Consider the following 144179-nt stretch of genomic DNA (forward strand, 5'->3'; position numbering starts at 1 on the left):
CTCTTCACGATCCTGCTGGGAGTTTTCTTGACAAAGATACTGGAGTAGTTTGCCATTTCTTCTCTAGCTCATTTTATAGATGAGGAAACTGAGGCAAATGGGGTTAAGTGACTTGCCTGGAGTTACATAGCTAATAAGCGCCTGAGGCTAGATTTGTATTCAGAAAGATGAACCTTTCTTTCTTTTTTTAGCCAGTACCAAAGTTTTTTCAAATTGATTAATTAATTAATTTTTAGTTTTCAACCTTCATTTCCCCAAGATTTCGAGTTCCAAGTTTCTCCTCATCTCTCCCCTTCTGCTTCCCAAGATGGCATGCATTCTGATTACCCCTTTCCCCAGTCTGTCCTCCTTTCTATCACCCCTCACTCATCCCCTTCCCCCTTACTTTCTTGTAGGGAAAGATAGATTTCTATATGCCATTATATGTGCATCTTATTTCCCAGTTGCATGTATAAACAATTTTTAACATTTGTTTTTAAAACTTAGAGTTCCAAATTCTCTCCCTTCTTCTTTCTCCATCCGCTCCCATTGAGAAGGCAAGAAATTCAACATAGGTTATACATATGTAGTTATGCAAAACACTTCCATAACATATTGTGAAAGACTAACTATATTTCCCTCTATCATATCCTGCTCCCTGCTTATTCTATTTTCTCCTTTGACCCTGTCCCTTTCCAAAAGTGTTTGCTTCTGGCTACCCCTTCCCCTAATCTGCCCTCCCTTGTATCATTCTTCCCCCCTTATCCTCTTCCCCCTTACTTTCCTGTAGGGTAAGATATCCAAATGAGTGTGTATGTTATTCCCTCGTTAAGACAAGTCTGATGAGAGTAAGGTTCACTCATTTCTTCTCCCCTCCCCACTCTTCCCCTCTGTTGTGAAACTTTTACTTGCCACTTTTATGTGAGAAAATTTACCCCATTCTATTTCTCCCTTTCTTCTTCTCCCAATATATTTCTCTTTCACCCCTTAATTTTATTTTTAGATATCATCCCTTCATATTCAACTCACCCTGTACCATCTGTCTGTCTGTCTGTCTATCTATCTATCTATCTATCTATCTATCTATCTCTCTATCTCCTCCAACTACTCCTCCAACTACTGAGAAAGTGTTGGGATTGGAAGCTCAATTCCGTGTGGACAGTCTCGGGCGGGTAAAGGTGGGAGCTTCTAAATCTTAGAGCTCTTACGAGACCCCCCCCAGGAAACGGCAGGGGATCGAGGTGAACCGAGCTATCTCGAGTAATTCCGCCTCTTCCCGTGAGAAACGTGATGGGAGAGAGATCTCCCCGCCCTCGAGATTGTCCCGGATCTGGGCACACCTAGTTATCTAACAGCACGGTATTCAGATGCAAACTATGCGGCTGAAGGTTAAGTAGGATTGAGGAAGCCTGAAAGCGCTCTTAGCACGTGAGGAGCCAAGAGGACAGTAGGCTCCGCTTCTCTTCTTTCCTCTCTCCCCTCCCCCTCTCTCCCCGCTTGTACTTCTACTTCCAATCCCTTAAGATCTTAGCCTCCTTAGGAAATCTCCCCCTCTTCCTCCTAAGGAAGACTCCCCTGCACTTGTAACCGAGACCCTGAAATAAAGCTCAACCCTTGTTCGACTCTGGAACGTCCTTTCTCTCATATGAGCATCCGGTTTTGGCCAACCGAAGACCTCGGAGGTGAGGTAAGAAGACTCGGGTAGCCCACACAGGCCTCTAGGCCTGGCAAGAAAGGTCTCATGAGTTACAAATATCACCTTTCCATTTAGGAATGTAAGCAGTTCAACTTCAGTAAGCCCCTTATGATTTCTCTTTCCTGTTTACCTTTTCATGCTTCTCTTGATTCTTTTTTTTTTTGTATTTAAATATATTTATTTAAGTTTTCAATATTCATTTCCACAAAATTTTTGGGTTCCAAACTTTCTCCCCATCTCTCCCCTCCCCCACCCCCAAAAGCCAAGCATTCTAATTACCCCTATCACCAATCTGCCCTCCCTTCTAACATCCTTCCCTTTCCTTATCCCCATCTTCTCTTTTGTCCTGTAGGGCAAGATAACTTTCTATACCCCATTACCTGTATTTCTCATTTCCTAGTTGTATGCAAGAACAATACTCAACAGTTGTTCCCAAAACTCTGAGTTCCAACTTCTCTTCCTCCCTCCCTCCCCACCTTCCCTTTGGGAAGACAAGTAATTCAATATAGGCCATATCTGTGTAGTTTTGCAAATGATTTCCATAACAGTCATTTTGTGTAAGACTAACTATATTTTCCTCCATCCTGTCCTGCCCCCCATTGCTTCTATTCTCTCTTTGGATCCTGTCCCTCCCCAAGAGTGTTGACCTCAAATTGCTCCCTCCTCCCCATGCCCTCCCTTCCATCATCCCCCTCACCCTGCTTATTCCCTTCTCCCCCACTTTCCTGTATTGTAAGATAGGTTTTCATACCAAAATGAGTGTGCATTTTATTCCTTCCTTTACTCGAATGTGATGAGAGTAAACTTCATGTTTTTTCTCTCACCTCTCTGCTTTTTCCCTCCACTGAAAAGTCTTTTGCTTGCCTCTTTTATGAGAGATAATTTGCCCCATTCCATTTCTCCCTTTCTCCTCCCAATATATTTCTCTCTCACTCCTTAATTTCATTTTTTAAAAGATATGATCCCATCTTATTCAACTTACCCTGTGCTCTCTCTGTGTGTGTCTCTCTCTCTCTGTCTCTGTGTGTGTATGTGTAATCCCACCAACTACCCAGATACTGAAGTTTCAAGAGTTACAAATATTGTCTTTCCATGTAGAAATGTAGAGTTCAACTTTAGTAAGTCTCTTATGATTTCTCTTTGCTGTTTACCTTTTCATGCTTCTCTTGATTCTTGTGTCTGAAAGTCTAATTTTCTATTCAGCTTTGGTCTTTTCATCAAGAATGTTTGAAAGGCCTCTGTTTCACTGAATGTCTACTGAAGTGTTATACTCACTTTTGCTGGATAAGTGATTCTTGGTTTTAATCTAGCTCCTTGGACCTCCAGAATATCATATTCTAAGCCCTCCAATCCCTTAATGTAGAAGCTGCTAGATCTTGCGTTATCCTGATTGTGTTTCCACAACAATCAAATTGTTTCTTTCTGGCTGCTTGCAATATGTTCTCCTTGACCTAGGAACTCTACAGTTTGGCCACAGTATTCCTAGGAGTTTCCTTTTGGGATCTCTTGCAAAAGGTGATCAGTGCATTCTTTCAATTTCTATTTTATCTTCTGGTTCTAGAATAGCAGAGCAGTTTTCCTTGATAATTTTTGAAAGATGATGTCTAGGCTCTTTTTCTGATCAAGGTTTTCAGGTAGTACAATAATTTTTATATTGTCTCTCTTGGATCTATTTTCCAAGTTAGTGGTTTGTTCCAATGAGATATTTCATATTGTCTTCTATTTTTTCATTCTTTTGGTTCTGTTTTATAATTTCTTGATTTCTCATAAAGTCAGCTTCCATTTGTTCCATTCTAATTTTTAAGAAATTATTTTCTTCAGTGAGATTTTGGACCTCCTTTTCCATTTGGCCAATTCTGCTTTTTAAGGCATCCTTCTCCTTCATGGCTTTTTGGACCTCTTTTGCCATATGGGCTAGTCTATTTTTTAAGGTGTTATTTTTTTCAGTATTTTTGGGGTCTCCTTTAGCAAGCTGTTAACTCATTTTTCATGATTTTCTTGCATTGCTCCCATTTCCCTTTCCAGTTTTTCATCTGCTTCTATTGATTTTCAGAATTATTTTTGAGTTCCTCCATGGCCTGCAACAATTTATATTTTTCTTGGAGGTTTTTGATGTAGGAGCTTTGACTTTGTTGTCTTCTTCTGGTTGTATATTTTGATCTTCTTTTTTACCAAAGTAAGATTCTATGGCCTGAGTTTTTTTTAATGCTGTTTCCTCATCTTCCCAGCCAAATACTTGACTTTTTAACTCTTTGCCAAGGTAGGACTCTGCTTCCAGTGGGGGTGGGGGTGGATGTGTGTATACTGTCCCAGGTTTCAGGGGTTTTGTATCAACCACTCAATCCCTCATCCTCTGTGGGCCCAGAGCTAAGGAAGCTGTCACTGCTGCTGCTGCCACTGCCACTGCCACCTCCCCAGCCATGCTCCTCTTTTACCCAGATCCCACAGAGTTTTCCCACTGACCTTCCATGCTGTCTTTGGCATTTGTGGGTTGAGAAGTCTAGAAACTGCTATAGCTACCAGTGATTCAGTCCCTTGAGGCCTGCTCTGGTCCTGTCTATGCTGACACAGCTCATGCCAGACTGTGTTACACTCCCAGCCCAATGTGATCTACCCTTCCTGTTGATCTTCCAGGTTGTCTTGGGCTGGAGATTTGTTTCACTCTGTCATTTTGTGGGTTCTGTAGCTCTAGAATTTGTTTAGAGTCATGTTTTACAGGTATTTGGAGGGTTTTGGGGGAGAGCTGAAGCAAGTCCCTACTTTTACTCCACCGTCTTGGCTCTGCCCCCTCAAGATGAGTCTTTCTTAGTCCAGGCCCAGCACTCTATCCATTGCACCACCTAGGTACACCTGAATGGACAGATAGAAGTATGCATAGATGGTTAGATGGATAGACAGACAGAAGTGAATAGACTGACAGACAGATGGATGCATGGATGGATGGAAGAATAGATAGACAGACTGATAGGTATATGGACAGGCAGATAAATAGATGGATTGATGGACAGAGAGGTAGATGGAAAGAGAGGAAGGAAGGAAGGAAAGAAAAAGGAAAGAGAAAAGGAGAGGGAAGGGGAGAGGGAAGGAAGGAGGGAGAGGGAGGGAGAGAGAGAGAAACAGGGAGAGACACAGAGAGAGAAAAAGAAAGAGAGAGAGAGAGAGAGAGAGAGAGAGAGAGAGAGAAGGAGGGAGAGAGAGGGAGGGAGAGAGACTCACAATATATTGTCTTTTCACTTAATTTGCATTATCTGGGCAATTTTTGTTTTTCCTGCATAGTAGTTAAACCAGTCTCTTTTTCATTACTGTCAATCACAATGAAAAGGTTTGGTGGTGTTTTGGTGTTCTATTCAATCATTTCAATGTTAAATGTAATTTTTTCCTATACCATCTCTCCTATATGTCTACTTTCCCATCCACACAACCACCACCCTAGTTCAAGCCCTTATCCTTTCTTACCTGCAGTCCTGCTTTAAGTATCTTCTCATTTCCAACCATATTCTAGAGGCGCCAATGTGACTTTCCCATGATGCAACTTTGATCTTGCCACCCTGCTACTCAATAACTCCAGTAGTTCTCTGTTGCCTTTAGGATGACATATAAACTGTTTGATATTCAGAGTTCTTTATAAACTGACCTCTTCCTCACCTCCCAGCATTCTCACACTTTTCTTACTTCCTCATAGTCTGCACTCCAACCATATCGATATACTCACTGTTCCACACAAATGATGTTGCATCTCCCAATACTGAATTTTGCTTGGATTGAACACCATGCTTGGAATGCTTTCCATCTTCATCTCTGCCTCATATAATTTCTCATTTAATCTTCAAAATAGCCATGTTAGAGAGCTATTGCCAATTGTGTTACCATTTTACAAATGAGGAAGTTGAGTCTCAGGAAAGTTATGTGCCTTGCTCTAGGTTACACAGTGAAGAGGCCAAGTTTAAATTTGAATGCAGGTCTGTTTCCACTTGATTTCCAATGTACATACCATGAACCCTGGAAAAGAGAATAACAAGAGGAAGAGGTAGGGAAGAAGTAAAATGGTGACTATCTTCAGATTTTTTTAAATTTTTTTTATTTTTTATTTACTTTTTATTTAACTTTTAACATTCATTTTAACAAAATTTTGGGTTCCAAATTTTCTCCCCTTTTGTCCCCTCTCCCCCCAAAACACCGAGCATTCTAATTGCCCCATATCACCAATCTGCTCTCTCTTCTACCTTCCCTCTCTGCCCTTGTCTCCATCTTCTCTTTTGTCTTGGGCCAGATAACTTTCTATACCCCTTTACCTGTATTTCTTATCTCCTAGTGGCAAGAACAGTACTCAACAGTTGTTCCTAAAACTTCTTTACCTCCCTCCCTCCCTACCCCTTCCCTTTGGAAGGCAGGCAATTCAATATAGGCCAAATCTGTGTAGTTTTGCAAATGACTTCCATAATAGTCGTGTTGTATAAGACTAACTATATTTCCCTCCATCCTATCCTGTCCCCCATTACTTCTATTCTCTCTTTTGATCCCATCCCTCCCCATGAGTGTCGACCTCAAATTGCTCCCTCCTCCCCATGCCCTCCCTTCCATCATCCCCCCCACCCTGCTTATCCCCTTATCCCCCACTTTCCTATATTGTAAGATAGGTTTTCCTACCCAAATGAGCATGCATTTTATTCCTTCCTTTAGTGGGATGTGATGAGAGTAAACTTCATGTTTTTCTCTCACCTCCCCTCTTTATCCCTCCACTAATAAGTCTTTTGCTTGCCTCTTTTATGAGAGATAATTTGCCCCATTCCATTTCTCCCTTTCTCCTCCCAATATATTTCTCTCTCACTGCTTGATTTCATTTTTTTTAAGATATGATCCCATCCTCTTCAATTCACTCTGTGCATTCTGTCTCTATGTGTGTGTGCATGTGCGTGTGCATGTGTGTGTGTAATCTCACCCAGTACCCAGATACTGAAAAGTTTCAAGAGTTACAAATATTGTCTTTCCATGTAGGAATGTAAACAGTTCAACTTTAGTAAGTCCCTTATGACTTCTCTTTGCTGTTCACCTTTTCATGCTTCTCTTCATTCTTGTGTTTGAAAGTCAAATTTTCTTTTCAGCTCTGGTCTTTTCATCAAGAATGCTTGAAAGTCCTCGATTTCATTGAAAGACCAATTTTCCCCCTGAAGTATTATGCTCAGTTTTGCTGGGTAGGTGATTCTTGGTTTTAGTCCTAGTTCCTTTGACTTTTGGAATATCCTATTCCACGCCCTTCGATCCCTTAATGTAGAAGCTGCTAGATATTGTGTTATCCTGATTGTATTTCCACAATACTTGAATTGTTTCTTTCTAGCTGCTTGCAATATTTTCTCCTTGACCAGGGAACTCTGGAATTTGGCCAAAATGTTCCTAGGAGTGTCTCTTTTAGGATCTCTTTCAGGAGGTGATCGGTGGATTCTTTCAATATTTATTTTGCCCCCTGGTTCTAGAATCTCAGGGCAGTTTTCCTTGATAATTTCATGAAACATGATGTCTAGGCTCTTTTCTTGATCAAGGCTTTCAGGTAGTCCCATAATTTTTAAATTGTCTCTCCTGGATCTATTCTCCAGGTCAGTTGTTTTTCCAATGAGATGTTTCACATTATCTTCCATTTTTTCATTCTTTTGGTTTTGTTTTATGATTTCTTGATTTGTCATAAAGTCATTAGCTTCCATCTGTTCCATTCTAATTTTGAAAGAACTATTTTCTTCAGTGAGCTTTTGAACCTCTTTTTCCATTTGGCTAATTCTGCTTTTGAAAGCATTCTTCTCCTCATTGGCTTTTTGAACCTCTTCTGCCAATTAAGTTAGCCTATTTTTCAGGGTGTTATTTTCTTCAGCATTTTTTTGGGTCTCCTTTAGCAGGGTGCTGACCTGCTGTTCATGCTTTGACTGCATGTCTGTCATTTCTCTTCCCAGGTTTTCCTCCACCTCTCTAACTTGATTTTCAAAATCCTTTTTGAGTTCTTCCATGGCCTGAGCCCATTGAGTTGCTGGGATACAGAAGCCTTGACTTCTGCTCTTTCCCTGATGGTAAGCATTGTTCTTCTTCATCAGAAAGGAAGGGAGGAAATGACTGTTCATGAAGAAAGTAACCTTCTATAGTCTTATTTCTTTTCCCTTTTCTGGGCATTTTCCCAGCCAGTGAATTGACTTCTGAATATTCTCTTCACACCCACTTTGCCTCCAGATCCGCCCAGCGAGCCCTTGGGGTCTGAGATTCAAATGCTGCTTCCCAGCCTCAGGGCTTTGGGCGGGGGCGGGGCTGCTATTCAGTGTGAGATCAAGTTCAGGTGCTCAGGTGGGTGCAGGGCCACCTCACAGGCTCAGTTCCCTCAGGGGGTTTATGCAGAGACCTTCAACAATGGATCCAGGCTCCTGCCTGCTTGGGGAGCCAGGTCTGCTCCTGCCTGTGCTGTTGCCTCCCAAGGGGGCCTGAATTATGGGGGCACCCCACTCCCCTCTTGACCTGCCAAAGAGACCCTTTCACTGACCCCCATCACCTGTGGGTGGAGGGACCCGTGCGGCCGCTGGAGATCCCATCCCTGAAGCCTGCTCGGATCTTTTCCTCTCAGTTCCGTGGCCGAGGCAGGGCTGGGCTTGGCTCCACATCCTCAGCGCGATGGACCTTTTGCGAGAGGTTTGCAGGGCTCTCTGGAACAGAAATCTCCTCCGCTCCACCGTTCTGTGGCCTCAGCTGCTCCAGAATTCACAGGGGGTTCTTTTTTACAGATGTTCTATGGGCTGTGGGTTCAGAGCTATGTGTATGTGCATCTTTCTACTCTGCCATCTTGACTCTGCCCCCTATCTTCAGATTTTTGAATGGCCATTCAAGAAAAGGGAGTAAAATTTTTCTGTGTTCTTTTAGAAAAATGAACTAAGGATTAGTGAGTAAAAGTTCTGGAGAGGAATATTTGGGCTCAATATAAGGAAAATCTATTTTGCAGTCAGAATTTTAGAATCTCAGAATTGCGATGACTCTGAGAGGTCATTTTTTTCCCACCAATGACAGAACAAGAATCCTTCTATACCATATCCAGTAGCCTTAGACTGAAGACCTATCAAAGTGAAACCATATATCTTTTGAAATAATCCATGCCAGCAGTGCATAACTGTCATTGTTAGGAAGACTTTTCTTACATAAAGCCTAAATCTTCCTTGTATTCTGTCCTCTGGCCACTTTTGGGAAAACATTGATTGAAGGAAATAAATAGGTAGAGAAATTCTATGAAGAACTTGATTAAAGTCATTAATTAGATTGATTAATTAATTAAAGTCACACCAACATTTATTGAGGACCTACTATGTGCCAGGCACTGTGCTAAGTACTGAAGATACAAAGAAAAACAAAAGACAACTTCTGTGCCCAAAGGGCTCACAGTCTAATGGGGGTGACAACATGCAAACAACTATGTATAAAACAAACTGTGTACAGGATAAATAAGAAATAATTAACAGAATTAAAAAGGGCTGGGGAAAGCCTTCTTTTAGGCTTCCTAGCCTCTTTTCCAGATTTTCAGTGCCCTTTTGTGCATTGTCTTCCTGCTTTAGAATGTAAGTTCACAGAGGACAGGTACTGGCTTTCCTTTTATTTGTATTTTCACCCCCAGGACTTAGTATAGCACCTGGTTCGTTACTGTTGTTGTTGAGTTGTTTCAGTCATGTGATACTCTGTGATCCCATTTGGGATTTTCTTGGCAAAGATACTGGCGTGGTTTGCCATTTCCTACTCAGTTCATTTTACAGATGAAGAAACTGAGGCAAATAGGCTAAAGTAACTGCTTAGGGCTACACATAAATGCTTGTTACTTTTATAAAAAACTCCTTATTCTCCCATCCTCTAGTGTTTTCCATCCCCAACCCATTCTCTACATAACTATCAAAATAATTTTGGTAAAGCACATGCCTGACTATGTTTCTTTCTTTTATAAGAATTGTCAGTGGTTTCATTTGACCCATAGAATTAAATACAAACTCTTTAGCTTGGCATTTAAAGTTCTTCACAGTCTGACTCCCATCTTTTTCTAGATTGATTTTACATTACTTCCTTCACTCACTTGATGTTCTGCTCAAATTATCCTATTTGCTATTTTTCAACTCAGTATTTCATTTCTCTCCCCCCTTGTCTTTGCACAGTCTGTCCCACATACTTGGAATATACTCCCTCCCCTATTCTGCCTCAGGAAAGAAGGAAAAAGGGATTTAAATATTAAGCATCTACTACCTTCCTGACACTGTGTGTGTATGAGTGTGTGTGTGCACTTTATAAATATTATTTTATCTTCAGACAACCCAGGGATGTAAGTGCTATTATTTTCCCCTTTTTGTAGTTGAGGAAACTGAGGCAGACAGATTAAATGACTCTCCCACAGTCACACTGCTAGTAAGCATCTGACGCTGGTATTGAACTCAGGTCTTCCTGCCTCCAGATACAGTGCACTGGGTACTACGGTGTAAGCTAGCTGCTTTTCAGAATGATTAGTTTCTCTTCAAGGTTCATGTGTGCAGTTTCCTTTGGGAGGGCTTTCCTGATCCCGCATTTGTTAATGCTCTCCTTTCTTAAATCATAATTTAAATGTTGTGTTTCTTCAAGCTTCCTGAGGGCAGGAATTGTTTCCTGTTTATTTTCATATCCTTAGAGTCTTGTACACAGCAGGTGCTTCAAAATACATGCTGAATTGGGGATTACCTTACTTACTTTGGAAATTGGAGTCTTCATTAATGTGGATCTTTAAAATTGTCTCCTCTCTTTGCCTCAGTCATTTTTTTCTGTTCTTGCTGTCTTTCTCTTGCTCATGGTGTGTCTGCATTTTCCCACTTCCTGTCTTGGCTTTTCTGCTGTGCAGCCCATTAAATGTAGGCTTAGTTTATGCCTCTCCATGCTTCCTCCTCTCTATTCCCGTCTATCTATTTCCAGATACAAAGGTAGTGAAAGATGATGAGAATTAAGAATTTCAATCACAGAGGATGGCCAAGCAAGAGATAGGGTTAATATTTTGATTCCCTTCCATTTGATTCAATTCAATTCAGCAAAATATCTCCTAAACCCTTACTACTACATAGAAGGCATTTTACTAAGTGCTGGGGTTACAAATATAAAAAAAAAAAAAAAAACCGTCCCTGACCTTAAGGGAGTTAGGGATCATTTTCTTCCTTCTACCCTTAGCTCTTGACCTTAAGGGACTTAGATTCTACTGGGGTAGGGATGAGGGTAGGTGTACCATGTACAAAATAGATGGTGATGGGATTTATGAACTCTGGGCAAATGTGTAAGTCCTACAGGTGTGTTGTGGGTGTCTGGACTTGTCACCATGATGCTGAATTGGAATTGGATAGCCTGGTGTGTTTGAATGCTTACCCTGCCACTTATGAGCAGTGGAATCTTCAGTAAGTATTGAACCTCACTTTTCCCCACCTGTAAAATGATGATGATGATAATTATGATACCCAACTCAAAGTTTCAGTTTTAGGACCAAATGTTCCTTAGTAGCTGTATGCTATTGGCCAAGTCATTTAACCTCCTTGGGTCTCAGTATACTCATTTTTAAAATGAAGGTGTTGATCTAGATGGACTCTGAAGCCCCTTTCATTTTTAGAAATGTGATGCCATAAGCCTCTGAAATAAGTTAATGCATGGAAAGTGCTTTATATCTTGCAAGTGCTATGTAAATGGAAGCTGAGTTGTAAGGTGGTGCAGTGGATAGAATGCAGGCATGGAGTCAGGAAGATTTATCTTCCTGGGTTCAAATCTGGCCTCAGACACTTACTCTCTGGATGACCCTTGGCAAGTCACTTAGCCTTGTTTGCCTCAGTTTCCTAATCTATAAAATGGGCTGGAGAAGGAAACAGCAAAATCACTTCACTATCTTCACTAAGAAAACCTCAAATGGGGTCATGGAGAGTCAGATATGACTGAAAAATGACTGAACAGCAACAATAAATAAAAGCTATTGTTGTTATTATTGTTTCAAGGAAATAATGCTGCTTTTACCACTCTTCTAAATACTTGAAATGAGCACTTGTATTGGTTAAGAGAAAGCAGAATTCTGATGTTTACCATCCTGAGTTGGGACTAGAGGTCCTAAGATGTCCCAGATGGCCTCCATATGCTGACAGTCTGAGTCTTCTCAGTTCATTGTGTATTCAGGATGTAGATTTGAAGAGCCCTATAGGTTCTCCCCACCCTCCCTTTTATGCTTATACTCTCTCCATTCTGGATGTGTGTGTTCTGTATTAATTATATTTTTATTGCTTTTTTTTGGACAAAGCTTCATTCAGTCCACAAGCCATCGGAGATGACTTTCTCTTTTTGACTCACCAAATACACACAAACCACAGGCCAATAAGGCGGTGATTAAAGGTCTTTACAATAAATCTCTCATTGACTAGAGCTTTGCTTTCTGTTACCACAAGTCATCAAAGCCCTTTGATGTGTGTTGAGCCCTCTTGCTCATAGACCTCAGCTTTATCATCACTTAGCAGGGCTATGAATCTTAATACTGGTGTGAATGTTAAGTTTAGAAGTGGTCATGTCCAGCAGGAGATACACAGGTAAGTCATCTTGGAGTTCAGGTTGAAAAATCAGAAAAGAAAGGGAGGTGGGGGGAAATTTAAATGCAAGTTAAGTCCAGAAGAAAGGAAAAGAAAATCATCAGAGACTGGGAAATCTTTCCCAGCTGGAGATCTTGTCCTATGCTGAGTTCCTGGGCCAATATATGTAGTTGAGGTCATTCCTACCTTGAAAGGCAACAACAGATACAAGAAAAATAGAATACACCTGACTTAGCGGCAGACATACATACACTTTGGCCTCTTGGTGCTTATCCAGTGTTGAATTATAGGGCGAACTCCAAAAAGTTCAAATTGCCCAGTGATATGTATTTTCCAGAAATAAATGTCCATGCCCTGACTCAGGACTAAGTTTATGGGGCACCAAATTTATGGGTGCAAATGCAAGCAGTTCACTCCATTATCTGTATATTTGACCTTACACAGACAAAGACAAAAGAGTTGATTTGGGCTTATTCATTGAGGGGGAGCTAGTTGTCCATCAGTTCTGATATTAAGTGGTTTGAGTTCTTAGCAACAGTTTTCTAGCAAAGTTCCCCCTGGAGCAATGGTAAGTCTCATTTTTCATGGTTTTCATAATCTTCTTCCCAAAATAGACCAATATTTTTTGTTTGATGGATGAAAGAGAGATGGTAATTATGACAACAACTCTTTTAGCCCCAGAACTTAGCCAGCTAAAGAGCAAAGGAATGGAGATGGATTTTTTTTCTTTTAAAGTCACATTCTTCAAATAGTACAAACTGTAAATAAACCCTATAGTGCCTGCCGAGCCCGAATGAAGTGGTGGAAACACCACATATGGGCACTGGAGAGCCCCAGTTTGGGTTTTTCAAAATGTTTCAGAACACTCCTGACATGGCCTGGCTGTTGGAAGCCATCTGCTTAAAAAGGAATGAAGACAAACTCTTGGCGGTTGGTGAAGGCTGCCAGTTTTACGCACTTAATTTCAAAACCTCTCATTCGCCACTGCAGCAACTGCCCATTTTCAGATCAAGGATAAGTGCTTAGGAAAAGCTTTTTGGGTCTTGGATAGGCTGTCCCAGTTAGAGTAAGCATTAGTTGTTTAGTTGTTTTCAGTTGTGTCCAATTCTTTGTGACACCTTTTTAAGGTTTTCTTGGCCAAGATACTGGAGTAGTTTTCCATTTTCTTTTCTAGCTCATTTTATAGACGAGGAAACTGAAGTAAACAGGGTTAAGCGACTTGTCCAGAGTGACAGCTACTAAGTGTCCAAGGTCAGATTTTAACTCAGGTTTTCCTGACTCCAGGCCTTGCATTCTCTCCTCTATACTGCCTAGCTGCCCCTGGTTTTATTGGACACAGCTTAAGGATCACTGTAACATAGAAAGAGGTCAGGGCTTTGAGGGCCTTTCTGATCTTTCAGAAGTGGAAATGAATCTGTTTCCTCTAGTGAGCACATATTATATTTCCCACATAGAATGCAAGTACCATGAGGATAGGGACAGTTTTCCATTTTGTCTCTGTATCTTCAGAACCTTGTAAACAACAGGGGATTGTTGGAAGAGATGCTCGTTGGATTGGAATGGATTTGTCCAAGTTCATATGGAGAGTGAAAAACCCCAAATAGGGTCTATGAGTTCTCCAGATATTGCTTAGCTCACATCCAAGTCACCAATCTTTGTCTCTACTAGCTGAATAGACTTTGCTCAGCTAACATAGATCAGATGGATGAAAATGGAAGAAACTGGTTATTTCAATAGACTCTACCCCTCCCATTAGACTGTCTCTTGATGACATTTTTACCATTTCCTCCAGAGGACAGAGAATCACATCAGGCAAGAGCCCAGTTAAAGGCCTAAATGATCAAGACAAGTGTGGGTATCCTGTCAAATACAAATTTTATAACAAAAGTAAGTTGAAATGCTAATTACTAAAGATTTTTTTTTTGGGAGGGAAGTAATAATAAGTTATTTACCTACTGATTTAAGACTTATAAAGTGTTTACTTCATGACCCCCCCTGAAGAGGGTACTGTGAGATACACACACACTCATTTGGAGGGCTGAATTCTGTTATGACCACTAGGGCATGACTCATTACTTTTATAGTAGCAATGGTTGTCATTTACATACCATCTGAAGGCTGCCAAAGCATTTTGCATGCTTTTTCTCATTTCATCCTCATGACCTGTGAAACAGGTCTTAGTGTTACTCCCATTTTATAGATAAAAAAATGGAAACGTAGACTTGTCTAAGATCATATAGATTTAGAAAGTGTCTAAGGCATGATTTGAACCCAGAACTTCCTCTTCAATGGGAGTATTGCTTAATATATACTTGTTTCCTTCCTAACTTAGAGGACAAATCACTTAAATTTATTTTGGCCTCAGTTTCTTCATTTGTAAAATGAAGGAGTTGGACTAGCCGATCTGAGATTTCTTCCAGTTCTAGACCTATGAAAATATAATCCTAAATCGAACACTCTTCACTACACCAGACTGCTACTGTTTGGAACAATTGTTCATCCTTATGTATTTTGTTCCCCTTGTTAGATTGTAAGGCCTTCAGGTGTAGGGAAAAGCTTATGTTTTTCTTTCTCTTCTCCATCTCCTATATAGCAAGCAATCAGCAGACATTAATAACCACCTATGGTACACATATCAGCCAGTTAATAAGCATTTATTAAGTTCCTCCTATGTACCAGGCACTGTGCTGAGCTCTGAGAGTACAAGAAGAATCAAAAGACAATCCCTGTCCTCAAGGCGCTCACTGTCTAACGGGGGAGACAAAAAGCAAGCTAATATGTACAAACAAGGTATAGACAGGAACAACAGAAAATAACAGTGAGAAGGCAGTGGAATTAAGAGGGATGGGGAAAGGCTTCCTGTAGAAGATGGGCTTTTAGTTGGGTCTTGAAGGAAGCTGGGAAATCTAGGAGGTAGAGATGAGGAGGGAGAACTTTCTAGGAATGGAGGATAATCAGAGAAAATGCCCAGAGATGATTCACTCCATAGTCAGGAAGTCAGATGTCACTGGATTGAAGAGTATGTGGTGGGGAATAAGGTGTAAATATAAATAAGGTGTAAAAATAAAATATAATAAATAAAAAAAGAAAATAAGGTAAAGTAAAAAAAATAAAAAATAAAAATAAATAAGGTATAAAAAGAATGGAAAAGTAAGACAGGGCTGAGGCATGAAGGGCTTTGAATGCCAAAGAGTATTTTGTTTTTGATCCTGGAGGAAATAGGGAGCCATTGGAGTTTAAGGTCTGTGTGTGTGTGTGTGTGTGTGTGTGTGTGTGTCGTACGTGCACTCATTGGTGGTGGTAATGGAAAGGTGGAGGGGTGGGGAAAGTGTCGGACATGGTCTAAATCACTGGCAGCTGAATGGAGGATGTACTGGAGTGGGGAGAGACTTGGGGCCTGCAGAGCCACAGTAGGCTATTTTAATAGTACAGACATGAGGTGATGAGGCCCTGCACCAGGATGCAGAACTAAAATTTTTTGAGCTTTTTAAGAAAAAGAAAAGATCCACACACAATTATTGTCTCCTCCCATTGCTGTGGATAATTTAGAATTAGCTGCTAAATATAATTATTTGGGTCTAATGCTAGCCAACAGATCTTCCTCTCCCTGACAACCTATATAAATATACAACACAGACAACTGTTCAAGATGGCAGTGATAGTTGGCATTAAGGAAGGACAAGCATATCAGAGGGGAGAAGGGGACATATTCAAGAGATGTTGCATTGGTAAAAGAATACTGTATATAGGGTTTTTTCACGATAAACCATTCATGGATGATGTGGAGGGTGCTGGCTCATACCATCTGTGTGATATCAGACTAGTCCCTCTTTGGATCTCATTTTCCTCATCAGTAAAATGAGATTTCACTGCATGGTCTTTAGGATTCTTTGCAACTCTAAATTCCTCCATAAGTAGTATATTGTCTCGTTTTGGCAAATGAGGGAACTGAGGTCCAGAGACAAAAAAAATGGTATGTCCCATGGTCACCCAGCCCAGTATATATGAGAGCCATGATTTTCAGCCAGGTCCCAAGATATCAGGTTCAGACCTCTTTTCACCAAGCCACGCTCCCTGTCAGCACGGAAAGTCTGCAGCTTGGCTGAGCACTTGGAGAATTATAATTAATGTCTCCAGACTCTGGAGAATAAGCTTTTGCCTTCAATAATCTTCTGGCAAGAGTTAACTCTAAGGTGTAGCTGAAAGAATGTGGAGTGGGTTGGATCCAGCAGGAGGGGCTTCCTGGCTGGATGCGGGTATTGCAATCAGAAGACAGCCCAGTCCGAGTTCCAGAGCCCTTTGAGGAGGTGCCAGGGCTGACACATGTTTCCAATTCTCAAATGTGATCTTGAGACAGTATACAAGTTTGCACTTTCATTCTGTCAAAGTGAGAGGAATGGCAAGGTCGAGATAAAGGGAAAGGCACCGCTATTCTGGAGGCTGTGCCTGGCAGGAATGGCCAATGCCAGCCAAGAACAGGAGCCCATCCCCAGCCCCAAAGTTTCAGCTCTGGAGAGCTGACCACAGAGAAAGCATGCCCTTTCCCCCACATTGAGTTTTCTCCCAGATGGGCTTTCTTTCCCATCCCTTTGGGGTACAGAGAGAATGGAGCTGATGCTTTTGGAGGACTGTTCTTCCAGTGTAGGTGTTGGATTTTTGGGTAGCATGTTAAAGTGTTCAGCCTGGAAATACCATACATCTTAATTCTGTAGAAGGTGACATACGGTTTAAAACTGAAGAGAGATCTTAACCCTGATTGTTAGTGGTATTTACAAAGTTTTGGACCGAATGTTTCCAAGTTAAGCCAAGACAAAGGGATGCTTTTTATCCATCCAGTGGAACCAAGTTATCAGAGATACCGTCTAGTATATTGGAAAGAACATGAGCTCTAGAGTCAGAGGACCCAGGTTCAAATCTACTCCCTGATGCTTAGGGCTCCTGTGACCTTAGGGAAGTTACTTGTAGTCAAGAGGGCCTGGGTTCTACTCCTACCCCAAATATTTCTTAGCTCTGTGGCCCTGGCCAAGTTACTTAATCCCTCTCAAACTCCGTTTCCTCAACTTCAAGATGAGAGGCTTGAATTAGATGGTCACTGAGGTCCCCTCTGTCTACAGATCTATGTTCCAATGAGCGATCCTTGTTAGCATACTCTGTACTGACACTAATAACTATAGTTATCATTTATACAATTCTGGGGTTTGCAAAGAACTTGTCAAATCTTGTCTCATTTGAGCCTCACCATAACACAATGATGTAGGTGTTATTATTCTCATTTTACAGATGAGGAAATTGAGTCTGAAGGAAATTAATGACTTGCTAAGGATCAATCACAACGATTAAGTGTATAAAACGGTATTTGAACTCCGATTTCCCTGACTTGAAGTCTTCCAATCTATCCACTGTATCACACTGCTTCCCATTATGAGGAGGGTCTAGAGACGGAGATTGGAAATAGACTCTTCCCTACTTCTCGTTTATTCTCAATGCATTAACAAATATGCTAGATGATATTAATAACATATTTCTATCATGCTTTTCCTACAAATCTATTTCAAGCAGGTATTTAAATAGTATTATCTTTGTCATTATTATTAGTGATAAAGATAATTCTATTTCAAGCAGGTATTTAAATAGTATTATCTTTGTCATTATTATTAGTGATAAATGATATAATACTTCAACGTTTGTAAAGCACTTTATGTACATTATCTTATTTAAGCCTCTCAACAACACTGTGAGTTGGTGTGAAGAGGAAACTGAGGATTACAGAGATGAAGGGACTTAGATCACAGGAAATGTCTGAGGTAAAATATGAACCCAGATTTTCCTGACTCTAAGTATATCAGTCTCTCCATGTTGCCTTTTTGCAGTAGTGTTGTTTCCAATGAACAGATGAGGAAACTGAGGTTCAAAGACCCAAAAGAAGATGCCTATGGCTACTTACTAGCTGTGTGACCCTGGGCAAGTCACTTAACCTTGTTTGTCTCAGTTTGTCCTCTGTAAAATGAGCTGGAGAAGAAAATGGCAAACCATTCCAGTATCTGTGCCAAGAAAACCCTAAATGGGTCATGAAGAGTCAGACATGGACTGAAATGACTGAACAACAACCTGGTGCTAGTAAATGTCAGAGTTGGGAGTTGAAGCCAGGGGTTTTGACCCCAAATGAAGTACTCTTTTGTATTATACCACAGCTGTACTGATTGCCTTTTGTATATAATAACAATAAGATCCCTAGAAGGGCCCTTTGAGGTCATCAAGGCCAGCCCCTGTCATTTGACAGGAGTGAAAAGTAAGTCCCAAAGAGGTCAATTGACTTGCCCAAAGCTCTGTGAGAGGCCCTGTGGCAAACCCAGCAAAACATAAGGATAGTGTGTATTCTTAAGATATTTCTATCTTGGTTCACCTGTCTCTTGTCTTGGGGGTTGGGAAGAGGGTGGGGAATGAAGGCAAATTCTGCCTGATGAGGAGAATTGGCTGGTATGAGCAGGTCTGTGCATTTTGCTTCTGAATACTTGTCAAGGGAAAGAGAGCTACCCTAAAAACTGTTCCAATGAACCCAGGTGAACTTTAGGAAGTTGAGGGCTTGTCAGAATTGGACAGGAGCATATTAGAGTAAAACAAATTCCGCGTGTTGGACACGTGGAAACTCTCAAAGCAAGTGGTTTATAAATCTGCCAAGTGGCCAGGGAGTAAACACATCAGGAAAGAAACATGGTGCAGCTCCCCTGCAGGCGATGCACGCAAACTGAAAACAGACTTTTCTCAGTCATCTGCCTCATGAGAGCCATATGACTGGATTCAAGAAGCATGCTTGAGGTGCCGAGAAAGATGGGGCACCTCAGCAGAGGCTTGTGGGAGCAGCCCAGGCTTCTCCTCCCCTGGGAATGGAGCCCTGGCCTTGGAGTCAGGAAGACATTCTTCTTCATCATTGACTAATGACCTTATGTTTAAGCAGGGTTAATTAGCTGTTTGGTCCCTGCTGAAAATCTGTATCCACATTATAGGTCTTCTGCTTTTAGGAGAAGCAGATTTCATCTGGGTCTGGTCCTCTAGCAGAGGAGGGGTCAGAAGGACAAGTATGGGATATTAGCCAGAGTCAGGCAGCATATTCATCTCATTTCTGGGAACCGAGAGTTTTGCCTGAAGCCGAAAAAGGAAAGGATTGTATCTTTTGGGAGGATGAGAAGGGGTCTGCACACATTTATTTGGGCATTGTGGGGGATGCTGTTGAGGGAAGATGGAAGAAGAGGAAGAGAGGGCCTTAAACTTTCAGTTTCAGGAGAAACTAGACAGAAAGGACCCAGTGGACACGTGTTGGAAAAATGCCTTTGGTTGTGCAACTGTTGTTCTGCACAAAGTGATGTGAAGTTTTGGGGTGTTTTCCAACGTGAGTTGGAGCCTGCACATTGCTAGCCTCTGTGTCCCTGGAGGCAGCCTGGGGTACGTCTATCAACCAGAGCTCCCTCCAGTGTGTGGGAGCAAGAGACCAGGCAGCTGAAACCACCAGACTAGCATTGTTCTTGGATTCCTCCAAATGGGGTACAGCCAAACTGATATCCTTCTGTGCTGTGTGAAAACATTTGCTCCCACTCTGGGACTCCACATTTCAACTCAGGGCAAATTTTGCTTTTGAGAAAAGTGGGGGAGTGGGGAGAGTCAGGGACCAGATGTTGCTGAGATCCTCTCACACCTGGTGATGCTGGAACGAGAGCCGTTGTGTACGCCCTGATGCTAATAGCCTCTTTCCTATCAACCAACTCCTAGGGAAGTCAGTAGGCTCAGGTAAATTCTTTTCTAAACTTTCATTCCAGGTGTTTTCTGGAATTGCCTAGTTTTAATTTTTTAAAAAACATCTTTGGAAACTTTTTTTTTCAAAAGTCCTAATTGCCTTGTGGGCAGAACATATCCTTCCAGTGCAGTGTGTGGTGGTGTGACAACTTGTAAGGGAAACCTGTCTGAGCCAGGAGCTTCCTGAATAGGATTTCTCCCGGGGCCCCTTTAACCTTCTCTAGGATTTGTTAGGGCACGTCAATACTGCACAGGAAAGAGGCCCCAGCAGCTAAAGCTGGGAAGGTCAGATCCCTTGATGCTGAGAATCCCAGTTGCTTTTTACAAGCAGCAAGAGAAGAGGAAGTGAGATCTTGGTGGATGGAGCTCTTTCTCCCTCTCCATGGTCCCTATCTCAAATAGTATCTTAGCACAGAATGTTCTTGGGATTTCTTTCCCATAAATCTTTATTCTGGTTGGAGTAACTTTGATAGAAAAAACAGGGCACATTTCATCATGTCTCTCAGACCAAGCTCCCTGTATCTCATCTCCCCAGTTTAGTCATGGGGGTAGGGAAGGAGAAAGTTGCAGAAAACATTAACTACTCAATGCATATTTTTCTTGGGAAGACTTTGGCCAATTTTCATAGGGGAAAAAAACTGGGAAAGAAATTTCACCTGGGGTGGGAGTGGGGGATGAAAGGATCAAAATGTGAAATGTCAGTCAATTCTGGGGCTGTAAAAGTGGTTTTAGGAGAAATGCAAGGCACCTAGGGAGAACGCAGCCTGAGGGAAAAGATCCTGCCTAGCTAGTTTTCAGTCTTGGAGTCATAGACATAAACTCTCTCATCTGATTATAGTCCCAAATCTGAAAAGAACTTCAGGGATCTTCTGATCCAACTCTCTCATTTTACAGATGAGGAAACTGAGATTGAGAGAGGTTTAAATGATAGGGTCATGCAGTTAGTATCTCTGATAGGATTCAAATGCAGGTCTTCTTGAGTCCAAGTCCAGTGTTCAAGCCACTAAACTCTCATGCTCTGTGAGTTCAGTTTCCCTACAATGCTCATTCTGCTGCTACAGGCACTGTAGCCTAGTGGGAGGACCCCCAGATAAAGACTTAGGAGCTCTAAATTCTTGCCCTGACTCTTATCTCTTCCATTTTATTTTTTAAAATGAAAAGAGAACAAAATCATCTTTAAAAATCAATGCCTCACATTGTACTTTTTTTTAATGATCTGCCATGACTTTCCCCTCACCTAAGCAAGGGAGTTAGTTACTACTTGTGTTACTCAGAACAAAAAAGTTGCTTAGACTTCCTAATCCTTGAATTTCTTACTTGGAAAATGGGGATAGGAATATCTGCCCCTGCTACCTCACTAGATTGTGGAAAAAAAATAAAAGAGATATAATGGTGGAACAATAGCCAGTGCTGGATTCGGAGTTCCAGTTCTACTCAGCTACTAGCTATGTAACTCTGGGTAAGTCACTTTAATATTTATGTGCCTCAGACAACTCCATGGGGCTTGTCTCTTACCTTATTGATGGGCTGGATATTCATGGAAGGAGTTAAGTTTATGAAACTGCAGATCTTTTCTGAGTCTGTAAAATGAGATCACGAATATAAAAACATTTTGCTCATCTGTTATGCGTTACACATGTACGGGATTAGTTTGATCTGAAAAAAATGAGAAGGGGATAAAAACTTTGAATTTATTGGGGGAACAAAAGAGCAGAAGAGACCCTCATGCTGTCTGGGAAGAGACTTATTATTTTTTTCTTCTCTTTTTGTTTATTTCCTCTTCTCTTGCTTATTTCCTCCTGCTGCTTCTTGACAGAAGCAAAGCCTGCTGCCATCTTTGGAAACTTATGATCTCTGCTGAATGGGAGAACCTAACTCAAGAATCTTCTCATATGCCCATAAACTGATTTTCTCCAAAAGACCTGTGTTATTACTGTTGGTGGCAAGTGGACATATGGACTTTTGGAGAGGGGTGAATCTTCTTGGTGGGAAGACTTTTTAAGGTCAAAAAGTTTTTGTTGAGCCTGAAATAATGTCACTAGAGGACAAGCAAGGACAAGTCATAGTAATGAAGGCAACTTTAACTGAGATAGTTTATGCATGGCACTTTCCAAACCTGAAAACCCTATACCTAAAAGCTGTATTATTACAATTATCTAATGTGACAGGTCTAATCTGATGGAGGATGGTTACATATCTGGGCAGATTTTCAGCAAAAAATGAATTCTGTTTTCTTTCACCCTCTTTCTTCTTTCTTTTCCTCTCTTTCCTCTCCCTTCAGTTGCCACCTAAATTTCTCTCTCTTAAGTAGGTTGTACATTCTTTGAAAGTGTGGAATAGTGGAAGGAGGGTTGGATTTGGAATTAGAAAATGTGGGTTTAAATCCTACATCTCTCATTTATTAAGGTGTGTGTGTGTGTGTGTGTGTGTGTGTGTGTGTGTGTGTGTGTGTGTGTAACAGAGAACCTGGGAAATTCATTTAACCTACTGAGGCTTCAGTTTCCTTGTCTGCAAAATGAAGGAGTTGATCTAGATTAGAGGAGTTGAACCCTCCCCAACTTCAGCCCAAACCAGATTAAAATGTAACTGGGAAATAATTAACAAAGTAAATAAAAATACGATAGAACATAATGTTAAGATGTTGTTTTCTAAGTCAATAAGATGCCAACATAAGTGGACCCCATTTCAATTTCAGTTTGTTATCAGTGGCCCGGTTGATCTCCATGGTCCCTTTCATTTTTAATTCTGTGATTCTCAGGGACAGAAACCTCTCTTTTCATGACCTATCAACTGGCTCCATAGTACCTAGGAGAGCGTCATCCTCCTGTATGCTACACAGACATTCAGACATACTACAGTAATATCAGTTATCCATCTAGTGGCTTTGTATAGATGAGAATCCAAAAACCTCAGGCTATTTGATTTTTACATGAAATCACATGAAAGAATAATTTCTCTTCCTAATTAAAATTTTCTCAGGCTGATATCTAAAGTTATTTTGTATTCCCATAATGGCTAATGGGGAGAAAGGGGACTGGAGTGAATTCTTAGGAGATATGAATTAAGGATTAGAAAACAGAAAACCAGAAATCACTGTCATTGACAATCCACCTCAAGAACACTGAGAGTTGGTTACAGCAAGGTGATGAAGTAACTGAAGCACAGGATGTTTCCAAAAAGTTTAATAAATAATGTTTATTTAACTGTATAAACTATAAATACACCATGCAATTCTTATAATTTAAAATAATTTACAGGCTGAGGTAGGGAGGGGCCTAGGAGAGTGTTGGAGGGCAGGGGACCAAGGGCTCGCTCCAGCCACATCAGGGTCTCCCAGTCTTCCTGCTGAGAACACACACACAGGCAGTGTCGATCCGGATGAAACGCCAAGCCGCCTGCTTGCCCTCCATGGTCAGGGCCTTGACAAAGGTGTGCGTGGTGGTACAGTAGGAGTTCCAGTGCTTGGAGTCAATGCCTCGACACCCGCTGGAAACGGGTTTGGGGTCCCTGCACTTTGTCTCAAAAAAATACTGTTTGAAGACGTTGTTATTGATGTTGACCTCCGCGAGCACCGTCACCTCCTTGCCCTTGATGTCAGTCGCGGTGTTCTTGTCCCCAACCCACACGCTAACGCTGTCGCACACCGAGAACTCACCCCGGTGGAAGACAGGGTGGGCTGACCGCTTGCCCCGGTGAGTCCGGTTGAGGGGGGCAGAGTCATCAGCAAAGTCCAAGTCCTGAGCATCCGCAATGACGGGTGGGGGCTGAGTGCTAAACAGCACCCGGGGTGAACGCAACCGCCTCTTTTTAAAAATCTTGGGGTCCACAGTGACGTTAAGAGTCTGCCCGGCTGCCTTGCTATCTACTGTCCCAGCTGGGCCGCTGCGGGTTGTGTGGTGAGCTGTGTCTGGGTCATGTTGGGGCTTAGTCCGGTGGGGTTGGGGGATGGAGTGCCCTGTTGTACCATTGTCTTCCGTCTGGGATGTTGCCTGTATGCCGATCAAAAAAGCTGTGATCAGAGCGTAGAACAACATGGACATCACTCTGTGCACCTGGGAGGGAACAAAGACAGGAGGTTATCATGGATAGATCAGCACGATTCATCTCCTCCAAAGAACGTCGTCCCAGTAGCCTGGGAGTTGACCTGTATCTTTGCCCTTTTCTAGTATGTCCTTGCTCTTCCCCAAACTCCCCAGTTCATGTTTCCCCTTGATGCCTCTGCAGACTTTATTCCCTCTCTAGGAAGAACGTCTTCCTCACCTCCAGTTCCTACTTCCTTCAAGGCTTAGTTTACACGCCATCTCCTATATAGAAATCCATCTTGATCTCTTTGATAATAATAACAGCTAACATTTATAGAGTGCTTTAAGGCTAGCAAAGCACTTTGAAAATATTATTTCATTTTCTTTTCATCTTCACAACCCCATGCTGTAATTATTCCCATTTTACAGGTGAGGAAACTGAATCAGAGGGAGGTTAAATACTTGCCCAGAGTCACACAGCTAGTGTCTGAGGTGAATTCAAACTCAGGTCTTCTTGACTTTAAGTCTAGCTCTCTATCCACTGAACTTCCTCTAGACCAGCATTTTTAATAGTTGCATTTTGTGTGTGTGTGTGTGTGTGTGTGTGTGTATGTTTGGACCTCCTTGATAAGCCTATGTATATCTTCTCAGGATATCCATGTATTTTGATATGGATCAAAAGGATAATCAATTATATTGAAATACAATTATAAAAAAGTTCATAGACCCAGGTTAAGAACTCCTCTAAATTTTCCTGTATATAGTTCTTTTTTAGTTTTATTTAGTTTATTTTTGATTTGCATACTTTTTTATTTTATATTTTTAACTTATTTACTTCTAATAATAACAGTTTTTATTTGAATATTGCTTTAAGGTATACAAGGAGCTTTACAACCATTACTTCATTTGATTCTCAAATGTGAAGGAGGTGTTATTTTTATCTCCAATTAATAGATGAAGAAACTGAGGTTCAAAGAGGTGAAGAGGTGAAGTGATTTGTCCAGGCTCACAACAATTTATCTGAGTTAAATCTGACGGCAAGGACTGGCTTGTTTTTGTCTTGTTTTTGTTTCCCTAGAGTCTAGTACAGTGCCTTTCATATTGTTGGCTCCTATGAAAGTTTATTAAATTGTATTGGATTATGTAAGAAGCAAGGGATTTACCCAAACTCTTGGGGAAGGTCATCATATTTGTATGTATCCCAAGTTTTTGGTCATGCCAAGGTCTACTGTAGGTCATTATGGGAACAAGGGGTGGTACTGGTGGTCGGGACAGGAGGAGGAGTCAGGGACATTTTTGTGGCTTGTAGGCTATGTTTTCAGCACTCTTTTCACAGAGCAATAAAAGGTCTTAGACAACCAGGGTCACCAGATTGGGTTGTTTTGGGTTTGGGCTGCTTGTGTTCAGAGCATTCATTGCCAGAGCTGGGACAAGGCTTGGGTGTTCCCTAGACAAAAATTGGAAGTTGCATCCTCCATTCACTGGAGGCTTTGAGCTTTCTATCACATGCCCACTTCACTTATGACAAAATAAATACTTATCTGCCATGGAGAGAGGAATTTTCTGGTGGCAAAAAAAATGTGCATTTGTTAAAAAAAAAAAAAAAAGAGTGGACAAACCTAAGAAGATGTCGCTTACTATGTCCTACTTCCCTGTTTAGTCCTCCACAGCGAATGCTTGCCTTGCCTATTAAGTCTGCCCCCTGCAGATATATGGGTGTCTTACAGAGCCAGTCCCATTTTCTTCAGGGAGGAAACCTGGCCATTTTCCCACTGCTGGGAGCTGGGGATATGACAGTGCCTCTTTTGCCTGCCTGTGTCTATGTCCCTAGTCTTTTTTTGCACCAGGGCCCTAGAACCCTGGTGGGAGGTAGAAAAGGCCATTGGTTCTATACATATTCTCCTTCCTACCACTCTCAAGCTAGAACAGGGGTTCTTAATCTTTGACAGGAGGGTCATGGACGACTTTAGCAACCTGGTGAAGCCCATGGAGCCCTTCCTGGGAGAACAGTTTGTTGCCTGCATTCATGATAGAAGGAAATGTTAAACATCCATTAGACTAGTGAAAATAATATGCAAGTTCACAGACATGGCCTGCCACTGAAATCTATACATGGATCCCAGGTTAAGAACTCATGAGTTAAAACTATACACTAGACTACAGAACTGAAGTAACCACAATTTTCAGAAATACATGTCCACTCCTCCAGAGCTACAGGACTCCTTGTCATATAAACATCCCAAGAACCAATTTCTATTCCTACCACAACTGACCTTCTGAGCTATACAGTCTCAGATACAGTCTCTCTATCACCAATCAAAGCCTAGATCAGAGATGAAAATCATAACATCACAGATTTAGAGATGGGAGGGACCTTAGAGGTCATGCAAATTCAACCCATTTCTTTTACAGGTATGGAAACTGAGGTCTACAGAGAATGAGTGTCTTGCTCAAGGTCATGTAGACAGTAAGTGACTGAGATGGGATCCTCAAGGATCCTCTCACTCTGAATCTGTCTCACTTGCAGGTGTTTTAACTCTCTACATTTCACATTGATTTTCTCACTTGATTAGTCACAGAAACTGAGGTGGAAGGAACCTCCAAGGATATCTTATCCAGCCCATATCTGAATAGGGAATCCCCTGGAAAACAGACCTGATATCTTCCAACCCTGCCTGCCTGGTGGTTAGAGAAGTGAGGAGACATTATTCTTGTTTGACAGATAAGGCGCTGCTGCATGGAGAAATGAAGTGGCTCTCCTAAGGTCACACTCAGAGTAAGCACTAGAGCCAAGGGGGACAATTCAGATCCCCTGGTATTCTTTCAGCTGTACTGCTCTGCCCTTCACAAGTTAGTAATTATTTCCATTTATCAATGACAAAGAAAGGATGCAATCCAGTCCCCCTCCTGACCAGAGTGAACATTCTGTTGCATTCAGGGCAGTTCTGAACTTTTTTTGGGGGAAGATTAACCAAGTCTAGGTATGAACATACCAGCTGAGCTTGAGGGCTTCCTATGGAGGGGGTAGATGCTATGGAGACAGAAATAGGCTCAAATAAACCCTGGATCCTTGCTCTTGTGGGTGCTGCTGAGCATACTTTTCCTGGCCCCAGCTGCCCCTCTGTCTCCTCTAACCACTCAGATTCTTCCCATTTCAGTCAAAAACCCAGGTCTCTGCCTTCTCACTCAGGGTTCAAATCCAATAGGACATTCTTTATCACACCCTCCATAAAGGAGCTGATGAGGCAGAAAAGGGGCCAACCCAACAGCTCTGGGACGTGAATGACATGAGAAAATCTCTATGTGGGACTGGATCCTATTCCTTTTCTTATCTGGGGTTGTTTCTTTACATTCTCCTGCCCCAGCTCAGTTCTCTGGCTTTTGGGTGTCAACAGACCTTGTTAATGTGTCAAGCCATGTGGGATTGGATCCCATTCCTCTTCTTGTCTGAAGTTGTTTCTTTGCCACTCCTGACTCAGCTCAGTTCACCAGCTTTTAGGTGTCAACTGAACTTGTTAACATATCAAATCATGAACTGAAATGTCAGAGCACTGAAATTTCCCCTCTGGATTCAACCTTGTTCCTGTATCCTGACTTCTACCTTTACGAACTTTGTGACTGTGGGCGAGTTACTTCACCTCTCTGATCAACATGTTTCTCATGTGGAAGATACTTGTGTTACCAGCCTCCCGGGGTTGTTGTGAAGAAATTGCTTTGTAAACCTGAAAATGTCACATCAGTGGTATTACCTTATTATGGCATCTGACAATAATAATAGCTAGCCTTTATATATCACTTTTCTGTTTGCAAAATTCTTTATGTATTACCTTGTTTAATCCTTACAAAAGACCTGAAAGGTGGGTACTATTATTATTTGAGATGGAGAGTAGCGGTGACTTACCCTGGGTCATACAGCTACTAAGTGTATGAGGGAGTATTTGAACTCAGGTCTTCCTGCCTTCCCGCATTCCATTTTATATGACACCCTGCAACCTCTCATATATATATATATATATATTCCCTTCATTAGACTCCTGCTACCACTCTGCTCTTAGGAATGGAGGTGACCCTGGGATCTTAAGGGCTGTGCCAGTGGAGAACAAACCCAGTAGCTCCTACCAAGCTTGAAAGGAGTTGGGTTTGTGCCCAAGAACAGACTGCGTATCTACAATCCAAGGGCCAGCTCGCTAAGCATAGACAGATTGATTCCCAGAGACCTGGGCATTGAATGATGGATATTTTTTTCTTGCTACAGCAACTCACAAAGATCATTTCCTAAGAGCATAGAGAGGCGAAGGGGTGCAAACTGTCCACAGGAGACACACTCACACTCATGAAATTAGGGATCTCCAATTTTTTTTGTTGTCATTATTATAGGTATCTCTAACCATACCTTCCCCCTACAAAAATATCATGTCATGGAGGGCAGGGGCCATAGCTTACTTATTCATAGGACAATAGATGAAGAGCTAGAAGGAGACTCAGAGACCATTTGGTTCAACCCCTCATTTTCCATAAGGAGACTGAGGCTAGGAAGGTGCTGTATCAGTGCCTGAAGTCACATGAGAGGAAATAGCAGTCAGAATTAGAACCCCAGGTCTCTGACTTTAAAGTCATCTCACAAGACCGGGTGCAGGACCCTGCTTGGGGTAGGTGCTCAATAAGTAACCTTCAAATCACTCAAAGAATGGAAAGTAGGATTAGGGGCTAAAATAAGTCACTGTTTGATTTCTTTTTGTTATAGCCTGATTTCTTTCAGATTTCATCAGGGCTGTAAATAATGATGTAATAATTGTGCCCTAAAAATACCTGGGGGGAACACAGCAATGTATAGAAAACTGGATGGGGAGACTTAAAGATGGGCCCTGGGACATCTGCAAATATGACAGTGGCCCTGAATGGTCCTGTAAGTGCACACAATCTGTACAAGACACAGACTTTCATCTTTGTTAACTTGTGTAGATGTCAGGGAAGGCAACATTCCAACCAGATGTCCCTTTCCTTCTTTGTTGTCATTCTTCAAACAAATCTGATTTGGCTTTGAGGTACTGGAGCACTGTCTGGAATGCCATGCTCAGTTCTGGGTATCATGTTTTAAAAAAGAGACTGGCAAAATGGACAGCATTTGGAGCAGGGGTTATTCATCTTTTTTGTGTATCATGGATCTCTTTGGCAGTCTTGTGAAGCCTATGGAACCCTTCTCATAATCACGTTTTTAAATGCACAAAACAAAACATACAGGATAACAAAGGAAACCAATTGTATGAACATAAATATGTAATTTTTCACTTTCCAGTTCATAGACTCCCTGAAATCTATCGATGGATCCCAAATTAAGACCTGATGACATAGAGTATGATAACTGAGATGGTGAAAGGACTGAGATCCTACTGTATGAAAGTCAGTTGAAGGAATGAGAGATGTTTAATTTGGGGAAGAGAAGTCTTAGGATGGGGTAGCTCAGAGGTGTGCTAGAGCCAGCTCATACTGCCTTGAAGGAGCCCATTGTCAAAAACTTGGAAAAACTTATATGAACTGATGCAGAGTGAAGTGAGCAGAACCAGGAAAACATTGTACATAGTAACAGCACTACTGTATGAGAATCAACTGTGAATGACTTGGCTGTTTTCAGTAATACAATGATCCAAGATAGCCCACAAAGACTCATGATGAAAAATGCTATATGCCTCCAAAGAAAGAACTGATGGCATCTGAATACAGACTGTATCAACCAACCTTCCTTCCTTCCTTCCTTCCTTCCTTCCTTCCTTCCTTCCTTCCTTCCTTCCTTCCTTCCTTCCTCCCTCCCTCCCTCTCTCTTCCTCTCTCCCTCCCTTACTTTCTCCATCTCCTTCTCTCTCTCTCTTCCTTCCTGCTCAGATTTTCTTCCACAAAATGACTGATATGGAAATGTTTTACATGATTGCCCATGTATAACCTATATCAGATTGCAAACTGTCTCAGGAAGTGGGGATAGAAGGGAGGAAGAAAATTTGGAAGTCAAAACTAAGAGAAATGTTAAAAACTGTTTTATATATAAATGGGGGAAAATGAAATATTATTTTTTTAAAAAAGAGACCACTATTAAATTTTAAGTATGAGTATTCACATCACAAAATCCATAAACACTATAAATTGAAGCTAGATGTTTTGTTAGACTTAAAAAAGTGATGAAGAAAATGTTAACAATGCAGATTAAAGGTGTGTATGGTACACATAATTCCCCTTCCTCCCAAAGCTGGTTGTTAAACATTTACCAGCAAGTGTCTAGGTGTCTGTCTTCAAGTATATGAATGATTTTCATGTGGAATAGTGATTCAACTGCTTCTGCTTGTCTCCAGAGGGCAGAGCTATTAGCAATGGGTGGAAGTAGAAAAGGGGAATTATGGTGTAGTGGATAGAGCACTGGGTTCAGGAAGTTCTAAGTTCAAATCTTGCCTTGGACATTTACCCTCTGTGTGACCTTGAGCAAACTGCTTGCTCCAATGGGCCTCCATTTCCTCACCTGTATAATGAAGAGGGTGGACTTCATTACCAACTCTCAGGTGCTCCCAGAGTAATTCTGCAGTCCTATCGATGGATCCCACTTCAGACTTCAGTAAGGAAAAAACACCCTTTGTTTTCGAGTAAAGGCTGGATGTGGATGTTGGATGGGGGGTCCCAGCCCAGGAATGGATTTAATTGGGGATTCTGCCAACTCTGAGATACTGCGTGAACTTTGGCAGGCAAAAAAGGAGGTAGTGTCATGGCAGGACTCCTAACTTGCTTTTCTCTATTTTCTTGGCTTGCTTGTTGACCTGGAGATGGAATTCAAGTGAACAACTTGGGGATGTTAATATCTAGTTGGTAGATTATCCAGACCCTGTAGTTTTGTATATTTTCCCTTATGCTCCCCTTCTTTCTGTCAGTCACATTCAGTGAAAGCTGGCCTTACGATCCTAGGATCTAGATCTCCTTCCCCAGCTTTAATAATAATCATTAATATTTATCACTAACTAATCACTAATATTTATATAGTGTTTGTTGCAAAGTACCCCACATGTTATCTTATTTCATCATCACAATGACTCTGTAAAGTACACACTATTGTTATCCACATATTACACATGAGGAAACTGAGACAGAGAAAGATTAAGCAAAATGTGTTCATAGTCATGCAGCCTAGAAAATGACTGAGGCAGATTTGGGACTCAGGTCTTCCATACTCTGTTTGGTAGTCCATTCACGGGACTCCACCTGACTTCTTGCATCATACTTCCATCAGAAGAAGAACATGTACAGGGAAAAGCAATGAAACCCATCATCAGTCTGGTTTTATACTCATCAGCTTTGATCAGTCTTGACAGACAGAAACTTAAAACTCTTAAGAGATCAGAACAGCTCACTTAGCTTTGTTCCACCAAACCTCACAGCCAAGGATTCAATTCAATTCAATTCAACTCAACAATCAAGTTAGTGGCTCTGACCCTGACCTTAAGGGAGTTTTTTAATCTCTGTGGGGTTTAGTTTCCTCACCTATAAAATGAGAGCATTGTACTTGGCCATGGATAAGATCCCTTCCCACTCTAACACTACAATCCTATGATCTCTAAGTCTTAAAGAGGCATTTACTTGCCAGCACTATATTCTACATATAGATAATTTAAATAATTATAAATGTATATGTAATATAGATTATAAATATATATACCTATATATAACTTAATACAAAATAGGTGATCCTGGTAGATGTGCTGAAATTTAGAATTTGATGACATCTAACCATAACAGAAACATGTAGAAATTTCTGACTCCTTGAAATGTCCTGAGTATGTTTCTCACAAATGGGGGGGGGTGTGGGGGTGGGGGTGGGAGTGGGGAGTAGGTAGAGAGGAAAGATTTTTCTTTTTTCTTCTTACATGCTTTTCTTAAAAGTTGGAATAAGAAAAATTTTCTTGAGATAGTAGCATTTTCCATTTGATCTTATTATCTCTCTTTGTTCCTTCTACAATGCCAAAAGATTCTTTTTTTTTTTTTTAAGTCTGTGCCCTTTATTCTAGTGATATCATTCAGTAATTATGGTTGAAAAGAGAAACATTCTCTCCTTGGTTAGTGGTGAACAATGGAAGGAGCCATATACGTGTGTTTGTTTATTTAAAGCAAAACAGAAAGCTGAGCCAATGATGATCCTGCATCCTGCTCCACCAACCAATCTGAGTACTAGCTCTGGGAGCTGTGGGAGAGGCAGCGGAGTGAATGACCACATTCAACACTGGCTCTGGGGTTAGAAATCAGTCATTTTTTTTCAGTCGTGTCTGACTCTTCATGACTCCATCTGGGTTTTCTTGGCAAAGATACTGGTTTGCCATTTCCTTCTCCAGCTCATTTTACAGATGACGAAAGTGAGGTAAATAGGGTTAAGTGACTTACCCAGGGTCACAGAGATAGTAAATGTCTGAAGCTAGATTTGAACTTAGGAAAATGAGTCTTCTTGACTCCAGGTCTGATTCTCTATCTACTGTATCACCTCACTGCCCCTGGAATCAGAAGATCTGGGTTCAAATCCTGCCTCTGGTACTTACCACCTTTGAGACTTTGGAAAAACCACTTAACCAGAGAGGCCTCAGTTTCCTTATCAAGAAAATGTGAGAGATGGCAAAGAAGGCCTCTGAAGCTCTTTCCAAATTCCAGAACTATGATCCTATGAATTATACATTTTATTTACTTTGCTCCACCCTGGAATGGAAGAAAAATGGCCAAAAATAAAGAGGCAGGTCAGAATGCCCCAATGGCCTGGTTCTGTCCTCTTTTATCATCTTCCCATAATTCTGTCTGGAAGGGGCACCATCTCCTTAGCTTTGTAGCTGACTGGTCGGTTTAATCAGCACTCTCCAATCATTCACCTGGTCAAAGAGCCCTGGCCAAAAAAAAAAAAAATACCCTGCTATAGATTCCTGTCCAAAATCCACCTTACCTGACTAGGTAATGCAACAGCTGGATGGAACTAGGCAACTGGCCCACATATTTGAACAGGTCTTTGTGGAACTAATGGCACTAAAAGACTTGGCAAAGATGCTTAATGGGAAGGAACTATAGAAGGGAGTAAGAATTTCTGCTAAAACAAGATAGAAGCCAAGAACTATGCTAGTGATTCTCAGACCATGATTAGACTAAGGAACCAGAAAGATTAAGTGTTTAGAGGGAGAGGAAATTTTTGCTGCTAAATGAAAATTTTTCCTCCTCCCTCTTCTATGTCTTCTTCTCTTCTTCTTTTTCTGTCTTGCTATCTATCATCTCTCTCCCTCCATTCTTAGAAAGGCTTAAGGATCGCTTTTACATTTCTTTCTCTCTTCCTTCTTCTTCCTTCCTCCCTCCTTCTCTGCCTTCTTTCCTTCATTACTTCCTTTCTTCCTATTTCTTACTTCATTTGGCCCCTTCTCTAAAGGAAAGCTGACCCATTTTCTTCAGCTTAATAAAACAGACTCCCTTGGAGAGTAGATGATTGCATGGACTTCCCAATGGTCAATGAGAACCGTTCTAAGACTCCCCTTAACATATTGATAGCATGGTTGAGCTGGAAGGGCTTTGGTAGATTATCTCATCCAACTTTATCATATCAGAGATGAGGAATAGGAGGTTAAGAGAAAAAGGGACTTGCTAAGGTTGCCTAGCTAGTTAGTTGTAGACATACGGCTTGAACTGTGGCTCCCTGAGGTCCAATGTGCTGTGCATTCTACTAGGCCATGCTTTATGTAGCAGCATCCCAGGTATCTGATGTTAGAATAGTGAAGAGGAGACTAGAGTAAAATCCAGAATCACCATTTCTCCATTAGGATTTATTGGGAGGTCTGCTACTCAGGATGTGCTCCTTCCATAGAAAGAAGACCTAACTCAAAAGCCCTATTTAAAAACCTAATAAATGACAAAGTAAGGGAATGTCTACATAGCCTTCAATATCCAGACGAAAACACAGCCAAGTGCTCTGCATGCTTTGTCGCTGTGATGCCACGTAATTATTTAGACAGATGGAAAATAATTAGATAACTGATTTTTTCTGCTAACACCCAAATATTGTGCCCAATGTAGATCTAGCCTAAATGGCCTCTGAGAAGAGCATTTATGTGCCTGAGAATTCAGCACAGGTGGCACAAATGCCCAGTTTGTATGTCTTTGGGCACCTCCAACTCTGTCGGTCACCCTCAGAACACATGCATGTTCATTGAATTAATGGAAAAAGAATCTATGATCTCAGTCTATAAATCCTGAGATGGGTGAGGGGAAACCCAATGACATCTAAATGACTTCAAATGAGCCAAGGTCAGCTTTGAATGAATGTGACTGATGCTAGTGGGCCATTTAGAACAAAAGGCCCTGAATTCAGACACCATGCTTGTTGGCTAGAAGCTTAAAGGTGAGATGGCTCAGGCCCATGTAATGCTGGGAGAGATGGGGTCAGGAAGAAGGTCCCCTTAGAGAAGTCTTCTCCCAGGCAGGTTTGAAGACCTCTATGTGCACATGTTCATTAATATGGACAAGTTCTTTCACATTCAGTTCATAATCCAGGCCCATGCTAAATAGCACTTGAGCTCAAAAATATTTCTTTTCCTCAGTCTTAGGTTCATTTCACAGCTGTCCAGTCACTTTCCTGCAATGCAAGATGCTGGTGGTGCATGGATGATCACATGAGCTCTTACCTCAGTGTGGCCTGGACAGAAAGCTGCTCCACAGAGAAAGCTTTTATTGGGTCCAGACGCTGAGCTGCATTTGGGTCCAGCATGCCATCCAACCCCTCAGACTTCACAGTCAAGGGCCAATGGAGCCTCAGTCCAGGACTCTAGAGGAGGAACAGCACTCATATCAGAAATAATGACTCATTAGAATCAGAAGTAGGAATCCCTGGTATTCTCAAAGTCCCAAGAAGGTGAAATCAGCCCCAAAGGACAACTGGACATTTACCTAGTGGCCTGTGTATTACCTGGAACTTTTTTATTTCTCTGTGGTTGCGTGGGTGGGAATAAGAGAGGAGAAAGAACAATTGGTCCTTTGCTCCCAGAAATTCTATCCTGTAGTCTGTGGATTGGCTTAGGCAATGTCTTTTGGAGAGAGGGTTAGTCTATGACCCTTGTGCCAGGATTAATTCCTTTGGTTTGTTCTTGGGCATGGTCCATGACTACTTTTATACCCAACAAAGCGACTTCAAATCCAATAACAGATTCATGTGATTGCAGACAGAGGCACCCTTATCAGATGACAAAAATGAAAATCATTTTGTATGCTACACATTTGCAGAAACAGAGCCAAGTTTGGAACAGTATAATGAGGGTAAATCAAATTGAAAAAAAAATGCCCTGACAATTCCAAACAAGTCAGTGCTTTGAAGTCAACTCAGAGGAGCAATCACAGTAAATTTAAAAATGCAAGTATTTTAGAGATAAGGGTAAAATTTTTATGAAAATATGACAGAAATCTCAGAGAACCAGACCATAGTTCAAGTTTTAGGACTCTAGAGATACAGGAAGAGGAGGAAATGACTGAAGGGGAGGAGGAGTATCATTTTGTATTTAAGTTGTTAGCATTGGAATAGGATACAATTTCTTGATCCTCCTCTTGCTCCTCAAACAATTATTAAAGGTCTGAATGGGGAGGGGGGGAGGATGAGAAGACACTAGTTCAGTATTCTTTCTCACCTAGTCTCCGTTTTTTCCCCAGAACTGACAAAAATTGCTCTCATCCTGCTTCTTCCATTTTTACCTCTCATTTTGGGGATTAATCTTTGCCCCCTGCCCTCAGCAAACCTTCTGGATGTATATTTTTCCAATGCCAACACACAAGAATTACCAAAAAAGGAGCTGAAGAGGCTGTGTCTATGTACTATAATCATTTTCACCCTTTGAAATAATACCCCATCTCTATGGTTCTTTCCTTACAACAAGTCTACAGTAAGGTAGGTGGGAAGTGAATTGCTGTCTCCATTTTACGGATGAGAAAATGGAAGAATTGAATATCTTCTAATAAAAAAAAAAGCAACCTGGGAATGCTCCTCCCCTTTCCTGCATCAAGCTCTGAAATTTGGTTTGGCCTCAGGAAATGCCTGAAAGCACCTCTCTTAATTAGATTTGAGGCCTAGAGAGGACATTTATCTGGAAGTCCTTAGAGAGAGTCAGATGCTCATGGCGAAAGATATCAAATTCAGACTGTTTCAAGTCATAGCTTGGTTTCTGGAGGGAAGTATGCTCTGGAGAGGTATGAGAGAAAAGATCAGGATTTATCTACTTATAGAGGACATGGGCAGTCATAGTGGAGTAGGGAAAAACTCAACCAGTTCCTCATTCCGAGTTCATGTTGATGAAACCCAACAAAATCACTCTTCCACTCCTCCATTCAATAAGTTCCTTTAGTGAGCTGCCATTTTCCCAATTCCAAACCTGACCTTCTTGACTGGAATACACTAAAGTTGAATCCAAGGTAGGAAAGTATAGTGAGAAAAAGCACTAGAACTGGAGCCAGGATGCCAGCCTCTGACACGCAGGAGACAGGTGACCACAAATATCACTTAACCTCTTTTCAGTTCCTTCATATATAAAATGAAAACCACAAATACCTGTAATAATTACAGGATTGGTGGTGAGGAACAAATGAGATAATGAGCATTAAGTGCTTTGTAAATCATCAAGTTTTCTACAAATGTCAGTTATCATCATTTTTGGATCCTATTCTATGCCTGGCATCTCAGTCTCTCTTGTTGGTTCAAGTTGTCCATCCTTAGTTTTCAAAGAGGACCAATGACATCATGAGGGTGCTAATTTGCCAGTGAATTGAATTTAAGTGAGACAGAGTTGTGCAAAGTCATTGGCCTCACTCTCTTCTGGCTAATAGAGTCTCCATGGAGATAGAACTAGGGAATTCTCCTTCAGCTTGGATTTTCAACTCTAAGCTATGCTTGCTTATATTGGAGGTATTTCCTGGTGGATAAATTAATTCTAGCTGTGCCTCCTACTTTGACTTGACCGCTTGACAAGGGGAAGGGATACACAATCTGTGAGAGGCTGATCACCTGGTCCCTCTAGAATGTCTTTGTATCTATGACAAGCATCCTGGCCTCTACAGTCCAGGTCAAGATTAAGTTCAATAGTCTGAATGCTAACACCCTCTTTTGTCAGGGCATCTGATCACCTGTTGCTGTGCCAGACTGTAGCCTCAATTTCAGTTTCTTTGATCCTTTTCCCCATATCCTACAGAGGTTTGACTTTATTAACTGTGTAACAGCAGACCAGTTACTTAACCTCTTGGGGTCTCAGTTTCCTCATCTGTAAAATGATGGGCCTGGACTAGAGGATCTCTAAAGTCCACTGTTACCCTAAAATCTATGGATGAACATGAAAGGGCTTTGAAAATAGCAGAGTGCTACATAAATGAGGCAGTGTAGCAGGTAGAATGCTGAATCTGGAGTCAGGAAGATTTGACTTTTTGTGACTCTGATCAAGTCACTTAATCTTGCTTAGGTCTCAGTTTCCTTATCTGTAAAATGGAAATTATAATAGTACCCACCTTTCATGGTTCTTGTAAGATCAAATAGGCTAATATATGCAAATTACTTTGTGAATCTTACACTCTTATATACATGCTGGCTGCGGTGATGATGATGATGATGGTCTTGATGATGGATTACTATCCATGGTTTCTCTGACATTGCTCCTCATTTTACCAGCATAGTTCAGAACCCCACTAGTTAGTGGACAATATTTGTGAATTTCTATTTTAACTCGCTAATGTTTTGTCTTGTTTTGTTTTCAGACTCTAAAATCCATTAGGATGAAAGGGAAAACTAACAAGGCATATGAGATTAATTTATCAATATAGAACTCAGGGCTAGAAACGTCCTTAGAGGTCATTGAATCTATTCCTCATTTTATAGATAACAAAACTGAGTCCCAGAGTGGGAAAACAATTTGCTCAAGGTTACAAAGACTGAAGAAGGATTTAAATCCAAGTCCCCTGATGCTAATTTCAGGGTTCTTTTCCATGGAAGGAGAAGGGAAAGGGAATAGACATTTGCATAGCACTCTGTGTGCCAGGCACTGTGCTAAACTCTTTACAAATATTATCCCACTTGACCATGGACCACTTAGTCCTTCTCACAATCCTAGAAGTAAGTGGGGTAGAGACTGTTAGGTTCATTTCCCAGAAACTGAGCCTCAGTGAGGTTGAATGATTGACCCTAGACAGTACCACTGGCAGAAATCAGAGTCCAGAACCCAGAGCTCCTGTTTCCCAGGGCAGTATTCTCTACACACACATCACTTCCATGTGCCATTTATTGTGGAAGGATTATTTCAGGAACTGAGGATTAATAGCCTGACTTTGGAATGTTTGGAAGGTTCCAACCAATATTCCACTTTTCCCTCCTGGTCACACTCACACGCACACACACACACATAAATACACGTAGTCCAGCAGGAGTATAACATCAAGAGTTTCTATAAGAATATGGAAACAAATCAGGGTTTACCTCTGCATCACACCCCTCCCTCTCCATGTGTCCCTGAGGAAGCAAGCCCTTGTGCTTTGTACTCCAAAAAGCAAAAGCTGAGTTTTCCAGCCATGAACCTGGATGCAAGGCTCTCCTGTGAGGCTGCTCCAGTCTTCTTATACCTTGCACTCCCTATTGCCGTCCACCTTCCCCCCATACTCTGTGACCCAGTGACATTGATCTCCCTACTATTTCTCAAACAAGACAATCCATTCTCTCAACTCTTACCATTTCCCTTGATTGTCCACATTTCTGGAATGCTCTCCTTCCTTGATCTCTATCTCCTGGTTTTCCTGCCTTCCACTGAGGCCCACTTTAAATCCTATCTTCTACAGGAAGCCTTTCTCAGTCCTCCATAATTTTAACACCTTCCATCTGCTGATTACTTCCTATTTGTCCTCTCCATCGCTTTTTTGCACATTGTTGTTCGCATTTTCCCCTGTTAGATGGGGAGCTCCTTGAGGGCAGGCACAGTCTTTTGCCTTTCTTTGCCCCAGTGTTTGGCACAGTGCCTGGCACATGGCTGGCAATTAATAAGTGTTTGTTGACTGAAGGTAAGCACTGACAAATGAATTTCACTTTGTGCGACAGGAGTAGTTGGGAAAATTGGAGTGAGATTTGACTTTTAATTCATTCATTTAAAAAATTTATTAAGCGTATAGCACCTGCAGCACAGCCTTGTACAGATGTTTGGGATAGATAATGAAAATAAAGAGAATTGCATCCATCCCATTATGAAGATAAAGTAATTTAGATATGGCCTAGTTGGCATTCTGTAAAAGGTATTGACACCCCACCAGCAAATGTGTTACAATATAAAGAATATGAGTTATGAGTACAGTACTTTGCACATGGTAGGAATTTAATAAATGCTTATTGACTGCCTGGGGTCAGAAGATCTTGGTCAGATCCTACTTCTGAGAACCTGTGTGACCTTGACCTTAATCTCCTTAGACCTCAGTTTCCCCATCTGAAAGTAAGGGGAGGTAGTAGAAAAGATGATCTCTGAGGTCCCTTTCAGTTCTAAATCAAATCTAAATCTATGATTCTATCATTCCTCAAAAAGTTCATAATCTAGTTAGGAGAAGTAATGATAAAAATTATTATTAATATAGTTATAGTAAATATATTTAATATATAAACCTAATTTAAATAAATCAAATTATAATAAAAATAACAATAGAAATATAATAGCAATTAGCCTTTATATAGAGAGAGCTTAGAGGTTTGCAAAGCACTTTACATATGATATCAATTCTGTGAGGTGGATGCTATGGGTATGTCCATTTTACAGATGAGGAAACTAAGACACTGACAGATCCTTTGCCTAGGGTCAAACCATTAGTGTCTGAGGCAGAATTCAAATCCAGATCTTCCTGACTACAAATCATGTCCTCTTCCCACTATGCCATTCCCCTGTCTCTTCACAGATAAATAAAATGAGTCAGAGAAATGTACCAAAGAATCACGAACTATCATGAGAACCGATGTGAGAAATTAATTCCAGGATTTTATGAACGAGGTGGAAGAAGACAGTCCAAGTGGTGTGAACAGGTGTGGAGTTGGGAAAGATGGAGACAAGTAATCTTACTTGCCTCTTTGTTACCATTTTAAATATGCCAAGCAGACTTCTGGGTCACTTTAACACTTTTAACGTGAATCCCTTTATAAACTCTACAATCTTTCTGTAAAATCATTTACGTATCCTAAATTTATTTCTGGGCAAATACAGTCTTGTACATTCTTGGGTCTTCAGGGAGGTATATTTGGTGGTAAAAAGAGCAGGCAAGAGTGTTAATGATATCTATACAGCCCAGCCTTAATAAAGAGATGCTCATTATCCCTTGATGATAAATTTGACACATTCCATCAACTGATGCTGGAGAATTAGCAAAGGCTTTTCTTTTTGGTTCAAATGATCCACCATGGATATGGGAAAGACCCTAGATTCCCCTTTACAAGTGGTTTATGCTAACAAAGTTTCTTGGGCAACTTGTCTGACCTCTAAAGGCAGATCAGCTATCAGATCCAGGTCTAACAGGGTTTGCTGAAGGGGAGAAGGTGGATACAATAGGAGGGAATACAAGCACATGTGTGCATGTATGTATGTATGAAAGAGAGACAGAGATAGAGAATGCTCCATAGGGTAGACTGGTGGTCCCATTAACCCCAGGGCTCATCATGTTTTTTATGACATTACTCATAATGGGAAGGAAGAACACAAGTTTTGGAAAGCAGTAAACTAGGAATCACGAGCCCTCAGCTTTAATTTGGGCTCTGTACTAATTAGCTGTGAAACCTTAAACTTAGCTGTCCCACCTCTCAAGACCTCATGTTTCCTCATCTGTAAATGTGGAGTAAGGGGTTGGTCACACCAGCTGATTTCTGTACAAGGCCCTAGCCTAGACTAATGCTGACACTTTAGCCTAGCTAAGTCTTGATGCTTTTATGTCAAGTTCAGCTAAGAGCAAATATTTCAAAATTAATATCCTTTTTCAAGCCAGACCTTAATGGAAATATCAGGTTTTCTGTGAGTTGTTATATATCCAAGGAATGATGGCCATGTGACTGAAGCCAACTTCTAGTCTCTGCCCTGACTATTCACTCATCTGTTTCCTTAGTTCCAGTAGTTTTGAAGTTATTTTTGGTCCAGATTGAAAGATCCCATGGATCATCTCCCCTCTACTTTCTATCCCTTTCTTCTCAATATATCTTCTGCCTTCCTTTCCACTTCTCACTTACCACTGCAAGAAATTCCTTACTGGTATGACAGGAAGACTGATATTGTCTGTGATGGAATCCCATTGAGATACATTATGAGTAAATGATTTATTCCAGAAAGAAAAATAGGTATGAGGATAGTCCTTGGGGCTATCTCAGGGATACTTAGAGATACCTACACTAACTTTTCTGATCCTTTCAAGGGATAGTGGAAGAGAGCACTGGATCGGAGGGTGGGAGTGGAGGTGGGGGCTCACCATTAGAATGGGAGCTCCTTGTGGACAGGGGCTGCTTTTAATCTTTTTTTTTTGTTTTCCTACTGCCTCCTCAGCACAATACCTGGCATATATTAAGTGCTTAAAAAATGTTCTTTGATTGATTGAATTTGATCAATTCAAAACACTCGGGTTTGAATTTACCCTCTGTCATCTGTTACCTTGGTAACATAACCAATTAGGGCTGCACAGGATCATGGACTTAGATCTTAGGGACCTTACAGGACCTTTTCATTTTACAGATGAGGAAACTGAGTCCCAGAGAAGGGAAGTGACTAGCCCACGGTCACACAGGTAGCAAACAATGGGATTTTACCCAGGTCCTCTTCTTCCAAATTCAGTGTACCATACTACCTTCATTTTCTCATCTTTAAAAATGAGAATGTTATAATAAGTGACCTCTATACCCTCTTCTCTTCAGATCCATTGTGACTAGGTGTGTTTCTTTTTTGAATCTGTATAGGTGTATATGTTAACATGCATGTTTTTGAAGATTATCATTTATATGTATGATTGAATGTCTTAGGAAGACCACCCAAAGGCCCCCCTTCAGGCTGACCTTCCATATTTCTACCTTTCAATATGTTTTTGAAGTGAATGCTTGGGAATAATGGCCAGTTCAGATGGTGGAAAGCTCCTAAAAAAGCAGTAATGTAATCCTGACATCAGTAAATTAGTAAAGTTGGGATTCAAACGCAGGTGCTCTGATGCTAAATCCAGAGCTCTTTTCAAAGACCTTCATATAAACATAGAGCATGTTACCTCTCACTGGATATATAAAAGACTGATTGTCCCCTTGTCAGATATGTCCTTCCTGGTTGTCAGTTTCATCACCTGGAAAAATTAGGGGGTTAGCCATAGATGGCTTCTTAAGTCACTTCCAACTTTGTCATCCCATTATTCTGTGATGCAGATTTCTCATTATGGAGAAGGTTGGAACTTTTGTGGAATGAGGAAATGCTACACCAATGTACTTCTCTAGTTCATTTCAAGGATCTATGATTCTGCTGGTATGGGACTTCCTTCATGTAGGCAGTCCCAGCCTATCATTCCTGCCATAGTACAGAGTCTTCATGAACCATTATCAAGTCAGGGCTAACCTTCTGGTGATGAATCTCTGAACTTCGTGGGATTGGTCTTCAGATGAGCCTGCTTGGTTCGCCTTGCTAGAACTTAAATTGTCTTGTCATCACTTTCAAGAAGCCAGGGTTACCTCCATATCATAATAATGATAAAATAATCATGATAACATTGACATGGCACTTTTAAGATTGGCAGGCTGCTTTATAAACATCTTATTTTTATCCATATCTCCTTTTATAATATGAGATAGCAAAGTATGAATTTATTTAGAGTATGCAAATATAAAGTATCAATATGATAATTACTGTTATCATTACCATACCACAATTCCCTCTTTTCTCTGCCAGCTCTTATTCAGAGTACATGGTTGTGGGAAGGAGGGGGATGGAATTTGGGTACTTGCACTCTGGATGCCCAATTCATTTTTTCAGTCTAATCTCCCTGTTCTCCTTATTTTGGCCTAATCAGGAGCTCTCTAGAATGGAACCTGACCATGAGGTTTGCCAATTAGTGGGCTTTTTAGTTTCATGGAATCAGAAAAAAAATCACTTTGGTTAGTTTCAACTGATTGCAATGTTTGAGAAAATACAACATGTTTAACTGTCTAGTGGTTTTGGCATATCCAACAGGAAAATAGCAGACCTGGTACTAAGGCCTTGGGAAGGCATTAAGAGCTCAGAAAATTGCCTTGTTTTTCAACAGAAAAATTTTAAAAATTGACAGTTTCAGGGTATGTCCCTTTCAAAGACAAGTAGTCCAATGGATTCCTTGGAGGGAGATCCTGGATCAGTTTCAGAAACACTTGCCAGCCACCATCAGCTGCCCTTTGGCTCTCCCCAGAGACAAAGGCAGCTTAAAGGAGAGGCCATTGTGGTTGGCTGACCTTGAAACTTCAGACTCAAAGGGACTTTGATGTGTCTGTGAGTGGTCTGCTATTGTTAGAGGCTGTCCACAGAGGACATGCTATTTACCTGACTGGGCTCATGGTATGTGTAGCAGCCTATATTACAGAGAAACGGTCATAGAACAATGCCATTAATGTGGTCAGCACAAAGACAGCTAAACACAAAGCAGCCTACCATAAGGACAGTATATTTCTGTAAGCTTACACTGCTGAAATAGTAACCCTCATCGTGTAGTTTAGTAATACTAATGACATATCTATAATCTCTCCAGTAGTGCCAAAAGCAATCCAGCAATTTTTCAAACTTCTTTGAGACCCTAAGAAAACATTTCCTTGGTTCCAACTGGCTGATCCTTAAACCACAAGAAAGATCTGTTTCTGTTATGTTTTTGGTCTTTCTCCGCTCTGTACTTTGTGTATTCATGACTGAGGGTAAATGACAGCACCCTGTCTAAAGGGACCACTCAGGTGAGCTGGTGGCAAGGTTTCCATTGGATGATTCTAGCCATACATCTTCAGGCTGAAACCAAACATGGCATCTGGACTGGCTGCTCAGACCCCAGCTATTTATCCCCAATGGCCTGATCAGATTAAATATCCTTCGTTTTTCCTTTTCTTTCTCAGTGTGAGGTATGTTTTCCAAGTAATAGGTCAAGCAGTGTTACAATACACAAGCGTATAATGCAATTCAGATGTCATTTAAGAATAATCAAGGGAAGCTGCATCCCTTAAAAAGATCAGGTCAGAGACTAACTTAAAAGACATGGAGACTTAAGGGCTTTCTGAAAGCCAAGACAGTAAGTCCCACAATTAAAGAACATCACTGGGGGAGTGAGAGTGCTTTAATTTACATATGTCAGCCATGAGGCTGGCCGCTTTGTTCACAAAGACATTCTATGGAGTGTTGAATTGTCTGCTGGAACCATGGGCTATGTTTCCACTGAGAAAATCCCATCATGTTCCCATCCTCCATGCTACCTTGTGTCCAGGGGAATCATGGAGGACCCATGCCCTGAGCCTGGTGAGCATCACACGGGAGAAAATTCAGCCCTGGGGACACAGTCAAACCAAGTTATCCTTACCCTTCTGCCGCCATGATTCTGCGGAAGGCGCTTGGGAGCAAGAGTTGACATAACATCTTTGATGCCTTTCCTGTTTCTTGCTGACATTTCTTGGCATGTCCACTCACTTCACACCCAGAAAATCTGACTCAAGGCATGAAAGAGATAACTTGGTCCCACTCTGCCCAGACTTGCTTCTCAGGCAGATCCTGGGTAACTCCAGGCTAAGATAAAGGACAGGGAAGGGAGGTCCTCTTCCAGAAATGAAGAATTTCCTCCCATGGCTACATTTGTCTGGAGCCTTGCATTTGAGCTGCTTCCTGTATATCATTTTTTTTTACTGGTCTGAGTCTTAAATTGGCTCCTTCCTCCAATCCAGTGCTGAATGTGCTTGATGGAAAATGGTGGAATGTCAGCCAAGCGGTTAACTCTAATGAAGGACTATTTGAAGGGGGTATTTTTAAGCTTAGGTAAAGAGAAGCTCTTTCATTATCTTGGGAGGAAAGGTCAGAGGAGATGGAAACCTGCTGTCCTAAAGTCACATGATTCCCATATAATTACATCTCAGAATATTCCCAATCTTCTAGAATTTCTCCTTTTGAGTTTCATTTGACCATGACATCATGAACAAAAGTAAAATTAGACACCAGGGGAATTCACTGAGGGGTTAACAAGAGCCCCACAGTGTGTATCTGTCTCTGGAGGCCCCAAACCTTTTGAGAAATAGGAGAAGGTCAGAGACTGAGAGCAGATTGTGCTCTTCCCTCCCTCCTCAGTATTATGGTCTCTTCTATATCCCATGGCACACCTACAGGATGAAGAAAATCCATTGGCATTTAACCTGCTATTATTTCATGTTTAACATTCAGGAAAATGCAAAATAGCATTTTTGATCCTCAGTCATTTCAGTTCTTTATTACCTTATTTCATTAAATCTTGGGATTGTAGGATGAATGATCTAGGGATGGAAGGGACTTATCTAGTCAAACTTCCTCATTTTTCAGATGAGGAAACTGAGGCCATAGGAAGTAGGATTTGAACTTAGGCCCTCTGACTTCAATGCCAAAGTTCTTTCCACGGTACAATGCTGTGGAACTATAGAGATCACCTAATCCAAAGCCTTTGTTTGGCAGATGAAAAAACTGTAGGTTCAGAAATTTATATAAGGTCACATAGCTACTTAGTGTCAGAGCAGGGCCTGATACCCAGGCAATTCCATTTAGTTCAATCGAATTCAATTAAACAAATTAAGTCCCTATTACCTAGAGTACAGTGATGAGCATGGAGGGACATAACAAAACTTTAAAAAAACTAGCATGTCCCCTCATGAAGCTTATAGATAAGACACATGTATAGGCAATGTCACAGGGTACAGTAAGTAGTAATAACACTTTCCAGAGAGACACAGATAAAAAAAGAGAGTGAAAACGATGTCATTGCTGAGGGGAGAGGGGAAGGGAAGATTAGAGAGAGAAAGGCTTTAGGAAGGAAGAAAGTGTCTGGATTTGCCTTAAAAACATAGGTACATGGTCAAGGAGGTAGCTATTCTGGTATACAGTGTTTCACCCCCAAACCAGTCACCTCCTTTGGCCGGGAGAGATCATTTGCTATTTGTACCAACATTTGATTGGAACTGTTGACTGCACATGCCTGGTGTCTGCTCTCTGTAACTGTGAGATACAGGCAAAGATCCTGCAGCTGGGGTGCCATTATCTGTAATCACTGAAAACAAAGATGCTGAGTAACAGACTTAGAAATTATTTTTGAAATGACCCATTTTTCTTCATTCCTAGGCAGTCAGTCACATTGCTATTTGGGAGAGGCACAAATCCCATTCATCACAGGCTCCTGTTAAAGTTAAAGACTCAGGCACCAGAGGGACCAGTGGACAGTATGGCTTAAAGGATAGGGCACTGAACTTGGGAGTGAGGACAAAGTAACTTCAAACATCTTTTTAAAAAATCCTTGCTTGATCTGACCATCCCCACTAGCTATCATATTTCTCCTCCCCTTCTTGGGTAAACTCTTTGCGGAAGATATCTACACTAGGTATTTTCCTTTCTTCTCTCACTTGCTTGGTTCAAACTTGTCATATGACTTGCAATCTCATTCTTTAACTGCAATTGCTCACTTTAAAGTTAATAATGAATGATTTCTTATTGCCAGATAGAGTGGCCTTTTCTCAAGCATCATCTTTATTGACCTCTTTGCAGCTTTTGGCACTGCCAACTACTTTCTCCTACTGGATACACTCTCTCCTTTCTAATTTTGTGACTCCCTTCTCTTCTGGTTCTCTTGCCTGTCTGACAACTTTCCCAAAGTTTTTTTGCTTTATCTTCATTCAAAGCAAACCCACTAATCATGGATGTCCCCTAAGATCTGACATGGACTCTCTTCTCTTCTTCCTCTTTACCATCTAGCCTGGTGATCGCATCAGCTCCCATGGGTTCAGTTAACTATCTCTCTCTGTAGATGGTTATCAAATCTATATTTTCTAGCCTTAGTCTCTTTCCTGAGTTCTGGTGTCATGTCACCAACTGACTTTTGGACATTTCCAATTGGGTATTCTGTAGGCATCTCAAACTCAACATGTCCATAACAGAATTCATTCTCTCTCTCTCCCCTGAAACTTTCCCCTCCTCTCAACTTTCCTTTTACTCTCAAGGACACCACCATTCTCCCAATGACCCAGGTTCACAACCTAGGTATCATTAACTCCTCACTCACATTCACTGCACTCATCTGCTGTCAAATATTGTCATTTCTATCATCAGAGCATCTTTTGTAGATATCTGTTGTTCTGTATTCACATATCCATCCCCCTGCACAGTCTGAGACGTTCATGGATTTTTGCAATAGGCTTCTCCTTGGTCTTCTAATCTAAAGTCCTTCCCTATTCCAATCTATCATCTACTCAGCTGCCAAAGTGATTTTCCTAAGGTGCAGGTATGATCACATCATTGCCCTATTCAATAAAGTCCAGTGGCTTTCTATTGCCTCAGGATCAGGTACAAAGTCCTCTATGTGGGTTTCAAAGTTCTTCACAACTTGAACTATTCCTGGCTTTCTAATCTTCCTTCATTTTATCTCCCCCACCCGGAAACCATTTTACCATGAGGCTACACTGGTTTATTTGGTCTTCTTCATGCACATCACTCCATCTCCCAGATCTGTGGCTTTGCATTGGCTATCCACCATGCATAGAATACTTTGCCCCTATATGTCCACTTTCACTAACTTTCTTCAAGATTAGGCTCAAATCCTGCCTTTGTTTACTTTCTATCTATATTATACATGTGGAAGGCTATGGAAAAAATCCATGAAGGTCTCAGACTGTTTTGGGGGATGGATATGTGAATGCAGAAAATCAGATATCTACAAAAGATGCTCTGATGATAGAAACAAGAAGATTTCACAGCAGATAAATGGGATGTGAGATCCTTGAAGGCAGAGACAATGCTTTTACCTTTCTTTGTATCTCCAGTGGTTAGTATGGTGCCTGATAAATATTGGCTTACTGCCCCTAGCTATGTGGTCCTAGGTAAGTCACAACCTCTCTGTGCCTCAGTTTCATTATCTATGAAATGACCAGATGAACTCAATGTCCTCTCAGGTCTTTTTCCAGCTCTAAGTTCCCCGAGAGGGATTCCATAGTGTTTTCCAACTTTCTGATACCATCTCATCAGTAAGTAGTTAAAATAGTTCTTTGTAGTTCACCTAATTTCTGCAAGAAGATATCTGAATTCAAAAATATGCCCAAGAGTGTAGAGGGCTTGGAAAGCCTCTGCACTGAAGATGTCAAATTCCAGCAGGCTCCCACAAAACCACCCAGGGGCCCAACCAGATAGAAATATAATTAGTAAATGTTTAACAAAATGACGATAGAATACAATATTACATTATTTACAGTCACATTAACATAAATAATGTTAATTTGTGGTTTTCTAAGTCAATCTGAGACCTTCAGGGATGCATTTTTATTGCATTTGACACCACTGGTATACACAGTCACTCCAGGTCATTCAACAAAGGCGGCCTGCTTTAGGACTGAGTTATTGGAATTGGCCTCAGGACAGTCTCATTTTTACAACCCAGGGTTACTGGAAAACCTCCTTCTTCATGCTGGCTTGAATAGTCAGGCCTGCAAACTGTAACAAGTACTTTTGAAAGAAGAAAGCTATCTAGGCAGATGGAAGACAGGTGGATGGAAAGCTTCTGGCCACTTAACTTTTGATGAGCAGAGATGCTGAGGCATGAGTGGGAACTGATTCCTGCTCAAAGTATAAAAAATGCACACAGGTGCTGTGGAAAACCAGCTAGCCTCTCTCTCCAGTTTGTCTATTTTCCTTGTCCATATTTTCCATGAATGAAGAATGCTGTGCTCTATCCCAGCCTCTGGCTGTGTGCTGGGTCCTCTGGAGAAGGCAACTGCCTTGTTTAGTTACAACTGGTGATGTGAGGCAGAAAATGAAACACACACACACACACACACACACACACACACACACACACACACACACACACACACACACAGACACTGAGGCCAGAGATTGTGCAATCAGTAATGAAAACCATTTGTGAGCATTTCCCTCCTGTCTGCATTGAGATCCCTGCAGAGTCGAGGCCAAGGTCTGTGCGGGGGCCTTATTGTGACTGATTCCCCAACTTTGACTTCTAAGGAATACATATGGGTGTGTGAGCCCCTGGTCTAGATACCTTTCTCCTAGAGGCTGCCAACCCTGACTTTCTCTTCCCCATCCCAACTTCCCCAGACACTTTCCATTTTCTTCTCCATAGGCTGGTTATCATCCCATGCAGTGGTGTGTCTGTTGCAATTATTTTTAAGTTTTTTCTCCCTGGTTGATTTTATTTTGAAGCAGAAGGCAGACATACAAGACCTCAGAATTAATTTTCTTTGTGGCAGAATGGAGTTTCACTTAATATTTCTTCCTTAACTTAATTCTTGATAACAATGGGGGGAAAAGCTAATGTTTATATTTCTTTAAGGTTTACAAGGCACTTTAAACACATTATCTCCTTTGGTCCTCACACCTTGGTTTCTTCCTAACTTTCTAATCTTCATGTATCTTCCTCCCTTCCACTTAGTATAAGAACACTGGAGCTATTTTCACTCCCATTTTAAAGATGAGAAAACCAAGACTCCAAAAGATTATGTTACTTGTCCAGGTTCAAACATCTAGTAGATGTCAGAGGCAGATTTTGATGACAGGTCTTTCTGACATCAAGCTCGACATCCTTTCCCCTATGTCTTTTCGAACAGACCCCTTGAAAACTCAGAATTTATGGGGGCAGGGTAATGAAGGCCTACCTCATAAACATTGACTGTGTTATCAAAAAGTTGCTTCTCAACCTGGGACAAGGCTTGGCTTGAAAGCTGTGGCCTCTGGGCAGTGTTACTGGACTTAGAGGCTTCATAACAACTCTGCTGATCTCTGTGGTGTAGATGTTCCCTCCACCAGTGTAGAGCTTTCTCATGCTGTAAATCAGAAGTGTCAAACCCTGGCAGTGGGCCAAAATCCCCAGTGAGGCCAGAATCAAATGAAGATATAATTAGGAAATATTTAATAAAATAAATAAAAATATAATGAAACATAGATAATAGTAATATGTGGTTTTCTAAGTCAATATGTGGCCTGCAGGGATCTTTATGTGTAGTTTAGTGGCCCTCTTTTGATTTGAGTTTGACACCATTGGTGTAAGATTCTTGCTAAGGGAATCATAAATCAGCTGTAGGGAATTTATATAGAGTCTTTGAAACCTTCCTCTGGATATTCTAATATTTTCTGAACCTTAGTACAGCCCTGTGGGTATAGTGGAGGAATGGTCTATCTGCTGTCCCTTCCTCTGGCTCCATTCAACCCATCTCTTTTTCCAGCTATACATAACACATGTACATACATACACACATACATACATATACATGTTCCATTGATACATTCTGTGGTGCTCCTAAATATAAGTCATGATTGGAATTATGTGGTACCCTCCCTATGTCTACTATAAGTCTTCTCTCCTCCTGAAATTTGAGTTGTTCTGAGGTTGTGGTGTTCTATGAATCAGTTAAGACACAGCATTACCAAGAAAATATTGTTGTTAAAAACAATGGCTTTTACGGTTTTGGGATAATTGAAAGGATTCTACATTTTTCCCAAGGTAAATCTAGCCCACTTTCCTATTCAGTTCTGGGCTCAGCCTATCCAACATATGCAGTACCTGTCTAAGATTTATGTCATGATGGACTAACTCAATGCATCATTCATCCAATTGCATGTCATCACCTAGTAATAGACATTTTTCATCCTCTGTGTTTTTTTGTGTTTTCGTGACGTCAGTGTCTTTTGAGTGATTGTGGATTACATCAAGGAAGTCTCCTAGAGTATACTGGGATGCAATCAGCCTAATGTTATTCAAAACCAAAATCACTGGAGAGCTTCACCAACCATAGGCAATATTAAAACCCAAGACAGGGAGACATATGTTTACCTCGGGTCTTCACCAGGGTCATGAAGGACCAAAGATTAAACAAATGAGAGGAGACTAGAGATGGTAACAAAGCATGTAGTTTCTTGTATTACAGTTGTTGGTTTACCTCTAATGCCCTCCTATACCGTAAGTTCCATGAGAGTAGAAACTGTGTCTTAAGTTAAATTCCTCTTGGCCAGTTTGCTCCTCTTTTGTCTTGCTGCCAGCTGAAGCCTTTGGGCTCCTGCTCTCTCTGCCAAGATGCCTGAGGAAATGCAGACCCAGGACCAACCCATGGAGGAGGAAGAAGTGGAGACTTTTGTCTTTCAGGCAAAAATTGCTCAGTTGATGTCTTTAATCAATAATACGTTCTACTCTAATAAAGAGATCTTTCTGAGACAGCTAATTTCAAATTCATCTGATGCCCTGGACAAAATCAGGTATGAGAGTCTGACAGATCCAAGTAAACTAGACTCTGGGAAAGAGCTGAACATTAGCATCATTCCAAACAAAGATGATTGCACCCTTGCCATAGTAGATACTGGTATTGGAATGACCAAAGCTGATTTAATCAGCAGCCTTGGTACATTAGCAAAGCCTGGAACCAAAGCTTTTATGGAAGCATTACAGGCTGGAGCAGATATCTCTATGATTGGTCAGTTTGATGTTGGTTTTTATTCTGTCTCTCTGGTTGCTGAGAAGGTGACCATGATCAGTAAACATAATGATGATGATCAATATGCCTAAGAGTCTTCAGCAGGAGGGTCATTCACCTTTGGGACTGATATAGGTGAATCTATGGCTCATGAAACAAAGATAATTTTGCATTTGAGAGACAACAAAACTGAGTACTTGGAGGAATGAAGAATAAAGGGAATTGTGAAGAAGCATTCTCTATATATTGGTTATCCAATTACACTTTTTGTGGAGAAAGAATGCGATAAAGAAGTCAGTGATGATGAAGCAGAGGAGAAAAAAGAGAAACAGGAGGAAGAAAAAGAAGAAAAGGAGTCTGAGGACAAGCCAGAGATAGAAGATGTTGGCTCCAGTGAAGAAGAAGAAAAGAAAGATGGTGACAAGAAGAAAAAGAAGATTAAAGAAAAGTATATTGATCAAGAAGAGCTTAACAAAACAAAGCTAATTTGGACCAGAAATCCTGATGACATAACTAATGAAGAATATGGCAAATTCTATAAGAGCTTGACAAATGGCTGGGAAGATCATTTAGCTGTGAAACACTTCTCAGTGGAAGGACAGTTGGAATTCTGAGCCCTTCTCTTTGTTCCAAGACGTGTACCCTTTGATTTATTTGAAAAAAGAAAGACAAAGAACAACATCAAATGGTACATGCACAGTTTTCATCATGGATAACTGTGAAGAGCTGATCCCTGAATACCTAAATTTCATCGGAGGTGTGGTGGATTCTAAAGATCTTCCTCTAAATATTTCACGTGAAATGCTGCAGCAAAGCAAAATTCTGAAAGTGATAAGGAAGAATTTGGTCAAAAAGTGCTTGGAACTCCTCACTGAACTGTCTGAGGACAAAGAGAATTACAAAAAGTTTTATGAGCAGTTTTCTAAAAACATTAAGCTTGGAATACAGGAAGACTCTCAGAACCATAAGAAACTTTCAGAATTGCTGAGATACTATACTTCTGCTTCTGGTGATGAGATAGTTTCTCTTAAGGACTACTGCATGAGGATGAAGGAGAACCAGAAACATATCTATTATATTACTGGTGAAACTAAGAACCAAGTGGCTAATTCAGCTTTTGTTGAGTGTCTTTGGAAGCATGGTTTAGAAGTAATATATATGATTGAACCTACTGATGAGTATTGTGTGCAACTGCCAAAGGAATAGGAGGGCAGGACTTTAGTCTTGAAAACCTTTGCAAAATTATGAAAGATATCCTAGAGAAGAAAGTTGAAAAGGTTTGTATCAAAGTGCTTGGTTACTTCCCCATGCTGCACTGTCACAAGCACATATGGCTGAGCAGCAAACATGGAAAGAATAATGAAGGCTGGGCACTGACAGACAGCTCAACAATGGGTTACATGGCAGCAAAGAAACACTTGGAGATCAACCTTGACCATTTCATTATTGAAACACTATGGCAAAAGGCAGAGGCTGACAAGAATGATGAATCAGTGAAAGATCTGGGCATCTTATTGTATGAAACTGCTTCTGGGTTGTCTTCTGGGTTCAGTTTGGAAGATCCCCAGCCACATGCCAATTGGATCTACAGGATGATACAAACTTGGTCTTGGAATTGATGAAGACTATTCAACTACTAAAGAAACCAAGGCAGCTATCACTGAGGAAATGCCACTTCTTGAAGGGGATGATGACACATCGCGCAGGCAAGAAGTGGACTAAAAAGCATTCCAAAACATGGAATTACAGCGTGTTTCCTAGACTAGTCTGAATAAGTTATTTTGTACAAAGCACTGAGAAAATACTTGATATCTTCATTCCCTCTGGTGTATATTTTCAGATATGTTCTCTTTGTTTTTGTTAAATCGCTTTTTAAAAAAAGTATGGCATGAATATGCTATCTGAGGGGAAGTTTAGGATTCTCTTCCCTTTTAAGTATAATCAATATTGTGATACCATAGACATTCAAACAAGAACTAGCAATCGTAGTTTATTTTGGTTTTATTTTAGGGAGGGAGAAACAATATCCTTAATAAATGTCCAAACATTGTAATATAATGTTAGCTCACTAACACTTCTGTGGTTTGAATACAGTATGTAACAGAAAGCTGAATGATGCAATGGAATTACTCCTTGGTCTCTAAAATACACTATTTTGAGGTATCTTAAAATGTTTATAAAATTGTCTTTCTTTTATATATTTAAAAGAATTGAGTTCCATTCTATTCCATCCATTTTTGCATGTATAAAACCCTGAAGTCTAGGAAAATAAAAGTGTTAACACCAAGAAAAAAAAGTTAAATTCCTCTCTCTTCCAGAGTCTAGCTCCGGAAACTGCATACAGCAGGTTCTTAATATATTTTGAATGAATACAAGGAACTTGGACTAATGAAAGCTAAACTTCTGTCATTGAAATATACTTATTCATCCTAACACCTGCCATTCATAGAATGTTTTTAAGCCTTGCAAGGTGCTGTACATGCATTATCAAATTTGATTCTTATGTTCTTTGAGGTAGGTGCTGCACATTATTATAGCATTAATACACAGGCATTATTCTGATAGCTGGGGACAGCATACAAATCCAGCTCTTTCTAGACTTTAAGTCTGGTTCTCTCTTCATACAATCACATTTATGACAAGTAGCAATTAGAGACTCCATCTGTCCTTGTCCTTCTTGGCAAAGAGAGTTTCCCCATCTGGATGTTCCCCAAAACAGTTTCCTCCAAGATGAGGAAGCTCCCTCTACCAATATAAGTTGGTACCTTGTCACCAACTTATAGACTTAGAGAATTGCCTTGAACACTGAGATGACAAGCGACTTTCTGAGGCCCATAAGGTCAATATGTGTTAGAGGTTAGACTTGAACCTAGTTCTCTATCCATATGTTACACTGCCTTTTGACAAGTAACTAATAAGTCTTTAAAAATCCATCATCATTCATTCCCCTGCTGTGTATTCTCTCCCCCAACTCATGTGTCATCTTCTAATCCTGTGCATTCTTCCCACAATCCTGTGCATTCTTCCTCCAATCCAATGTATTTTACCTAAGACAGCTGAGTCTCTGCTCTAATTTACTCTAAGGTTATTAGGTTGTGACTTTTAGAGGTTCCTCTGAGTTTGACAGCAATCTACAGCCTGGACTGCTTTGCATTTAGGTCAAGAACTACACAAAAACAGAAGGAAACACTGGAAATATTTGATGGCAAATTCTCCCAACCTCCCTAGCCACTGCTCATCCTTGCTTGAAGGCCAGCTCTCCATTTTATCTGTGGTTGACTCTCACTGAACTCATGACTAGCTAAAACCACTGTCTTCTTCAAAGAAGCTGCTTGCCAAGTAAACAGTCTGATCTGAAATGTGTGCTGAATGAGTGTAGTCTCTCTGACTTTGAGGTAAGATGGCCTTTTAATTTCAACATGCCTTAAAAGTCAGTGGGGCTCCTGAATCCATATGAAGAGGAATTTGCTTGTTTGAAGGAATAGCTTGGTCACCAAAGCTTGTATGATGACATGTTCACCCTTTTGTCACATGGGAGAATTTTTCATCTCTACTTTGGAAATGACCCAAATGCCTTGATGAAAGGGAGTTGGTTTAACCTGGAACATTCCCTCTTTGTAGATACAGCATTGGCACTGTGGGTAGGGAAGCCAGTTGATTGAGCAGGTGAGCTGTCCAGCTTCTAAATGAGCTGCCATTCTGGTGGGCAGAGGCAGTGATTAGTTGAGATGTTTTAAAGAGGAAGGATGGTGACCAATGCTGGTGAATACTATAATGGACATGACCCTGTGGACTTAAGACTGAATTAGTTTATCAGTGAGGAGAGAAACTGACTCAGGTAGGTGTAGGAAGTGTGAGGAAAGTTATATCCCCTACTATATGGGTAATCAGAGGGCACTTCCTATATGTAGGTACTACTATGGGCTCCATTTTGTCTGGGTCTTCTGTACACTAGGATGTTCTCCTATCGTGGTTATACTTGGCACCTCCACCCAAGTAAGAGGGTCTATTCATTAGAATGGTAAGTTTTAGAATAAAGTAATTCAGATGCAGCCTGATTAGTATTCTGTAAAAGTCACTGAACCAAGACCCTGCAATTTAGCCATGTTACACTGAAAAAAACCAAACAAAACATTGGCTCTGGAATCAGAGGACCTGTATTCAAATTCTGCCTGACTTAATATCTGTGTGACTTTGGACAAGTCAGTTAATATTCCTAGTCTGCAGTATCAATCATCTTTAAGATAAGGATGGTGTCCAACTCATGGCCCATAGACTGCTCCTGAGTGTGGCCTGAACCAGATTAAAATATGATTGGAAAATATTTAACAAAAGAAATAACAATGTAATACAACATAGATAATGTTAATTTGTGGCTAAATCAATATGCTGCCAGCAGGGATCAGTTTCCATTTGAGTTTTGGCCAACACTGGAGTAGATGACTTCTCATGTATTTTCCTGTATGAGATCTATGATCCTAAAATCATTCCTTTAAGGGGCTCTTTGAGTCTTACATGCTCAAAATTAAATACCCAAGTGGCATAGTAGATAGAACAATGGGCTTGGAGTTAGGAAGTGCCAGGATCAAATCTTGCCTTAAATATTTAATAACTGTGGTACTGGGTAAGTCTTTTCACCTTTGAGTCTCAGTTTCCTTACCTTCAAACTAAAGAGCTTGGCTTTTGAGGTCTCTTCTAGCTTTGAAATCTATGGGCCTATGAAAATACTACCATATATGATCACACTGATATACTCTCTAGACTTTTCAGCCTGTCCACAGATGAATAACAAACCTTAGGTACAGATCGTGGAATACTGTCATTGTTGAACTGGAAAGAGCAGTAGATTGGGGGTCCAATGATCCATTTTTAGATCCTGTTTTACCATTTGCAAGCCACATGATTTTGGTAAAAAGTTACTTTCTGAGTCTTGGGATAGTCATCTATAAAATGAGTATAGTAAAATGTACACTGTTTACATCCTATGGCTACTGCAAAGATTAAATAAGATCATGTGTGTGAAAATACTTTGTAGCCATAAAATGCTATAGAGAGGCTGTTTATGAATAAAGTCAATGGCAACAAAAGTAATCCTTTCGCTAAGTTACTTTCTGATACCTTATCGTAGCACGGGAAAAACCCTGGGATGAGAAGACTATGCAAGTGGAGGCCAGAGTTGGTCAGGTTCCTTCAAACTAACAACGGAAATCAATCAATCAGTCACCAAGAATTAATTAAGCGTCTGTTATGTGTCAGGCACTATGCTAAGTAACAGGCAGCACTGCTGTCTATCATATATTTCTAGCTGTATGGTCGCCAGTCATATTAAACTCAACATATCCAAGACAGAATTCACGTACTTCCTGCCAAACCTGCCTTTCTCCCAACCTTCCTTGTTTCTGTCCACGGCACTGTCATAATTCTGATCACTCAGGTTCTCAACTTCAGAGTCATCCTGTACTCTTCATTCTCCTCCTTCCCTGCCTCCATGTAAAATCAGTCATCAAGTCTTAACCATTTAATTTCCATAAAATCTCTGGTATCTATCCCCTTCTTCCCCCTCATCCAGCCACCAGTCTTATTCAGGCCCTCACTGTCTCTTGCCTTAAGTACTTAAAACTGAAAATATTTTTTAATTGCTATCCTTGCCTTATGTCTCTCTTCTCTCCACTCCATCATGCACTTATTGAAGCCATTTCTAAAGCATAGATCTGACCATGTCACTACCATACCCAACAGTTATCACTGGCTCCCAAATGCTTCTAGGAAAAAAAATACAAATATATTTGGCACGTAAAATCTTTTGAAATCTGGCTCTTATCTGGATACCAGCTTATCATTGAACTTTGGTGCCTAGAGTTTAACTCAATGCCACACATATGTTATGATCAGGGCAGAGTACAGAGGAACTAACAGGGGTGGGAAGCCTGTGACTTCAAGGCCACATCTAGGTCCTCAAATGTTGCCCTTTGATTGAATCCAAACTACACAGAACAAATTCCTTTAATAAAAGGATTTATTCTGTAAAACTTGGACTCTGTCAAAAGGCCACACCCAGGGACCTAGAAGGCCATATGTGGCCTCAAGGCTGCAGGTTCTCCACCCCTGGACTAACAAACAGTTCCCTAGGCCTGGATGCCATATCTCTTAATGTATCCTAAGACCATGTTAACTTTCTTAGCTGCCATGTCATACTGTTGATTATTATTGAGCTTGCAGGTCACTAAAACCAGAAGACTTTTTTTCAGTTGGATCATTCTCTACCCACCACTGCTTTATTTTGTGCTTGTGAAGTTGATATTTCGAACCCAAGCCTAAGACTTTATATCCATCTATATTACATTTCATCTTATTGGATCTGTCCTACATCCTGACCTTTGGAGATCGTTCATTCACTGAATTAAGTGTGCCTCTTAACTGTCACCTACAAATGTGATAATTGTGCACCATCTGTGCCTTTATCCAAGTTACAGAAAAGCATTAAACAGCTTCGGGTTAAGCTGGAACCTACCAAGAGAGGTCTTTCCCAATGGATATCAAATGATTGCTGATTACTCTTTGGGTCAGGCTTGTTAACCAGTTCCATGGGATTACAGGAACATAGCTTCTGAACTGGATGGGATCTCACTGGTGTCCTGGTCCAACCACATCCTTTTACAGATGAGGAAACTGAGGCCCAGAGAACTGAATTGATTTGCTGGAAATAAGTGACAGAGCTAAGACTCAAACTCAGGTCTTCTGACTCCAAATGCAGCACTCTTTCTACTCTAATACACTTCCTTGAAGCCACTTAACTGTACCATCCTCTACTATCCCATATTTCTCTGTTTGTCTGTGAGAATAGTGTGTGAGAATTTGTCAAGTACTGTTCTAAAAGCTAGGTAAACCATAATGACATCATTCTCCTGATCTATAGTACCTGTTCAGTAACCCTGCCACCTCCCTCCCACAAAGAAAATGAGACTAATTTGGTATGACTTGTTTTCAGTTAAATTATGCTGACTTTTAATAATCACTGCTTTCTCTTCTAGCTGTTTACTAATCATCCATTTAATAATAATATGTACTAGATTTTTTTTTCAGGAATGAAAGTCAAGTTTACTGTTCTGTATCTTGCAGGAATGAAAGTCAAGTTTACTATTCTGTATCTTGACCAAATAAAGCTCATACCTCAGAGAGAGTGAAGGACCTCTCCAGTTTGGGATCATCTAGATAATCTTAAGTATTATCTAGACACAAAGGAGTAATCACTGATTCTGATTGGAGAGAATACTTGTTAAACTGAGTATATCTTTGAATGCTCAGTAGATCTTTTTTTGGGGGGAGGGGGTGACAAGATACAAATGTGACTTTTACAATCTGAAATGCTTATCCATTTTCCAGGTTTAATTCAATATTAAAACTGGGAATATGGAGAATGATCATAAAGAAGGCCAGGGCTACTCTTAGCCAAGGACAAAAGCCTCAACAACTTCAGATGGTGAGGAATGTTTCTTGATCAGCCAAGTTTTGGGGGGCAACTACAAAGAAAACCCCAAAGTTGCTATGGCCAAGTGTTCTCTGTTCATATTTCTTTTCAAGGCCATGCAATAAAAAAAAAATAAAAAAAAAGCTACACTTACAGGAAAACCTAGAATATAATATCTTTGTCAAGCTTAATCAGAACCAGAGTAAAATTCCAGCCGCCAAGAATAGAAACAGACGCTAATGATTTCATATTTGGTCCAAACTATACAGTGTTTGCTTCGCTGGGTTTGTTTGTCACTTTCTCAAACAAGGAATTAAAGAAGGATGACTAGTTTAAGGGAGAACAAGAAACCAATCAACATGGAATAGATACGTAAAGAGATCAAATGTCAGATGTCCTCAGGGAGGATCTTTCAGAAGTAGATTCCTTTTTTCCTGGCATCTCTGTCAATTAGTCCATCAATGGTGAACTAGCTTTTCCTTATTCTCTCAGCAGCCAGCACTGTATGTGAGAAATAATACCACAAGGCCAAAGAAAGAATGCCTGGGGGGCTGGGAGGGGGGGTTACTGTCGTTGTTTTAAAAGGAGATGAATCACAAAATCATAGAATACCAGAACTGAAAATTGACTCTGAGGTCAGAGGTCAGTTTAGTGCAATTTAGTGAAGTATGTATCCTATCTTCAGAAACCCAGCAAGCATTCACTCAGCCTCTGCTTGAACACCTTCCAGGTCAGGAAAATCACTCTCTCCTGAATTGGTCTATTCCCTTTTTTAGCCATCTCTGATTGTTGGGGTAGCCTTCCTAATATGAGTTGGAATCTGTTTCCTTGTAAGTTTCACTCATTGGCCATAGTTTGCTCTTCTGGGACCAAACAGAACAAATCTGATTTCTTTTCCATACAAGAGCCCTTCAAGTACTTGAAGCCAGAGAACACGTTTCCACTACTTATTCCCTAGGATAAACACAGCGGTGTGCTGAAGCCAGCTCTTACCGGCTCATGCTGATTGATAACATTTTAGTCTATATCTCAGAAAAGGACAAATACTACAAATCAGGACTTTGCTTATTGTTTTGTTGATTTTCTAGACTTAAGAAAGTGATAGAGAAAATGTGAATAATTCAGATTAAACCTGAAAGGGTGATGGTACCTTTTTTTTGGAGAGTCAGTTTTTTTTTAATTATATTTTTTTAAAACATTTTATTTTTATTTATTTTCATTATTTTATTTGTTTACAGTATTCTACAATCACTTCCATATATCTTAGATATTTTCCCTCTCCCTCCCCCTCCTTCCCCCCTACCTTCCCACTCCCTCCCTGAGATGGCACACAATTTTATATAGGTTCTACATGTACATTCCTATTAAATACATTTTTCACTTTAGTCATGTTGCATGGAAGAATTAAAATGAATGGGAGAAATCATAAAATAAACCAAAACATAATACAAAAGAAAATGATCTGCTTTATTCTGAGATTGAATTCCATAGTTCTTTCTCTGGATGTGGAAGGCATTTTGTCTTAAGAGACCATTGTGAATTTTTTTAAGTCCTTGCATTGCAATGAAGTACTAAGTCTACCAGAGAAATTCCTCGCACGCTGTGGTTATTGCAGTGTATAAAGTTCTCCTGGTTCTGCTCCTTTCACTAAGCATCAGTTTATATAAGTCTTTCCAGGCCTCTCTGAAGTCTTCCTGTTCATCATTTCTTATAGCACAACAGTATTCTATTACATTCATATACCACAATTTATTCAGCCATTCCCCAAATGATGGGCATCCCCTTGATTTTCAGTTTTTGGACACCACAAAGAGGGCTGCTTTAAATATTTTTGTACATGTGGGACCCTTTCCCATTTTTATGATCTTTTTGGGATATAGTTCTAGAAGTAATATTGCTGGGTCAAAGGGCATGCACATTTTTGTAGCCTTTGGGCATAGTTCCAAATTGTTCTCCAGAATGGCTGGATCAGCTCACAGCTCCACCAACAATGAATTCATGTTCCAACTCTCCCACATCTTCTCCAACATTTATCATCTTCCTGTTTTGTCATGTTAGCCAATCTGATAGGTGTGATATGGTATTTCAGAGGTGTTTTGATTTGCATCTCTCTATCCATAGTGATGTAGAGCATTTTTTCATATGACTATAGATAGCTTTAATTTCTTCCTCTGAAAACTGTCTGTTCATATCCTTTGACCATTTATCAATTGGGGAATGACTTGTATCCTTGTACATTTGACTCAGTTCTCTATATATTTTAGAAATGAGGCCTTTATCAAAGACAATAGCTGCAAAAGTTCTTTCCCAGTTTTCTGCTTCCCTCCTAATCTTGGTTGCACTGGGTTTGGCTGTGCAAAAACTTTTCAATTTAATGTAATCAAAATTATCCATTTTGTACTTCATAATGTTTTCTATATCTTGTTTAGTCAAAAATTCTTCCTTTCTCCACAAATCTGAGATTCCTTGCTCCTATTCCTTGCTCCACTAATTTGTTTATACTGTCAATCTTTGTATCTAGATCATGTACCCATTTGGATTTTATTATTGTGTATGGTGTCAGGAATTGGTCTATGCCTACTTTCTACCACACTGTTATTCAGTTTTCTCAGCAATTTTTGTGAGTTCTTATCCCAGAAGCTGGGGTCCTTGGGTTTATCAAACAGTAGATTGCTATATTCATTGACTACTTTGTCTTGAGTACCTAACTTATTCCACTGGTCTACCCTTCTGTTTCTTAGCCAGTATCAAGTAGTTTTGATAATTGCTGCTTTATAATACAATTTGAGATCTGGTAGAGCTGGGCCACCTTCCCTAGCATTTCTTTTCATTAGTTCCCTTGATATTCTGAAACTTTTGTCCTTGCAGATGAATTTTGACAATATTTTTTTCTAACTCTAGAAAAATAATTATTTGGTAGTTTGATTGGTATGGCACTGAATAAGTAAATTAATTTAGGTAGAATTGTCATTTTTATTATACTGGCTTGGCCTACCCACGAGCAACTGATGTTTTTCCACTTACTTAGATCTGACTTTATTTGTGTGAAAAGTGTTTTGTAATTGTGTTCATATAGTCCCTGGGTTTGTTTTGGCAGGTAAACTCCCAAATATTTTATAGTGCCTACCATAGCTTTAAATGAGACTTATCTTTCTATCTCTTGCTGTTGGGCTTTGGAGAGTCAGTTGTTAAACATTTACCAGAATACCCCTGGATAAACACCACCATTTTTTTCTAACTGAATTTCTTAAGGCATGGTTTTCTCATCCCAGTGGTTTTCATTTGTACTATCTCTCGTCCAGAACAGAACACAACAATACACCATCTCATCTGATCAAGACATAGTACTGTGATTATCATTGATGGACACCATCGCTCTTATGGGTGCCTTGATTTGTCATCCTAACAAAAATAGTTCATCCTCTGATTCAAAAACCTCCAATGATGGGCAGATCACTATCTCCTAAGACATCTTATTTCATGTTGTGACAACTCAAAATCTTAGAAGTTCTTCCTTCTTCTGAATCAAAAATCTTCCCTCTAACTTCTACCCAATGGTCCCAGATCATTGGTAAAAAACACAATGAATTCTTAATAATAGGGTTTGATCAGATACTTATTAGGAATCACAGCACTGCTATGTGAAGGGGGAGGAATATAGTGGACTTGGACAGGTTTAAACTCCAAACTTGGGGACAAAATTTTAAAACCTCATCCCTCACCCCTTTGGCCTCCAGTATACTGACTTCAGATACCCTCTTGCCATAAAAAGGGGATCATCTAGGTCTTTCTTTTGTGGATCTTCAAGCACTAGGCTAGGGGCTATTCTTTTACTGTGTTCCTTTCATTTCTCCACCTATACATGACATTTGAAGGATCATCTTTGTCTTATTGGGAGGGTGTACAAGTGAAGGTAAGAGAATAGTCCAACTGAGATCGGGCTCTAAGAGAATGGTATGGCCCAGTCCACTCATTTTCCTAACCTGGAGAGGGGAAGGTCACACAGCTCATTAGTGGCACAGCCAGACTTGAACTCTAGGTTCCTGATTTAAAGCCTAATGCCCTCTGCCTACATCATGCTGCCTCTCTAAAAAGCACCTTTTTGCTCAGTGGAGCAATTATTGTTCAGTCAGCCAGTGTTTCTCCAAACCACAGCACAGCCTGCAAATCACAAACACAAGCTGGTCATTAATTCTGAAGTTTGGACCCAAGCCCCATTGGGCACTAGCTACGGACTGAGTAATGTTGGCACTGCAGCTGGTCCTGGCAAGGGTATTGGAGTGGCTGAGTGTACTTAGGGGCCAGCTCAGGGCTGAGTTCCCTCCCCTTGACTGAGGGATCAGTTGACAGTGTGTCTGTCATACTGATGACAGGTCCAGTACCCAGGATACCACTCATCCTGTATGGACTATATCCATACAGAGTCTTACATGTGTATGGATTGGGCAGACTACTTAACTCATGGACTTCCCCAATGTGGAGCATCTCTGAGAACCATAATATAGCCTGCTTTTAGAGAAAGAACAATAGGAAAGGGGGAGGAAAGGAGAGGAAAGAGCTCATACATGCATGAGAGAGAGAGAGAGAGAGAGAGAGAGAGAGAGAGAGAGAGAGAGAGAGAGAGAGAAGGGAGATGGAAAGGAAGAGGGAGAGAATAAGACAGAAAACATGGAAACCAGAAAGGTCCTCCTTTATGAGAAAAATGGAGAGAACCCAGAGGAATGAGGAGGGGAGGGGAAAGGAGGGCAGACAGAGCAGAAGTGGAGAGACAGAGAACAGAGAATGAAAACACATGCAAGTGAGAGGAGTGAACACATACCAAGAAAACATTAACACATATAAAAGAAGGGAAAAAGAACACAGAGAGGGAAGGAGGTGGGGTGGGGGGAAAAAGAGGCAGAAGGCCAGACAGAGATAGAGACACAGAGGCAGAGAGACAGAGACAGAGAAACAGAGAGACAGAAAGAGACAGAGAAACAGAGACAGAGAGACAGAGGGGAAAGGGGAGAAAAAGTTTTGAAGATGACCTCAACCTTAGCTCTAATGAGCAATAAGAAATCCCTACACAAATCACAACCAGAATCTTCATTAACAGCCTGAGACTTGCTACTCCTCTTGAGGAAACCTCTCTTTGGGTTTGGCTTGGACAAATATGCACAAGGAGCAGGTAATAATTGCCATTTATGATTGACAGTCACTCCCCAAAGAGCCCAAACTTAACTCTACCAGGTTCCACTATTGTTAAAAGATCTCCCTGATATTGCTGCAATCATCAATTTGTGACAAGAGGGTAATTTTTTCTGGAAGAATACCAGATGGCCACAATATACATGTCCCTGTCAGAACAGCAGCAATGATTCCATGGACTTGCCTGGATTCAGCAATATCTTGGAATCCTCAATGTCCTCAACACAGATACTGTTAACCTTGCGGCAGCTAGGCTGAACATGAGAAAGAATGAGACTGAATGTCTTAATCATCATCCGATTCAGAGAAAACGTCTGGGGAAGTGACTCAAGACTAAAAAGGACAGAGGACAACATCAGGGGAATTAAGGCTTTCCTTTGATGCTTGGATCCAGCTGGAAAAAGTTACGATGTAACTCCATCTAATCAAATTCATTGCCACTACTAAAGAAAAAAAAAGAACCCAAACAAAATACTGATAAATGACATTGCACTTAGCTTGAGTTTGGCTAGTTGTGCTGAACAACCATAGGTCATAAATCTTGGACCTTGGCTCCAGCTCACATTGTAGATGAATTTGATCCATCTTAAACATGTGTCCCCATGACTCACTACTCACTACTGTCATTTTCCCTGGAATATACCTGCTCTTTTTCTTACCAACCCATGATGAGGTCAAAGGAAGTCACAGAGGTCAAGTCTAAGACTCCCTAGCTCTTCTCTTGCAGTGAAAGGGGGAGGGGGGATGTTGGCAAAGTAGTGAGAGTCCAAGGGAAGGTAGCCAAATAGTGAGGGATCTGGAAAGATCACATGAAGACTGTCTGAATGAAGGAGCTGGACATGTTAAGGCTGGAAAAGAGACAGAGACAAAGAGAAATGGAAGGAGAGACAGAGAGATACAGAACAAAATAAGAGGGGAAAAAGGGAGGGAGAGAGAAGTCAGTGTGGTGTAACTTTAAGAGGGCAGGATTGCGAGTCAGGAGACCTGGGTTTGATTCCCGGTCCTCTATTAGTGATAGTCACACGCTCTCTGGGCCTCAGTTTCCTCATTTTTAAAATGAATGCGCTTGACTAGATGATCTCAAAGGTTTCTTCCAGTTCTAACATTCTGGAATTTTCTAATTCTCTGAGAAGACCAACGGAGAACACACTAGCTGCTTTACCATATATTTTTTGGAAAGTTGAATATACAAAAAGAAATCTAGCCCCAATCTATCTTTCTGTTCTAACTCTATATTACCCCATCTTCTGCAGTCTGCAATTCAGCTGAAATGGTCTTCGTCATAGGGGTATATATATATATATATATATATATATATATATATATATATATATATATATATATATATATATAGAGAGAGAGAGAGAGAGAGAGAGAGAGAGAGAGAGAGAGAGAGAGAGAGAGATATCTATACGGATATATAGATATGTGTGTATGTGTGTGTATATATCTATATGTATGTATATATGTACATAATGCATATATACACATACATATATTTATCTATATAGAGGGAGAGAGAGACAGAGAGAGAAGAGAGGGAGGGAGGGAAGGAGGGAGAAAGAGAGAGGGAGGGAGGGAGATAAAGAAAGAGCCCTCATCCCATTTCCTTTCTCTGCTTTCACACTGGCTCTACCCCTGTTCTTGGAAGGCACTTTCTCCTCACCTCAGTCTCTCAGAATTCTCCTCTCTTCTTTCAAGGTGATCTTTAAGCTTCACCTGCTAGCGTCCTCCCTCTTTTATTTGTATCTTTATTTTCTGTATATTTTGTATGTACTTACTATCTCCTTTTAATAGAATCCTTGAGAGTAAGTATTATTTCATTCTTTGTATTTGTATCCCTGGCATCTAACATAGTGCCTACTATATAGTACATACTTAATAACCATTTGTTGATTGACTGGGTAACTTTGTCCTATGTAGCTTGATAGCAGAACTGAAAGGTTAGAAGGTTATAACAGCCCAGATTTTGACTCAGTTAAAAAAGAACTGTCTCATGGTTGTATCTGGACAGCAAGAAAACAGGCTGCCCCATAAAGACTAATTTTTCCAATAGAATAAAATAGTAGCAAAATTTAATTTAAAAAAAAAGGTATTTTCTTTCACCTTTTGGAGAAGGGATATCAGCATTAAGTGGAAAGAAGGGTGAATTAAGTGGTTTCTAACATCCTTTCTATATAGAATCATAGAATCTTAGCACTGGAAAAGATCTGAAGTCACACGGTACTATCCAAGCAGCCAGCCTATCAATAATATTCCTGACAGTGGTCATCCAGACTCCACTGGAAAAGCTTCAGGTATACAAAACTCACTGCTGCTTACTAACAATAATAATACTTGGCACTTATATGGTGCTTTAAGGATTGTAAAACTCTTGATTATGTCATTTGATCCTCAGAGCAACCATAGGAGGTAGGTGCTTTGATTATGCCCATTTTTACTGCTAAGAAAACTGAGGTTGAGAACAGTGAAGTGACTTGCTCAGGGTCACAAAGCTTTTTAAGACAGTCCCCTTCTGCTTTTGTAAATAATGTATAGAAATGGCTCTGGTTTTTGAGAATTACGGCCTTGTGTTGAACTGAAATATGCTTTTCTATCATTTTGACATATTTCTAGCTCTGCAAGATAGGGCTAAGTAAACTATATAATCCCTTTTCCTCATGACAACCCTTTAAATACTTTGAACACAGCTTGGAAATCCTGTCTTCTCCAAGCTCAACACTACAATTCCTTCAACCAATTCTCTAATGCTAAAATTTAGAGTTCTCTCATAGTCCTGATTATCTTCCTCTGCCCACACGGCAATGTCCCTCCTAAAATGTGGCTCTGCAGAAGTTCACACAATCCTCTCCACCTGTGGTCTGATAAGGGCAGGGCACAGTGGGAGAATCACATTTCTGATTATGGATAATGCGTTTTTAGTTATTCAGCCTAAAGTCACCTTGGTTCTTTTAGCTGCTATATCACGTCACATTGAACTTGCACTCCAATGAAACTCTAGGCTATTTTCACCTGAATTGCTTTCCTACTCTGTCTTCCTCTCAGAACTGTTATCATTGAGCATTTTCCATGTATTTTTATTTATCTTCTCTTTTTAGAGTGTTGGATATGGAATCAGAGGACATGGATTTGAATCTTGGCTTGGTCAGGACCATAAATAAGTCACTTCATTTCTCTGGATCTCAGTTTCCTCATCTGTAAAATAGGGTGGTTAGACGAGATCACCTTTAAGGTCCCTTTCAGCTATAAATCCATGGTCCATGACCCTATATTTATGCAAATGTTGGATCCCAATTTGTTCTTCCAAGCCAAGCCAAACATGAGTTATACATATAGATAGCTTATCATTTGTGCTTTCATCTAAGTCACTGGTAAAAGTGTTAAAAAGCCCAAGGCCAAGGGAAGATGCTTGAGACATTCCACTAGAAACATTCTTCTAGATTGACATTACTTTTCAGGCAGACCATTCAACCAATTCCTAATCCACTTAACTGTACTATTATCAATTTCACAGCTCTCCATCTTGTCCACAAACATCATCAGAGCCTGTCAAACACTTGCTGAAATCCAGGTATACTCTGTCCATGGTATTCTCCTGATTGCTCTGTCTAGTAACCTTGTGAAAGATGCTGACACTCTATGCTTGTGATACTTCCAATGATGACTAGATTAGACCTCACAGGGTGGCCTGTTCCATGGTTAGACAGGTCTAATTGTTGAAAATATTCTTCTGGCAGAGCCAAAATATGAGCCCTGGTAATGTCTAACCATTAATTCTGCTCTGTGGAGCTACACAGTCAGTACAAAGTTATGATTTTTTCCATATGCAGCTTTCACAAAAGTAGACCTCATACTCTCCTTTGGTCTTTTCACAGAATTATAGAATGTAAGATATGGAGAGACAAATGAATAAAAAATACTTAAAGAAAAAAAGGAAAACTAAAAAAGTAAAGAAATGAAAAGAACCTTAGAGATCATTGGTCTAGTCCATTCATTTTACAGATGAGGAAGCAAGACTTGAGAAGCAAAGGCCACACAGCTACAAAATAGAAGAGCCAAATTCAAAGTTAGGTCTCCTGACTTCCAGTCCCAGACTCCTTAATCTGCACCAAACTCCTATTGTCTCCCTCTTTTCTCCAGTCTTACACCTCCAACTCCTTCAGATATTCTTCAGGGTAAATTATTTCCAAATTATTCACCATAATTACTGCCCTCCTTTGGAGTCTTGCTCTAAATTTGTCAATAACCCCCTACACTGTAGAACCTAGAAGAGAGAGGCAATGGGGTCTTAGACTTAAGCACTTCTTTAACCTCACCAACGAAAAAGAGCAGGTATTCATTAAATGAGTGGTGGATCATGAGGATATGCTGGAGACAGTCCATATTTGGATGCTGGGTGAGCCTATAACCCAGACTTATGACCTAGGTTCAGTACAGTGAAGTTAGCCTGGCATGACTCGTTCTCAATGAAGCCATGCTGCCTTATTGTAATCACCACTTCCATTTCTAAGTGCTTACACATCATTGTGGCATCATGGAAGGAACATTGAACCCCAGAATCAAGAGATTTCTGTTTGTTTCTGACACATTAGTGGTGTGACTCTGGGCAAATCACTTATCCTTTCTGAGTCTCAGTCTCCTACCTGGTCTATAAAATATGGCTTACAATATTTGTGTTACTTCATTGGTTTATGAATAAAGCATATTATAAGTCATAAGGTGCAAGATCAATGGGTCATTAATATATTTTTTCAGGGCTAAAGACTTCTTGTTTTTGTTCATTTGCTTGTTGTTTGGTATCCCTGTACTTAGCATAGTATCTGGCATGTAGTAAACACTCGATAAATATTTGGTGACTAAATGAAGTCAGGCTCACTGGCCTTCAGTTTGAAGGATCATTTTTTTCTCCCATTTGAAAATTAGAACATTTGTCAGCATGCAGTCTTGTGACAGCGATAGGTTCTTTCCAAGATTATATGCTGCAGTGTGGCTGAGAAGCATCATAGTACAATGCATAGGGGTCTCTAGACCTGGGTCATCTCAGGTCAGCTGGTCACTGATAAATTTTGTGACCTTGGGCAAATCACTTTATCTTTCTTCATCTATAAAATGAGAGGATTAGACCTGATGATCTCCATGGTACCTTAGGATACTAAATCTATGATCTCACAAGCCTATAAAAGCATTCAATATGCAATGTAGATTTATTTCACTCACCTTAGAATTTCTCTACAATAATCCCAAGCTGAGTACCTTCATCTCAACCCTCCTGTTCCTTGTCAGTGACCTTTTCTGTACTGTCTTCCTTCAATAGGAGGTAAGTTCTTTAAGGTCAGGAACTGTCTTTCTGATTGTATTAGTTTTCCCAGCGATTAGCACAGTACCAGGCACATAGTAAGGGCTTACTCAGTGCTGGCTGACTGAGGGTCTGACTGATTTTGTATTACTGAACGAAGCTTTTTAGTTATTTTAAGCACTCCTTGCCTGTCTAAACCCTTGGCCTTTTCATACAGTGGGTCCACTTTATAACTGTGGTATACAGTTTCTTTATATAGAGTATCTATATTACAGGCCAACTATCTGCATTTTAGAGTAAGCATGTTTCCAATGCTAATGATGTGTCCTGTCTATGATAACAGCATCTGCCTCACAGGGCTGAGGACTAAACAAGAATGCATATGTAAAAAGTGCTTTGCAAACCTGAAAGTGCTAAACGTTAGGCTCATGTGAGGAATGCACTCCTTCCTTACATCTGCTTCCCAGAGTCCCTCTCTTCCTTTAGGAAACAGCTCAGGCTTCAAGCCTTTCCTGATACCAACCCTGCCCTGCCCCCTCCCCAAACGTTAGTGCCCTTCCTCCAATATAACTTTGCATCGAACTGCTTTGCATATATTTGCATTTTTACTTTATATTTATGCAATTTTTATATGTACTTGACGTCTTCCCATTAGAATGTAAGTTCACTGCAAGGAGATACTGTTAATTTATTATATTTGCATCCCCAGGACTCATCACAGTGTCTAGAATACAGTAGGTGCTTGACAGGCAGCTAGGTAAATAGAATGCTAGACCTGGAATCAAGAAGTTCAAACTCAGTTATCAGACACTAGCTAGGGCAAGTGATGTAACCTTTTTGTGCCTCACTTTATCTGTTAAATGGGGATAATAACAGCACCTACAGCACAGGGTTATTGTGCGATAGTATTTGTTAAGTACCTTACAACTCTGAAAATGCTATATAAATGTTAACTATTATTATTAACAACAACAATAATAAATACTTGATCAATTGACATGTTGGTAAACTATGTTACAAAAGGGCTCTTCAATAATTTGGAATTCTGCCTCTGAAGTTACTAAATTTTGGGGATACCTTTTGACCCAGCAAAGCCACCACTAGGACCAAAGGGATTAAAGAGGAAAGGTTCAATATGAGCAAAAATCTTTACAGCACTTCTTTTTGTACTGGCAAAGAACTGGAAAACTAAAGGGCTACATACACATCATCTGGGGAATGGCTGGACAAAACAGGGCATAAGAATAGAGTGTATTCATGGGATACATACACATGGGTGCCTTTGGGCAAATCACTTTATCCACCATTCCTGCGGCAATGGAATGCTACTGCGTTGTAACAAGTGACGAGAGGAATAGTTTCAAAGAAACCTGGAAAGACTTGTATAAACTGATGCAGGGTGAAGGGAGCAGAACCAGGAAAAGAATCTATAGCCATATGATAACAATGGAAAGACCACTGATGTTGAAAGATTTGCAATGACCAAAAAGAGGATTGATGAAGAAGGCTACCAACATCCTGAGAGAGAGATGATGGACTTGGGATGTAGAATTCTTATTCTACATACATTTTTGAACACAGTCAATGTGAGGGCTTGTTTTGCTCCATCATGCATGTTTGCTATGAAGCTTTATTTTTGTTTTTAACGGGGGAGGGGAGGTGAGAGGATGAGAAAATAAATGTTTGTTCACTGAAAAGAAAATAAATTTTAAAATCCATTAGAACTCTTCTATAACTCTCTGGTGTCCAACACATAGTAGGTACTTAGTATGTGCTTATTCATTGATTGGTTCTATAACTTAAGGTTTTGTCCTGTTGATGTGTTTCTAGATGTTGATCCTTACGTTCAAGGATACATAATTGCACTGAATATGGGTCTTCCCTTTAGGTGACACAGTAGATGGAGCACTGGCTTGGGAATCAGGAAGATATAAGTTCAAATTTGGCTTCAGATACTTAGCAGCTCTGTGACCTTGGGCAGGTCACTTAACTTTATTGCCTTAGTTTCCTTATCTGTAAAATGAGCTGGAAAAGGAAATAGCAAACCACTCCAGTATCTTTGTCAAGAAAACCCCAAATTGGGTCACAAAGAGCCAGACATGACTAAAAAATGACTGAATAACAAACAAATAAATACAAAACAATCACCAGCTGGCATTGATGAGTCTCGAAGAATTTAATGAGCCTGGTCTTTGTATGAAAAGATGCACAGTCCATCACTGGCCTTGTAGTCAAAATCCCTCTATAGCTTAGACGCAGACCTGTAAGTGACTTTAGAGGTCTAGTTCGACTCCCTCATTTTCTAAATGAGGAAGTTGAGGCATGAAAGTGAAGTGGTCCAAATCCCCCATGTAGCAAGTGGGTAGATTCAAAACAAGAGTGCCAATCTCCAAATCCAGAACTTTCCCCATCATACAACAGTGTCTTCCTCTGTTGGCACAGCACTCAGGAAACCAGGGTCACCTTCGTGCCACAATGAGGCATTAGAGTAGGACTTTATTTAATGGTGATTTATGAGTGTCTTTAAATCTTTTCATGTGTTTCAATTCTTTCTCTCCCATCAGATTAGGGGTGACTATGAATTTTTCAAGGTCAGGAACTATTTCTTTTCTTTTCTGTGTGTGGATTTTTTTTGAAGTAAGTTCTCTTCCCTCAGTGCCAAGATAAAGCTCTGTCACATGGTGGAACTGAACTGAATGCTGCTGGAAAACTAAGAACCCAAGGTTCATAAATGGATTTTTTCCTCAATTTCCCCAGCCAGCCTTGGCTTGTACAATTCTGCCTTATTGTCAAAATTCACATGAAGTTTGAATATGTAATTAACGCAAGTTTATCTGCTTTACTATAAGCATGTAGTGAAAATGCCATGAAATTACAGACAAATTTTGGTCCTGGAGAAGAGTTGAGAAAATGCACCCCTTCCCTTCCTTCTTCATAGAGCTGGGGAATTATGGCTATAGAATATCAAATATATTGGTCAGACAGTTGATATATTGATTGGTCTGATTAACTTTTTTTTCTTTGAAAAAACTCTTTCTTACAAGGAATGACTTGGAGGATATTGACCAATCAAAATCTGGGTACTGCATCGTACCTGGAAATCTTTCCAATATAGCACCTAGGCATTTGAGTCACAGTGTCTGTTAAGGGTGATCCAGAGATCATGAAGAGGAACTGAAGCTATAAAATCCAGATAGGGAGGAGGCAGAAACAGTTACAAACAGAGGACCAGGTCAGAAAAGGAAGGCAGCCAAGCTTTAAATCTACTAAGTTTTGAGTTTGAGCATTTATACTTCAGAAATCTTCAAATGTTCCAAATCAGGGTTGATTTATTGTTTTGTTGATAGTCTAGATTTAAGAAAGTGATGGAGAAAATGTTAATAATGCCAATTAAACTGAAAAATGTATCCTGCTGCACCCCTACCCCCTAGCCAGTTGTTAAACGTTTACCAGGGCTACCCTTTCGGTAGCAGAGAAGGCTTAACCAAGATGGAAATAATGCCTCAAATGGGGAAGTAGTCCCCAAAGAATGACAAAACCTTAGCAGTAGTGAAGATGATAGAAGAGGAGGGGGAAGTTTGTGTAAGGAAGGCAGCAGCTCTCCTCTTCAGTTAGCACAATGAAAAGGCCTATTTCCTGGTGTAAGTTAGCTGAGGAGGCAGGGTTGACATATTCTCCAAATATGGAAACACATGGAGACATAGGAACAATGACCAGTTAGCCAGTGGGACAGCTGTTCCTAATTACTCTCCATCATTACTAATTAGGAACAAATCTATTTAAACCAATGTTGGAGCCAGGCACAATGCTGGTGATCATTAGCCTGGTACATTTGATTCCAGGGAAGTTGAAGAAATCATATTGTGGCAAATCAATAGATTTATGGTTCAGGAGGTTGGAATGGGGTCAATGATCCATGGGTGTTTTTGTACTGGCAGGGGTCATGGGGTTCCACCCTTTTCTGTCCGTCTGTTAGTGGCTATAATTCCCCATAGAGACTTTGAAGAATGGGAAAGGCTGATCTGTATGCATTTATACTGAGCAGGGAACAGGGACCTTAAGAATAAGGACCTAACCTGTCTTATGAGTCTGTGGGTTGTGAGAGCAAGCAGGGGTATAATTAGCTTTTTTGGGTCAAAGAGGGAACCTGCCTTTGATATGAAATGGCCATGGGTTCTGCTAAGTAATATGTGCTTGAAAGTCTCCTGTTGAGACTTTCCTGTCATCATCAGAAGAGGTGAAATGATGCCAGGTAGGTAATCTATGACAGCTGGTACTGACAATGAACACCCAATTGTAGATGCCAGGAGAGGGTGGTCTAGATACAGTTGCACAGCTAACAGAAGCCAGACCAACTTTTAAGAGTTGGCTATGGATAATCTACAAACTAAAAAATCCATGTGAAACTAATCAAGAGTTGACTTTAATCATTAGGTCATAGCAATACTCAGTGGAATTATGCTAAGATTCAACCACCTCTTCTTGTGGAAAAAGGCAATTACTATGCAAAGTGTCTGAAGGATTGTCTCCTGATAACACAACTGGAAACTACTCAGGAGATGTAACTCAAGCATGTGACAAACCTAGCTGCCAAAGCCAAGTTTTAGTTTGAAATGTATACACCGAGTTTACCATGAAATTGACAACAAGAAATTAACAGCTTCACAAGTGTTACCAGTTGTGGCAAAACCTAATCTGTATTAAATTCTGTAATGAATTGTTAAACAACCTCTTGATTCCCAGGGATTTCCATGTCAAGTCAGAAACTTGGCTGTTCTCCTAATCCTAGGTCAAATTGTGAAGTTCTCAACACAGAGTCTATCTCTAAGTAGAAAGTAAATATATCCAGTTTGTTGTGGCTTGTCTATAAGGAAACATTCACTTGAATGGAAGTATTAAGATAAATGCTATCTAATCACACACAGGCTTTTGATTAAACCTAGGTGTCTGAGTCAGAGTGTCTATTAAGGGTGATCCAGAGACCATGAACAGGAACTGAAACAATAGAATCCAGATAGGGAGGTAGCAACAGTGAAACACACAGGATCAGATGGTCTAGTAAGAGAAATCTATGAACAGTTGACCCCATGGAGTGAGCCACAGGAGGATTCAGGATCTGGGCTCTGGTAATGAAGATGCATGCCCAAAGTTCTATTATCTATAGAGAAATTCTTTGACCCTCTCCCCTAACAACAACCTAGCCATTGGTGAGCTGCTGGTGGTTCTGGATGATGATAGTTGTGATTTCCCCTTCTAAAAAAATCTCTATTTTATTTTGCTTTCCACAGTCTTTCTGGCAGATTTCCAAATGGTAAGAAATATTAATGAGTACTAGACTACCCACCCCCAAAATTCTAAAACAGACTCATCCTGTTGGTTCCTTAACCTCATTGAGAACTATTATTTGAATGTGATATGCAACATGTTTTCCTTAAAGCTTTCAAATGTCAGATTTACTTTTTTGACTAGCCTCTAATAACTTATCTTCTATGCCTTAAGAAGCATTTCTCCCAATTCAAAGCTTTTAATTACCTTGGGCATAGACTTTAGATTTTTTGCAAGGATCTAATGGAACATTTGGCAAATTTACATTTTTGTAGATTTGCAGACCTAAGGAAATCAAGGAGGAAGGGAGGAAGTGAAATCCATTTCAATGGGCAATTTTGAATTCAAGACAAAGAAAATGATTATTAGTGCATTTTAGACCCTCTACCTAACATATTGCTTGCCAACCTCTGCACTTGGTATAAATGAGGCATATCTTGGACTTTATCTAAAAAGCCCAGATAAAATTACAAAAACAAATACTATGGAGAACATCAGGCATGAAAATGAATGCAGAATGACGGTTGATGAGGTGTCCAAAACGTGAGAGAGAAAGTAACTGGTAACAGAGTCAGACATAGAGTTTATATCTTCAGATATCTGTACAGCAATGCAAAGAGTGATAGGGAATAAAAGTGTATCCAGCAGACAGGAAAAGATGACAAAGTCTGGGAATAGTCAATGTTGTAGAAAGACACATGAATGCATTGTGGGTGGAAGCAGGCATTAAGACATTTGGAATTATGCAAATGAAGTCACTAAAATTTCCACACATTTTGGCCCAGAGAGTTCCCTGCTGGGCACATACCTCCCCTCTCCCACAAGAGGTCACTGACAAAAACACTCCATATACACTAAAGTATTTATTGAAGCACTTTTTGTGGGAGCAAAGAATGAAAAACAAAGTAGATGCCCAGAAATCGGGGGAATGGCTAAATAAATTGTGGTATATGAATGGAATGGAGAATTATTGTGCTGTAAGAACTTACAAATAGGATGGACAGAGAGAGGTATGGAAAGACTTGCATGAACTAGTTCAAAGTGAAGCAACAGAGCCAAGAAAACAATATATGCATTGACTACAACATTCTGAGAGAAAATAATGAAAACCACAAAATAATCAAAATTAATTTTGCAAAATTACAAACAAGCTTGGCCCCAGTGAAGAGATATGAAAAGATACCTCCCCCATTCTTTTGCAATCCATAGATATAGAATATTGCAAATAATAATTACATATAATGTCAGATTTTTTAATAAAGGAATTGATTGATTTTGCTGATTTTTTTCTTTCTTTTAAAATACATTTTTGTTACAAAGGAAACCTCTCTGGGAGGGGGCAGATGGAAAGATATGAGATATTTAGATGATGTGAAAACAAAAGATGTAATAAAAATCTATTTTTAAAAAGTGAGGAGCTAGCCTTATCACTGGAGTATAGCAATAAAAAGAAATGATTTCTTCTTTAGAACAAACAAATCAGATAAAAGCGATGGCAGAGTAGTACTGTATTAGCTATTTAAAAACACTACATATGTAGGGAAATCCTAACCTGAGGAGGTCAATCAACCAACATTAATTGCCTACTGTGTGACAGAAACTGTGTACCATCCTAGAATATAGCTGATTCCCATGTAGGAAACTTGACTGGCACCCAGAAGCTGGTCATCTTTTGAATTTCACTCAGAAGAGCAGGGGTAGGGATAAGAGATTGGAGTTGACCCAAATCTTTGAATTAAAAAAATTGTGAGCATAATCTCACTGCCTTGAGCAAATGCAAGTATAAGCCTATCTCTTTGCATAATTTCAACCCTGTTTAGATGCTCCATTTCCGGTATCTTAGCTGAACTTGGACTGGTCCTGGCTCCACTACCAGGCTTTGCTTCTGAATCTTAGACACTCTTCTTTTGTCTGGCCCCTTCTTGTGGATTTTGTCACCTTAGAAGTTCTAATGATGGGCTCATATGCCTTGAATGGACCGCCACATATTAAATCCTACATTAATTAACATCACCACTAAAGACTGTACTCCTAGGAGCAGACCAACAGAATAGTGTCATAGCCCGATTACACAGACAGATATACCCTTCACCCAGTTTTATTCTTGCCTACAAAGACTGAATGATCACTCACTGGGTACATTTGTAAAGAGGATTCTTGTGCAAGTATGGGTTGAATGATATGGCCTTTAAAGTTCCTTCCGAATGTGAGATCAAAATGATTAAACTCAAGTGAAAGCACAGAATATCATGAATCTGTTGTATAATGCATGCTATTTTAGAGAACTTTTGAGAACAGTGAGTAGTTTGGTTGGTCCACATGTGGCTTTCTAGGTCCTTGGGTGTGGCATTTTCTCTGAGTTCACATTTTACAGAACAAATCCTTTTATAAGGGGATTTGTTTTGTGAAGTTTAGATTCGGTCAAAGGGCCACACTTGAGGGGCTAGAGAGTCACATGTAGCCTGGAGGCTACAGGTTCCCCACCTCTGGGTCTAGTGTATTTACAGGGGAGTATTATGTGAGAAGATAGTCTAGTGGATAGAGTGCTGGGCCTGAAGTTAAGAAGACTCCTCTTCCTGAGTTCAAATTTGCCTTCAGTTACTTAGTAGCTATGTGAACATGGGCAAGTTACTTAACCCTTTTTGCCTCAGTTTCTTCTATAAAATTGGCTGGAAAAGTAAATGGCAAACCACTCCAGTTTCTTTGCCAACAAAACCCTCTATGGCGATCACAAAGAGTTTTACATGACTGAACCACAACATTATGCAAGAAGATTGGGAAGGTAGGATGCTATTAGATTAGAGAAGGATTTGAATGTTGAACAAAGGAGTGTAAACTGAGGTCCAATCTTCCCTTCCCTCCTTCATCTTCCCTTCCCTTTTCCTTTCCCTTCCTTTCCTTTCTCAGAACCTTAAACCTACTGCACTCTGAAGCTCATACACTGGGGGACACTAGGCCTCTGCCCAAGGGCTGCCTTCTGAACCCTTAAGGCTTCTGAGTGATTATCAATAGTAACTGTTGTTGTTTCCCTCCCAGTCGGATGTCGTTTTTTCTGTGCCTCACTAACCAGGCCACCCCCTGGTAACTTCTTAAAGAGGCCTACTCACTGAAGGGGCGTTACCTCACCCTAAGTGAGTTTCTGAATAGATTCCTATTACATCCTGGGTCATTTCCAGTCATCCTAATGAATATCTCATCACTGGATTCAAATGGCTCTGGAGGAGAAGTGAGGCTGGTGACCTGCACAGCCCTCCCTCACTCAAAACAAAGTCAAGTGCCAGTCATGCCATCATTTCTCTGATGGCATGGTCTTCTTTGGCACAGCAACAACAACTGGGGTAGTTTGCCCTTTCCTTCTCCAGTTCATTTTACAGAGAAGGTGCTAAGGAAAACAAAGTTAAGTGACTTGCCCAGGATCATACAGCTAGTAAGTGTCTGAGGTCAGATTTGACCTCGGGGTGATGAGTCTTCCTGACTCCAGGCCTGCCACTCTATCCACTGAACTACTTAGCTGCCTGTAATTAATATATAATACATATATACACATATATACCTAGTACCTAGATGTTTAGACACATACTGACAAAATATATAATATACACGCACACTAATATGCATATACATACACACAATAAATGATATATTACATACAAATATACATGCATACATGCATGCAAACTTACATAACACAAACACACATGATACTGGCTTGGCCACATTTCCTTCAGGTGTCCTCAAGGACCCCAGGACGATCTATATTTGGCTTTGCCTGTAGATAAAGGGATGACTTAGATGACACCTGGGACTCCTTTTCTGCTTCTTTGATTTTCAACATGCAGACTCATCCTGGAGTCACCATACATTTGGAGAGTAGATGAGAAGGAAGGGTATGTGAAGTGTTCGGTGTATGATCTGGTTGCTGTGTTCTCCCAGCCATGGGCCTCTTGGAGATTTTGTGTGCTCTAGGGGCCAAGGGCCACCTCTTGGACTTGACATTCAGGATCACTTGACCCCAAGGCTCTCATTACTTTTGGAATTTCTCCAATTCTGGTTTAGTTCAAGCTTTGATCTAGTGGCTTTTGGGGTATGGAAGCTGGGTTAATAATGCTCTTTATCATTAGTGATGTTGACTTCATTATAGAAAAAAAACTATCTATGAAGTCTGGAATTCCACCCACACATGGAAAACAAGGCTTATAAAGAGAACAATGGTGTTGTGTTTGTCACCCACAAACCACTCCATCTGGCCACGTGATAGAATTTTTTTTTCTCTTAGTGCTCTTTACCTGGGATTGATAAGGAGCAACAAGTGAGCTAACGTCAGGAGTCTGACTATGTGATTACATGGCACAATATAAATATCTGAAACCTGTATGTAAGTGGGAATACATTCCCCACACTGGCAGAAGTCCCATTTTTACTGTGATGTTTGGATAATTATCAGCAAAAGGATCTTCATTTAACAATATTTAGACAATGACTATAATAACATAAATGAGTTAATTATTTCAACATTAATAAGGAAAACATGCCTTCATCTCCAGACGAAACATATTTGGATCAAGTAAATTGGTCTCTAGGTCTGGCCCAAAGCAGAATGTTAAAAAGTGGGCAAACCTGGTCAGCAGCATCCCTTATCCCTGCTTCCTAATTTGTCTCTTCTTAATGCCCTCTTTCCTTCTTCAGGTTTCTAGTACCCTCTTGTTGCCTTTAGATGTGAGTATGTCTTACAACTATCCTTGGATGGGCACTTCTTGTAGTGGATATGTCTTGTTCATCTATCCTAATGGCCTCCTGCCATATTCCAGGTCCCAAATCAATCTAGATCCATCCTTAGTTCCATTCTTTCAAGACTTTGTTAGGTAGCAAAACAAGAAGATTCATATGTCAATTCCTCAAGGATTCATAATTTGGGTAGGATCCCCCCTTCATTAATTCAGATTGCAACCTGTCCGCAGATTAGGAAATTGTCTTTGTGAGTTTTAGAGGCCAGTGAAGCCATCACTTGGTAGCCAGTCCTGTGGTGAAGGTCCACAGGCAATAGCTATGCAGTGTACTCAAAGCCTTGCCAGACTGACTAATTAATGGTCAGGACTTGCCAAGAGGTTGCATTTTCCAGACGCAGCCTTCAAGAACTCAAGGCCACTTCCAATGCCATATTGAGGCAATGAGGAACATATTTAAATTCAAAGAACAAGCACAAAGCCAAATTCATATCAAGTTGGGCTTTAATACTTCAACCGATTTATGACCTCCTCTGTGTAGGTACTCCCTCCAATGGTATAGAATAGACCACAATCCATCCACACTTTCTCACCAGTGAACATCCATAAATCATCTGTATAGTGTCCAGCCAATGTCCTAGGGAACTTTGTTCTAGTTCTTCAAACATAACCTGGGCACCACTACAAGCAGAAGAAATGATCTCTCATTCTCATTACATGGCTGCCTACCTCCTTTTTCAGTCTTACAATTCAGATCCTATTTTACATAGATTCTGTGCTTTGCAGTTCATTGTTTGCTACATGCTCTTGCCTATTTACACCCACCCTGTATCCTTCCATTGCCCTCTGGGTGACCTACAATTTGGATATTGTGCTATCTAAGATCTGCAGCCATATATCATCAGTAGAAGATTCTTACTGGCACTAGAAATAGAGTGTTTTATTTCACTGAAGTTGTATAAAGCACTCATCAATTTCCCAGATGCAGTTCAGCCCACTTTTCTCTGATTTGATTCCAGGCCAAATTCATTGTCCAGCTGGAGTATCTCTCCAAAATATATGTCCTGATAGATCAGCTTGATGGGTCATCCATCTAACTGTGTATCACAGCCTAGACAATAGGCATTCTTCATCAGTTTAGTTTTTCTTGGATTGTCAGGCTAAACTTTTCTGAGTGGGTGTGAATCTCAATTAGGCGCAAGGTCATCTGCAAACAGAGAAATCTGGAGGACTGCACTATCTATATGGAATTCCTCCTCCATTTGGGCTCATTCTTCATGAGAATGGCAAGCGCCTTTAGCAACAAACTCCTTCCCTTCTTACATCTTGACTGATGTTAATAATCAGGGAATCATCAAAGTTATTTTTTATTGCCTCTCTCTGGAGGAATCTCAAATGACCTTAACACATACATGGAGACACCCTGTTGGAGGAAATCTCTTAAGACTGATTTTTTTTCTACTAAGTTAAATGCTTTTTAAAAAAAAATCAACCAATATATGACTATGGGCAAGCTGCTTAAATTTCCTAGGCCTCAGTTTCCTTATCAGTAAAATAGGAATAAAACAGGTGCAAAGATTGGAGTGCTAGGTCTTTCATCAGGAATACCTGAGTTCAAATCCAGCTGTAGGCACTTACTGTTAATATCTGTTTGCCTCAGTTTCCTCATCTGTAAATTGGGGATAATAATAGCATCTACATAGTAGGCAATATATAAATGTTAGCTATCATGATCATAACCTTACTATAAGGACCAAAAGAGATAATGTACATAAGGTATTTTCCAACCTTGATGTTAACTAGTGTCAACTAATATAATTATTATTCTTGTTATTTATCAGTCACCATGTTCAGAGCTCTATGACCAGTTGGCATATGGATATAACTTTTGGAGAGAACAGAAGTAGCTTAGCTGGAGTCAGGAGGACCTGAGTTCAAATGGCCTCAGATACTTGACATTAGCCGTGTGGCTGCCTGTGCTCAAGATTGCCCCAAATCTTCAGCCTCCCTCACTCAAATCAAAGTCAACTGCAAGTCATGTCATCATCTTGATGTCATGGTCCTCTTCAAGAATGAAGGACAACACAATGACTGTGGCCAAGTCACTTAACCAATTGCTTTGCCTACCCCCCTCCAAAAAAAGGAAAAGAAGTAGCTTAGGCAAAACTATGAAGTAGTAGACCTGTGTCTCTGATGCCATCTCATGTCTACTTTTTTCCCCCACTTCACTCCACTCCTTTCTTTCTCCCTCTAGGACCCTCTCCCTGCAGCTTCTATGTCCAGAACTTTTTTATTCTCCACATTAAGCTTACTAGAACTCATTTCCTTTGGGCCCTGCTTGGGTTTTTTCATTTCAGTAGAAACTTTATGGAAGTATGACATGAATTACCCCCAAGGCACCCATCTCTAGAAGTGAAAACTTTCAGGCACTATACCAAGAGACAGGGAAAGATACTGTTGGTACATCTTTCCATCATGAGTAATAAAAGTGATCACCAACATCTTAGACCGGCTCTAAGTGGGAGATCTAGCCTGGAGGATTTTTACCTCCCTTTGAATTCCCTGTGCCTGGTATTATGGTCACTCCATGAATGCTTGATCAAGCTCCAGAGGGAAGGGGAGGATTTCCCAAGCACTAGTTTTCCTGGCAGCGTTCTTCAGCAAATTTTTACCAGCCCACAAAACTTTTACTCCCCAAGGCCCTCACCTCTTCAAACCCATCAGCCTGAAGAAATGACTCTTCCTTCTGACTGCATTCTTTTCTGCCTGCCCAGAATCACTCTCTGCCACTCCCCCACCTTCTTTCTAACTTGGGTTCTGAGCCATAGCTCCAGGCTGAGTAATAGGAGGGACAGAACTTGCGTGTATTATTGGCCTAAAATTTAGTTTGGACAGGGAAATATGTACCCCCTGGAGGATGCCTTGGGTTCCTTTCTCTTTCTATAAAGCTCCACATGTTTCAGTTTTGTTCACTGCCCTTTCTTTTCAAGGGGGGAACTCAGAGGCTTGTAAGAGTATATAGATTTAGATCTAAAGAATATTGTAGACATTGTATAGCCCAGCATTTCTCTCAAACCAACCTCCATGAAACCATGAAATATTTTTGGATTGCTGCTTTTTAAAAAATGTCTTAATTGTTTAGTATTAGGCATTAAAATAATTTTAGATCATTTTATAAGAGTCCTGTGAAAGTTTTGTTTAAAGTGAGAAGTTCTTTCCTTATAAAAAGTTTAAGAACCACTGGCCATTCACTGATTTTATAGATGAGGCAGCCAGAGAGGCTCAGGTCATACAGGTCATACAGGGAGTAAACACTGAGATTTAAGTTCAAGTCTTCTGACTCTCAAATTCAACACTCTTTTCAACACTACATTTGAGCAAGGGATTTCCACAGATCAACGATATTATCTCCACCTTCTATTCCTTCAAGCGTGCAACTGTCAAGCACTTTTTACCACATGAACTCATGCCCACTCTCTCTCCCTTTGACTTTCAGTTTTCTATGTGATGCGTGCACTCATATAAACCTAGGAAACAGAGCATTTCTATTGGGAGTCTCCTCTCCCTAGACCAGCCTCCCAGCTCCCATCTGCCAACACCACCACCACCCCCATCCTTTTAAAAATTCCTCTGGAAAGCTGGCCCCATAGTGGCCATCTGCCCACAGAAGAACTGGGAGAAGCATGTATAGTGGTGACAACTCTGGGCTTTAAAAGCTGCTGGAGTCTTGTGACTCTGAATTTTAATCATCTCCCCCCACCTGGTATTTTTGGTCTATAAAAATGCATCTCCCCCATCAGATAAAAATTATCTGAGCCAGATCTCTTACTCTAAGTGCATTATAAAAATGATTTGAGTGCAGCTCTCAGTCTTTGGGCTGGGGCTGCTGGCAACCCTGGTCAAATATTAAGGAAGAACAATGAAAGCCTAGAAACCCCAGCCTGCTATCAAATTCCTGAGGGGTCAGAGGCTGACTTCTGGTCTCCCCATGGCTAAATGTCTCATACCCTGCCAGGCACATGTGGGCGGTTGATAAATATCATTAGATGATGGTGGCAATGACAAAGACTGTAACAATGGGCCTTTTATTTGGCCACTTGCTATTTAAATTTCTAGGATTTTCTTCAATTCAAGGATAAACCTGTGAAGAGAAGAAATTGCCTTCTCTTTAAGGGAAAACAGGGCAAAGAGATCTTTACTTGACCTGGTTGGTGCCTCAATGGCCAACCCCTCTTGTATCAATATTTGGTGGCCAGGCTGTTCTAGTTACCCCATAGACTCAATTATCAATTATTATTGATAATATTTAATGTTATATTAATATTATTTGTTATAATATACAATATATATGTAATATTGCATATTAAGTAGCATCTAGAAGGTGCCAGAAACTGGGTGTTAGATACTGGGAATAGAGAGAAATGGACACAGATGAGTAAATACAAAATATGAACAATAATTCCAAAGACATGTTCTTGATGGGGAGGAAAGGTAGAATACCAAGACCTAGGAGGATTGGTAAAGGTTGATTGGATAAGTTGGTACGTGGGTCTTGAAAAGAACTGGGGCTTCCAAGAAGAGGAGGTGAGGAGGGAGAGCATTCTATGTATGCAGATGCTGCTGATGCAAAGGTACATAAGCAGAAGATGGAATGTCATAGATAGTGAACAGTTAGTGGGCCAGGCTGACTAGAAGAGAAAGTTCCTGGCCTAAACCTTTGCACTATTATTCCTTTACTTATCTGGAAACAGACTTTGGGTTATTCTCAAGAGGGCTTAAGGTAAAAGGCAAAATTTCCTGAACACAGAATTGTCAAACCATAGAGAATAATAATCTCCTTTATCCCTAATCTAGTCATGGAGGCTAGGGCCATCTCCAGTTGTCCTGATGTCTATCTTGCCACTAAACCCATATGGCTCAGGTGGAGAAAGTGAGGGTGACTTTGCATAGTCCTCCCTTACTTCAATTCATGTGCAAGTCATGGCATCATCTTTCTGAAGTCATAGTCCTCTTCCAACACCAACAACAACCTTGGAGGCTGGCACAAGCTTCCTGTGCCAATTAGTCCTGCTCTCTTTGATCTTCTCTCCCACCTCAACCTTGCCACATGGCCAGACATGGTGCTCCCATGACCAAAGCCCAGGCTCTGCATCCGCCACCCCTTCCCTGCCCCACAATGCAAATCCATGCCCTTCCTAGGTCAGTGTTTTTCAGCTATCTTTCACATTAGCAAATATCTGCCTTCTACCTTCTCTAGCATGTCATTTATTCAACCAAGCCTCCTTCTTCCCCTCTTCCCACCATATGCCCTATCCAAACTCACAGTATCTCAGATAGCCACATAAATCCCACCCAGAGTAAGGAAAGGGTGATTTCTTCCTACAGCCACCGTCTGGAAATTCCCCTCTCAGAGACAGAAGACACTATATCTCTCAGCAGGCCTAGAACACTTGTTCTCAACTTCCTCCTTGATGGGTACCTGGAGATCAATTCTCCACATGTAAAGTGGTCATCTCCTGCTTCACCCATGGCCTAGACCTATATACAGCCACTGAAATGTATGAAAACACTGTGATTGTAAGAGAGCAGACCAGGCAGAAAACAATCTCACTGGCCTGCTACTAAGCAGAAGGGTCTGCTTAACTTCCAACCATGTTGCATTTAACTCTAGCTATAATGACACACAGAGCCATTTTACTTTCAAAAGATTATTTCACTTTAAGCACCGTATGTTGACATTGGAAAGATATTTGACAAACACCTTGTGTTCTCAGCTCAACTCAGTCATTAACTTGAGGTTAAAAATTGATCAGTTTCTTCAGTTTCTCTCTGCAGTCTCAGATCTGTTATCAGTACAGTTATATGCTTTAGAGCAAGAGGGAAATCTTGGGGGCCATTTAGTCCAACTTCCTAATTTTACAAATGAGAAAACTGAGGCTCTGAGAGATGACCTGCCCAAGGTCACAGAGGTATTAAGCAGCTGAAAAGAATTTGAACTCAGGTCCTCCTGGATCCAAATCTAATGTTTTTTTCCCTGTAGTACAGCTGCAGTTCAAATACATACATACATACACACACACACATATGCAAATAAGAGGGTTAGACTAGACCAGGAATGGGGAACCTTTTGACTTTTAGGGGAGTTGTTCTGTGAAGTCTGGGTTCAGTCAAAGTGTCACACTTAAGGACCTAGAGGGCCATATGTGGTCTTGAGACCACAGCTTCCCCACCCCTGACTAGACTAGCTCTGTGATTCTACGAATCTCACTAGAAGAAACAAGTTGTTTGAGCAGTTTCTTTCTTTCTGGGGGTAAAAGGAAGGAAAAAAAAACCAAAGAAAGGAATGAAGGAAGGAAAGAAGGAAGAGAGGAAAGAAGGAGGAAGGAAGAAGGAAAGGAGGAAGGAAAAGAGGAAGAAAGGAAGGAGAAAACAAGCATTTATTAAGTACCTACTATGTGACAGACATTGTGTTTGCTAAGCACTTAATCACTATTATTTCATTTGATCCTGGGAGTATAGTGCTATTATTATTGCCATTTTACAGTTGAAGAAACTGAGGCAGATAGAGGTTGAGTAATTTGTCCAGGATCACATAGCTAATAAGTGTCTAAAGATGGATTTGAACTCAAGTCTTCCTGACTCCAGGTTCAGTACTCTATCCACTGTGGGTAGGAGAAGGAAAGGGAAAGAGGAGGTGTGAAGAATGTGATGCATTACCTTACAAACAATATCAAGCTGTGATAGAGAACTGGAACAAACCTTGGGGCTCAGCTCCCTTATTTTATAGAGGTGGATAAAAGCTCAGAGTTGGAAAGTGATCATTCAAAATGGAGGAAGCATAATACTTAGGATCCTGACTCTAAATCCTGTGCTTTTTCAACCACACCATATTATTTCTTGGGTTCAGCACCCTTCCCTTCCCTTCTGTCCTTTGTCTTCAAGCTCAGCAGGGAATGGGGAAATTCCTTCTTGGACCCCGATCCCAGCTTCTCCCAAAATGAAGTGAACATTCTTGATAATTGTTCTTTCCCAAAAGGGTGAATGCTAGATATACCACTGACAGATGTCAATGGGAGGTAAGCTCCCTATGGGCAGGAACAGGACCTTCTTCCTTGAGTCTCATGAGATTAATTAGTTAGGCTGTTAGTTGATTTTCTATACAGTTTGCTACCATCTTGTAAATTGACTCCACCCCTCTACATTGCTCTTCCATTTTGGCTTCTTGGATATCTTGTAGAAGATATTCCTTTAAGGACGTGGGCTGGGCTAACTGACCAATAAGATCCCTTCCAGCTATAAAATTCTATGTCTAGAGAAGGCCCATATCACAGATGCAAGAAGTGCTTGTGTAGCATTTTTGCTTCTGCTGAGAGAAAAAGGAAGTAGCTGTCAGGGGTTGCCCCTGAGTACTAAATGATGAATAGGACCTGGGAGGTGAAAAAGGGTCATAGATTTAGGATTAGAAGAGGCTGAAGAGGTCAGTGAGTCAAATCCACTCATTTTACAGATGAGGAAACTGAGGCAAATAAATTAAGTTGTCCAGGGTCTCACAGCTGTGATGTATCTAAGAAAGCCCAAACTCAATGTAGATATTTTCCCCATTCATCACTACAACACATCCTTGTCTTTTCATTCTGCAAAGTCCGGAGGGGACTTCTGGTAGTTTCCTATTTTAACTTCTTAAATATTTATACTAACAAGGCACTAAACTCACTTGTTTCTATGCTACTGAAAGACTTCAAGTGCTACGGTCCCCTCTACATTCTGGCACCCTGGAGCATAGCCCATGATACCTTACTCTAGCTGGCCCTAGTCTTGTGTGACTGCCTTTCACTTCCACAACTAGGAGTCATAGGAAAGGAAGCAAGGAGCACTAAGAAATACAATTTTCATACCCTTTATAATTATTCATATAACTCTAGGGGACATAGTTTAAAATAGGTTTTTAATAATAGTGATGATGATTATAATGATAGTAATTGTAGTAGTTAATATTTACATAGCATCTACAGGTTTCAAATTACTCATGCCATGTATGATTTCATTTTATCCTTATCTCAACTCTAGGAAATAAATGCAGTTTTTATTCCCATTTTACAGATGAGGAAAATGAAGATGACAGAAACTGAAGAAAAATTTCCAATTTAGGGTTGGAGTGACCTAGCATGATACACCTTGAGGTATCACCAACAATATTAAGGATAATCACCAACTTTTTGTCTACTATGGGTCAGGTGCTGTGCTAAATACTTTACAATTACTATTTCATTTGATCCTCACAACAGTCTCTGGAGGTGGTTTGTCCTTCCTTCTTGAAGAGCAATTACATCGCAAGTATGATGTCTTGACGAGTGCCAGTTGGATCTGAGTGAGGCAGAGTTGTGCAAAGCTGTCAACCTGGATCTCTCCTCCAGAGTCATTGGAGTCCACTGATCCAGGATGCAGTGGGTGACTTTAACCTTTTTAAATTAAAGTCTTTCTCAGGTTACAGTTTGTCTAAGGTCACACCCACTCAATGACTAAAGGCTAGGTAAGAATTACCTGGAAAGTATGTACTCTGATTACCCCCATTTGACTGAGAAGGAAACTGAAGTAGACATAATTTAAGTGACTTTGCTAGGGTCACATAGCTAGTGTCTGAGGCCAGATTTGAACAACATCACCTAATTGCTACCCCTGTTGAATTAGCTTGACTCTGGAGTGACAGTGTAGCCTTAGCTAATGACACAGGCGCCCTTCCTGGGCTAGAGCTGTCCATCAAACAAGGTCTTTCTGACCACCTGACCCTAAGACAAAAGTGGAGTGATGAGTTTTTATATTCTGGTAGCTTCATTTCCTTAGAGCAGTGATTTTTAATCTGGGATCCTGGGACTTTCAAAAAATATATTTTAATAACTGAATTTTGACATAATTGTTTCCTTTGTAATACCATGTATTTTATTTTACTATTTTTTTTCCGAAGGCAATCTTGGTGAAGTGATTTGCCCATGGTCACGAAGTTAGTAAGTGTGAAGTATCTGAGGTCTAATTTGAATGCAGGTCCTCCTGATCCCAGAACCAGTGCTCTATCCACTGCACCTCCTGACTACCCCTTATTTTATGCTTTTAGAAACATCATTCTGAGAAAGGGTCCTTTGGCCTGTCCAGACTACCCAAGGGATGCATCCATGATACAACAAATGTTAAGAAATCTTAACCCAAGAATAAGGTTTAAATCTTATTTAATTCTTTTAAATTAGATTAACTTAAAAAAGATTAATTTTTTAAAAAGATTAATTTAAATCTTATTTAAAGGCAGACACCCTACAAGAGGGGTAATAGTTTAAGTTGTTTTTGGTGAGTTCTACCCTGATATTTTTTTAACATCCTAGCTTCATATTTTGGTTGATGAAGGGCTAAAATGGGGGAGAGGCATTGAAGGTAGAGGAAAGGGAAGCAGGAGGCTCAGTAGAGTACTCTTGGAAGGACCCACCTCCATCACTTTACCTCCAGCTGGCCCTGGACCATGGAGGTCTTCATGAATCCCAAAGTGAAAGTGAACAGGATAGCATTTCTGAGGGCATAGGGAAATAGATGTCCCCAGACATGAGGAAAAGCAGATTTTATGACTTCTCCTGGCCCATGGCTTCTTGATGCAGGTGTTTTTCTGGGATTTCCAAGCCTTACAGCTCTATAGCTTCAACGAGGTCAATTCTTCTGGAAAACCTGGGCTTCTATCAACTGTGAGTCAGTGTTAATTAGAAATTAGAATAAGCATTCACATTTGAATTTCGTTGTCATTGTATCAATCCCCATTCCTTGTAAATGCCTATGATGATGCTTTTGGTATGTTTCAGGTAGCTTCAGTCTAAAGGACTTTAAGACTACATCAATAGATCAATAAAATGAGGCTTGAGCAGGCAAATCTCCTTGGGAACACCTTGGCATTCTGACAGCAAGAGGAGACAGAGTTGTGAGTAAGTGTCCTGGCATGGTTCTGTGGTCAGAAGGACCTTATTCCATCCTGCGTGATAGCCTGGCCCCAACTCTAGACTGATTGTAGGCTGACCAGACCATTGGGATGTCTTGTGTCTCTGGGATGAATCACCAGAGCATCCCCACAGATGCAGCTCCTTGCTGGGCCTCTCTGTAAGCACTATCCAGAGGCTCTTTTTTGAGGGCTGTGACTCTGAGAGTGCAGCCCTTGATGATGAATGACCTGCTCAAATTCACGCCACTTGGGAAAGATTAGAGCTGAGACGAAGAGTTAAGAAAGGTAGCTTGGCGTCATGAGTAGAATGCCAAGCTCAGAGTCAGGAACAATAACATTAACTAGCATTTATGCAATACTTTACATGTTATCTCCTTTGATATTCACAATAACCCTGAGAGGTGGGAGCCACTTCATTCCATAGTTGAGGAAATTGATTTCGAGAGAATGCCACATTCAGTGTTACACAACTGGTAAATGTCTGAGGTCAGGTTTGAACTCAGTTATTTCTGATTAGGAAATCAGTGCTCTATCCAGCCTAATCTCTAGTTATATTTCTTCATCTGGGAATTTCCTATATCAATGAAGGGATAGGTTCAGTTATTGTTGACTTTTTTCAGTCATGTCCAACTCTTCATGGCTCCATTTGGGGTCTTCTTGGCAAAGATACTGGAACACTTGACCATTTTCTTCTACAACTCATTTTACAGATGAGGAATTGAGGCAAATGAACCTTTTCCTTTGAAACAATTATGAATTTTCAATGTCAGTCAATATGTTCTCACTCTTTTCTAGCTCTGTTGTTCCTAGTTTTTGGTCATGACCCAAACTGGCACTAGGAACAGGACCGCAGAAAGGTCACAAAATATCCTTCCAGGTAAACACAAAATGAAGTGGAGGCTGTTTTGGTAGGGGAAGGATGGCCAGTCCAGGATGGGTCAGTCTTCACCACTTTGATGATTGCAGTCACTTTGCCATTTGTAATATCCCAAAGATGCACTAGTGACCTCCAGCTCTCAATAGAACCTATTTGCCATTTGGCCTGTCAGGAAATGCAAGGCAAGGATGGGGAAGGGGAACAGACCTTTTATGCCTGAATAGCATACCCAGAAGGTTAAAGAAGTGCATCTGTTTTCTGGTATAGAGGTCAGCACATCACAGGTGCCCTGTGCAGCTAAGAAGTTCAGCTTCCTCTTAGCTCTGCGTTTTTCCTTCCCAGCTCTGAGAAATCTGGTTTCACTAGTTCACTTTATTCTCTTCTAACAACAGTCTAAGATTTTTCCCAACATCCACTGATAGTGAGGACTTGAGGTTTTTTATAGCTGATTCTCAGGCACAATGTCTGAGGTTTAGACAAAATAGTAGTTGTAGACAATTCCCCACACCCCAGAGTTGGTTGATCTTTCTGCCTGGTCCCCACACCCACAATCTTTTCTTCTTCTCCAAACTGCTCTTCTCCTGCTTCTGACCTTAATTAACTTAATCCTTTCTTTTCCTCTCTGACTCATCACTGTTTTTTTCTCTTGTTGTTCAGAAGTTTCTGTTCTCAGACTCCTCCTATCCCATCCAACACCTAAAGTCCACACTATCTTTCACCTTTTGTTCTTCTCCAGTACTCTCTATTCCAGTCACACTAGCCTGCTAGCTGTTCCAAATATATGACATTCCTTCCATCTCCCATCTCTGAGATTTGGTACCCCACCCCGCAGCACACACCTTTCTGGAAAGAACTCCCTTCCCAACCTCACCTCACCTTATAGAACCCCTGCTTTCCCTTAAAGCACATCTCAGGGGTCACCTCCTGTGCCCATGCCTTTCCTTATTTTCCCCTCAGTGGTTAGTGATCTCATCCTCTTGAAATTACTTTATATAATTTTCTATGTAATTTGTATTGACTCATCAGTGTACGTTCTTAGCACCCTCTGCCTGCTTTTCTGTCATTCTGTCCTTATCACTGTAAAGTAAAAGTAATGGATAGTTCTTTGTTCCCTGTATCTGGGGGCAGACAGGCTGGATGAAGAAGAATTGGGGGCCTAGAGTTAAACTGGAACAGAGCAAACTGAATTACCTTCATCAATCACAAAACCCCTTTAATGACTCCAGACTTCCCATGAAAACACTCATCATTTTAATGTAAACTTTTTGCTGGTTTTGCCATATGGCAAGTGAGACATGGAATCTAAAATAAATACCACACAGAGGCCAATGGAGATGAGTCTGGTGGGTGAGCAGACCACAATGTATGACAGGGAGGAACTCTGTTGAAGAACAGGAGTTAAAATATCCCCTCAAGGAACTGTATGATAGTAAGATGAGGTGGACTCATTATGTGGAAGGCTGGGGTAAGGATGGGGTTGATTGATGGACATCTGGAGGGTTCCACCAGTACCCTCCTCATGTCAGGAGAAATTGAGAACAGCAAGTTGGGTGACTCTCTTTGAGGAACTTGAAGGAGGACATGGTCAGGGGTTCCCAAAGATGAGTAGGCAAACATAGATTATGACTTGTATTACTGGGGAGACTTTCAAATTGATGAGATCACAGATCCATTTAGTATTGCGTACATCTGTATGTATGTTGTATACTCTCCCCCCACCCTAAATCAATAGAATTTAGGCTCCCTAAACTGATCAGTTTCAACTGCTTTGAATGACACTAACTATAGGATCATTGATGTAGAGTTGGAGAAGCCTTGGCCTCCAGTACACCTGGGTTCAAGTCCTTTCTGTAGCAAGTATTAACTGTGATTATGGATAGATTACTAAACCACTCAATGCCTGAAGCAATTCTCTTAGACTATCAATTACAGTTGTTGTTGTTGAATTCTTTCATTCGTGACCAACTGTGTCCAACTCTTTGTGATCCCATTTGGGGTTTGCTTGGCAAAGATACTAGAGTGGTTTACCATTTCCTTCTCCGGCTCATTTTACAGATGAGGAAACTAAAGCAAACAGGGTTAAGTGATTTGCTCAGGGTCACACAGCTAGTAAGTGTCTGAGGCTGGATCTAAATACAGGAAGATGAGTCTTTCTGATTCTTAGCCCAGTGCTCTATCCACTGCATCACCCAGTTGCCTGGTTATGGACAAGCTCCTCATTTTTATTGGTGGAAAAACTTTCCATACTTGGCACCTATGATATTACAGGTTCACATACACACAAAGGCAAATCTCCCCAAGCACATGAATTGTTATCAAGGTAAAATGACCAGGAATGGGGATGATACCTGCAGACTTCATGGAGCCAGTGTTCTCATTTGAAAACACTTTGAACAACTGGATGAATTTAGCCAAATTTCACAAAACACTTAAAAATCTTTTAAACATTTAGTGGCTTATTTATTTTAGAGGGAGAAGCATGTCATGAATCAAACCAAAATAAAAAACACACTTGAAAACTCCATCTCCCCCCAAATGTGTTCTTTCTTTTCCAAGATACAGACTTGCTGACACATGGGCAGAGAATCTGGAGGCAGAGTTTGAAGTCTGACCTCTTTAAGAAAAAACTTTGTAATTAGTGACCCTTTTCATGAAATAACAGACAATACTCTTGAAACCAGTTCAAAGGAAAGCTAACTCCTAGAATTATTCAGTTTCATATGTGGCAAGAAACTTTCTCTTCTGTTGTGTCATATTTTGGGACAACTGGCTCCATTTGCCTTTGAAAGTTTCAGAAAAGGGTTGGAATGACCAATTTTTTTTTTTTTTTTTGGCACTGGAACCAGAGTCAGCATTTGTCTTTTTCTGAAAGGCAGGTAGAAGAAAAGCAGCCTAGGCCAACTCAGAAAAAAAAACACGGATGTTAAATAGCATATTTGCTTTCTCACTGGGGGCCCAGGAAACCTTCACTTTGCTTTGATGGGTATGAATCATCAGCTTTAAAGTGGGAGCTAGTGATGTGACAAATACAATGAAAGGTTCCTTTGCCTTCACTGTCCTGTTCTTCAAGCACGTGGAACCCAAGTCACCTGTAATTGAATAATTAAGGGGATGCCATTCATCTTATTTTTAATGTAAGATGTCTTTTTTTATTAGGAACTTAACAAATGTGAATGTTTCCATATAAAGAGAACAGAAAAGAGGACTGTGAATTTCCGCTGTGTACCAATAGAATTTTTTACAAAGTGTATATTAAACTTAACACTGGAATAATAAACCTGCCTTGCTTGTCTGAGTCCCCTTTTGAACTTCCTTCTCTCTTCTTCTGTGTATTTAAAAAAAAATGCCATTCATTTCGGAGGCGAGAAGGGATCAGATGGTGATAATGGTGGCAAGGATTGAAGTACAAATCTTTCCACCCCACTCCCAAAGGTTATCTACTCTCATGCCACTCCTTCTGACCACACATTCAATTAGTTCTTTTGTCTACCCAGAAAAGAGTGAGAAAAGGCAAGAATTTGGATTAGGTTTGGATAGAAATGTCATCAGAGTGGATACTATCATCAATGTTTTCTTTGCATCTAAGAACTGAAAGTGGAGTCCTTTATGAGATGCTCCCTATTTTGAAAGAGGAGTTATGGGGTAAGAAACATGGGAGAATATCCAAGGTGGAAGAAGATGAATCTGTGATATGAGATGAAGCCAAAGGTCAAATGACATTATTAATCTGCCCTTGGAACTTAAATTGCAAAGTCTCTTATTCAAACTGTCATCTGGTATCTTTTTTTTTCTTTTTGCTTGAACAAAGGATGAAGTGTGATAGCTAACCAGTTATATGACCTTGAGAAAAGGCACTGTTATACAATTCACTTTGACCCTCAGTTTCTTCATCTGTAAAATACATACACTACTAATACCTGTAATGTTTATCTCACAGAGTTATTAAGTATTAAATAAGCAGGCTCTTTTTGGTCCTCCTCACCTCTGAGACTATCTTCCTTTTATATAATTTGAAAGATCATGAGGGTCTGAACTACTGTGTAAGTAGAAGATGGTGGCTGGGAGATATATCACGTGAGGTGAAATCAACAAGATTTGACAGTTGATTGAATGTGCAGAAGAGTGAAAGATGAATCCAATGTCTGGATCCTGGGTGACTAGAAAAATGGTGATGTCCTTAACAGGTGGAATAAAGTTAGAAAAAAGGATAGGTTACAGGAGAAAGGCTAGGGCTGGATATAGAGAGTTAAGTATTGTTGGTTTCAAAATAGTAATTCCATTCATCGGAGGTGATGAGATTACCAAGAGATGGTACATATGGAGAAGAGGTCATTGGAAAGATCACTGGTGGGTACACCCAGACATGGAATGGGGAGGGACATGGGTGATGATTCAACAAAACATAATAAAAAAAACTTTTTTATTATACATAAATACATAACTTTTTATTATATATGCAGGTGGGAAGAAAACCAAGAGAAAATATTATCATGGAAAATGCAGAGAAGAGAATGGTCTACTGTGATCAAAGGATTTAGAACTGGGAGGGACCTTAAATACCATCTAGTCCAATCTTTTCCTTTTAGAGATGTAGAAACTGGGGGCCAAAGTCAGATATGCAGCACAGGCTACCAGATTTGGTTTTGAATGAAAGAGTTCCTTTGATGATATTCAAATTTTCTGGTTGCTGATTTCACCAAGACAGACAGACCCAGGATAGCACAGAACTTCCCCTGTTATGGGAAAATTCTAGGCCTATGACTCTGGGAAGAAACTTCTTTAAAATTATGACAATGTCAACATTTTAATAGTATCTTAGCCCTGTTGGCCTTATAAAAATATACTCTGGGGGGAGGGATATGATTTTGTGGGAAATTAAAGCCCTTTCACAGGCATTGCAACCAACTAAGAAGAAATCTTGCCTCCATCCCTAGTCACCCACCACCTCCTCAGCCCCATGATAAAAGATTTAGGCAGCTTCTGATCAACTCTGAATTTTGCTTCTAAAGAAGCTAACAGATCTCAAGGTCCTCATAGAACAACAATGATAGTTGTTCCTACTGATGGAGAAGCTGTAAGGAAGAATCATGAGATAATAAATTTAGAACTGAAAGGGACTTTAGAGATCATTTTGTCCAAACCTCCCATTTTACAGATGAGGAAACTAAAACCGAGATGTCAGATGACTGACCTGATGTGACAAAGGGTCATGAAAGGTGGTAGAGCCAAGATTCATCTAAGTACCTCATTCAGGATACTAGACTATCAGAGGCAGCATTTGAACCTAGGTCTTCTTTGACTCCAATTTCAGTACTCCATTACCTAAAAAAAGGAGACCCCTGCCGAAGTATGGAAAATGAGGTAGTGAACATAAAAAATGCTATTTAGTCATGGGAGAAAGAACAAATTCAGAAGAATTTTTTTCCTACACAACAACAATATATATATCTACCATTTAAAAAGTGTTTTAAGGTGTCCAAAGCACTTTACAAACAGTATTTCATTGGAGTCTCATAACTCTGTGAAGTAGAAGCTATTATGATTCCCATTTCACAGATGAGGAAAACAAGACTGAGAGGCACAAAGGGTCACTCAGCCAAGTACATCAGGATTTGAATTCACACCTCTCTTACTTCCAATTCGACACTCTATAAACTATGCCAACTAGCTGCTACAATTAGGATCAATGAATGAAAAACAATTATTATTATTATTAAGCTCTTATTATATGCCACACACTGTAATAAATCTTGAGGATACAAATAGAAAAAGCAAATCAACCTCTACTCTCAAGAAGCTCCCACTCTAATTTGGGGAGAAAATGCATAAACAAATTTCAGGTCCAACAGGGAGAAGAGAAAGCCCCACAAGTCCTAAGGGCTCAATAGTAGGAGGGATGGCAAAGCCCAGATTGTTGGGCTTCATCTTTTAGGAACATCTTTTGGCCCCTTTTCTGATGAAAAGCCTACCCTTGAGAGAAACCTTTATAGAAATCCTAATTCTGATATAGTTGAATAATACATCATTATGTAAAGAGATGACCATGGTTCTCAAATCTCTTTTTCTCCTATCTAGACAGGCAACAGCTTTGCTACTACAGTACTTGAGACAATCATACACTTTGGACCATCCAGATCAGAAATATCAGATATAAAATATTGGAAGAATTACAAATATCTGACAAAGCTGCCCCCTCAGAAACAAGCTCTGTCTAGGAAATCATCTAGAAAATATGATCGTCAGATTCACAAACCAACTGTTTCTTTGTCTTTCTTTTTCTCTCTTTCTTTTCTTCCCTTCCTTCCTCCCTCCCTCCCTTCTTTAACAACAGCATGATTTTTCTTAATGCTCATTTGCCTCCTATTCTGAATTTTCCAATTACAGAGGAGATGATTTTTCTCTGCTTTGGGAACCTATAATGTAAAGTGCTAATGTGCTCTGACAGGACAGTGAGCAGCCACAATCTAATAATAAACATTTAAAGAAAAGAAAGCTGAATGAAGTCCAGAACATGTTGAGAAATATTAGGAACTGTTTTGGTGACTTTGAACTTAATTTAAAAAAAATAAACCCAGGGATTGGGGGAGGGGAAGGATAGATTTCTAGATTTTCTGACCAGTTGGCATGTGGGTCGAAGACTCCTTCAGTCTTAGTTTTCTACAGAAGTGTGTCTTCTCAGTTTTTTGCACATCACAAATCAAATCTAAAATTAGGTTTCTTTTCACTGGAGTATAAATGTGTGTGTGTGCGTGCCCGTGTGCGCACACATGCCCTGGCTTATTGTTGTAGGAATGATTTTGTTTCTGAAGCCAGCGAAGATACCAGGATCAGTGACTATCTGAACCAAATTTTGGTAGGGGGTAGGGAAGGCAGAAAAAGCGTAGGAAAGTAAAGTCCAGAATCAGGTGGCTGGTTGGTCTCCGAATTGATGGATGGCCCACACAATGACTTCACTCCAAGCAATGTGAAAGCTAATTGAGAAAACATGTTCCAGTGATGTCTTCATGGAAAAATCCAGATTGGGGCATTTTTTTTATTCCTTTAGAATTCCTTAAATATTTGTTGTGCGTGTCTCTACAGCCCTCCTGGATCATTACCCCATTCTTACTAAGAAGGACTAAGATTTCCTCCTTTATCTGAAGTTAGGGCTGTGATGGGTGGAACTCCCCCAGACGGCTAATGGACTGGTGGTCAGTCAGATTATGGGGCAGGGAGAAAGATAACCTGCCTTTTTTGTGCTTTTCTACAAAGAGGGAGAAGCAACAGCTCAAGTTCCTGGAAACTCATTCTCTCCTACATCCATCATAGTCACCCTCCCCATATGCACCATGTCTCAGTCTGTTCATGATGACTTTCCTCCACAGAACACCTTCTTTTCCTTTCTTTCTTGCTTCTGTCAAAGTCCTCTCAATCCTTCTAGGACCATCTCCATCAGGAAATCCTCCCTCCAACAATTCCAGTCAACTGAAGAGATATTTACTAAACTCCTCCAATGGAGTCAGGAACTTAATTGATGGGGAGAATACCAAGGGAATAGAGAAACAGTCCCTGACTTCAAGGAGTCACATTCCACTGAGAGGAAAATCTATGCTCATAGATAATTATAATTCAAGTCATGGATTAAATCAATCCATGAACAATAAACATTTTATAAAGTACCTACTATGTACAGAGCACTGTGCTAAGAACCCAGGATACAAAAAAAAAAAAAGACAAAAGACAGGCCCTGCCCTCAAGGAACTTACAATTTAATGGAGAAAAGAACATGCAAATACAAAGTAAATTATATGCTATACAGGAATAATAGGAATAAAAAAATTAACAGAGGGAAGGCACAATAATTAAAGCTGGGAGATTCGGGAAGGACTTCCTAGAGGAGGGGAAGGGGAAGAAAAGAGATGAAGCTTTTATTTAGCCCTTACTGTGCCAGGCATTACACTAAGTGCTTTACAAATATTATTTCATTTCAATAAGATTCCTTACAGCAACCTTGCAATGTAGGTATTACTAACTATTCCCATTTTACAGTTGAATTAACTGAGGCAAACAGAAATTAAGTGACTTGTCCAGGGTCACACAACTAGTAAGTATCTGAGGTCGAATTTGAGTTCAGGTCTTCCTGACTTTGGGTCCAGCACTCTATCCACTGTACCAGCTCCCTCAGGAAACATCAATGAACTGAGTCTTCAAGAAAGATGGGAATTCTGAGAGGCAGAGAGGAGAGGTTTTATTCAAGGTGTGAGAATGGCTTGTGGGAATGTACTATATAGAGGCATGTTGAGTTCTGGGAACAGCATGTTTGTCAGTGATACTTAATGGGGAGGAGTGTGACATAAAGCTGGTAGGGTAGGGTTGAACCAGAATGTGGAGAATGTTAAATCCTAGGCTGAGGAATTATCCCCCTTATTCTAATTCCCATATCTCTTAGTGTCTGTAGTAGGCACTTTAGCTCTTAAAAACCTAAGCATTTCTCTTTCTTCCTGTGTTTAAATACTTTCTATGTAGGGGAGAAAGAGAATGAGGACATTCCATGCAAGGGAAATATCACAAGTGGATGGAGGCTTGGAGATCTTCATGGAGACACAGGAATGACTAGGAGGCATGTAGGAGACGTGTAGTTCTATGTCTGACCTAAAGGTAACTCCTTTGAGTACTGGAACCAAGTCTTATGTTTCTTGGTATTTCCAACAGTAACTCACATAATAATGAGATTTTAAATGGGTGTTCAGTAAATACTCATAGAGTGAGATGGAGCTGATGGATGGAAATTCAGTCTGGTGGCCTGGGATCATGGGCGTTTGCCCTTTCTGGTTTTTTTTTTTAACAGTCAGTTCACCTTTTGTCCCCAGGTATTATCTGTCAATTAGGAACTGTATCTAAATGCAATGGAGATAATTATTCTATCACTGACTGTTTCATAAACTTTGGATGCTTCTTTCTCTAAGTTTATTTCTTCCTATCTACTTTACTTCCCTAAAGGTCAAAAGGAAATAGTCATATTGTTGGATTGGGCAAGGAACTAAAATAAGATGATAGAATTTCGAGCTGAAAGAGATCCTGGAGTCCAACACCCTCCTAAAAATACCTACAAATGCCTTCAGTCAAAGTGACAGCTTTCAAAGAATTCTGAATTGAAAGGATGATGTTTTATCATTTTCAAAATGAAATCTGGGGCAAAAAAATATATCTGAAGAGTCACTGATCTTTCACCCAAATAGATGTCAAGGGGTTTGTAAAGATTATTTAAAGCAGGAAATGCAAACCAACCAGGATGTTAATTATAAAATGTCAAAACATACAAATGGGTAAATAAAAGTGATTTCTTATGCCAGAAATACCAATAGTAAATTTACACAAATTAGGGCATCTAAAATGGAAATGAAACAGGGGGACAGGGGACAGTTGCCCCAGGGCTTAATTTTCAATGGAGAGATAGATGTAAGAAATGCAAATGGAGTGTACAATATATCAGAAACCTACCTTTTCATTTTGATTTTCTCTTGAGCTGAGCCCTTAACCCCAATCCCACAGGCTTGCCACTGTACTCCCAACATACCATTTCCTACTCATCACTGTGGATTGATTAGTGGACAGAGTGCTGGATCTGGTGTCAAAGAGATTTGGGTTCAAATCCTACCTTGGATACTTACTCCTGTGATCTTGGTCAAATCACTTAACCTCTTTAGATCTCAGTTTCCTTATTTGCAAAATGATGGAGGTAGAACCGTCAGCCTCTAAGGTCCCTTCCAAAGATTTATAAATCTGTGCTCCTAAGATTGTTTCCCTTTCCAGCTACTACCCATCATTTAGCGCTTTAAGTTATAACAAAAGATCCGAGGATGTGGAAGCCAGGAAAGAAAAAAAGGCAGCCCAGTGGTCCTAAAGTACTATGGCAGATCCAGTATTTGATTCCAAATTCCATTCTATCATTCCATATGCTACTTAAGGGCCAGGACCACAACCCCACCAGTACGTAGCATACCTAGCTCAATAAATGCTTTTTGACACCTGTCAGTCTATGCTTTTTCACTGGAGACTATGTTCCCTTTAGTAAAATGAGCAAGTTTTCATTGTACCATGCTTCATTACGAGGGAATTAGAACTAGCTTGACTCATATTTCTTGAGGGTGAGGTGAGGAAGGGGGAACAGGGAGGGCCTATTGACTTATTACCTTTGATGAATCTGTGATCTCACTAAAGTGGGTCCTCCCTTGAATGATGCAGAACATAAGCCATCCACGTCCTCTCATCCTGTATGACTGTGTCCACGCACTCCCATATATCCTCCACAGGTGGGTCCACCCAACAATCTGGAGGTCTTCATCTAGTACATAGGATCACAGATTTAAATCTGAAAGGGACCTTTATGGCTATCTAGACTAATATCCTCTTTTTTGTGCATTTGGAAACTGAAGTCCAAATAGCTGAACAAAGTGAGCAACAAAATCAAGTGACAAAGTCAGGATTCAAACCCAGATCCTCAGAGTTCAAACTCTGTTCTTTCCAATGTGCTACATTCTCTTGACACTGAGTGAATGCCAATGGAGCATGTGGGCTTTTACTCCATGACTGGCCCACTTTCTTTTTCAGCAATATACTTCTAGGATATTCTTTAAAAGCTTAACAAATGCTTTTCATTCATTCATCCTTTATGTGGCTTCTCTTGTGAAATTCTTGGATGTTAATGTTTATCATCATAGGTACAGAATGGCTGGGTTTTTTGATCCAGGTTTTTCCATTTCTCTTGAGAGAGATGGGTATTCAGTGTAAAGAATGAGATGTAACTGATTCTAGATAGGGAAGTCATAGCTGTCTGAAACAGACCAAGGCAATTCAGCACATCTGTACCAGATAGCAAATATGTTGTGGTTACTTGGAAACAGTTACTGTAATATAATGGATTGTAAATTTCCTTATAGTAAAAGGCTACTGTGGTAAGTTTGGACGTTAGAGTCCATTCATCCACCATCTCATCATAGTCAGCTCCGTCCATTTCTAGGATTTTTTGGTTTTTAGAAAAGACCACTACTGGGCCCCAAATCTCTCAAACTTCTCCTAAGCCTAAGCATAAATTTACAGAGAAATTCTGAGTTTCTGACTCTGAATCCAAAGACAAGAAGGAGGAGGAGGAAAAGAGTAAAAGAAGAGAGACTTTATACACTATAAAATCAATTAGGCTCCTGGATAATTCAAAACAACTATTTAATTGGGTCATAACTGAGAGGGTGATTAGAAGTGTGGTGCTGAGGAAAGAGCCCTGGATTTGGAGCCAGAGGCCATGGGTTCAAATCTCAGCACTGTCACTTATTACCTGTTTTATAGAGAAGTAGAAGGGAAAGATCTTAGTTGGGGAGCAAGGCTTGTTGGGAAAGACACTGGTCCATGGAAGCAGGCAGAGACTCTAGTAAGATGCTGCTGGGGAGGTTGTCCCATGAGCAAGGAACTTCCCATCTTCCATAATTTCTGTTTTATCTCTTTAATCGCCTTAAGAGTCAGTTCTTACTAGCCTGGCCCCATCATCATATTCTCTTCTCTGTTCTTAATAAATATCAAACATCTCCTTTTACTGGAAATCTCATTCCCTGAGATTGTACTCCTTTTACTCCTTTCAAAGAGGAAGACACAATGACAAGTCACCCAAGCTACTCTTGTCCTTCTGAGTTATCCTGGGGAAGGTAGTGGATAGGTGGAGGATGAGTAACTCTCAATCAATTTTCTAAACTTCTCTCTTCATTGTAGAAAAGTACTCTAATTTACAACTAATTTTCAATTAGTTCAATCGAAAAATGAGACATTATGGACTCTCATTTATTCTAACAACTTGTCCCCATTTTTATTCATGTTTCGTGGACATATATGAATCTTGTATTTATTGGCCTTAGTAGTAAGGAAAATTCTACTTGGCTAATGACTCAAAGGAGGTACTCTCTGGTGAGTGACTGAGTGTGATACAGAGTAGAATTTCCTCCTCATATCAACACTGTAGACATGGGGGTGGTATGGGGGTGGGTGCAGACAGGATGCTTGTTTTTTTTTTCAGCTTATAGTAGAAAAGAAAACTGCTAAATTACAACCTCTTCTCTTGAATGTCTCTATCACATTCTTCTCACCCTTCCCTTGTACCCCATTCCCAATATTCTCTGGTTCCCATTCCCCGGAGTCAACCACCTGCAGAAACAATGACAGATGTTGAGGGTAGAATCACTGGACTGGACTGAATATACATGTCACTTTTGGGGGTAGGCAACATATGTATTTAGGGAGTGACCTAAAAGGATCTGGATTCTGAAGACTCAATCAAATGATTCAAACAGACCACTCTCTCCTAGAGATTTAAAAAGAAATTCTTTGATTCTCTTGCTTTGGCTCAGCTCTGTTGCTGGAAGTCCTTATCTACTAGGAATAAATGCTTCTATTCATGGGATCAGAAATTTGGAACTTGATGAAAGTTTAGAGGCCACCCTCTTCATTTTACAGGTAAGCAGAACATTGTCCAGATTAGATAAAATTACTTCCCAAAGTCACAGATGAGATTGGGACTCAGATCTTCATCCCACAAGTCTTTCTTCTACTAATTCCTTGGATTATGATTTTTTCCCATTGAATATTGACATGTGTTAAAGTCAGGTTGGCCCATATAATTCTTGGAATGAGAGCATTTGCTCATCTTCTAGCTGGTGAGAAAACAAGGCCCCCTTGCAATCTATAGGCTATATGTAATCTACAACCAAAACAAACCCACACCTGAATTAGTACTTACACTCATTTGTTAGTGAAAGTCCTTTAAAACTGCTCAGGGAAAAGATATCTTATTCATATTAAGTATGTGAATGGGGGATCTGCAATCCTTACTGGGTGAATAAATAAAAAAGTCACACATACTGCTTAGGCTTAGTGCTAGGGATATAATACTGCACTACAAACAAGAGACAGTCTGTCCTCAAACAGCTTATAGTCTAATTGGGATGGAGTGTTCCAGGTGGAGTGTTTTGGTTTAGGAAGTAGCAAGGCAAATGACTGACAAATCCTTTCCAAGAATGATAGTGTTGATAGTTTTGTACTCAAAGCTAACGGGTGGAACTCTGGGGAGAAGGAAGGAAGGGTATGTTACTGAGGTCTGGGTCCCACTAGATGTAGAGAGCTCTCACCAATCAGGAGTCCAAATGGACAACTGAATTGAGACAAAGGCAAAGAGGAGAAAGTGAGATGGAATGACATGAATATGACCAGAGAGGTATGCTTGTGCTTGATTTACAGAAATGTGATTTGGACTCCTGGCAGAGTCATAACTGCACCAAGATCAAATTCAGGTTAGAGGGCAGAAGTTTATATAATGGATACCACAGGTATAGGCTACATAATCACTTATCTAGTATGTTATAGGGGGATCCTTTTTTAGGGGGTGGGTCATGAGTTGAACAATATAGCTTTTGAGTTCAGTCCCTTTAAATTCTTAAACTTGACGATTCTGTGAGTCTGACTGTAGTTGTGCCTAATGGTTTATGGATTGAGAAGGAAAGTGGATCGTCAGAGAGGGGCATCATGGTGACAGGATGGTTCAGGTAGGGATGAGGTTATTGTACTACCTGCTTTTGGAGGATAGTGAAATGAGGCACAAAGAGGAAGCACTCCTCCATGTCCTCATCCTAAGACAAAGACCAATCTATCCTATTGCAGTTATGGCTTTAACCTTAGGTCATCCATTTGGTAACTTCCCAAAGCAGATATGGTAGTTACAAAACCAATAAAATGAAGGGGCAGAGCCCTGCTTCTAATGTGCAAGGAGAAACTTGGATGTTAGCAAAAGGGCCTTTCATCAATTTCTATTCCTTGATAGATTTTCTACAGAAAGGCCTGGCTTCCAAAGTCAGCTTTCACTGCTTTTGATTTCAGTATGGGGGCCGGGGGTGGCAGCACTCACCCATCCCTCAGAAGTGAACCCCCTTCATATGGTGATAAGCACTTCTCCTTAGGTCCTTAGAGGTAAACCCTTCATATGGTGATTAGTGTAATGGAGTGGCTGAACCAATCTTCTGTAGTGTCTGCTGTGTGATAGAAGCCAAGTAGCCACTGGAGTGAGTGCATTCCATAGTGTGAGTAATGCTTGATATTCAATTCTAAGAGCAAACTTCTCAGCTTTTTTTCAGCCATCTACATTCAGTTACCATGAGAAACTTTCCTCAGGCTCTTCTCCTGTCCTCCTGGAAGCCAGGGGCCTTCCTCTTGCCCTGACTCCCAATTCCATCTCAGTCCAGTACTGAAGGGATTGCGTGGGAAACAACCGCATCAATCTGAGTCTGGAACCTGCCCCTGCTCCCACAGTGCTCACTGGGAATATTCGGGGTGGAATAAAAAGACTAGGGAAAGGAGTTTCATTTTCCCAGAAGTGATGAGGAAGGAAGGGTTACTAGAGATGCCCCAGGTTAAAGTAAGTTGGAAGGAGGAGGTATGGTTCCTTTGTTTTGAAGGGACTGGGCAGAGAAGGAGATAGTATTATTCCTCTGTGCTCAGGGCCTTGCACAAGGGTTTATAGGATTAGTCAGTCAATAAGCATTTATTAAGCACCTATTGTATACCAGGCATTGTGCTCAGAAAAATAAAAAAGACCCTCACTGTTCTCAAAACATGAAACCAACTATGCACCAGCAAGAGACATACAGGATAAATGGGAGATAATCCACAGAGTGAAGCATTGAGGAGGATTAGGAAATGATTCTTTTAGAAAGTGGAAGGGAATCCAGGTGGTGGAAATAAGGAGAGAGTGTCAGTCATGAGAATCAGTCAGATAAGATGTCTGGAGTTGGAAGGGATCTCAGAGGTCATGTTGTCCTGCCCCTGCATTTTAGATGAGAAAGCTGAGGATTGTGGATGTTAAATGATTTGCCCAAGGTTACACAGGTAATAAGTGTGAGGGATCATTTTCATTGCATCAACCTTCTTCACAACTGTTCATAGAATTAAATTGAACTAACTCCATCCCCCAAAAGAAAAAAGGGGAGGAAATCTTGTCAGCAAGGTTTCCCTATCACCTTCCCAGCTCCCAACCCCACTTAACACAGTCTTCAGGCTTCAGATCACCCGTTAGAGACATCTCATCCATTTCAAGTCTGCTCTCCACTGTTATTTTATCAGGAATTCATCAGCATAAAAATGTAGGGAATATCAGTGGGAATTCGGTGATTTGAAAGGAAAAAGGCTGATAATCAGCCCTCACTTCAAAGTAGGCCTCTGAATTTTACAAGAGTTTTGGGACTCCAAAAAAAAGTCCAGAAAAAGAAATACACCTTTCCTCCATGCCTGGTCCCTCCCTGTCTTTTTGTTATTGGGTGTTTTATTTTATTTTTATTTTTTCTGCTGACAGACAACTACAGTCTTCATCAATAGCCCCTGGCTAGGAAATGAAATGTGAACTTCCTATATTGATACTTGGCCATGGGAACAAAAGAGGCCCATCAGGTTGGCTGAATTTACTGCTCATTTGGGAGTCTAAGAGTTCACCTGACAAAGGGAGAGAGACAGAATTAAGGAAAAGATTATAAGATCAGGGCGTTGTCCAGTCTCTGGCACATGGTAGGCATTCAATAAATGGTTACAGAATTGAACGCGACCAGAAATTCCTACCCCCGGGGCAGGTGGGGGGGATGTCGCCGATCTCTGAATAGTCTTGGTTTAGAGTCTCTGGAGAAGTTGCTTCTGGCTTTTGGTTATCACTCAGTGCAATCTAGCTCCCTCATCCATAACTGGGAGTCCTAAGTAGGGATCATGATACACTAGTCTGTGAGTGCGGGTCTGAGGACATACGCAGAGCAACTGATAGTCATTTCCTTAACTTCAGATTACATATTGAGAATAGGATCAGTGAAGGTTTGACTTCTTTTGTTTCCAGCTGGGACGTGTACTTCGTTTCTCTTAATACCCCAAGCACCCAAAAGGCTTTGCTGTAATAGACTTTAATTCCTGAAACACCCATAAATTATCCTCCAAACTGTTACAACTTCCAATCTGGAACGACTTGGAAAAACCAGCCCGGCAAGCAAGATCTTTTTTTTTTTTATCTCACTTTTTAGGAGCACAGAAAGTTAGAGCAGCGAGCTCTTTTCATCATAATCTGGGAGTTATGATCTTAAGGAAAAGAACAGCCTCAGTCGGCCCGAACTTAAACTACTCTCGGCTGTTGTTGCCTGACCCTGAAGTCTTCTCTCTTTCCCTCTTTCTGTCCTCCTGGCTTTAGCTGAAGAAGGTGGTGCCACCTCAGCCAAGACTCCCCTGCACCTGGCAACACCCGGCAGGGAAGGATGTCCCAAGAAGGAGGAGCTGAAGCCTCGGCTATCCCTTCCAGGCACCTGAAGGAGCCCGTGGCGTTTTTTAAAATGAAAAGCCTGGCGAAGCCCAGCCCTACTCTGTTTCTCGACCGCACATCAAGCGTTCCCATCCCCAGAACTGAGCCTTTGACCTTGGGCGCCACCAGAGTCCATGAGCTCAGGAGGCGAGAGACCTGATCCCTCAGGGTCCTAACTGCATCTGTGGAAAAAGCTAGAGGGCGACCAGAAAGTGAGCGTTAAGCCGATTTCTGGGCTTTGAGCTGAGCTTTTCGCCTCACCTGGGGAGCCCCTAGGACCTCTCTGTTTTAGCGCAGCAGGGTTACTTTACGGACACTGCCCATTCTCATGCACTCGCTAGCAAAACACTCGTACCTGCCTCTCCCAAGCCTTCCGCGCGATCAAAGCCAGTGGCCCCCGCCCCCACCCCTCACAAATCGGTTCCTTCACTTGCAGGTTTCTCTCCCCAGGCGCCGCGTGCCCGCAGAGAAGCCTTCCCAGGGCCTGCGGGGTTCGCGGTGTGGAGCGCAGCTAAGGCGCACACCGTGGAGCCATCTGAGCCTGGCAAGAGCCGCGTACCCCCAGCCCAGTCCGGCTCCCAAGCCGCGCTCGCGGCAAAGCGCCGCCCGGGACACTCACCTTGGGGCCGTGCCTCGGGATGCCGGAGCCTAGGGGTTGCCCAGAGGGTCGGAGATCTCGCTGGACCCGCGTCCGTAGACACTGTCCCAGGCGAACACAGCCATCCACCCTGCCCCAGGTCCTCGCCGTGTGCGCCTCTGCCCGTGCGCTGCAGTGCCGGTGCTCTGGGGCAGTCCTGACTCACTCCGAGCTCAGCTCCCCTCGGGCTCGCAGCGCTTTCTGCTGGAGTGGCTGGCTCTCGCTCTCCTCCTTAGCATTTTTTTATTTTAGTCCCTCCCCTTTCAAGGCTGCTCAAAACCTCCTCCACCCCCCCTTTCCCGCCCCCACCCCCACCCCAGCACCTGCTCTGCCTGACTCTAAAGCGTTGTCTGCTCCTGAGGGGAAGGGTCGCAGGGTTAGTACAGGGTTCCGAGACTAAGAGGACTGATCGATCCCAGGCCAGTGCCAGCCCCAGGAAGCTCCAGAAGGGAGAGGAGTCGTTATCTCTCATTGTCACCACCTCAGGCAGTGTCTCTAAAAAAGGAGAGGGGGTGAAGGGATTGCACACAGGTTTGGGAGACCGAGGCTCTCAGAGGCACCCAGCGCTAGGCGTTGTGTTTGGGGAGGGCGGAGGTATATTTTTTTAAGCTTTCTGGTTTCCTGGTGGCCCCCTCCCTCCTCGACCAGCTTGCTAACTTCTGGCCACCTGAGCCTTGAGGGTGGGCATGCATTTCTCTGCAGACCTCTCTGACTTTCGCAGGTTGAGTTCTTTCCCGGCATTTCGGGGTTGCTCCCTAGGAGAGAGACCCTGAGACCCAGGCCCTGAGGGGTGTTCCCACTAAACGGAGGTCCCAAATGGAGCCCTAACGCAGGGGCTGCTAGCCAGGACTATAAAACTCGTGGAAGAGAGGCCCTGAGTTTGGGAGAGACATAGAGACAGCAAGCAAAGGCGCGACTGAGGGATGGCCACAGTCTATTTGCCAGGGACGGCCAATGCCCAGGTGAAGGGAATAGGTCCTCTGCCTCTAACTAGAGTGACACCCCCTATTGGCTCACACACATACACCTCAGACCTGGCCCGCAGCCCAATTACTCGACAAACCTCTCTTTTGAGCTGTTCTCCACACTCCTTTCTAGGCTCCTTCTGTCGCTTTGTGTGTATAGCGTTCTTGGTTAAACCCCCAATTTATGCCTTGTAGTTTCTTTTTGAAAGCCAAGTTGGAGGGGGTTTGGTCTGTTGCCTGGGCGCAACAAAGCCCCACGTGGCTCAGTCAAGAGCCACAGACCGTGCCAAGGGCCTGCTGGCACATCACCCACTGCTGTGCCTGGTTTTCACTAGTGTGAACGGGCCAGTTATCCCCCACCTTGCCCCCACAGACTGCGGGGCCTCTAGGAGTTCTATTTCATCCTAATCTTTGAAAAAAAAAAAAGTCGTATTCAATCCTGGCTTCACAGACTGTTAGATTGTGAGATCGGTCGGTGGATGGGGCAAGGGGGTCGCCTTAGATAGCCTTGTTGAAGTACAGCAAAAGGACATACTACTACTAGCCATATGTGTCTCTGTCTCTGTGGCTCTCTCTGCTCCCTGTGTCTGTGTCTCTGTATCGCTCTGTCTGTCTCTCTGTCTCTGTTTGTCTCTCTCTCTGTCTCCCCCTCCCCTCCTGCAGGTGGTGGAGATATTTTTGATTGGTCTGTCTTGCAATTCTGTCTCAGAAGCTCCAATGAGGTCTGAGAAGGGGAGGGAGGGCCGAAGTGCTCTCCTCTCCCGAGACCCTTTACCTGTCACACCGTGGTGCTACAGACTTTTCTGGTACTGGGCATAAAGGGAAGGGGTTTCCTTTAGCGCACTGAAGTAGCTAGGAAACTTGAGACCTCAGGAAAAGTGACATCTTTGATCGTTCACCGGCTTTCTCTGGTGCTTTTTGGGATCAGGTCTATCCTAACCTGCCCACCTGTGAAGGCTGAACCTTGGTGCCTCCACGGCCAGTTGGCAATGCTGATGAAGAAAGGAAAGCATTGGGATAGTGACCAAAGCCTGGAGAGGGATTCAGAGCTTACCTCAGTCTTTCTAGCTTCTGGAAACTAGGGGTACCAAAAAGCAAAACAATGTTGTATTCAGTGGCAAGGGCCCTCAATTTGGAGTCAGATCAGGAGACTCAAGGGTGCCTTTAGGGTAGCAACTGTTTTCTGTGTTTTCTTTGTGTCCTTGGTGCTGAGCACTGCCAGGTGATAACAGTGGATGGCCTCAGACACTTAGCTATGTGACTTTGGGCAAATTGTTTAACCTCTATTTGCCTCAGTTTCCTCATCTGTAAAATGAAGATAACAATAGCACCTCCCTCCCAGGATTGTTGTGAGGTTTAAATAAGATAATTTTAAAGCACTTAGTAGAGCTCCTGGCACTTAGTTAGGGCTATATAAATGTCAGCTATGACTTCATTATTTTTGTTATTTTAAGCAACTAAGGATAGCTAAAGATAACAAAGACAAAACCAAAACAGTCCCTACCCTCAAGGACACCTTTCATAATGTCTTTGTTCTAGTCTTATTCTATACTTCTTAACTAAATGACATTCCATTTCCACCCCTTCTGTGTTTGCCCAGGCTGTTACCCATGCCTGTAATGCTCTTCCTCATCATTTCTACTTAGCACAACTCCAAGCTTCCAAGCTCAGATAAATTGTGATGTACTGTGGGAAATCTATTCTTATTTCTCTGTCTCCTCCTCCTTGGAAATTACTTTCATTTACTTGATATATATCTCCCCTCCCCCAACATAAAATTAATTAGGGCAAAGTCTGCTTTGTTTGTCCCATTGTATTCCCACTGTCTAGTCCTGTGCCTGACACATCCGAATAAAGATAGGAATTAGACCTGTGATTTCATTGATATAGGGACATGATGGGGGTTTAATAAATTATTTTTGAATGAGTGGAGTGAAGACCCTTACATTCTATAGGAGGAAACAAGATGTCCATAGATAAAATGATCTGAAATAAATACAAAATAAATACAAATTGATTTGAGAAAAGGAGCAGTAAAGGCTTCTTGGAGGTGGTAGTACTTGACATTAGCCTAGAAGGGAGGTATTTATTGGATGGGATTTGATTGGACCAGAGCCTGGGGCCATGAATCTGCATCCTAGTTATACTGTTTACTGCCTTGTAATGGTGGGCAAGGCATTATACTTTTATGGGTCTCACTTTTGTCATCTCTAAAATGAGAGTGTTGAATGAAATTATAATTTCTTTCAAATTAATTCTAGCCCAAGTGTCCCATTATGCAGCTGGAAAAACTAAGGTACTGATACTCAGTACTTTTTCCAGAGTCTGGAGTCTAAAGAACTAAAGGCAATTTTTCATGTCAGAGTTCCTATTTATTCAGTATAACTTTACTGTCCCTTAGAAGCATAGATTCAGACCTGGGGCCTTGGAATTTACCTAATCTTGAGTCCTTCATTTTACAGATAATGAAATCACAGACCAGAGAGTTTAAGTAATTTGCCAAAAGTCACACAGGTAGTAAAAGGTAAAAGTGGGCATTTGAACTTTTTACTTCTTCTGAAGTCTTTTAACTTCAAATCCACTGCTCTTTGTGAAGCACATTAATGAATAAGTAAATTACTTATTGGGTAATATTCTCTTATTTCATCCTTTCCACAATCTTATGAGGAAAAAATAATGTAAGCATTATTAATACAAGGCTACAGATGAAGAGAGTGTGGCATGATGTATAGAGAGAGCCAGCCTCCGAACTAGGAGTCCTGTCTTTGATCCTTACTGGTGGTGGGACCCTGAGCCAATCATTAACCTCTCAGTATTTTAAGGAATTCTCTAAGACCACCAGCCGCAGTGAAGGCACCATTTTATAAAGTAGAAGGAATTTCTCATACCAGTGAAATGACAGGTCCTGTCCTTATCCCTTTATGGATGAAGAAAATGAGCTTCACTGAGGGTAAACGATCTAAAATTCCTCACCTAATATATGACACTGGTACTCAAAATAAAAGCCTTCCAAATACAAATTCATTTTATTAAGCCATGTGGATATACATGACGAGAGTGTGAATGGGGATTGAAGCTGATGTTAAATTACAGTGTCTTCAATTTTCCTTTATCATCATCATCACAGTTCACATCTAGCCAGTCCTTTAAGGTTTCCTCAGTTTTGCTCACAACAACCCTGTGAGGTGTATGGTACAAGTGCTAGACTCCCATGATGCCACTAATTGTGAGAGCCAGGATTTAAACCAGGGGCTTCCTATCACCTCCGGGATCAAATACAAAATTCTCTATTTGGGTTCAAACCATTCATAACCTGCCTCCTCTAACCTTTCCAGTATTCTTCCACCATACTCTCAGCTACCTACTCCTCTATTCAGTGACACTGGCCAGGGCTGTTCCTTGAACAAGATACTCCACCTCTTAGCTCCAGGCATTTTCTCTGTCTGTCCCCTTTGTCTGGAATGCTCTCCTCATCTCTGCTTCCTGGCTCCTCTAGCTTTATTCCAGTCCCTGCTAAAATCCCACCTTCTACAGGAAACCTTTCTCAATCCCTCTTAATTCTAGTGGCTTACCTTTATTAATTATTGCCTATTTATCCTGTATATCTGATTACTTGTTGTCTCTCCCGTTAGATTGCAAACTCCTTGAAGGCAGGGGCTATCTTTTGCCTTTCTTTGTATCCCCAAGGCTTAGCATAGAATAGTAGGTGCTTAATATATGCTTGTTGACTGACTTGAGTTATCTCTTGTCACTGAGTCTATCAAAATTAGTCCTAAGTTTCTAAGCTCCCTAGAACCACAAATGAGTGCTGAAGAGCTGGGTTAAAAGCATAACCTAAGGACTAGAAATTGGAAGATTTTTCCCACTGGTCAGTTCTCTTTGGGATGCTGTTGTTATTTCTCAAGACAGACTTCCCCATTTTTGAGATGAGTTTTTGCAGAGCAGGCCAGTCCAGACCAAATCTTGTAAACTAGCAGTGTTTGCAGGTGAAGGCAAGGGGTTCAAGGAATGCCATAAATGGCCCTTTCAGCATAGACATCTTTATAGTCAACATTATCCATTAGGAAATTTATCATCTTCAATTAAACAAAGGCATTTTCAGACAATAGAATATTATTTAGTTCATCTCTCACGTCGTGTATAAACTTGTCTAAAGGCAACAACTGAACCTTTTGCAGCAATTGCCCAAGAACTTGGGGCTGAAGTTTAAACTTTAGATGAACAGAGAGTTCGTTTTTTGAAGCTGTAGATTCAGTAGATGTGGCCTTGTGAGTGTTATCCTGAAAGATAAAAAGGATTTTGAAGCCATGAGCATAGTAGATTGTTTTAATTTTCTTTTATGTGCTAGACAGGAGAGGAACTGGAAAAGGAGTGAACCAAGACGTGAATGTAGGGCAGCCCCCTACCTTATGTGGTTTTCTTGGGAGTGTATACAAGGATCTACTTAGCTCTGCTGCTTATTAAGGATATGACAGTGAGCTAGATTTAGAATCAGAGATCCTGAGACCTGATCCCAACTTGCTACTGACTACTTGGGTGACCTTGTTGGGCAATTCACTTAACCTCTTTGAGATCATTTTCTCATCTGTAAGACAAAAGGGTTAGACTAGAGATCCCTCTGAGGTCCCTTCTAGCTTTAAAATCTATGAAATGATATGAACCTTACCCTCTCTGAACCTCAGTTTCCTCATCTGTAAGACTGGGAAAATATCTCAAAGAATTTTAGGGAAGAATGCACTTTGCTTTCTTATACTATCTTCCCTTCCATATTCTCTCTAGTCCCACCTAACTGACTGACTTCTCTTCCTCACAAGACATGCATTTTCCTGTCTTGCCTTGGCAGACTCCCTACACCATCTCCCACCCCCATGCCTTTCCTCTTTGAGTTTTCCTTGTATCTGTTTTGTTGTGTTTTTCCTTTGTTCTCGAAGAGGACCATGACATCAAGATGATGACATTTCTTGCAACTGACTTAGATTTTAGTGAGGGAGGGCTGTGCAAGGTCACCAACCTCACTTTCTCCTCCTGAGCCATCTGGGTCCAGTGGCCTGATATTCATCAGGATGACTGGAGATGGCCCAGGATGCAATGTGAGACCCTGGCCCTTTCAGGCTAAGGACTTATCACATTCTCACTTTGAGTGAGATACACCCATTCAATGAATAGGAATTGGAAATAAACAACTGAAAAAGCGTTAGCATTAAGAGATATATACATACATATGTATGCATTTTGAAGATAAATATGTCAATAATTATATATATACCTATATGCACATGTATATATAAATATAATGTATGTACATACACACATATGTATACCTATATATGGTATGTATGTAAATATGTATATATACATATTTAGACTTAAACATATTAGTGTTAAACATAAACTTAAACATAAATATTTTGATGCTAAAGAAAGTGACAGCATGTATGTATATATAGAATATACATCTTGTCTCTCCCTTTAGAATCTAAGGGGAGGAACTTTTTTTGTCTTTGTATCTCCAGCACTTAGCATAGTGCCTAGCACAGAGCAGGCACTTAATAAATACTTGCTTTATTGATTGAAAATGATTTTAGAATTATTCCAATATTTCAAGGATCTGTGGTTTCATCCTTCTACACTTTAACAGGTAGTTTTTATGAATTCCTGTCTCCCTACCCCTATTTTTATAAATTAAAAGAAAACCATCATTTATTGGATGCTATTCAGATGATAAACGTTTCTGAACTAGAAAGCCTTCTCTTTGAGTGACAGGCACAATCTCTTGCTGGCTTCATATCTGAGGTCCTTTCAGCTCGGTAGAACCTACTAGATCCTATACTCCATAGGCATAGCCTTTAAAAATCTGATAGTCCCCTTCTGACATGACAAGGCTTTGGAGGAAGACATTGGTGGAGACTGCTAAGAGCATAAGCTCAGGGGCTTTAAAGATGAACGGGGATCTTTGAGATCATATTGTCCAAACACCACATTTTACAGAGGAGAGATCAGTAGGGGACTCACTCAGTCACAAAGGTTATGTGTAGCAGCCTCAGGATTCAGATGTGCTATAGTTAGAAAAAATGTTAACTTTTCTGAGTGAGCCTTCACTCCTCAGAAATCAGCAAAAGGTACAAATCAAGGTTTGATTTATTGTTTTATTGATTTCTAGACTTAAGAAAATGATGGAGAAAATGTTAATATTGCAAATTAAACTTAAAAGTGTGTCCTGCATACATTCCCTCCCCACTCTACTTTGCTGGTTTTAAAAAATTTACCAGCACACATTTGATTCAAAAGCAGGTTCTCTTACTCTTTCTGACATTACAAAACAGAATCTCATAAATGAAAGGGAATTCATATGGAAAACATAAGGTATTTGATAGGTTACAGAGGGAATTTGGCGTCATATTGTGCTGCTCATTGGAGGAAAGGAAGAGATTAGTAGCCAGCCACAACAACTTGGGGAAGTGAAACTCAGTATCTGTTACTAATAATAATAGTTAACATTTAAGGCTAACCAAGTGTTTTGTATCCACCGTAACCCTGAGGTAGATAGTATCCTATTTTACAGATGAAGGAGCAGACATAGAGACAAGTTAAGTATGGGCAAAAAGTTTGTCAATAACAGAGGTGGAATTTCAACCTCAGTCAGTCTAACTCCAAGTCTCTGACTGTACAATAGATATTCACTGTTCTTTCTTGGACTATTAAATACAGAAATGGAGAGGTGAGGAACAGGTGAGGAGGATTTCAAAGCCAAAGGAAGAGTCTGGAGCACATACCAAGATGTGAGTTGGTTCGATGTGAGATTGATCAGTGAGACATCCCAGATGCAGATAGGAGGGCACAATGGCACCAGGACTGAAGGTTATCAGTGTAGGAAAGGGATCCCGATGCCCTTCATTCTGTCCTATGTGAGTCGATTAACACATTTTGTTTTTGTTAAAAGAAACAGATTTGGATAGAAGTGCATATGGATTGGTGATAGCAACTCAAATAAAACATGTCTTTACCATTTGAGATTCTTGGGCCAGAATATTCTGATGTAATCAGGGATATGACTGACACATAGGTACTCCAAGAGAAGAAGAGATGTGCACTCAGCTCACTGAACCCTAACCCTTTTGAGAGAGGGTTGGGGTCTTCAAGCCAGGATCCTTTTCTGCAGCACCTTCTATCATCAAGGGAAGGAAATGGGGGGAAAATTATACAGTGCTACATAACTTGCCAAGCACTATGCTAAGTACTTTTACAAATATTATCTCACTTGATCCTTCCAAAAACTCTGCAAGGTAATTTAGGTCTTCCTGACTCCAGGCCCAGCACTCTATCCATTGTGAGCTACTTCTGGCACTCAGGGCCTATGAATTTCCCTTGGTTGTTTGGTTAGGAACAGTGTACTTAATATGACAATAAATGCTGAAATTGAATAAATGTACAAATAAATAAATTTATATTATTTATTAATAAATAAATAAAGGAATTGAATAAAATTATAGCTTTTTCCCCTACAACATCTAACAAAATACTTTGTTCATCCTGATTTTAAAGAAAGAAAATGAAAGATTCAAAAAACTACAGGTCAGCAAGCTTGGCTTAGATTCCTGGCAGGATTCTACAGCACATTATTGAAGGGATGGTCTATGCACATCTAGAAGAAGAAACTAATTACAAAGAGGCTCCTTCAGGAACAAGTCATGCCACAACAATTTAATTTTCTCTTTTTGAGAAGATTTTAAGAGTGATAGATCAAGGTAATGCTGCATATGTGGTTTACTTGGACTTCAGCAAAAAATTTAAAAAGGCTTATTTGAGATGGATGCAAGATGATAATAGGGTCAGGTGGATTTGGAGCCAGTTGAATGACCATATCTAGGAAGAAGTCATCAATAGCTTGGGGCCAACTTCGAGGAAAATCTCCAGAAGAAAACTAATGGGACCTGAGCTTGACCTGCACTATATAAAATGTTTATCAAAGACTTGGATGACATATCAAATTTTTGGAGGATACAAAACTAAAGGGATTATCTAACATGTTTGATGACAGAATCCAAAAAAAATCTCTCTGACTGAGCCCCATCCTTCTCCTCTGGGGCAAGACTCCCCACTCACCTCAACCCTTGCAGTCTGTATTACCAAAATACTATAGGGATCACTATGTCATAAGTGTCTGGCCACAAACTGGGGTGGTGTATGACCCATTTCCTTTTGTCTCTCACTTTTTTTTTTCTAATTATGCAATCTCTTCTTTCCTATTCCCTCCTCCAAAAAAGACAATGATTCATATGTGGGAGAATCCAAAAATTAGTCCATTATTCATCAATTCAGTGACCACCTTTGTTTATCCTGAGTTTAAGTTTCCCTGAAAGTTTTAGCCCCTTATATTCTATTTATTCCTTGATTATTTTTTTATCTCATAAGTCAATCTTTCTTCTCCCCTCCCCTGTGAAACAATAACACACACACATGTATGTATATATACATATATATACACATATATATATATTTGGTTTTATTACTTGGTACAATTGATAATTGTACCTATTTATCTTTCTTGTTCTGTTTAGGGGTATTTGTAGTTGAAATAATTTGCTCTCCTCTAGATTGTTGCTGTTTCTCAGGGATACCCCAAATGCCTTCTCGTTCTTGCTCAGTTTGCAGCATATGTAGTCTGTGGTTGCGATTTGAGCTTTATTGCTCTTTGGAATATGTTTTTCCAAGCCCTTCTCTGATTTTTCCTAACTACAGAATTATTCTTTTATCATATTTGAAAATCTTTCTCCTGGTGGTTTGCCAAAATTGTTGCTTTTCATTGAAATTATTAAATTTGATCACTACATATTGTGGGCATTGAAATGTGGAGCTTTATTTTGGGAACAATTTGTGGTATCTCCTGATCCATGATTTGTTGACTGCATTCTGAAGTTCCATACAGTTTTCATGTATTCTTTCCGTGTTTTTTTCTGGGAAACCTAGAATCCTCAATTTCTCTCTCTCACCATTCAGTTTTTAAGGCCAATCATATTGACTTGTCTGTATACAATTCATGGGTTCTTGCCATCTAACAATCTGCTTCCTTTTGTTTCTCTTCTGTCAAAATTTTCTCCATTTTGGAGTTTTTCTGTTGGAAATCTAATCTTTCTTTCATCCTTTTATTTCTTTCCAGAAATTCTCAATCATAGATTCAATTTTTCCTAGTCTGCTAATATACTTTTCTGCATTGAGAGGTCTATTTTTTTTAAAAAAGCTAAATTCATTCATAACTTGTTTTATGCATTTTTTTTTCTTCTCAGTCATTTTGACTTTTCTTGTTTTTCCATGCTATCTGGGGAATCAACAGGATTCTGGTTTTCATCAAGCAATATTGGTTAACTTTCCTTCATATTGCAATATTTGCTAATCATACTTTGATTTCTTTGTGGTTTTACTCATTTTCCTACTATTTTTAGTATCTTCTTGGCTGTTTGATATTTGTGATCTTGGCACTTAGTAATGCTTTCCCTCACGATATCATTGGTATTTCAGCTTTTTAATTATACTATATATTATTCATTTTCTGACCCCACCCCTTATACTGGTGTCATAGACCTCTGTGGTTTGGTTGCAGCCCCTCTGTATAGAAAATATGGAGTTTCCAGTCATGGTCCCTGCCATGAGTAACCTCTAAATGACTGGACTGGTGCCAGATGGGTTTCCTGTTCCTTTTCCTTAATGTCTGTCACAACCATCTGGGAAAAATCTACTTTCAGCCTCTCATCCCTCCCTTTCCCATTCCCCTCTCCCCTCTCCCTTCCCTTCCTTTCATTAACAAGGCTGGGCGCAATCATTGTATGTTGCTTAGGGCAAGCACGTTGAACCAGTCATTGTAGCCCTAGACTTGACTATCCTAGGGTCAGGCCTCCAGTCACAAGACAGAAGATTTTTAGCTCCCTGGAACTCCCTCAATATTATGCTTATTTCATGTGACTAAGCATTGCTAGCTTCTGTTTCTTCTTAGAGGATATGGATGAGGGCAATTGGAAAGTGATGTTGGAGGATGATGGTCTCTACTCTGAGTAACCTCCAGGATATGAGACTAGTCCTCAGTTGGGTTTCTAGTCACCTTTCCCTCAGGTCCAGTGCAGCTACCTCACTGTTTCAGCTTTTTGGATTCTTCCCTGTTTTCTCCTCTTTTCCTTCACTTGCCTGGGAAGAGTCAGTATTTTGCACTTCTTGTTGGCTAGGATATTTGAATAGAATCACTGCAGCATGGGGAAGCTAGCTGACACAGTGGATAGAGTGCCAGAGGCCCAGAAAAGACTCTAACATTGGAAAATAATGAAGGGAAAAGGAAAAGGGGAAGACAGAGAATGAGATGGATAGACAGTGTCACGGAAACTATGAACATGAACAGACTTCAAAGGACAATGGAGGATAGAAGGCCTGGCAAGTGAAAGAAAAGAGGAGTTAAAAAGACCTGAGTTCAAATTCTATCTCAGAAACTTATTACTGATGTGACCGTAGGCAGCTAAGTGGCACAATGGAGAGAGTATTGGGCCTAGAATGAGGAAGACTTGTCTTCCTGAGTTCAAATCTGGCCCTAGACAATTACTAGCTATAAGACCCTGAGCAAGTCACTTACCCCTGTTGGCTTCAGTTTCTTCATCTGTAAAAATGATGGGAAAGAAAATGGCAAACCGCTCTAGTATCTTTGCCAAGAAAACTTCAAATGAGGTCAGGAAGAGTTGGATACAACTGAAAACAACAACTGACCCTAGGCAAATTATTTAAACTCTCTGCTTCAGTTTCCTCAACTATAAAACATAGATGATAATACCATCAGTCTCATAGCATTATTGACCCTGTGAGGATCAAATAAGCTAATATTTGTAAAGCATTTAGCACAGCGCTCAGCACATAGAAGAGTCGAACATGACTGAAATGACTAAACAACAGCACATAGTAGGCATTTAATACACATTTGTTCCCTCCTTACTTCCTATCTGTCTCTGTAATGATGATGGTAGATGGGTAGAAAGGGAGGCTAATCATAGTTTTTAATATACCTATATACATGTATTAATATATCTATCGGCATTCTAAATGTGAGACTTCTATCTATTCATCAATAAGTTGCCATATTGGTAGAGGAAGTGAATTACATCAATATTTAATTTTTGCTATAAATAAAATCAGAAGAAAAGAAACTGCAAATAAATAGAAGGATAGCTCATCAATTCTTTTGGGAGAGATAAATACAGGAGTGGATAGTTGTTGTATCATGGGCCCAAAGGCAACAATAAACATAATTTCATGAGACATTTGATCATTTCACATAGTCTCAAATGTGTAGAGACAATTTAAGGATCATAGGTCTCCAAGAGGAATGCGGCAAGTCAAAACAACAACAAACCACCACCACCAAGTCCTAAACATTATAATGAAAGAAATTATACATGAAAGTTACAGGAAAATACAGGAGTTCTCATTATGGAAAACAAAATGCCCATCCAAAGAAACCACAGATCACCTCAAGAAGGAAAGGAAAAAATAAACCTATGCTGCAGACTCCAAGACCTATAGCGGTTAAATAGAACTAAATCAGTAACAAATAGTGACTTCTGCAAGTGACCAGGAGAAAGACCTTCAAATATAAAGGAAAGAATATTAAAATAACACAAAACTATTTTGTATCTACCAGAAATCAAAGAAAGGAATGGAATAATGTGTTCAGAGGAAACAAGGAACTCAAGATACAATCCAAGGAGACATACCCTGCAAGCCTGAGCCTAACCATCAATTTAAAAAGATCTGTGTTCATCCTTTGTTGCCAAAGATAGACCATGCCATAAGAGAAATAATGACATGACTTGCACTTGACTTTGTTTTGAGTGAGGGAGGGCTGTGCAGCTCACCAACCTCATTTCTCCTCCAGAGCCATCTGAATCCAGTCACCAGATATTCATCAGGATGACTGGAGATGTTCCAGGATGAGGCAATTGGGGTTAAGTGACTTGTCCAAGGTCATACAGCTAGTGAGTGTCAAGTGTCTGAGGTGAGATTTGAACTCAGATCCTCCTGACTCCTGCACTGGTGCTCTATCCACTGCACCACCAAGCTGCCCCTGATCATAGCTGGTATGTGTTAAATAAAGAACAGAAGCCCCTAGATCTTCTTGGCTCTAATACTAAAGATAGATGTTCAATAAAAGAGGGATATTTGAAACATACCTACTAAAACAAAAGCAAAACAAAACAAAAAACCCCATAGACATGAGTAGATTATTTACTTTGCAAACACTCCATGTAACCAAAACATGAGAGAGATATATAAATACAGCCACCAAGGGAAGCACAGATAACAAAACAAACTAATCTGTAAACTAACATGTGGAACTTATTATATAAGTTTTTTCTTATGCTTTTTCTTTTAAAAATGTCATTTTATTATGCAGTATATGTTTTAACAATAAAATGACTTTAAAATATAGATGGTATCTACTTAACATGTTATTTTTTCAATTAATATTCTCCATTTACTCCCAATAATAGTTATATAAATAGCAGTCCTGACCTATTATGGAAACAGATTGAAATTGCTCCGTACCGTTGCATAACAATAAATGGAAATAAATGTGGTATGTCATAGCATAAATATTCTTCATCGTTACTGTTTTATTCATTTTTCTTTTATTAATCTGTTCTTCCTCTTGCCTCCCTCCCCACAGAGCATGTTTTTGAAAAACCCTCAAAATACACAAAACTTCATAATTGTTCAAAACAAATGTCTACATTGGCCATGTTCAAAAGTATGTCTTTAAAAAAAGTATATGTCTTCCTGCATCTTAAGCTCATTACCTCTCAGTCAAAAGATGAGTTATGTATCTCATCTTCATACTTTTGGACTCATGATTTATCTTTCCATTGATCAGAATTCTAAAGTTTTTGAAGTTATTTTTCTCTATGGTGTTATCATTGTATCAATAGTTCTCCTAGTTCTGCTCACTTTGCTTTGCATCAGTTCATAGAGGTCTTCCTAGTTTCTTCTGAAACTGCCCATTTCATCATTTCTTATGATACAATAATATTCCATTACATTCCCACATTATAATTTGTTTAGCCATTCTCCCATAGGAAGCCATCCTCTTAGTTTACAATTTTTGGCTACCATGAAAAGGACTAATATAAATTAAAATTTATTTATTTTTTCACATATGTCTCTTTCTTCTTTCTTTGATTTTTCTTGGGGTTTTAAGCTTAGTAGTGCTATAGCTGAGTCAAAGGGTATGCATATTTCAGTAACTTTGGTGGCATAGTTAAAATTCCTTTCTAGAATGACTGGATCAATTCAAAATTCCACCAATAGCATAGCTGTTGTTCAGTCATATCCAAATCTTTGTGACTCCATTTGGGGTTTTCTTGGCAAAGACACTGGAGTGATTTCCCATTTCCTTCTCCACCTCATTTTACAGATGAGGAAACTGAGGCAAACAGGGTTAAAGGTCTTGCCCAAGGTCACATAGCTAGTAAGTGTCCTAGGTTTGGTTTGAACTCAGATCTTCCTGACTCCAGGCCCAGCCCTCTATCCACTGCACCACCTAGCTGCCCCAATAGTGCAGTAGTAATATACTCGTTTTCCTGCAACCCTTCCAGCACTAATCATTTTCCTTTTTTGTAATCTTTGTCATTCTGAGAGATGTGAAGTGGAGCCTCAGAGTTTCTTTAATTCGAATTTCTCTGATTACTACTGATTTGGAGTATTTTCCCATATACTTGAATATCTTCCTTTGAAAACTTCCTGTTCATATCCTTTGACTATTAGCTAGCAAAGAATGCTTTGCAGTCTTATAAATTTGAACCAGTTCCTTGTATATCTTGGACACAAGTCTTTTATAAGGCATATTGGAGAGAGATTATGTTGCGGTACTTTGCTCCTCTCAGGCCACAGCTGTAATACCGTATTCATTTCTGCATATTTCATTTTAGGAAGGACATCGACAAGCTACAGAGGATAAAGAAAGGGCAACTAGGTTGGCAAAAGCCCTCAAGACTGTGGGGCTTGGAGACAGGTTGAAGAAACTAAGAATGTTTAGACTAGTGAAGAGAAAACTTGGGAGGGGGTAGAAGAGAGCTGTTTCTAACCGTTAAGTTGTAGAAGAGAATTTTTTTTATCAGTTTATCCCCAGAGGCAAAACCAGGAACAATGAGAAGAATTTGCATAAAGGCAATTTTAGATATGGTATGAAGAAAAACTTCTTGACAGAACTATCCCAAAGTGGAATGGCCTATAGTGGGAGGTTGTGGGTTCTCCTCCACCGGAGTTCTTCAAGAGAGCTTGTGGCAGATATTAGAAAGGAGATTTTTGGTCAAGTACAGATGGTGTTTAATGACTTCTAAATTCCCTTCCAAATATGATGCTTTATAATATTTGAATGAATGAAATTAATAGCTACAAAAGAATAATAAGGTCATTGACACATAATTAATCCATGGAATTTGTTTCCAGAAGATTTGAGATCAGGTCAGCTACAGCTGGGTGACTTAATATAATTAATTCTTGATGAAGTGGATAGAGTGCCAGGCCTACAGTTAGGAAGACTCATCTTCTTGAGTCCAAATCTGGGTTCTGACACAAGCTGTGTGACTCTAGGCAAGTCACTTAACCCTGCTTGCCTCAGTTTCCTCGTCTATAAAATGAGCTGGAGAAGAAAATGGTGAACCACTTCAGTATCTTCACCAAGAAAACCCCAAATAGGCTCACGAGGAGTTGGACCTTAGGGAAATGATTGAACAATATAACAATATAATCAAGGGGGCTTTGAACTGAAAAAGGGGGTGGAACGTGGGGAGACATCAGGTATGTCATACAAAGGATCACAGTAAAGACAGTACAAATGTAACTGGGAAAAATGTTGGAAGTAATATTCATAGTCTTAGATAACTCTATACAAATGGGTAGAAAATTGGGAATAAACGAAATGGATTTATAATTTTAACATAAAGACAAATACAACTTCTAAGGTATCCCTGAGACTTGATATGATAGGATTCATGACTGAAATATAGCAAAAAAAAACCATATTTGATAGAAATAGCAGAATAAAATTAATGATCTGGATAAAGAAAAGATACATGTTAAGCAGGAATCATGCAACAAATCTAACAAGATGAAATTGAATAGGGACAAATGAAAACTAGTTCACTTGGGTTCAAAACTTTAATTGTACAAAAAAAAATGGTGAGATGTGACTTGATGGATCTTCCTCTGTGGAAGGATGTAGCTTAGCAAGCTGGATGTGAATCAACAGTATGACATAAATCACAAATACACACATACACACACACACACCAACCTAATATAATCGCACTAAAAATACAGTATCCAGAATGAGAGAGAATAGCCTCACTTCACTTTGTCCTGGTCAGACATCATCTGTTGAATTTGTGTTCATTCTTGGGAACCATATCTTAACAGGACTGATGATATAAATTGTAGTGGTCTAGAAGAGAGTGGCAAAGTTGCTAAAAGTCTTAGAACCATGTCATATAAAGATCCATTAAAGGAACTGGGACTATATAGACAGGAAGTGGCAGATATAGTAGGTGCTATCTGTCAGAGGACAGATCTAGGGTCTTGGGTAGAAGTTACAGGGAGGCATGTTTTAGCTCGATATAAACAGAGGTATGCTGGAACCAAACTCTAACTGGCTTGGGAGAGCCCATGGTTAAATTTTCAGTGTAACCTTTTATATTGTAGAAATTGGCAATCACCATAAATCAGCATTTGATTTATTGTTTTTTGTCCGGATTTAAGAAAGTGTTAATAATGCAAATTAAATTTAGAAGTATGTAGGCATATTTCCCCCCTTCCCCCCCCCCCAGATCCTGGTTGTTAAAATTTTATTAACACACCCTTTTGTTGCTCCATAAGTATTGCTTGAGCCCAGGAGCATGGAGGAAGCCCAGAAAATGAAGTCATCACCGAACTGGAGGTCTGACAGAGGTGACTATAGGCTACTGCTACTACTACTACTACTACTACTACTACTACTACTACTACTACTACTACCACCACCACCACCACCTCTACTCCTACTACTCCCACTCCTCATACAACTAATACTACTAACTGGAATTTATATAGCACTTAGCTCAATGTTTGACACATAATAAGTGTTTAGATATGTATTAACTGACTAACTGGCTTTTCAAATTGCTTTACATGCATTTAAGCCTTGCTACATCCCTGGATATAGGAAAGAAAGTTCTAAGAAGTGGAGCTATCTGCCAGTAGTCTGAGGTTGTTAACTCTCTGTGCCTAGAAGTGTTCAATCAGGAGCTAGATGACCTCTTGACAAGAAGGTTTTAGGAGACGTTCATGCATCTGGCAGAGGGTTAGGCCAGATGACCCTTAAGATCCCTTTGATTCTAAGATTCTTTGATTCTTTATCTTTAAGTTGGAGTTGCCCATCCCCCTTTCCTTTCCAGTCTTCTATGGAGAATAGAAAAGGAAATGCTCCCCCAGCTGGGCTCACTTCCAGAAACATCTCTCCACCCTTGACTAGCGACAAGCAAGCAGCATCGAAAAGTGTCCAACATCTTCAGAAAGTTGGGGCAGAAAAGGACAGTGAAAACATGCCAAGGGTATTTTTCTGTATGAGATTTTCTTGAAAGAGCTTTTATCTAGAGTATCAAAATAACCAACAGCTGAAGCATTTGCTGACTCGCAGGGGGAAATGTAGAACGCACAGTAATTGTTGTTATTTCTGAAGGATTCAGAAGCCTGGAGCCGGTTAGGTCCCTGTCACCAGCAACACTTCCCCTTAGCACGAAGCTACTGCCTCGTTCTTCATTCCAGAAGGCCAGAACAAAGTGCACATGCTATTTAAAACAGGAGGTTTGGTGGTGATCTGCCAGCAAAGATGGGAAAATGTGATCTGTTCACTATATAGGCGTGAAGCACAGAAATATCTTCCCAAATTTTCGCAAAAGCGCCAGGGTTTTCTCCAGTACCAACCTTCACAACCCTTCTTGATTCTGATGCCTTCCCTCAATTATTTCCTATTTATCCTGTAGATAGCCTGCTTTGTATATGTTTGTTTGCTTGTTGTCTCCGCCACTAGATGTGAGTTATTTCGGGGAGGGATGATGTTTTGTATCCCCAGTGCCGAGCACAGTGCCTGGTACATAGTAGATACTTAGTAAATGTTATTGATCAATTGAATTTTCATCCAAATGACAGATTTTTTTCTACTGACAATCAGTTCCCAAATACAGTGAAGCAAAATCCCTCCTGGTAACCCTGAAGAAGTCATCAGAAATTCAGACCAACTCAAATCAGTAAACATTTATTGAGTACTTACTATATGAAATGTTGGGTGTCGGAGAGATGAAGAAAAGTGTCTTGCTCTTAAGGAATGTATATTCTGTTGGAACATAATTTACAGTATGCCAGAATGGAGGTTATGAGAAAGAATGCCTAACTTGGGCAAAAGATTGGGAAGGATTGCAGGGTCACAGATTTAGAAATGGAAAGGAATTAGAGGTCACTGGGACCAAGCTTGTGCATTTTACAGAAGAAGAAATTGAGACACAGAGAGATCAAGTGATTTTTCTAAGGTCACAGAGATGGTAAGTGTCTAAGATAGGATTAGATTGCAGGTTTTCCTGACTACAAGTCCAGGGTCTGATAGACTATAGCATGTTGCCTTGGTTCATCCACACATTCTCTCCTCTTGGGAGCTAATCCATGCTCTGAATTCTAAGTACCAACTCTGATGAGGATTCTTCCTCAGACTAGTCTAGACTACTCAACCAAGTTCAGTCTGCAATGAACATTTTTGAATGCCCACCAGAGCTAGTGTAGCAATTGCTATGGGGCAACCATCACAATTCCCAATCGCGTTAGCAATTTGTGTTCCCAGAGGACAGTTACTAAGTTCACTCAGGGTACTCACATTCTCTCTAGTTGAGAGAACACTGAATATTCAGGAAGAAGACTTGGTTTCTAGTTCCAGTTTTGCCACCTACTAATGACCTCTGACAAATCATTTCATTGATTTGGACCTTGACTTTCCTCCTCCTTTACAGTGGGGACATTGTACTGGATGATCCTGCAGGTCCCTTCTGGCTTTAACAGTCTGTGAACCTACTGTGGCATTGCATGAAAAGTGGATCACACACTAATTACATGTTATATATGTAGATAATCCAAATGAATATGACTTTCACATGTTTTTACACAGTCCATAATAGTAATAATATTTAGAGATCTAAGGGGCTTTAGAGATTATCTAGCCCATCTTCCACCACAATTTTTTTTTAGCTGAGGAAACTGAGGTTCAGTGGGGTTAAATGACTTGCCCAAGGTCACATAGTTTAAGTGACTTTCTAAGGACTCTAAATTCCACTACACATATACCAGGAAATGACAACTCTTCTTTCCATGGGGGCTTTGCCCTTTACAAAGTGCTCAGTTAGTCAAAAAGCATTTCTTAAGCACTTACTATATGTCAAGTTCCATGCTAAGTTTTGGGTATACAAAAAGATGGGAAAAAAAGAGACCTTCCCCTCAATGTTCTAGTGTTCTAATCCAGATGATGTTCTAATTGGTGAGACAATGTGCAGATAACTGTGCATATCTCAGGGGCAGCTAGGTGGTGCAGTGTAGAGAGTGCCAGTCCTGGAGTCAAAAAGACTCATCATCCTGACTTCAAATCTGGCCTCAGACACTAGCTGTGTGACCTTGTACAAGTCACTTAACCCTGTCTACTTTATTTTTCTTATCTGTAAAATGAACTGGAGAAAAAAATGGCAAACCACTTTAGTATCTGCCTAGAAAACCCCAAATGTGTTCATAAAGAGTCAGATACAACTGACATGACTGAACACATATATACATAGGCAGCTGGTGGCATAGTGGCTTGAGTACCAGGCTTAGAGTCAGGAATACTTGAGTTCAAACCTGGTGAAGTCTTTTAAACTCTGTCTGCCTCAGTTTCCTCATCTGTACAATGGGGATAATAATAGTACCTATCTCCCAGCTTTGTTGTGAGGACCAAATGAAATGCTATATCAATGTTAGATATAATTTTTGTGGTTGCTGTTATTATTATTTGAATTAAAATCTTGTCTTCCACATCTCTCGATATCTCTCACCCATCAGACATGCAGCTGTCAGCTTGGCTTGTTCAGTGAACTTGCTAAGATCCTCATGCTTTAAGGCAAGGTTTTTTAATGTGCTTTGTGTTGGGAAGTCCTTTGGCAGTGTAGTAAAGCCTATGAGTCTCTTCACAGAATACTGTTCTAAAATATATAAAATAAAATGGATAGGATTACAAAGAAAACCAATTATATTGTAATGAAGTTATCAAAACATGTTTAAAAACCGAGTTCATGGACTCCAAGTTAAGAATCTCTACTTTAAGGTGTCACTGATTACAGAATTAAAAGCCTCTGTGCTCTGCTTGTGTATACTGCTGTTACCATCGGCAGAACTACATAATTCTACTTTGTGTTCCCTATACGATTCATTCCCCCCTCCTGACTCCATGTGCTTTTGCTAATTGTACTCTGTGCCTGGAATTTGCTCCCTCATAACCTCCACCTCTGAGAATCCCTGCTTTTCTTTTTCTTTCCTTTTTAGCCTGAAAGAGCTTTTAAGTTTTTTTTTTTATTACTGAAACTTAAATACATAATAAGAAAAGAAAAAAAGCATTACCATGTGCACAGCAGAACATGGGAGTATTCAAAATATATAGCAATAAATTTCCATTTCAGGAAAGCTAATATAATAAGTACTACACATTGTATTGGGAGCTGTCCATCTTTGCTTTGCTTCCTTGTTCAGCCCTCCCTCCCTCAAAAGAAAGTCAAGTGCAAGTCATGCCATCATTTCTCTGATGGCGTGGTCTTCTTTGGCAACGAAGGACAAATACGCACGCTTCCTTATCAGTTTTCTTTTGTTCTCTGCTGTGAGCTTTTTACTTAGTTCTCCCCCCACCCCAAAAGGCTACAATTAAGTGTGGATGTTTTTATATATAGATAAATATATGCTTATATATGCATACATATATATACATACATATATAGACATATACTTTTCCTAACAAATTCTACTTCTGATCTTTGTCTTTATGTTTGTACTGCTTTTCTTCAAAATTCAGCTCAAACTTCCTCTTCTAAGTGAGGACTTTTTTGATCTCCCCAACTATTATACATACAATATATATGTATAATATACTATATATATTCTATATAGAGTAACCTTCCCCTACAACAGTGCTTTGTATCTATTTTGTATATACTTATAACAGAAATTTGTTATTATTATGTTAAATTATGTATATATGTATATATTATTATGTTAGGTGTATGTATATGTATATATTATTAGGTTATGTGATAGAATATAAACTCTTTGAGGGCAGTGAGTTTTACTTTTGTCTTTTTATCTCTGCCATCTACCATGGTGCCTGACACACAATATAAATGAATGAAAAGCTTTATTATAACTACTTATTATGTACCAAGCATTTCTGTCCTCAAAGAGCTTGAATTCTAATGGTAGAAATACATAGAGGAGATTAATGGTCAGAGAAGGGCAGTCTGGGAAGTCATAAAGATGACACATGGAACAATAAAGAAGTCAGTTAATATATTCAATCGAGAATCTAGGATAGTGGTGACTTGATTGTAGTACTCAGAAAAGAAAGGGGAGGGGGAAGGAGGGTGTGCTTAGCAAAAGACTTAGAGAAAGGCAAAAAAGTGGGGTAAAAATGAGGATTCATGGTCCCAGGGAGTATAGAGCCCAGTGGCTTAGCTCTTCCTAGGACATGGAGCAAGAGCAACAGCTGGAAAAGAGGGGATAAAAATGGCAGGAAGGAGGATGAAAGCACCGAGTAGGCACTTAATAAATGCTTACTCATTGTTTTGGCTTGACTTGGTTTAGATTAGAGACTTGCTCATTTCCAGAAGTTTTCAAGAGGAATCTGGATCACTGTTTTCTGGTTGGCTGGAAAGTTTCAGAAGAAATTGATTCATATCTGCAGAATGGGATTGAGCATAATGACTTTTAGGGGTTCTTCCAAATCTAAAGTTCCATGATTTAGAATATCTGACATTTTTTTAGCTCACTATGCCATATTACTGATCATAACATTTCATTCTTTCCTACTACATTTTCTCAAGCCAGGAAACATGCTGATTGGGACCATGGGTATGTTTCAGACGTTCACATGGAGAGTTTAAGTGAAATGAATTAACCTAAAATTAAATGAATTAACCTGAAAAGTAGAACAGTATGGGATAATGGAAAGAGTCTGAGATGAGCTTAGTAAGTAGAATAGCTAGAAATTCTTTCACTTTGGGAAAAACAGCAAGAGGCATGGTAGAGATAAGGAATGGGTGGACACGGGGGACGAATAGTGCATGACACACAGTATGATCATAGGGGCTGTTGTCATGCTAGAGAGAGTTTGACTTTTACCCCCAGAGAGACTAAAGAGAAAGGCAAGCCCAAGATATGGATGAGATCATAGCAGTGGCACCTAAACTTCTTGTGGTAACAAGTTAATAAATGAAACCATAATAATTTCTAAAAGGAAATGATATTGGAGATTCTTTGCTGCAGAACAGAAATTTGCCTTTCCTATCATGGAGCTCTTTCTCATCCCCATTTCATAGCCTTGGCTAGTCCCCATTTGCCTCTGGCTAGTCATGGCTCTACTGTGCAGTGCTGGATTTTAGTTTCAGCACAAACACTAGTGATTAGATATTAGATAAGTCACTTTCTCACTCTAGGGCTCAGTTTCCTTATCTATAAAGTGAGGATGTTGGACTAAATGCTGCTTAAGGTCCCCTCAAGCTCTGACCTTCTGTGACTATAGGCTCTAACGGTAGAACCATGCTTGGGGAGGGGTGGCTATCATCCGGTCAAGAGAAGGTAGAGAACCTACACTTTGATGTTCAACTATTCCCTGAGACTGTGATGTCCTCAGACTGTCCTCTCTTCTTTCTAGCTAAGGCTTTTCTGATGTATATTCATTTACAGGCATTCTAATTTTAAAAGTTCTTCATGTGAAAGGATGACTTAGATATTCAGCAGGAATTTATTTCTTCCTATTAGCATCACATTATACAAGTCTCTGACAGATTAATCACAGCGATTGTTTTGATGTTTATTCTTACCACAGTATAATTTTACTTTCAAAATTTTTTTTTAACTAAGAAGGAAGTACGGTAGGGGGAAGGTGTCTTTCCTGCCACAGGCTTCTTTAGCCCCAGGGGCATGCAGGTGGATGATGGGTGCTGCCTGCAGCCCCTGCGAAGACATCCCACCAGTCATTACCAGGGGAGAATCATGTCCTAGGAGGTGACAGGAGGACTGTGAATGCTTGGTTGACTCAGAGCAATGTGCTTAGTTAATAGTTTTTTCTTTTTGTCTCTTTCAAATTAACATCCTTGACCTTATGACAAACAAACAAACAAAATACCCTGCAGTTTGATCAAATTCTAAGGCCTTTCCCAACTGAGGCAAGAATGCTAGCTGTCCCATTGTCGCCCTAAAATTAGGAAAAAAGGGGAATCTTTCAAGGTAGAAAGGGTTTGGAGTCACCTCCTGATCTGAAGTATCTCAGACTTCTCAGCTTGTTAGCCTAGTACACAAGATCACTGTAAAAAACGCAAATACCCTTAATTGATGTTCACTTAAAGAATTAATAGGCTTCTTTGAATCTATGTTCAAGCTTTGATTCTGTCAATTTCAAATCTATGTTTTAGCCTCTATGTTCTAGCCTTGATTCTGTTAATTTTGAATCTATATTCTGGCTTTGATTCTGTTAATTTCACATCTATGTTCTAGCTTTGATTCTGTTTACCTACTAACTGGGTGACCTTAGTTAAGACACTTAATCAGACCTTCTATTCAATGTCCTCATTTATAAAGTACTCAAGTGAATTTGTAAATTCGTTTGTATGGATGGTTCCTCCAAACATTCAGTTTACAATGCCAAAGTGCCTGACACATAGTAGGCACTTAATAAATGCTTATTTATTTCTTCTTTTCCCAACTCTTATGATGTAATTCTTATCTACCCTCTGCTACATTTGCCTCTAGAAGTCTACCCATTTTGTGGGGTGGGAGGGGCATCACTATCCATGGGTGGTCTGTCCATTATCCTTAATACTCATCCTATGATTAGCCCATCTTTTCCCCCCTCTAGTGCATTTCTTTGATGGCATTCTTTACTCCAGTTTTCCTTTGTAGTTCTTTGTGATGTATTACAGCCTGCTCATACCCAGGCTCTCCATTTGACTCTCCATTGTCCTCTGAGTGATTTTTATTTTTAATTCTTCTGAGATTATAGTGTTCCATGGCTCTTAGCCATACAGCTACACTGGTGGAACCCTCTATTTTAAAGATGAATCTTTGTTTCGAGGAAAGTTTGGAATCATTTAAAACAACTTTATCATTTCCCAAAGGCAATCCAGCCTCTCTTGTGCTATTTAATGCTGGACCCACCTCTTGTTCCATTTGCAGTATCTGTCCGAGGTACCAATCCATCTCATTAAATTTATATGTACATCTTTACCAGCCTTACCTGAGGACTTTTAGCACTTTCATCTGACCTGAGGTCCACTGGGACTTTCTGTACATTTCCTGTGTTATCTCCCCCAATTAGAGCATGAGTTTCTTGAGAGCAGAGAGAGTCTTGCTTTTTTTTCTTGCTCTTAGGATAGTGTTTGGCACATAGTAAACACTTAAATTTTTTTTGTTTATTCATCTCTATATCGCTATATCTCTTTCTTTATCTCTATCTATCCCTATCTCTATTTACCAGCCTTCAGTAGTAAGTTTCACTGAGAAAAATCTCTTAATCAATGAAAATCAGTACATGCTTTGCAACTTAAGGTATTAAAGAGTGGACTAAGTTGCTGAGAAATTTGGTGACTTGTCTAGGGTCACACATCTAGCATGTGGCAAAGGTAAGACTATTTGACTATTATTCACATTTTCTTCCCTCTATCCTACACATTTCCTCTCTCTCTCTCTTTCTTCCTCTCTTTTTCTAACATATGAATATATATTCATGGATAGATATAGATATGTTAATAGATAAATATAGATAATTATACATCTACGTGGATATCCATACCTATCTATTTTTTTATATGTAGTCTCTCTCTCTCCCTCTCTCCCTCTCTCTCTCTCTCTCTCTCTCATACACACACACACACACACACACACACACACACACACACACACACACACACACACACACACAGAATTAAGAGTAGGAAGAGATCTTGATGGCCATCCAGTTGGTCCAAACTACATAATGAAGGAATCATCAATACAAATCTATGTGACAAGTGATCATCTAGTTTCTTATTGAAGACTTCTAAGGTAGGCAACCCCCCCCCCCCACTCCTCAGGATTGTCCATTCCATCCACTTTTGTTAACAATTTTAATTATTAGGTAGACTACATTTAATCCTTTGAAAATACTCTCCATTATTCCTAGGGAGAGGAATAAGCATTTATAGGGAACCTATTATGTGCCAGGCACTGTGCTAATAATCACTTGTACCAACACCCTGTATCATCTCTATTGTCCTCCTCCAAACATTTTCCAGTTTATTACAGTCTTTCTTAAGCTGTTGTGCCCACGATTGAAACTAATACTCCAGATTGGTTCTGATAAAGGCACAGTTCAAAAGGACCACCATCATCCTCTTTCTGGAAGTCATGCTTCTAGACCTAGATTGCATTAGCCTTTTTCCTGCCTCATCATATTAAACTTGTGTTCCACTAAACTCCTCCAGGTTGTTTTTAGAACAACTGCTGTCTAACCATACTTCTCCCATCTTGTCCTTGGGAAAGATTTATTTTTATATCTAAGTATTAGATTTTATGTTTATCCCCACTGGATTTTATCTGATTAGATATAGGCTAAGATTCTCTTCATATTTTTTTCAAGCAAAGCAATCAGAGTTAAGTTACTTGCACAGGGTCACACAGCTAGTAAGTGTCAAGTGTCTGAGGCCAGATTTAAACTCAAATCCTCTTGATTCCAGGGCCAGTGTTCTATTCACTGTGCCACTTAACTGTACCAATTCTCTCTGAATCTTGGCTTAGTCATCCAATGTGCTAATTATCCCTCTTTGCTTTGTGTCCTCCACAAATCTGGTGGGCATGCCATCTATGCCTTTATTGAAGCCATTACTAAAGATGGTCAGCAGTACAATGCCAATCACAGATTTCTGGGATACTTCACTTGAGAGGAGACCTCCTGCCCCATTGTCACTGCACTATTAACATCCACTCTTTTAGTCCTGCCATCCAATTGGTTGTAAATCCAACTAATTCTAATTAAGTTTCACTTAATTCACATCTCTCTATTTTCTCCAAAAGAATAGTGTGACATATGTTACTAAAGTTTTTGCTAAAATCTAGCTAAACAATATGCACAGCATTCCCTTCATCTACTATTTTAGTCATCTGGTCAGAAATGGAAATGAAGTTAGCCTGACATGACCTTTTCTTGTTGAAGGCATATTGCATCTTTGTAATAACTATTTCCTTTCCTAGATGTTCACCAACCATTTATTTAGTCATCCATTCTAGAATTTTCCCAGGAATGGAAGTCAAGTTCATTGGTCTATAGTTTGCAAACTGTTCTCAACCCAATCAGTGCTTAGCACAATGTCTGGCACATTGTAGGTGCTGCTTAAATGCTTAAATTTAAAAAATGACTTTTTTGAAAACCAGGACATTAATCCTTCTCTAATCTTATGAACCACTCTTATTTTCCATGATCTCTCACTGACAGTGGTTCAACAATCACACCTGTCAGGTCTTTCAGTGGTCAAGGAAGTAGGGACAAGTAACTTTTTTTCATCAAGCGTAGATATATTTTTTCTTGGTATTCCCTTACTTATTTTGGGAATCATTTTTGCTTTATTAATTACAGTGCAAATGTTATTCTTCTCATTAGAGAAAACAGAAATAAAATAACACTGAACAACTTTTCCTTCTCTCTGTTGTCAGATATCATCATCCCAACCACCTCAATCAATGGTCATACCAGTTATTTGATCCTCTTTTTTCTCCTAATGTAACTATCTCCCCTTTTTATTGTTGTCTTTATCTTCCATGTTCATTCTCAATTTTCACATTCCTGAAGCTTTTTTTTTTTGCAGAATTATGCTACAATATTATATTCATTCCTTGTTATCTGTCTTTGATTTTACCTTCTATAAATTAAAAAAAAATTAATTTCATTGGGGAAAGATGAAGGGAATAAGCATTTACATAGTACCTACTATGTGCCAGGTGCTGTGCTAAGTGCTTTTTAGAAATAATATTTCATTTGATTTGTTGAAGTGGTTGGTGAGTTCTCTTAGCACTTATATTTATATATTCAGACAAATCTTATTTTTCCTCCTCATTGGAAATACTGTCCCTTGCATCTTCAAATTTTCATTCTTGAATACCAACTGTCCTTCCTAACTTGCTCTCATACATGATCTTTTGTGGGAATCTTACCTCCTTATCTTCCTTCTGAACTCTCTGTAATATGTTTCCCAAAATCTAAGGAGCAGATTGGACTCAGATTTCTTCTCCTTCTCTACAACAATTTCTAGGACAGAGTGATCACTTCTGCTTAGGATTTTCATCATTTCCCCACCTATAACCAGTTCTTCCCTATTAGTAAGAATCAGAGCTGTAATAAAATTTCCTCTTGTTGGCTACTTTACCTTTTGAAGGATGCAATGATCACTGAGACATGTCAAGAAATTATTATATACTTTACCTTTGAGAGAGAGAAACAGAGAGAGAGAGAGAGAGAGAGAGAGAGAGAGTATCCTGTGGGTAATAAGATTTGTGACTATGAGAATCACACAAAGTGGGGAGTTGTTATATCTATTTACATAAATCTTGGGAAAGTCTCTGTTATATCTTGTATACATGCTCTAGGAAGAAAAGAGAACACTAAATTAACAGATTGACAAATAGCTGCCCTCTTGTCCCTGAAAAGGGAACAATCAACTACTATTGTTCTCTTCTTCTTTCTTCTGATTCTTATTGGATGATCTTACTGGGTGGGATGTATGTGGTATTCAAGGAGGACTAGCATCTCTCTTGTGAGGACCTGCCAAGTCCTTTTCAGGGCTCCTCATCTACCTTTGATGTCTACCTGTCACTTCACTCTCACTTGTGGCTCCAAGAAGCTGTAGCATGCACAATGGCCACACCTTAGTAAACTATCTTGGAAGAAGAGCTAAAGCAGGTTGAGGATACCCAACAGGCACCAAACCCATCAGTGAGTTAAGGAGGAGTCCACCCCAAGCATGTGAAGACTCCATCCAGTGGCATGAGTGGATGAGAACAATTTGTTCTAATGGCCATAAAGGTGCTGTGGAGTGCATAGAACTTTGTCAGACATAGAAGACACAAAGGTCTTCTGCTGTATCTTGGGCCATTGCCATTGGAATTTGTCTTGTCACTGGACTTTGATGACTGTAGAAGAGAGAGGGAAGTTAATGACTTTGTGTAACTGACATTTAAATCCAATTCATGTATGAGTCAAGGCATCACCCTGTCATGTTGTTGGTCCTCACTGAAAATGATGGACAAATTATGAGAACAATAACTAGATGATTTCTAGCCTGCTAGCTTCGGTGTCTCTAGTATAGAATTTTTTTGGAAGGACAATAAACTTTTCCCTTCTCAGAGTGTTCAATTTTCTTCTCTTTGGGAAGAGTTTCAAATCTGTTTTTTTAAGCTCTAATTGTACAACTGTCTTTTTTTCTTTCCCTTTGTCATCAGTGTAATACTTTTCCACTCTATTATCCCAGCAAAGGTCATCTCCTCTGCTTTGTCCTAAATTCTCTTTTCCTCCATTGAAGTCCCACTCCTCTTTCCTTTAGGAAGATGCCATTCCTTCTAATATTCTGGAGTAGGAAAAAATGTTCTTTTGAATACTTCCATTTTCTTTTTCAGGAAAGGGATCAACCTATCGCTTTAACTCAGATAACAGTCACTAGGCTGTGGTAGAAATAACAAACATCAAGCCTTTAGTGTAAATGATTGAACAATTTCTCCTACTCTTCAAAATAAATTCTGCCTTGTTTTCCATTAACTTCTGATTTAGATCTAAATCCTAAGCACATTGTTAAAACTTTTATACCCAAACTTTTTATACCTTTTTAATAACTTGACAATCCTAGTCTACTTTCTTTCCTTAGTCATGATAGTAACTCTACAATCCTACCCCCCTTTCCCTTTAGTCTTACATCAATATCCTATCTGTTTTTACCAATTTTTCTGCCGACCAGTTCACTCCATCAATTTACTTCACCCTTTCATTGTTTCAATTATCATTTCTTACTTCTCTTGCCAACTTTTCTTGTTTTGCCAACATTTTTTCCTTTTCCTTCTTGAATTTATTTCTTTCCTCAGCCTCTTTGATGCTCCTTACTTCTTGTCATTGATCATGATCTTCTTTCAATCCAGAAGTAAAATCTGGACCATTATCTGGGTCCAGAGAGGAGATGATAGTGGGAGCATATGCTGAAGAAGATGGGAGTGGATGAGATCAAGGGTACATGTGGAAGGATTGTCTTTGGTAAGAAGGGTTATATTTCCATCAGCAACTATGGTAAAGAAAGAGATAGTAGGGTATGATATCAAGGGTTTCTGAGATGAAGAAGAGAGAAGAAATTCTTTGTTAATGAAATCAATATCTGTATTTAGTATGACATGAGGTACTCCCTTGAGAAAGTAGAGGGAAGAGGTATCATGGGAGTGCTGAGGAGAGAAAAGAGTTATTATGGCTATTGTAAAGTTTGAGATGGAAAATAACTTGAGAAGATTAGAAGGATTTCCTTTCTTAGTGAGGGCAGTCGAAATGAGATAACATAATTTAGTAATGAACATGGTCAGCAGAGTTGTATGATTTTCTCTAGCTCTGTTCAGCCAAGTGTGAAGAGAAGTGTAAGGGGAAGATAATGGAATAAAAGAGGGTTGGGATTTGGCAAAGTGTAACCGGTGATAGGATAAGAGAACAGGTTATTTGAGAGTAGGGGCTATTGTAGAGTAAACTAGTTAACTAAGGAACTGACACTGGAAATCAGGAGAAAGTGAGCAGGAGTAATGGCCTGGAAAGTCCTAAGGGATAGAGGAAATGGAGATCATTGTAAGGATGAAGAACATGTTTAAGAAAGTAAAGGGAGTGATAGAATGATAGATGATTGTGGTTGAATATATGAAAAGCTATGTGGCACCATGGTAGCAGATTGGCTGTGTCATCAATTCTTGCCTTTGACACACATTGGATGGGTGACCTTGGACAAGTTAATTCACCTCTCAGTGTCTAGTCTATTTTCTAAGATTTTTGTTTCATAGAGTAGACATTGCTTTGCACTGGTGGAGAAATAGCTCTCCCAGGCTGTTCCATGCACAGCTGGGAACATGTATAGTTAAACACATTATTTTATTATTATCTGGATAAGAAGCATTCTTCATTCAGTTGTTTTTTCCCTGTGTAGATGCTTAGGCCAAGTTCTTTTAAGTTGTAATGGATCTTGTCAAGGAGGTTTAGCTATATTTCCAGATTTGTTTGTACCAGAGCAATGTTATTAATAAAGAGGAATATTGTAAAAATCTCACTGTTTATAGGGAATCACTTTTTAACTTGATATTTGAGCTGGATCTCTTCTATGACAATGGCAAACAATTAGCATTTGACATTAGGAGGGATCTCTTTGTTTTATGCCTTTCCTATTAAAAATTATGGGGTCATCAGACAAGGTTGGTGCAATTGTTATATCATTCAAAGAATCTTGCATAATCTTGACATAGGTAGAGAGACTTCTTTTTAAAGAAGCACCTTTTAAGGCTCTGATTTGCCCTATTGAATCAAATGTTTCTTTGAAGTTAACAGTAAACACATTGGGATATTATGTTCTTTGTCTTTCAGTCAACTGAATGATGAAAAAGAATAAGTCTAGTATGGAACATTTCTTGCAAAAGCCTGTCTATTTCACACTAATACTAGAGTCAAGAACACCCTTAGCGTCTATTAATCATTTTTATAAAATTATATTTCCATGGCATGTTCTCTGGACTGCCTTTTTTGAGATGTAGGTTACTCCCCTACATCTTTGGTGTATTCTCTTCCTTTAAATAGCTTGGGAATTATTTCTTCAGGGCCCTCACAATTATGTCACTGCCAAAGCAAACCTTCTCCATATATTCTTTGTCTAGTTCAGATGCTTTTCTCATCTTTGTTCTTTTAAAGCATTATTTCTACCTGCTTTATGAGCATGTCCTGGACTGATACTAGAATTTGAGCCTAGAATTTGTGGTTCCATTATCCTTGATGGAGAAATGCATTTCTCATAAAAAAGAAACATTTGCAGATCTTTACATATTTTATCTGTTTGTTTGACCTGTTCCTTTTAGTTTCTACTTTAAATGAGCCCAGTATAACTTTGTTTAATTGGGTCTCTTGCCAAGCTTTCTTTAAACTGATTTTATCCTCCACTACTTTTCTATATTTTATGATGCAATTTTGGACATAATCTTTTCTATAAGATTTTACAAATGCGTTATTATTTTAAACTTGATCTGACCTTGACTGCCACATATCTTTACTCGGCAAGTGAATCAAATGTGGCTGAGACAGTTTTTAGACATTTGATCTCTTCATTATGACTACTGACTTACAGTAGTTAAACTGAATACAATTTTTGATACTGTATGTATGTCTACAGACTTTATTCTGTCATTTTTTTCAATTTTGATATTAATAAGTTAAATATAAGAAATTTCACTTTTTACAATATTATCTGGTGCTTACCATGTCTAGTACCTCTGAATTTCCTTCTTGAAGATTGTATTCATGATGTGTATATATATATACATATATATATATATATGAAACATCTGTTGAATCTAAACATCTTTGACCTTTATCATTTCTTGTTCCAGATCCTTTTTTCAACAATGAAGTCTTTTACTACTGCCACTGTATTGAAGTTGCTGAGAATTAAAGTTTACGTTGATTCCAAAAGGACTCTGTCATTGAATTCTTCATAGAATTCCTCTATCTCTTTATCATCTTCAATATCTGTTTATGTATAAATTTAAATTATTTTCATGGTTGTTATTGTTGTTAGTCTTTTGGCAAATATAAATCATGAAGGTAACAATAAAAGATAAATAGCCTCACAAAATGACATTTCTTCTTGCTTTTCAATGTATGATAAAACTCATTCTATCATTTATTCCATTTGCCTTTCCAAGGAGAATCTCCATGATAATCTTCCATCTCAATTGCAGCATCCTTCTGTCTTCTGGGAACAACAACAATAATTACAATATCTATGATTTATATAGTGCTTTAAGGCTGGTATTTATAATGCATATGTTGTCTCATTAGTTCCTCACAAAAGCCTATGATATTGGTGTTATTATTATCTCCATTTTATAGATGAAGAAACAGGTTTAGAGAGGTTCTGAGTCTTATTTAGGGTCACTTAGTGTCTGATGCAAGATTTGAATTCAGGTTTTCCTTACTGTAAGTCTAGCACTTTATCCACTATCTTATCTCAGTTGTTTATATTGAGAATATAAAAGTTAATGTCATTCACTCACTTAATATATATATCCAGTTGTTGGTCATTGGACAAGGCTCTCATATTTGGAGTACCAACACCTCAGGTAAAATCTAAAGGAAATTTATTTCATTTTTTATTTATTTAACTTTTAACATTCATTTTCACAAAATTTTGGGTTCCAAATTTTCTCCCCTTTTCTCCCCTCCCCCACCCCAAAACGCCAAGCATTCTAATTGCCCCTCTCACCAATCTGCCCTCTCTTCTAACAACCCTCCCTTCCCTTGTCCCCATCTTCTCTTTTGTCCTGTAGGGCCAGATAACTTTCTATACCCCATTACCTGTATTTCTTATTTCCTAGTAGCAAGAATAATACTCGACAGTTGTTCCTAAGACTTTGAGTTCCAACTTCTCTTCATCCCTCCCTCCCCACCCATTCCCTTTGGGAAGGCAAGCAATTCAATATAGGCCATATCTGCATACTTTTGCAAATGACTTCCATAATAGTCATGTTGTGTAAGACTAACTAATATTTCCCTCCATCCTATCCTGTCCCCCATTGCTTCTATTCTCTCTTTTGACCCCATCCCTCCCCAAGAGTATTGACTTCTAATTGCTCCCTCTTCCCACTGCCCTCCTTTCCATCATCCTCCCTACCCTGCTTATCCCCTTCTCCCTCACTTTCTTGTATTGTAAGGTAGGTTTTCATACCAAAATGAGTGTGCATTTTATTCCTTCCTTTAGTTGAATGTGATGAGAATAAGCTTCATGTTTTTCTCTCACCTCCCCTCTTTTTCCCTCCACTGAAAAGTGTTTTCCTTCCCTCTTTTATGAGAGATAATTTGCCCCATTCCATTACTCCCTTTCTCCTCCCAATATATTTCTCTCTCACTGCTTAATTTCATTTTTTAAAGATATGATCCCATCCTATTCAATTCACTCTGTGCTCTGTGTGTATGTATGTGTGTGTGCGTGAGTGTGTATGTGTAATCCCACCAAATACCCAAATACTGGAAAGTTTCAAGAGTTACAAATATTGTCTTTCCATGTAGGAATGTAAACAGTTCAACTTTAGTAAGTCCCTTATGATTTCTCTTTGCTGTTTACCCTTTCATGCTTCTCTTCATTCTTGTGTTTGAAGGTCAAATTTTCTTTTCAGCTCTGGTCTTTTCATCAAGAATGATTGAAAGTCCTCTATTTCATTGAATGACCATTTTTTCCCCTGAAGTATTATACTCAGTTTTGCTGGGTTTTAGTTTCTTGGTTTTAGTCCTAGTTCCTTTGACTTCTGGAATATCCTATTCCATGCCCTTTGATCCCTTAATGTAGAAGCTGCTAGATCTTGTGTTATCCTGATTGTATTTCCACAATACTTGACTTGTTTCTTTATAGCTGCTTGAAATATTTTCTCCTTCACCAGGGAACTCTGGAATTTGGCCACAATGTTCCTAGGAGTTTCTCTTTTTGGATCTCTTTCAGGTGGTGATCTGTGGATTCCTTGAATACTTATTTTGCCCTCTGGTTCTAGAATATCAGGGCAGTTTTCTTGATAATTTCATGAAAGATGATGTCTAGGCTCTTTTTTTGATCATGGCTTTCAGGTAGTCCCATAATTTTAAAATTGTCTCTCCTGGATCTATTTTCCAGGTCAGTTATTTTTCCATTGAGATATTTCACATTATCTTCCATTTTTTCATTCTTTTGGTTTTGTTTTGTGATTTCTTGGTTTCTCATAAAGTCATTAGCCTCTATCTGTTCCATTCTAATTTTTAAATAATTCTTTTCTTCAGTGAGCTTTTGGACCTCCTTTTCCATTTGGCTAATTCTGCTTTTTAAAGCCTTCTTCTCCTCATTGGCTTTTTGAATCTCTTTTGCCAATTGAGTTAGCCTATTTTTAAGGTGCTATTTTCTTCAGCATTTTTTTGGGTCTCCTTTAGCAAGGTGTTGACCTGCTGTTCATGCTTTCTTGCATCTCTCTCATTTCTCTTCCCAGTTTTTCCTCCACCTCTCTAACTTGATTTTCAAAATCCTTTTTGAACTCTTCCATGGCCTGAACCCATTAAATATTTATTTTGGGTGTTTGGGATACCGAAGCCTTGACTTCTGTGTCTTTCCCTGATAGTAAGCATTGTTCTTCCTCATCAGAAAGGATGGGAGGAGATATCTGTTCACCAAGAAAATAATCTTCTACGGCCTTATTTTTTTTTTTCCCTTTTTGGGCATTTTTCCAACCAGTTACTTGCCTTTGGGGTCCTTTGTCAAGAGTAAGGTATACTCTGGGAATCTGTGAGATCTCAGTTCCTCCAAGGTGGCACTATCAAGCATGTACTGGTCTGGATGCAGAGGGGATTTTTATGCCCAGAATTTTAGCAGTTACCTCTCCACAGCTACCTGGCCTCCAGTTCCCAAGTCAACACTAGGGTCTGATTTTCAGATAAGCTGGATGGGCAGGGCCGCCATTCAGTGTGAGACAAAGTCCAGCTCTGCCAGGTCCTCCACCCAGGGCTGAGGTAAGACTCAGCTCTTCAATGTCCTTAGGGGTTTTTATGCTCCAACAATGGCATGGTCTGTATGGGCTGCTATGCAGCCTCTGTGTCTGCTGCCTGCTGCTGGTGCTATGGGAAGGCCCTTCTCCCTTCCTGGCCAGCTGGTAAAACCCCATCACTCACCTTTGGTGCCTGTGGGCTGAGGGATCTGAGGACCTGCTGCTGCTACTGGAGATTCTGCCCCCGAGGTGTCCTCGTCCCAGAGTCTCGTCGTGCCATGGTACCAAGGCTGGGCTGGGCTCTGCACTTCAGCTCCGCGTCTGACATTTCTGTGAGCCTTTCAGGTCACCATGGGCTGGAAATCTGTTGTTCTCCACTTCTGCTGCTCCAAAATTTGTTGAGAGTCCCTCTCTATAGGTATTTTATGGGCTGTGGGGGGAGACCCTGTGTAAGTGTGTCTTTCTAGTCTGCTATCTTGGCTTTGCCCTCAAGGAATTTTTTTAAAAATCCTGATTCTTAGCATCTATTTTCTACCACTCAACAACCATCACTACAGAAATGTAAGGGGACTACATAGGACTGAAGATCATTTTGTGTTGTTCTTTGTCTCATGTGTAACTATCTGTAAAATAATAATGTAATTTGAGCACCCCACCTTACCGGGATTCTTTTTTAAGAATATGAAATGAGATGATGCTTCTGAACACATTTTGTGAGATATTTTTGAAGTAAAAGTTAGCTATTATTATGGCTATTACTTCTTGGCATGTCAAGATAGCTTTTCTCAATGAATAGACAAATATATTTTTCAAAAATAGATAAATGCATTCTTATAAAAAATGTTCACCCCTTTCATAGAGAATGCCCTTCAGAGAGTGCAAATGCAGCAGGACCTCACTATAGATGGTGAGGTCCTTTATTTGTGTTCACTGATGGCATTGTACTAAGTAGTTCAGTTCCAAAAATTTCAAAGCAACTCCTCCAGTGAAATCCTTGAAAAAAGCTCCAAATAGACAAAGAAAGCTTACTGGGCAGGCAATTAATTCATCATTCAGTACATCTCTTTCTAGATAGGGATTATAAAAGGGATTATGAGTTGAGTCCAGAAGTCAATAGTAGAAAGAAGATGGGATGGATGGTATTTGGAACATTATGTAACATTTGTATCTTTTCAAGTTTCCCCCAGCGCAAATCCCCATTTTTTTTTAGCACCAGTATTCTGCTGGCAAAGCTATATGGCTACAAGTCATGGAACGCTAAGATCTTGGAAGAATCATAATTGCAAATTATGGGCCAATGGAGAAGCAAATATATACATAAGCATGTAACAATATTGACTTGTGCTCATAAAGTGGCACAGAAGATATCAGTGAGGAAATGTATTATGTGAAAAGGAGGGAGTCAGGTCATGTAGTGAGAGCAAGGAATGAGAAATGGATAGCCTGAATGCTATATTAGTTCCCATGGAATGTTAAGAGAACTGGAAGAAGTCCCCTTGCATATTAAGCAGATCATTCATAAAGGAGATAAGGGAAGTAGTGGGCAATAATCAATAAGACTGAGAAG

General features: G+C 40.1%; 1 protein-coding gene and 1 pseudogene across 1 annotated transcript; one reads left to right on the forward strand and one right to left on the reverse strand.

Moving 5' to 3' along the window:
* Window positions 1-23214: 23214 nt before the first annotated feature.
* On the reverse strand, window positions 23215-107785 carry NGF (nerve growth factor). The gene is made up of 3 exons (XM_072644449.1): window positions 107553-107785; window positions 34730-34869; window positions 23215-24086 (listed from the first exon to the last, which is right to left on the reverse strand). The coding sequence occupies exon 3, from the start codon at window positions 24072-24074 to the stop codon at window positions 23358-23360; it is 717 nt and encodes a 238-aa protein (XP_072500550.1). The 5' UTR covers window positions 24075-24086; window positions 34730-34869; window positions 107553-107785; the 3' UTR covers window positions 23215-23357.
* LOC140527483 (heat shock protein HSP 90-alpha pseudogene) lies at window positions 51291-53530 on the forward strand (annotated as a pseudogene).
* Window positions 107786-144179: the final 36394 nt, after the last annotated feature.

The sequence above is a fragment of the Notamacropus eugenii genome, chromosome 2, assembly GCF_028372415.1.
Source record: "Notamacropus eugenii isolate mMacEug1 chromosome 2, mMacEug1.pri_v2, whole genome shotgun sequence".
NCBI lineage: Eukaryota > Metazoa > Chordata > Mammalia > Diprotodontia > Macropodidae > Notamacropus > Notamacropus eugenii.

Coding starts and splice junctions, on each gene's coding strand:
- NGF (XM_072644449.1), bottom strand. CDS start 24,074: ATGTCCATGTTGTTCTACGCTCTGATCACAGCTTTTTTGATCGGCATA.